Source organism: Boleophthalmus pectinirostris, unplaced genomic scaffold (genome assembly GCF_026225935.1).
Source record: "Boleophthalmus pectinirostris isolate CB_2022bp ecotype Guang Dong unplaced genomic scaffold, ASM2622593v1 HiC_scaffold_3, whole genome shotgun sequence".
NCBI lineage: Eukaryota > Metazoa > Chordata > Actinopteri > Gobiiformes > Gobiidae > Boleophthalmus > Boleophthalmus pectinirostris.
In genome coordinates this window covers 9,859,979-10,004,157 of record NW_026571299.1, presented here as the reverse complement: position 1 = coordinate 10,004,157, position 144,179 = coordinate 9,859,979, and the positions used below count along the sequence as shown (strand labels likewise).

General features: G+C 39.8%; 4 protein-coding genes across 4 annotated transcripts; 3 read left to right on the top strand and 1 right to left on the bottom strand.

Moving 5' to 3' along the window:
- The first annotated feature begins 2,625 nt into the window (after positions 1–2,625).
- LOC129411020 (uncharacterized) lies at positions 2,626–8,385 on the top strand. Its single transcript, XM_055160526.1, has 4 exons — positions 2,626–2,676; positions 3,545–3,635; positions 6,533–6,825; positions 6,860–8,385. The coding sequence occupies exons 3-4, from the start codon at positions 6,646–6,648 to the stop codon at positions 8,264–8,266; spliced, it is 1,587 nt and encodes a 528-aa protein (XP_055016501.1). The 5' UTR covers positions 2,626–2,676; positions 3,545–3,635; positions 6,533–6,645; the 3' UTR covers positions 8,267–8,385.
- Positions 8,386–24,014: 15,629 nt separating this feature from the next.
- Positions 24,015–25,640, top strand: LOC129410969 (uncharacterized). Its single transcript, XM_055160275.1, has one exon. It carries the CDS (start codon positions 24,015–24,017, stop codon positions 25,635–25,637), a length of 1,623 nt encoding a protein of 540 aa, XP_055016250.1. The 3' UTR covers positions 25,638–25,640.
- A 52,170-nt stretch (positions 25,641–77,810) lies between these two features.
- Positions 77,811–117,380, top strand: ywhaba (tyrosine 3-monooxygenase/tryptophan 5-monooxygenase activation protein, beta polypeptide a). Its single transcript, XM_020927412.2, has 7 exons — positions 77,811–77,970; positions 91,572–91,731; positions 100,162–100,305; positions 105,143–105,266; positions 113,526–113,689; positions 113,967–114,062; positions 116,858–117,380. Exons 2-7 carry the CDS (start codon positions 91,579–91,581, stop codon positions 116,912–116,914), a joined length of 738 nt encoding a protein of 245 aa, XP_020783071.1. The 5' UTR covers positions 77,811–77,970; positions 91,572–91,578; the 3' UTR covers positions 116,915–117,380.
- A 5,768-nt stretch (positions 117,381–123,148) lies between these two features.
- On the bottom strand, positions 123,149–137,451 carry tomm34 (translocase of outer mitochondrial membrane 34). Its single transcript, XM_020927420.2, has 8 exons — positions 137,021–137,451; positions 135,162–135,303; positions 134,730–134,829; positions 134,375–134,527; positions 132,735–132,880; positions 130,220–130,367; positions 129,993–130,119; positions 123,149–126,912 (listed from the first exon to the last, which is right to left on the bottom strand). The coding sequence occupies exons 2-8, from the start codon at positions 135,289–135,291 to the stop codon at positions 126,811–126,813; spliced, it is 906 nt and encodes a 301-aa protein (XP_020783079.1). The 5' UTR covers positions 135,292–135,303; positions 137,021–137,451; the 3' UTR covers positions 123,149–126,810.
- Between the last annotated feature and the right edge of the window lie 6,728 nt (positions 137,452–144,179).

The window sequence follows — 144,179 nt, the reverse complement described above, 5'->3', positions numbered from 1 at the left end:
ATTGTCCAGTTCGAGACGCTTCAGGTTTCAAATGCAGATAAGGACTTAGTGATCAATAAAACACTTCACCTTTCACTTTCATCATTACTACACAACTATTTATGCAACTTTTGCTTCCAGGTTTGTATAAAAGCCCGTGATTTGTTAAAGATATTTTTCCAAACTCAACATTGCTTAGTTTGCTTATTCCTTATTTTTTTGTTTACCATATTTTTCAGACTATAACTCACTCCGGAATGTAAGTCGTACTTTTTGGGGGAAATTTATTTTATACAATCAGAGACCAAGAACCGACATTACATCTTAAGAATTACGTTATAGTAATAACAATAGAAGAGAGAACAACAGACTGTTAAAGTCACATATCAACAGTTCTTCAGATAAACTATACCATAAACAACAGAACAGAACAAGTTTACCAAACTCTCCATCTCACTCCAAATCACTAAATCCATTCAATTCTTCATCCACTTCTGTGTCACTTCTGAACAACTCCGTGACCTCCGGAGGTAAACAGAGCGTCGCTTCTTCTTCTATGAAGCTGTTGTCAGATTCAGCATCAGTTCCAGTTAGAATTATTCCGGCCTTTCTGAATCCTGACAGGATGGTTTCGGTGCCACTGAAGTCCAGGCTTTGTCGATCCATCCAGTGACTTCCAGGAAAGTTTCATGGTGCATCCTCCCGATTGCTGTGAAGCTGTGTTCTCCATCCCCGCTTTCTGTCAGTCCCTCACAAGTTCTCACTCCAAACTTTCTTTCTGCTGCTTGATTACTGTTTCCGGCTGAAGATTTCACTACTTGCAGCAGGACAGAGGCTTTTTCTGCAGGAGACATGTGCAGTAGAGTGAAGTGACAGTGATACAGGAGGAACAGGAGCAGCAGATACTGACACACAAGACTAGAGCCTCTCGAGGCTTCAGTGTGAAAATTTTAATATTTAAGTCGCACCGGAGTATAAGTCATAGGAGACACCCAACCTATGAAAAAAGTGTGACTTATAGTCTGAAAAATATGGTATTTTATTTATTTATTTGTTTGTTTGTTTGTTTGTTTGGTAGGCACAATGCATCTTAATGAAGATCTGTAATTGCAGTGTAAATGACAAGATCTGATGGGATCAGGTTTTGACAAAGTGGTAAAGTCACAAAGTATTATGTGTGATCTTGATAGAAAACAGCATCCAGTAGCCATTTTGTAACTTAAAATTATAATAGATTCTGTGACGTTCTGACATGATTGCAGATAGTATTATGTATTATTTTGTATTGTTATTAAAAATGTGCTTGTGTGTGTTATTATTGCTTATTGTGAACTTTATTGTCAATTCCACCATGTAACAGACATTACACAGGGGGGTTGAAATTACGTTTCGAACTCCAAATGTGCAGTTAAAAAAACTTAAAACACACACACATAACACGCATAGACATGAAATGTACGTAGATATCAATAATAAATAAAATAAAAACAATATACAGACAGACAAGGACATATATATTTCCACAAGAATGAGATAGCCATTTTTGATGTATATGAAGGTGCAATACAGTGCAGATTGCTGAGATAGCAGCACGAATATAAGAATGCATTAAGTTATTTTGGATGTAGTGATTACCATGTTTATGGAATTTTCTTGTGTATTGATTAGCCTAATGGCCTGCAAAAGAAACTGTTGTTGAGTGTGGTTGTGTTGCACTGCATGCTGCGATAATGCATACCACATGGTAGGAGGGATAACACTTTATGTGCTGGGTGGGTGGTGTCCTCATCAGAGTCAAAGTGAAATCAAAATGAAATAATGATATGGCAGGGCAGTCCATTTTGCCAAAAGTTCACAGAACCTTTCCTGAAGCTTTACAATGATCTTGTATCAGAACAAGTATAAGAGCACATAGACTATACGCCCATGGACCACTATGGAACCTACCTGGACCACTGAGGGATTACACAGATATAAGACCACATGGGAATATGAAAGAAAGTACTATGATTTAATGTTGAAAATTCTATTAAAGAATAGCTAAAGAAAGAGTGGTTATTATAATGACATAGTGGTACTGGAATCATTATTGAGTAGTCTCTTCCTTAGTATTGAAAGACTGAAATTTGAGTACCATGACAACAATGCAATTAATCCTTGCCTGATACATTACCACTTGACCAAAATTTTCTTAAATCTTGGTAATTTTTATGTGTGCATAAATGTATGTGTGCATAAATGTATGTGTACAAACTTTCCTAAAATGAAACTTGAAACTGAAGAAACTGAAGATTTTTTATTTTTCTTTTTAAGTTGGTGGAACTTGGTACATTGACCCGTCTTCAGATCTTGAATTAGGCTCGGCCTGAGTTGCACCTGGACCTTCTGAAGGGTGACTTGTAATTAATGAAGCTAACATAGAACATAGAATATAGCATATAGAATATAGAATATAGAGTATAGAAGCTAGGCCACTTCTGGACTACATGGATAAAAATGGGCATAGGCTCAGGATTTATTTCCTTTCTGTTTCTTTTTGATTCCTTGGTTTCATTTTCTCAGAAATGAAAGTAGCAGTCTCATCACTATATAAATCTCTATCTCTCTCTCTATATAAATCCCGCCCCCCGTCTCTCTCAGAGCACATAAAAGAAGCCCTGCCCTTTCAAAAACAGTCACTTCTGGATCTTCACGCAGGTGAGTTCAACATTTCTATAATCTAAAACAGGGATGATGCTTTAAATCGGACTATAGTAGCTAATATTTTACTTAACCACTAAATACTGAATTATGAAATTGTTCTGAAATGTTAAAGTAAACTAAGAGCAATTAAAAGTAATAAGAAATGTGATTTGTTTCACATTTCAATGAAATTTGCAGGTCTAAAGTAACGATCTGGTCATTACTCTCGCTCCTTCTTATCTCTGAGTGAAAACAAAGCAGAGAGCAGCTCCAGACATATGAGACGTGTTATTCTCCTGATGATGTGGTGTTCAATAACAACTTGGCTCTTTTGAATGGTTCTTTAAAGATACACTGTGTAACTTTTCTGATGGAAGGCCGTCCGCTCGTCTTCATAGATATGCTATTACTGAAATGTCCCATAGTATGACATTAAAAATCTGTCTCCATGGATTCAAGGAGGTGATGCCACAATGTCGAGTGACAGGTCAGATATGTGGAAACTGCTCTCAGTTTTTCAAGACAATAAAATCCCCTATAATTAAAAATAAATGCAAGTTATACAAGTTTAATGCAATACTGTGGAACATTTCAGTAAAAAAATTACACAGTGCACCTTTTAAACCTGATCGGTTGGAGCCGGAGCTCGCATTTAAAAACACCTTAATCTGTTTCTGTCAAAATGTTTTGCTTTTTAATATTGATTAACAGTGAATCAACATGAGTATCAGTATAGAAGTAGGGAACATGAATGAGAGCTTTGTGCACAGAAAACATATTTGTCATCAGGAAAATCAGTTTCAATAATTATTATTATTGCAGTACAACATTTTATTTAGATTATGCATAGTCCAATGATCTGCATCTGGTTTGTTTTTGCCAGGCAGCCTGTGTAAATCATCTGACCAGACACATCACAGCAACATCACGTTACCACTCTGAGGAAGACCACAGTGAGCAGCTGAAACTATCAGGTATGAAAACAAATATGAACAAACAAATATGTGTTATGTGTTTATATATATATATATATATATATATATATATATATATATATATATATATAATATATATATATATATATATATATATATATATATATATATATATATATATATATATATATATATATATATATATACACACACACACACACACACGGTGCATTTTGGTGGTGGTCATCTTGTCAGCAAGGAGGATGACTTCCCTAGTGTGCTCTAGTTTATAAATGAAACAACTCCAACAACATGATATAAAAGCCCAGTGAGTCATCTCAGATTTGGCTGAAAAAATTTAGAAAAAATTACCAAATGAAAGAATCTCAAATTTTAGCTCAAACCCTTGAGTCGTTCCTGAGTTATGGCCCGTTGAAATTTTGGGGCCATGCTCACTTTTTCTGAAGCGTTAATTTATAAGCATGTTTGATATTGTAGATTCTATTATTGTAGATTCTTGGTCATGGATTCTGGATCTGTTGTCAAATGTTGAGTATCTTTATTAAGGGGGGAGCTGTGAGCCCCCAAAATCTCACATTTCTTTGCCGCTCATTTTTTTTTCAATTTTTGAAGTCCAAGATCTATTTACTCCAAGCAGATGTTTACAAACTAACAGTTGAACCTGAATATTTGAGAGAATGACCACTTCTGACAACAGTTTCACACTTTTCTGAGCTTTCATGTGGATGGTGTAGAGCCCCATATATGATAACAGACCAAATGCGACCTTTTTGGCCCCTTTTTGGACCCCATGTGGGCACAGTTAGATGTTGATAAATTTTTTACCAGAGAAACTTTGGCATATTCTGATTAGTTTAAAGTAATAAAACCTCTACTATTAACTTCCTTCATTTCAAATGGAATTTTTGAAAATTAACTCTCATTGATCATTTTTGGTGGAGCTTAGGTACTTTTCCACCTGTGAGCAAGGTTAAATTACCTTTAATAGACTTAAACACTATTTGCTTGTTATAAGGGAAGACAACTTGAGATTATTTGTGGTACATTGTTTGTGATGTTTTGGTGGCACAGTAAAATGCTCGGCTGCAAGGACCAGTCTTCAGGCAACTGACAGCAATCAAATATTGACCACACTCTAGATGTTTGAGTGGGCTTCACAAAACATAAATAACGTGAGGTTTTTCTTTGTAAGCTCTAAAAACATTACAAACCATGACCTTACTTCCAAACTAAAGAGCCCTACAGCAAGGCAAAGACTGTGAATGGTACTAGACCACACCACAGATTCATTCCGGTGTCAGATGGTAAATTAAAAATGAGGAGAATATCTCAAGATAATTTATGTACTGAAGTGTCAGTATCTGAAATACAAAATGAGATTGTGTAGATATCTCTCTGTACCAGCCAGGTCAATACTATTTATGACATCAGTATTTTCTGCTTAGGTTGTTTTTCACACTGATTTTTTAAAATGTAATTTCTAGCAGCTGAACAAATAACCAACCAAATTACTGTATTTTGGTAACTTTGTGTCAGTATCAAATTTTTCCTTGTTAATGTTACGGCCTTCTTGTAATATTTTTCTGCAAAAATAATATACATATGGTGATACTGAAAGCCATGGTTATAGAATCAGAGACTGTGTGAGTTAACAGGCAATGAGTATTCCATTTGTAATTTGCCTTTGATCAGTTTCCATGAATACGATCTTAACTTTTGTTGCTTTACTTATACATCATGAAAAGCTGTTTCTTTGTGAGATAATTATCTTCCTCAAATAAAAATAGAATAAATAATGCAAACAAATCTTTTTTTCATAATTTTGTACAGAGTTAATAGCTGAATTACTTTTTTTTTCTTTTCCAAGCAATGTCCCACAAATATTCTCCAATTTTCCTCCCTTATAACAAGAAAATAGTGTTTAAGTATATTAAAGTAACTGAACCTTTCTAGCAGGTGGAAAAGTACCTAAGCTCCACCAAAAATGACCTGTGAGAGCTCATTTACCAAAATTCAGTTTGAAGGACGATGAATGAATAAGTTATTAGTAGAGGTTTTTATTACTATAAACTAATGAGAATATGCCAAAGTTTCTCTGGTAAAAATTTGATCAACATCTAACTGTGTCCACATGGGGAACCAAGGGTCCAAAAAGGGGCCAAAAATGTCGCATTTGGTCTGTTATCATATATGGGACTCTACACCGTCCACATGAAAAGCTCAGAAAAGTGTGAAACTGTTGTCAGAAGTGGTCATTCTCTTAAATATTCAGGTTCAACAGTCAGTTTGTAAATACCTGCTTGGAGTAAATAGATCTTGGACTTCAAAAATTGAAAAAAATAAATAAAATTGAGCAGCAACCAATTGTGAGATTTGGGAGCCCACAGCGCCCCCCTTAATAAAGATACCCAATATTTGACAGCAGATTCCATGGATCCAGAATCTACAATAATACAAATTTCAGCTTCCTAGATCTATTTTTAATGAAGATATTGTCTCTCAAACATGCTTATAATTTAAGGCTTCTGAAAAAGTGAGGATGGACCCAAAATTTCAATGGGCCGTAACTCAGGAACAACTTAAGGGATTGAGCTAAAATTGAGATTCTTTCATTTGGTGATTTTAGACATTTTTAGACATTTTTTCAGCTAAATCTGAGATGGCTCATAGGGGAGATTCCTTGAAAAAGGCTGATTTCATACAGACTGACCCAGGTGTAATAGTTTTCTAGCATATAGCAATCCAAATTGTCTCATTCATTTGTGCATTAGTTGAGCATGCAGGGTTTTTTTTGTTTTTTGTTTTGTTTTTATTGATCACTGGCTGCTCCCTTCATAGTGCCCAGTGTACTTTAAAATTATACCATTTGTGCAAACAAGTGAGTACAGAAAAATTCAAATTTTGTTTGTTTTCAGGTTTTTGCTGGAGGGTCTCATCAGAAGGATTCACTTTTGATTATTTAAGGGTGTTAAGGTATCAGTCCTCATCCAACTCTATTGCACGACTGGACATTATAATACACAGCACAATGAAAGCAAGAACCAAATCTGTGCAGTGTTGTACTTCTTTGTTTAATAGGAAATCAAATAAAATGGAAAATATGGAACCAGAACAAAAAACAGAAGACAACAGCCAATCAGATGAAAACTCAAATATTAAAAGTCCCTCAAAAGAAAACCTAGGTGTTAATAAGGAATCAGAAGAAAGCCTAACTAAAGAAAGAAGCTAAACTAAAGAAAGGCCTAACTAAAGAAGCCCTAACTAAAGAAGGCCTAACTAAAGAAGAAGAAGCCGAAATCGATGACAGCCTAACTGAAGAAAGCCTAACTAAAGAAGCCCTAACTGAAGATGGTCAAACTGAAGAAAGCCAAACTGGTAAAGGTCAATTAGAAGGAAGTTCACCTCTTAAAAAACAATCAGAGGCCCTAAAACGTCTCCCTGATGCAGTTAGAGCCAAAAGCACTTGTCTAGAATCCAACACATGGCAAGTTCCTGTTTATCAAGTTCCTCTGGAAGAAGAACAGATAAATGTCGATGGCTGCAGATGGTTCAGATTTGGAAAAGATGACATGAAAACAAATCGTACCATAATGGTCATGGGAGCAACAGGAGCTGGAAAGTCCACTCTGATCGATGGCATGATCAACTACATTTTAGGAGTTCGATGGGAGGATGAGTACCGCTTTAAACTAGTCAAAGAAGTTCAGAAGGAAACTCAAGCTGTAAGTCAGACATCTGAGGTCACAGTCTACAAACTCAACTACCGAGATGGCTTCCAGATAAACTACTCACTCACTATCATAGACACGCCTGGATTTGGAGACACCAGAGGGATAGAGAGAGACAGACAGATCACAGAGCAGATCCGTAACCTTTTCACATCTGAATCTGGAGTTTTTGAAATAGATGCAGTGTGCTTTGTAGTCCAGGCCGCTCTGGCGAGACTCACCCCCTCACAGAGATACGTGTTTGACTCTGTGCTGTCAATCTTTGGCAAAGACATCGCAGAAAACATCAGAGTTCTGGTGACGTTTGCAGATGGACAGCGCCCCCCAGTTCTAGAGGCCATCAAAGCATCTGGGGTCCCATGTCCCCTTGAAAAGGGAAATCCAGTTCACTTCAAATTCAACAACTCTGCTCTGTTCGCCAGTAATAACTCTCCTACAAAAGAAGAGGATGAAGATGAGGAGGAGGAAGGATTTGACCACATGTTTTGGGACATGGGCAACAAAAGCATGAAGAGATTTTTTGTTGCTTTGAGTAAAATAGAAACTAAAAGTCTGACAATGACCAAAGAGGTGCTGACAGAGCGAAAACAGCTGGAGAACCTGGTGGAGAATCTTCAGAAGCAGGTCCGAGTTGGTCTCTCTAAACTTGAGGAGATAAAACAGACTTCCCAAATAGTGGAAACGCACCAGGCCGAGATCAGCCGGAATAAAAACTTTGAATATACCGTCACTGTCACTGAGCCCGTCCAGATTGATATTTCTGGAACAGGCATCTTCATCACCAACTGTCAGCAGTGTCATTACACATGCCATGATAATTGTGCATATGCAAATGATGCAGATAAAATAAAATGTTGTGCAATGAGAAGATGGAAAGTGCACTGTATGTCCAAACAAATGCATCTGGAATGTGCATTTTAATCAGAAATACAAATGGGAATACAAACAAGTAACAAAGAAGGAAACTATTAAGGAACTGAAGGAGAAGTATGACATAGCTAAAGATGCAAAAAATACTGTTGAGGCTTTGCTGGACAAACTTGAAAACAGATTATGAGATGTCCAAGATGAAGTGACAGTGTTAATAGACGAGTCCTCTGCCAGTTTGAACCGACTGAAGGAGATCGCTCTGAAACCAGACCCCCTCTCTACTCCAGATTACATTGATGTGCTCATCGAAGGGGAGAAATCTCAAGCCGAACTGGGCTGGAAAGAAAGAGTAAAGTCACTAACAGCGATGAAAGAGAAAGCAGAGTATATGGACAAAGTCAAAAAAGGAGAGGTTCTACTCGAAAAACCCCCAACACAAAAGCCAAAGAAATCCTTCATGTCCAACCTGCCCAACCTGCCCAACCCGCTCAACTACATACCAAGTTTTTTAAAGAAATAAGAGTTCTCTCGGATCCCACTGTACTCAGTTAATTCTGATAGATTAGAAAATAAATAAAATGCACAATGTCAGGCTTGTAATTGTGGCTTTTAAAATACAGTGTAGGCATGTGATCTCAAAACTCTGAGGTATCTATGTAATCATCTGACTTCACAAAATCAGACTGTTAACACAAACATTAACTTTTAATTAACGTGATTTTCTTTGCTGATTCATCAAAAAATCTGTATTGTTATGAAAGCAAAATTATGTGAGAAGAAACTGCTAATTTATTGTTGTGGTTTATATTTTATTTTATTTCATGAGACAGTGACAGTGCACAGTCTACATTAACCTTAACAGCAGAGATGCATGTACCAGGTTGTAGCACCAATGCCAATTTACACCTGTCGTCCCTGGGCAGGTTAACTGATTGATTGTATTTAACTGGAGACCTATGTAGCATGTTTTGGGTTTATATATGCTTAAAATGTTTTTTGCAAAAATTGTATTGCTGATAATGTCATTAAATCTGATTAGAAGCTGAATTCTGTCTTACATGAGTTTCATTTCATTAACTTTTCTGGTGGAGGGTCTGTACAGAGCCATATTAAACACACACACACACATACGTCTTGTCAAAAATAGTACACATAAACAAGGGCATTTCTCAGATGTAATTTACACAGATTGGGATCATGGGGAATGAACAGTCATGTAATCTTGATTTGTTCTTCATTATTATTATTATTATTATTATTATTATTATTATTATTAATGAGTTATGCGTGGCCATTTAACATTTTCAAATGAATAATATTATGTGACCTGTACCAAATGAACTAGTACATGTACCCAGGAATCTAGGTTCTAAAGGAGGAAAGAAGGTGTAATAAATCTGGACCGGAGTTTGAAATGACAAAAGTGAACAAAATTTATTAAACAAGATCAATACCCCCACATATTACCAGTTTACCCCTATGTAAATCAGTCCTTTGTTAAAACAAATTAAAATCTGTTTCTGTAAATAAGTTCTGATTTGTACATAGTTATACATTTTCTCCAGTTGTTTTTATATTTTCACACAATCATGTAAATAACAAATTTTCACTGTATCATGTAATTAAGGTCAATGTAAAAATAAGATGAAGCTAGCATAGCATTTTAACACACTCACCGGAGAACAAGACCAAACAAAACTTGGATAAATCTTCTTCTCCAGAAACTTTTGCAAATTGATTTTTCTCTAAGAACCAGAAACAAGGTGTTATTTAACCATTTGAGCAATATTTTACCACAATTTACACAATATAGCTTACGTGTGCTGTCCAATTTTTTCACAAGATGGCGGTACATTTGCAACAGAACCTACAGCACCATCTACTGGACGCATATGATACGGCACAATGAAATTTAAAGGAACACACTTCCAGATTAATAAGTAAAACTTGAATGGATTACACATACAAATTTAAGAAAAATATATTAAATTTTGGGCTGTGAATGGGCTGCTTTTCTCCATGGACATATTATTGCTTTGTGAAGAATGTTTCACAGTATGGCATTAAACCTTTCTATCTTCATGGAGACAAAACCAGACCAAGTTACAGGTCAGATCTGTGGAGAGGTGACCCCGCTCACAGTCAGAATGTCTGTTTTTCTAGGTATTTTTGAGCTATAAAACCACCTGTAATTGATTAAATATAAGGTAGAGCTGTTTAATGTCACACTATGGAACATTCCAGGCAGAGCAATGACCATAGAAACAAGCAGGTGACGTAGCCTCTACCAGAAAAGTTACATAGTGCACCTTTAAGAATACAGCATATGATTTAGGGCTGTAGTCGACAAAATTTTGCTTGACTGTCCTGCAGATTAGTCGACTAAAAAGGGCACAGGGCAAAAGTTTTCAAAACTATTCCATATCTCTATGAATCTGACCCAAACTGCACTCATGTATGTTGTATATTTATAGTATTTTAAATTAAAGGTGCACCATGTAACTTTTTGGTTGGGGGTCCGTCACATTCTTGTTTCTTCAGTTATGTCATTGCTCTGCTTAGAATGTCCCACAGTATGACATTAAACAGATCTTTTTTACATTTATTCAGTTACAGGTGGTTTTATAGCTCAAAAATACAGAGAAAAACAAACATTCTGACTGTGGGCAGGGTCGCCTCTCCACAGATCTGACCTGTAACTTGGTTTAGTTTGGTCTCTATGAAGATGGAAAGGTTTAAAGCCATACTGTGAAACATTCCAGACAAAGCAATAACATCTCCATGGAAAAAAGTTTTTGATCAAAGTTACACAATACACCTTTAAGTATTAGGAAACAATGTATTTACATAAAGACAGATTCAACTTTTTAAGCTCTAAACTCCTTTTTACATATAAATAATAAAAAATGACAATCTTCAACTCACCTTATTCACTAACTTCTCTGTTGTGCTGCAGTCCCATATAAATCCTTATGATCTAAATCAGCTTTTCAGAGCATTTGATCATGTTATAACTGTTCCCCCTTCTCATTGACTCTGGAAGTTGTATTTGGAGTGACTGATCATGCCGTTTTCACCGCCACTGACATACGGCCACTGCTCTCTACTAACTTCGTTCTACAATTTTATTTTCTTAATCCGTGATAGGAGTTGCATTTGGCAGCATAGCATAACCGTTTTGGTAGAAAAGAAAAAAAATTAAAAAATTTAAAAATTGGTGCTCGCTATTGTGATGTCCATTGAGTTTCCGGTGGTTACGGATCTGTTAGTGTTGAAACATGTCAACATGTGGAAATGTGGGCGAACCTTGCAAGGACCCAGCTTTAATAAACTTAATATTTAGTTTGAATGCAGTATCCATGTTTCTTTTGAGTGCCTATCATTTTGTTAAATCATCCCAAAGGTATCTAAAAAGCAATGCAAGTGTGTTCGGTCGTTTGTGTGCAAATGTATCAATAACTGTGCTGCCCCGAACTGACACGGCTCGTTTGCTTTGATTCCAGTTGAAACATGAAATACTCGTTGTGAGTTGCAGATAGACAAACCTCTCACTGCTTTCCTTTAGTGCGGACGAGTCCATAAATCCACATTTCCACTTCAGACAGGACGGAAAGGAAGCCACAGAAGAACCTTTACATTTTATTTAGACAGCACCTCATAGACCCTGGGACAGTTGACTGTGCAGGTGCCTGTACGTCTGTCTGCAGAGGACGGCTTTCTGTGGTGTGCGCGATATGAGCCATTTACACAACAGATCCATAACTCCAACTCTGTTCGTGATGAGGTTTTTGGCGACGTCAGTTCCCATTGGGCACCGCGTCTTTCTCAACCAATAGTCTGCTTTTTTCACAACACTTTTCTTCATGTGTGTGGTGATTTGATCAGAATATGTGTCAGCGGCGCATTATTGGTCCATTTCACCTCCACACCTTGCTCCAACCATCAGAGCTGTGTTTACAGCCCCCTGCAGCTGGATTTTACCTCCACTGCTCTCACCTGCTTCAGCAGCATTTGGACCCTACGACTAAACACAATATCAAACATGTCTGACCTCCCTGTAACTGTACGATCAGGTGTCATGTGTTTATCGTGAGATGACTGAAGCCCATGACCCCTGGACACTGCACGACACTGACGCACGGAGGAGCCGAAATTCGGCCCAATTATAAAATTGTAGTGCAGCTCAAGTTCGTGTCAGCTTTACTTTGGAACTTTCCAAGTAATCTTTTTTACACGCCTTTTCTATGGGTCATATAACAAGGAATATTAAAATCAATACAAGAACTGACTTCAATCACAATAAGTGTTTTGCTGTTGACAGTGAACACATTTTCATAAAGTCGGAATGTGTTTTTTTGCTTTGATGCGATCATATAATGAGTAACATGGAACAATACAATAAAGATAATAATAATTAAACTGATCACCAGTGTGTTGACCTGTTGAACAAAGTATGTACCCAGCCACACCTTTTATAAGGAAAAACAACACACAGCCAGAACAGCCAATTTAAAACCAAAATTACATAGCTATCATGAGGTGGAGGAGGAAGTAGATTCCAGTGTTAATACAGTTCCTGAAACATGAGCCAAAAGCTCAACATGTACAATGTAAAAATCAGTGCCTGTATATGTTTTGTGTACTCTGCATTTCCAAGGCAATAAAGCAAAGATTTTATTTATTCACGCTATTGTACATCACAATTCACTTGTAAACAGTAAAATGAAAAACTACAAAATTTCCTAAAATGAAACTGCAGGAAGACCATGAAGTCCCAAATCTATATTAAATTCAAGAACACCAAAAAAAGTATTAAAGTTTAATGAAATATTTCCTTCCTGATTCCTTAATTTCATTTTTCATGAATTAAAGTTTAGATTCGGCTCTTCTTCTCTCTTGATGAATCCCGCCCCCGTCTCTCAGAGCACATAAAAGAAGTCGTGCCCTTTCAAAAACAGTCACTTCTGGATCTTCACACAGGTGCGTTCAACATTTCTATAATCTAAAACAGGGATGACATGTTTTAAATCGGACTATAGTCACTAACATTTTTCTTACCCACTAAATACTGAAGACTGATCAGGAATAATTTGCAAACTGTTATGTAAATTATGAAACTGTTCCGAAATTTTTAAGTAATTTAAGAGCAATTAAAAGTGATATCGAATGTGATTTGTTTCACATTTTGAGAAATCAATCAAATTTGCACGTCTAATGTAACGATCTGTTCATCACTCTCACTCCTTCTTCTTTCTCAGTGAAAACAAAGCAGAGAGCAGCTCCAAACATATGAGACGTGTTATTCTCCTGATGATGTGGTGTTCAATAACAACTTGGCTCTTTTGAATGGTTCTTTAAAGATACACTGTGTAACTTTTCTGATGGAAGGTCGTCTGCTCGTTTCCATAGATATGCTATTACTGAAATGTCCCATAATATGACATTAAACATCTGTCTCCATGGAGTCAAGGAGGTGATGCCACAAAGTCGAGTGACAGGTCAGATGTGTGGATAAGTGGCCCTGCTCTCAGTTTTTCAAGACAATAAAATCTCCTATAATTAAAAATAAATGCAAGTTATATAAGTTTAATGCAATACAGTGGAACATTTCAGTCAAAAAGTTACACGTGGTCGGTTGGAGCCGGAGTTCGCTTTTAAAAACACCCTAATCTATTTCTTTCAAAATGTTCTGCTTTTTAATATTAACACTGAATCGACACGAGTATCAGTATAGAAGCTGAGTAGGGAACACGAGTGAGAACTTTGTGCACAGAAAACATATTTGACATTAGGAAAATGTGTTTTTATTATTATTATTGCAATAAAACATTTAGATTATGCATAGTCCAATGACGTTCATCTGTTTTGTTTTTTCCCCAACAGCCTGTGTAAATCAGCTGACCAGACACATTAACACTCTGAGGGAGAGCATAATGAACAACCACAACTTTCAGGTATGAAATTAAACTAAACATAAAAAACAAAAACAAAAAAAGTAAAATACATATTAAAAAAAATAATAATAAAAAAAATAAAAAATAAATAAGAAAAACATTCCCATTTTCAGTCTGAACCATATATATATATATATATATATATATATATATATATATATATATATATATATATATACATACATATATATATATGTTTATATATATTAGGGCCGGGTACGTTAATGCATTAATTTTGCGTTAATTAATTAAGTCATTAAAGCAGACAATTTTTTTAACACCATTAACGCAGTTTTTATTATTTATTTTATTGTAAACGTCTGTTTCTCACTGGCTTTTATTTTGAAAAAGTTCACCAGGAGTGTTTCTTTAAGTTTGACGTCTTTTCTTTACTATTTCACTTTTTTCTGACCACGTGAGATGCAACGTGTCTGAGCCTCCGCGAGCCGCAGGCCCGGCGTGGGTTCAGCTGCAGGCTCCAGCTCTGGCCGGACCAGCCGTGCGCTCTGAGCTGAGCTTGTTTCTTTAGCGCTGCAGAGTAACTGATTTACCCAGATACCTTTGGAAGAAAAAATGTGATTGGTCCATTTCCATTCCATTATATTAACCCTTTGTTTCCCAAGAAATATCAGTCCAAGTTTATAACAATGATCTAGAAATTATTATTAGTGTTGTGTTTATAACTCACTGCATAAAATTATAAATAAATATTCAAAAAATATATTAGTAGTACAAAAGTCCATTCAATATTTTTTCTTGAGCCTTCAGAATACCTTGAAGGCTCTGAGGGTTCCCCTCTGAAAGAAATGCTGTTTGCAACAAATGTCTGGCTCTTTCTTTTGCATTTCCAATAAAAGTGCTCTATACTCTACTTTTGAATTCATAAATTGCTTTTGCGTATAACAAGCAATTAATTGTGATTATTTTTTTAATTTTTGCCCAGCCCTAATATATATATATATATATATATATATATATATATATATATATATATATATATATATATATATATATATATATATATATATATAAATAAATATAAATAAAATATATATGTGTGTGTGTGTGTGTGTGTGTGTGTATGTATGTGTGTGTATATATATATATATATATATATATATATATATATATATATATATATATATATATCTTCAAACAGAGGATAAACCAGCACATTCATGCAGCAGGAGGAGGAGTTGGAGGAGGAGATTTGAACCGACTGAAGGAGATCGCTCTGAAACCAAACCTCCTCTCTACTCCAGATTACTTTGATAGGCTCATCAAAGAAGAGAAATCTCAAACTGAACTGGGCTGGAAAGAGAGAGTACAGTCACTAACAATGATCAAAGAGAAAGCAGAGTATATGGACAAAGTCAACAAAGTAGAGAGCCAAAGAAGTCTTTCTTTAATCGGTTTTAGAGAGATTTCTCAAAAAAAAAGTGAGTTCTCCGAGCATCACACTGTAGTCAGGTCATTCACATATGTTAGAAAATAAATAAAATGCACAATCTCAGGCTTGTAATTGTGAGTTTTAAAATACATTGCAGGCAATCAGTTGTTCACATTTTTCATGTTAATCAGATTAAACGTTGCTTGTAATTTTATTTTTATTTTTTTTTACTGTAAAATGTATTTGTAATCTGTGATATACCTTCTTTAATCAAGATTAAAAATATATATTGTTTTAGCATATCTTGCATTCATTTAATCCCCAAAAACTCTGAGGTATTTATGGAATCATCTGACTTCACAAAATCAGACTGTTAACATAAACACTCACTTTTTATTAACTTGATTTTCTTTGCTGATTCATCCAAAAATCTGTATTGTTATAATAATAAAATTATTATGTGACACGAAACTACTAATATATATGTTTAAGATGGTTTTGCAAAAACTGTATTGCTGATAACATCATTAAATCTGCTATGAAGCTGAATTCTGCCTCACATGAGTTTTGTTTGTTAAAAGTGTACTGTGTAACTTTTCTTGTGGAGGGTCTGTTCAGAGTCGTATTAAGCACACAAACACATACACACGCACACACGCACACACACACACACACATGCACGTCTTGTCAAAAATAGTACACATAAACAAGGGCATTTCTCAGATGTAATTTTCGCAGATTGGGATCATGGGGAATGAACGGTCATGTAATCTTGATTTGTTCTTTATTATTATTAGTATATTAGTATTAGTATTATTAGTAGTAATAGTATTAAATTTGTGTTAATGACGAGTTATGTGTGGCCATTTAACATTTTCAAGTGAATAACATATGTAACCTGTACCAAATGAACTAGTAAGATATGAATGGTACATGTACCCAGGAATCTAGGTTCTAAAGGAGGAAAGAAGGTGTAATAAATCTGGACCGTAGTTTGAAATGACAAAAGTGAACAAAATTTATTGAAAATTTTCTTCCATATCCCCTAAATATTACCAATTTAGCCCTATCTAAATGAGTCCTTTATTCAAACGAATAAAAATCTGTTTCTGAAAATACGTTCTGATTTGTACATAGTTATACATACATACATAGTTATTTCTCCAGTTGTTTTTTATGTGTTCACAGAATCATGTAAATAACAAATTTTCACTGTATCATGTAATTAAGGTCAATGTAAAAATAAGCTGAAGCTAGCATAGCATTTTAACACACTCACCGGAGAACAAGACCAAACAAAACTTGGATAAATCTTCTTCTCCAGAACCTTTTGCAAATTGATTTATCTCTAAAAACTAAAAACAAGGTGTTATTTAACCATTTGATCAATATTTTACCACATTTTACCCAATACAGCTTACGTGTGCTGTCCAATTTTTCACAAGATGGCGGTACATTTGCAACAGAACCTACAGCACCATCTACTGGGCGCATATGATACTGCACAGTTAAATGAAATTTAAAGGAACACACTTCCAAATTAGTAAGTAAAACTTGAATGGGTTAAACATACAAATTTACGAAAAATATATTTAAAGTTTGGGCTGTGAATGGTCGGTGCCACTGGCCCATATGGAAAATCCGGCCTTGGTCCATCAAACACATTTCTCCATGGAGATATTATTGCTTTGTCTAGATTCTAGAATGTTTCACAGTATGACATTAAACCTTTCTATCTTCATGGAGACCAAACCAGACCAAGTTACAGGTTAGATCTGTGGAGAGGCGACCCTGCTCACGGTCAGAATGTGTATATAACACATTTAACATTTAAATCCCACTGCTTGCCAAGCACATTTTTCTTCTTCAGCACCTATCAATATCTTATACAATCACATCTTTAGATACTTTTAAAACACACTACATAGTGCTGTCAAGGAAATTCTGCTCACAAGACAATTCTGCTCAAAACACTCAGAACGACAAAGAGTAGTTTATACTTGCGCGCAAGGAGAGTTGTGAGGCTGTCTGTCGCTTCCTGCCCTACTCTGCCTCACCCCTCTCCGAGCAGCACTTTAATTTGAAAATCATGGAACAGATAAGGTACATTTCATGACATCACATGTTATCTCATGACTAACAATCTTCAACTAAACCGCCCTCCCATTTCACACTTGATTACATATCTCAATGACAGTCTCTTACGTCAGAGTTTCCCAAGGCCTTCAGTTCAGCATATGATGGGACAAACCCTAGTTGTTTACGACCATGGCAGATTAGCTTAATATGTCTGCTGACTTGTTTTTATGTTCAATATATCTCGAAAACAAAACGCCAAAGCAATGTTGATTATATCATGATTAATATTTAAATGATTCACCCTTTAAATGATTAATACTTTAATGAAAGAATTACATATATAAATGAGTAACACTTTAATGAGACTTTAACCAATAAAAAATACATTTATATATCATAAAATTCTCTAACAACTGCTTTAGCTAATCTATTTCAATGTAAAAAGGAAAAAAGAACCTGTATCTCCTTATTGTGACTGGGCTTGCATCTCCACAAACCTGACTCTGAAACTGGTCTTACAGTGGGCGATTTTGTGCAACTTCAAAAATTATTCCCAAACTCACACTGTGAGATTGAATCTCACATGAAGCTCACAAGGGGAGTGGTCACACTGTACGAATGGACACACACACTGACCTCACACTGTACGAATGGACACACACACTGACCTCACACTGTACGAATGGACACACACACTGACCTCACACTGTACGAATGGACACACACACTGACCTCACACTGTACGAATGGACACACACACTGACCTCACACTGTACGAATGGACACACACACTGACCTCACACTGTACGAATGGACACACACACTGACCTCACACTGTACGAATGGACACACACACTGACCTCACACTGTACGAATGGACACACACACTGACCTCACACTGTACGAATGGACATACACACTGACCTCACACTGTACGAATGGACACACACACTGACCTCACTGTACTGGACATACACACTGACTCACACTGTACGAATGGAACACACACTGACCTCACACTGTACGAATGGACATACACACTGACCTCACACTGTATGAATGGACACACACTGACCTCACACTGTACGAATGGACATACACACTGACCTCACACTGTACGAATGGACATACACACTGACCTCACACTGTATGAATGGACACACACACTGACCTCACACTGTACGAATGGACACACACACTGACCTCACACTGTACGAATGGACACACACACTGACCTCACACTGTACGAATGGACACACACACTGACCTCACACTGTACGAATGGACACACACACTGACCTCACACTGTACGAATGGACACACACACTGACCTCACACTGTACGAATGGACACACACACTGACCTCACACTGTATGAATGGACACACACACTGACTCACACTGTACGAATGGACACACACACTGACCTCACACTGTACGAATGGACACACACACTGACCTCACACTGTACGAATGGACATACACACTGACCTCACACTGTACGAATGGACACACACACTGACCTCACACTGACGAATGGACACACACACTGACCTCACACTGTACGAATGGACACACACACTGACCTCACACTGTACGAATGGACATACACACTGACCTCACACTGTACGAATGGACACACACACTGACCTCACACTGTACGAATGGACACACACACTGACCTCACACTGTACGAATGGACACACACACTGACCTCACACTGTACGAATGGACACACACACTGACCTCACACTGTACGAATGGACACACACACTGACCTCACACTGTACGAATGGACACACACACTGACCTCACACTGTACGAATGGACACACACACTGACCTCACACTGTACGAATGGACACACACACTGACCTCACACTGTACGAATGGACACACACACTGACCTCACACTGTACGAATGGACATACACACTGACCTCACACTGTACGAATGGACACACACACTGACCTCACACTGTATGAATGGACATACACACTGACCTCACACTGTACGAATGGACACACACACTGACCTCACACTGTACGAATGGACACACACACTGACCTCACACTGTATGAATGGACACACACACTGACCTCACACTGTACGAATGGACACACACACTGACCTCACACTGTACGAATGGACACACACACTGACCTCACACTGTATGAATGGACACACACACTGACCTCACACTGTACGAATGGACACACACACTGACCTCACACTGTACGAATGGACACACACTGACCTCACACTGTACGAATGGACACACACACTGACCTCACACTGTACATGGACACACACACTGACCTCACACTGTACGAATGGACACACACACTGACCTCACACTGTACGAATGGACACACACACACTGACCTCACACTGTACGAATGGACATACACACTGACCTCACACTGTACGAATGGACATACACACTGACCTCACACTGTATGAATGGACATACACACTGACTCACACTGTACGAATGGACACACACACTGACCTCACACTGTACGAATGGACACACACACTGACCTCACACTGTACGAATGGACACACACACTGACCTCACACTGTACGAATGGAACACACACTGACTCACACTGTACTGACACACACACTGACCTCACACTGTACGAATGGACACACACACTGACCTCACACTGTACGAATGGACATACACACTGACCTCACACTGTACGAATGGACACACACACTGACCTCACACTGTATGAATGGACATACACACTGACCTCACACTGTACGAATGGACACACACACTGACCTCACACTGTATGAATGGACACACACACTGACCTCACACTGTACGAATGGACACACACACTGACCTCACACTGTATGAATGGACACACACACTGACCTCACACTGTACGAATGGACACACACACTGACCTCACACTGTACGAATGGACACACACACTGACCTCACACTGTACGAATGGACACACACACTGACCTCACACTGTACGAATGGACATACACACTGACCTCACACTGTACGAATGGACACACACACTGACCTCACACTGTACGAATGGACACACACACTGACCTCACACTGTATGAATGGACATACACACTGACCTCACACTGTACGAATGGACATACACACTGACCTCACACTGTGACAACACACTGACCTCACACTGTACTGAAACACTGTACGAATGGACATACACACTGACCTCACACTGTATGAAGGGCATGGGGCAGAGGAGGGCTGAGTGCAGGGCTGTGGACATGTTTGACTCTGCTTTCAAACACATGTTTAAACTCCCTAAACATCATAGAAGTATGTTAGCAAACCTTTGGCATTGTTAACTTTAGCACTGATTTGTTAAAAGCCTGAGGCTTTTTTCACAACACTTTTCTTGTCCTCGTGTGTGTTGATTTGATCAGAATATGTGTCAAAGGAGCATTATTGGTCCATTTCACCTCCACACCTCGCTCTACCCATTGGAGCTGTGTTTACAGCCCCCTGCAGCTGGATTTTACCTCCACTGCTCTCACCTGCTTCAGCAGCATTTGGACCCTACGACTAAACACAATATCAAACATGTCTGACCTCCCTGTAACTGTACGATCAGGTGTCATGTGTTTATCGTGAGATGACTGAAGCCCATGACCCCTGGACACTGCACGACACTGACGCACGGAGGAGCCGAAATTCGGCCCAATTATAAAATTGTAGTGCAGCTCAAGTTCGTGTCAGCTTTACTTTGGAACTTTCCAAGTAATCTTTTTTACACGCCTTTTCTATGGGTCATATAACAAGGAATATTAAAATCAATACAAGAACTGACTTCAATCACAATAAGTGTTTTGCTGTTGACAGTGAACACATTTTCATAAAGTCGGAATGTGTTTTTTTGCTTTGATGCGATCATATAATGAGTAACATGGAACAATACAGTAAAGATAATAATAATTAAACTGATCACCGGTGTGTCGACCTGTTGAACAAAGTATGTACCCAGCCACACCTTTTATAAGGAAAAACAACACACAGACAGAACAGCCTATTTAAAACCAAAATTACATAGCTATCATGAGGTGGAGGAGGAAGTAGATTCCAGTGTTAATACAGTTCCTGAAACGTGAGCCAAAAGCTCAACATGTACAATGTAAAAAACAGTGCCTGTATATGTTTTGTGTACTCTGCATTTCCAAGGCAATAAAGCAAAGATTTTATTTATTCACGCTATTTTACATCACAATTCACTTGTAAACAGTAAAATGAAAAACTACAAAATTTCCTAAAATGAAACTGCAGGAAGACCATGAAGGCCCAAATCTATATTAAATTCAAGAACACCAGAAAAAGTATTAAAGTTTAATGAAATATTTCCTTCCTGATTCCTTAATTTAATTTTTCATGAATTAAAGTTTAGATTCGGCTCTTCTTCTCTCTTGATGAATCCCGCCCCCCTGTCTCTCTCAGAGCACATAAAAGAAGTCGTGCCCTTTCAAAAACAGTCACTTCTGGATCTTCACACAGGTGCGTTCAACATTTCTATAATCTAAAACAGGGATGACATGTTTTAAATCGGACTATAGTCACTAACATTTTTCTTACCCACTAAATACTGAAGACTGATCAGGAATAATTTTCAAACTGTTATGCAAATTATGAAACTGTTCAAAAATTTTTAAGTAATTTAAGAGAAATTAAAAGTGATATGGAATGTGATTTGTTTCACATTTTGAGAAATCAATAAAATTTGCACGTCTAATGTAATGATTTGGTCATCACTCTCAGTCCTTCTTCTTTCTCAGTGAAAACAAAGCAGAGAGCAGCTCCAAACATATGAGACGTGTTATTCTCCTGATGATGTGGTGTTCAATAACAACTTGGCTCTTTTGAATGGTTCTTTAAAGATACACTGTGTAACTTTTCTGATGGAAGGTCGTCTGCTCGTTTCCATAGATATGCTATTACTGAAATGTCCCATAGTATGACATTAAACATCTGTCTCCATGGAGTCAAGGAGGTGATGCCACAAAGTCGAGTGACAGGTCAGATATGTGGATAAATGGCCCTGCTCTCAGTTTTTCAAGACAATAAAATCTCCTATAATTAAAAATAAATGCAAGTTATATAAGTTTAATGCAATACTGTGGAACATTTCAGTCAAAAAGTTACACGTGGTCGGTTGGAGCCGGAGTTCGCTTTTAAAAACACCCTAATCTATTTCTTTCAAAATGTTCTGCTTTTTAATATTAACACTGAATCGACACGAGTATCAGTATAGAAGCTGAGTAGGGAACACGAGTGAGAACTTTGTGCACAGAAAACATATTGGCATTAGGAAAATGTGTTTCAGTAATTATTATTATTGCAATATAACATTTAGATTATGCATAGTCCAATGAGGTTCATTTGTTTTGTTTTTTTCCCCGACAGCCTGTGTAAATAAGCTGACCAGACACATCACAGCAGCATCACGTTACCACTCTGAGGAAGACCGTAATCAGCAGCCGAAACTGTCAGGTATGAAAATAAACTAAACATAAAAAACTAAAAAACTAGTATGTGACAGAGCGCCTGTGTTGCCCCGTCATCTCCCGACTGGCGCGTCTGCATCTGGCCAAAGAGCGCGCACGATGCTTCCTTCCCTCCCCGTTTTGCGGAGCTAAGCTCCGATAGACTGGTTTATGCAGGACCGCTCGTGTGTCTCGCGGTCCTGTTTTTCCCCAACATCTGAACGGTTTCCCGGCTAGTGCGTTCGAGGGGGCACACTCGACGCCAACGCTGCTTTCCTACCTGCGGCAGCCTCCGCGCCGTTCTCGAGTTTAGGGCCAAACCGAGGCACTTCCTGGTTGTGCTTTAAATAGCGCATAGTGGCGCGCTCAAGGGGGACATGTGATCATGGACTCAACCATTGTGGTCTATTTGGGGGCATTTGTGGGTTTTTGAAGTTGTTTAATGGAACTTATGTTAACCTTATGAGGGGTTCTTTAAGTTATTTTTATTATGTTTATTTCCAAGTTGATTTGTGTTCCTCAATACAATTTTGCTTATGTTAATTCCTTAAAACCCCATTTTCGTTAATTGGTTAGCCCGGGGGGAGGGGCTAAGGGGGTATAAAAGGAGGGAGCTCCAGTCATTTGTGAGTGGGTATTTGGCCTGACTACGTGGGTGCTGGCAACTGTAAGTGATTAGTGTACATATGTTTGTAAATACTTCTGTCTACCACCTCATTTTTTTTTTTGGTCACTGTAAATATTTCACTCTGCACTTGGAGCTGTGGTGCGAATAAAAACCCACTTAAGTGAAGTTTTTTTGACTGAGCCATCATTTTTACATTTATTTCAGACGAACCCGTGACATTTGGTGGCAGTGGTGGGATGGCCAGTCGACGGAAGCGCACACAGCTCCCTGGAAGACGTGCAGGACTGCGCTCGCAAAAGCAGGAAAGGGCACAGGAATTAGCAGTGGATGATGGAGCCTGGGCGACAGAGGAAGAAGACGAAGCGGGTGCTGCTGCTCCAGTCCCGCAGGCAGCATTAGGCCCAGGAGAGGAGTTGCTGACTGTCATGAGGACCTTCCTGGAGGGACAGCAGAGGAGAGAGGAGGAGTTTCTGGCAGAGCTCAGAGGTCTCCGGGCTTCATTGCCAGCCCAACAACCAGAGCAGCTGGAGACTGAGCGGAGGCCAGCTGCACCTAGCTCGGCACCAGCCAGCACCGCGTCACCATCTGAGGGGTCTACAATGAGTCTTAGGCTGGACCTACCCACACCAGCTCCTCGGCGTCGCTGCAGCTCGTCCATGAATGTGCCAAGGGCAAGTGAAGAACATCCACGAGCGGAAAGCAGACTGTATGGGGACCCTAAGATCCCACAGTACCTGGCGGGAGAGGATATTGAGAACTACCTGCTGCGCTTTGAGCGTATCGCCAGAACATGGGGTTGGCCGGAATGTGAGTGGGCATGTCGTTTGGTGCCTCTACTCACTGGAAAGGCGTTGGAGGCATATACGGCTATGGACGAGGAACGGGCACACTCCTACCCGGACCTGAAGGCAGCCCTCCTTACCAAGTTTGACGTCTCCCCAGAGACTTATCAGCAGCAGTTCCGGTCCATGGCAATCCCACCTGGAGAGAACCTAACAGAGACTTACCACCGTTTAAAGGGGCTCTACCGACGATGGATCCGGCCAGAGCAGCACACTAAGGAGCAAATCGGGGAGCAGATTATCTTGGAGCAGCTGCTACGGGTCCTCCCGGCAGACATTCGCACCTGGGTGAAGGAGCACGAGCCAACAGAGGGATTAGCTGCGGCCAAGCTAGCGCTGCAGTACCTCAATGCGCGGAGGGGAGGCCCAGCTGCCTACCCAGGGGGCCCTGGTCGGCAGCCTTCTTCTCAACCCAGACCGGCAACCAGAGTCAACTCCCACCTGCCTGGAGATCCCAGCCCTGCACCCAGCCAACGTGGTCCCGGTAAGGAGCTTGTTTGTTTCTACTGTCAGCAGTCAGGTCATAAAGCTTCCCTGTGCCCAATCGAAAAAGCTAAACTTAGCGGGGCATGTTATACCCCACGTGCTGAGGATGTCAGTGCTGGAGAGAGGCGGCAGTGTTACAAGGAGGTTACTATTAATGGTGAACCCGTGACAGCTCTGGTTGACTCTGGTAGCTTGTCAACCCTGGTCCGAAGGGACGTCGTGCCTACAAGCATCGTAGATTACAGCAGGCAGGAAACCATTTTGTGTGTACATGGTGACTGCCATTCCTACCCTACTGCTGATCTGACAGTGACTGTGGATGAACAACCGTATTTGTTGTCGGTGGGGGTGGTGGAGAAGTTACCAGTAGCTGCCATCCTGGGGTGGGATCTACCTGTGCTGATCGATGTGTTGCAGGAAGGGGGAGCTAAAGTCAGTGACTGTGGCAGGGGGTTTTCGGGTCCTGTGATCACCCGTGCGCAGGCAAGGACAGGGGTCCAATCTCGAACCTTTTTCTACCCTGGACAGTGAGTTGTTTGAAGGGGGCACAAAGGGGCCTAGGAAGTCACGCCGCCAGTGGCGCATTGAAAAGGGACTAAAGTCGAGGGAGCCAGACTTTAAGGCAGGATTGATGTGGGAGGTGCCAGAGGACATTGGGGCCTTACAAAGGCAGGATGAGACTTTGAAGCCAGCATTTGCCAGAGTAGTTGAGAGGCCCGATATGGCAAAAGGAAGCAGGGAGTGCTATGTTATTGACAATGATATCTTGTATGCAGTGACTGACGGTGCCAGGCGCCTCGTGGTTCCCATGTCGTGTCGACCACTGGTCATGCACCTGGCACACACCGTGCCTTGGGCTGGTCATCTGGGTCGACAAAAGACTTATTTGTGTATAGCTTCTCGCTTCTATTGGCCCTCCATGTATGCGGATGTACAAAATTTCTGTAAAACCTGTCCCACCTGTCAGAAAACGTCCTATGTCCGCCAATCTGACCGTGCCCTTCTCCAACCTCTGCCCGTGATTTCCACCCCATTTCGCCGTATAGCCATGGATATTGTTGGCCCATTAGTGCGGAGTAATGACGGACACCAGTACATCCTGGTGCTGTGCGATTATGCCACCCGGTTCCCCGAGGCGTTCCCCCTGCGCACCGTCACTGCCCCGGCGGTGCTGCGTTGTCTTGTGCAGTTGTTTTCCAGGGTTGGTATTCCGGATGAGATCGTGACCGACCAGGGGACGAACTTCACCTCCAGACTTCTGCAGCTCTTCCACCGGCAGCTGGGAATCTCGGCGATCAAGACCACTCCATACCACCCTCAGACGGATGGCTTGGTCGAGCGGTTCAACCAGACCCTAAAGAGGATGCTGCAGAAGTTCGTGGCTGATACCGGACGAGACTGGGACTAGTGGCTGCCCTTTCTGCTGTTTGCCTACCAGGAGGTTCCTCAGGCGGCCACTGGTTTCTCCCCGTTCGAGTTACTGTATGGCTGGGATGTCCAGGGACCATTAGACCTGCTGCTAAGGGGCTGGGAAGCTCCCACAACCACCAGTGATCGCAGTATGGTCCAGTTCGTGCTGGAGATGAGGGACCGCCTGGCCAAATACCGGGAGGAAGCCGAGGTCAACCTACGAGAGGCCCAGCAGTCCCAGAAGGCATGGTACGACCGTCAGGCCAGACACAGAGAGCTCCAGCCTGGCCAGAAGGTTCTGCTCCTCCTGCCATCCTCCACCAGCAAGCTACTTGCCAAGTGGCAAGGCCCCTACACAGTTCTCCGGAAGATGGGCCCTGTGACCTACGAGATTCACCACCCGGACAAGAAGAAGGCAAAGCAGACTTACCATGTTAACCTGCTGAAGGAGTGGAAGGAAGCTCCAGTAATCCCGGTGCCCGTGGCGTCCCTGCTGGCGACGGAGGTGGACAGCGAAGGGGAGGAGGAGTCCACTCTAGCCGACCTCCGCCAGCCTGCTGAACCGGCCCTCAACCATCTCTCCGCTGACTAGTCCAGCCAGCTGATCCAGGTCTTCCAGAGAGTCTCCAAGCTGTTTGCTGCTAACCCGGGTAAGACGGTCCTGGTCGAGCACGTCATCCGTTTAAAGGACAAGGGCCCGGTCCGCCAGAGGTCCTACCGGGTTCCACAACATCTGGTGGCACAGCTCCTGAAGGAGGTGGAGGAGATGCAGCACCTGGGGGTGATCGAGCCATCACAATCGGAATGGTGCAGTCCGGTGGTCATCGTGGTGAAGAAGGACGGCTCACTCCGCATCTGCATCGACTTCCGGAAGCTCAACGTGATGTCGATGCCTACCCGATGCCCCGGATTGATGACCTGCTGGAGAAGATCGGTCAGGCCAGGTTCATCACCACCCTTGACCTCTGCAAGGGCTACTGGCAGGTGCCTCTGGAGGTGTCCAGTCGCCCATACACGGCCTTCCGGACACCTGCCGGCCTCTTCCAGTTCACCGTGATGCCCTTTGGCCTCCATGGAGCACCTGCCACCTTCCAGAGACTAATGGACCGTGTCCTGCAGGGGTGTGGCGACTGCAGTGCTGCCTACCTAGACGATGTGGTCATCTACAGTGACACCTGGGAACAGCACCTGCATCACCTGGAGCGAGTCCTTGGCCAGATCCAACAGGCAGGTCTGACACTAAACCCTGCCAAGTGTCAGTGGGCCAAGCAGGAGGCGACGTACCTGGGCTATCGTCTGGGAGGAGGTGAGGTCCGGCCTCAGGTGGACAAGGTCGAGGCCATCCGCAGCTGCCCACGCCCTCGCACAAAGAAGGAGGTGAGGTCCTTCTTGGGCTTGGCCGGCTGGTACCGGAGATTCGTCCCGCAGTTCGCAACCATCGCCGCCCCTCTGACAGCGCTGACGACGAAGGACCAGAGAAATCCTGTCTCCTGGACCGAGGCCTGCGAGACAGCCTTCCAGACCCTTAAGAACTGCTTGTGTTCCTCCCCAGTGCTGAGAAGTCCCGACTTCAGCCAGCAGTTTTTGGTCCAGACTGATGCCTCCGCAGTAGGACTGGGGGCAGTCTTGGCCCAAGGTGAACCTGGAGAAGAACGTCCCCTGCTATACCTGAGTCGCAAGCTGTTGCCACATGAGACCAGGTACTCCACTGTGGAGAAGGAGGGCCTGGCCATCAAGTGGGCGCTGGAGAGTCTGAGGTATTACCTGCTGGGGAGGGAGTTTGTCTTAGAGACTGATCATCGTGCTCTGACCTGGATGAACTCTATGAAAGATCATAACAGCCGTCTCACCCGCTGGTATCTCTCTCTCCAGCCGTTCCATTTCCAGATCCACCATTGAGCTGGCAAGGCCAATGTGGTGGCGGACTATCTGTCCAGGTTGCCGCACATCGCCAACCTTGGGGAGGAGGGGAATCATGTGACGGAGCACCTGTGTTGCCCCGTCATCTCCCGACTGGCGTGTCTGCATCTGGCCAAAGAGCGCGCACGATGCTTCCTTCCCTCCCCGTTTTGCGGAGCTAAGCTCCGATAGACTGGTTTATGCTGTTTTTCCCCAACATCTGAACGGTTTCCCGGCTAGTGCGTTCGAGGGGGCACACTCGACGCCGACGCTGCTTTCCTACCTGCAGAAGCCTCCGCGCCGTTCTTGAGTTTAGGGCCAAACCGAGGCACTTCCTGGTTGTGCTTTAAATAGCACATAGTGGCGCGCTCAAGGGGGACATGTGATCATGGACTCAACCATTGTGGTCTATTTGGGGGCATTTGTGGGTTTTTGAAGTTGTTTAATGGAACTTATGTTAACCTTATGAGGGGTTCTTTAAGTTATTTTTATTATGTTTATTTCCAAGTTGATTTGTGTTCCTCAATACAATTTTGCTTATGTTAATTCCTTAAAACCCCATTTTCGTTAATTGGTTAGCCCGGGGGGAGGGGCTAAGGGGGTATAAAAGGAGGGAGCTCCAGTCATTTGTGAGTGGGTATTTGGCCTGACTACGTGGGCGCTGGCAACTGTAAGTGATTAGTGTACATATGTTTGTAAATACTTCTGTCTACCACCTCATTTTTTTTTGTCACTGTAAATATTTCACTCTGCACTTGGAGCTGGTGCGAATAAAAACCCGCTTAAGTGAAGTTTTTTTGACTGAGCCATCATTTTTACATTTATTTCGGACGAACCCGTGACATAGTAAAATACATATTCAAAACAAAACAAAACAAAAAAACTAAATAAGAAAAAATGGTAAACATTCCCATTTTCAGTCTGAACCACGTAAACAAATCTTACCCTTGGTCATTTCTTGTTGTGATTAGGCTCTAGATAAAAAATGAGTTCCACACTGATGCAAAATAAATAAAAAAGAGACTGTCTTTTGAACAGTGCTGTCTCTGTCAAAGCGTCCATCTCCCATCTGTGTGGGTGGTTCAGCTCTGACAAGAGAGCACATTCTGATCATACCCGCTGACCATTTGAGAGCTGACAAGATGACCAAAATGCATCCACCGTGTAAACTATATATATATATATCAAACTCATCATACAGAGATTGGTCGTGTACTTTAAAACTTTTTTTTTTACTTCAACTGTTTTAATAATAAACTGACCATTGACCACTGATTAATTAATGGCGCCGTCATTACTGACACAGTGAACAGTCAACAGTGGTTAGACTGGACTAGGAGTGTTAGGAAGTAACTAAATACATGTTCCATAAATATGTATTTAGAATGCAAATTGTGTTCAAGTTTAATTACCCTTTCATTTGCTGATATTCAGAATATAGTTACTTTAAATCAGAGGAATACATTGTGATCATGCTGAGGATTCAAAAACACAGCACGGTGTGCATGTGTAATAGCTCTCTAGCACAGGCATGTCCAAGTTATGGCCTGTGGGCCAAATGCGGCCCTCAGACAATTTGTTTTGGCCCTCAGGCTTCCAGGTGAATTGGCCCAAATTACCTTGCACCAATTAAAAATGAACTTTTTACTGCACGTTTTTTGAAAATCTACCATTATAATGCTAATATATAATATTTAGTGTGTGGTTTTGACTATCTTGGCATGAATAAAGACTGATGGCTCATTCTAACGTGTTTAAACATGCACATATTTCAATTATTCACTGTACTGAGCATCAGTCTACGGCCCTCGATCAGCCCTCTGCTTCGTCTGTGTTTAGATATGTGGCCCTTGATTAAAAAAAGTTTGGACACCCCTGCTCTAGCATATAGCGATCCAAATTGTGTCATTCCTTTGTGCATTAGTTGAGCATGCTGTTTTTTCAATATTGATCGTTGGCTGGTCCCTTCATAGTGCCCAGTGTATTTTAAAATGATGCCACAAGTGAGTACAGAAAATAATTTTATTTTATTTGTTTTCAGGTTTTTGCTCACCAGAAGGATTCATTTTTGATTATTTAAGGTTAAGTTTAGGTATCAGTCCTCACCCAACTCTATTGCACAATGAACAGACAAACTTTAGAAAGCCAGCTAAAAGACCAGAAACGTCTCGCTGATGGAGTTAGAGACAAAAGCACTTATCTAGCATCCAAATCATGGCAAGTTCCTGTTTATCAGGTTCCTCTGAAGAGAGAGCAGATAAATATCGATGGCTGCAGATGGTTCAGATTGACCACATGTTTTGGGACATGGGCAACAAAAGCATGAAGAGATTTTTTGTTGCTTTGAGTAAAATAGAAACTAAAAGTCTGACAATGACCAAAGAGGTGCTGACAGAGCGTAAACAGCTGGAGAACCTGGTGGAGAATCTTCAGAAGCAGGTCCGAGTTGGTCTCTCTAAACTTGAGGAGATAAAACAGACTTCCCAAATAGTGGAAACGCACCAGGCCGAGATGAGCAGGAATAAAAACTTTGAATATACCGTCACTGTCACTGATCCCGTCCAGATTGATATTTCTGGAACAGGCATCTACATCACCAACTGTCAGCAGTGTCATTACACATGTCATGATAATTGTGCATATGCAAATGATGAAGATAAAATACACTGTTTTGCAATGGGAAGCAATGGAAACTGCACTGTATGTCCAAACAAATGCATCTGGAATGTGCATTTCAATCAGAAATACAAATGGGAATACAAACAAGTAACAAAGAAGGAAACTATTAAGGATCTGAAGGAGAAGTATGACATAGCTAAAGATGCAAAAAATACTGTTGAGGCTTTGCTGGACAAACTTGAAACAGAATATGACGACGTCCAAGATGAAGTGACAGTGTTAATAGACGAGTCCTCTGCCAGTTTGAACCGACTGAAGGAGATCGCTCTGAAACCAGACCCCCTCTCTACTCCAGATTACATTGATATGCTCATCGAAGGGGAGAAATCTCAAGCTGAACCAGGCTGGAAAGAAAGAGTAAAGTCACTAACAGAGATGAAAGAGAAAGCAGAGTATATGGACAAAGTAAAAAAAAGGAGAGGTTCTACTCGAAAAACCCCCAACACAAAAGCCAAAGAAATCCTTCATGTCCAACCTGCCCAACCCGCTCAACTACATACCAAGTTTTTTTTAAAGAAATACGAGTTCTCTCGGATCCCACTGTACTCAGTTAATTCTGATATATTAGAAAATAGATAAAATGCACAATGTCAGGCTTGTAATTGTGGCTTTTAAAATACAGTGTAGGCATGTGATCCTCAAAACTCTGAGGTATCTATGTAATCATCTGACTTCACAAAATCAGAGTGTTAACACAAACATTAGCTTTTAATTAATGTGATTTTCTTTGCTGATTCATCAAAAAATCTGTATTGTTATGAAAGCAAAATTATGTGAGAAGAAACTGCTAATTTATTGTTGTGGTTTATAGTTTATTTGATTTCATGAGACAGTGACAGTGCACAGTCTACATTAACCTTAACAGCAGAGATGCATGTACCAGGTTATAGCACCAATGCCAATTTACACCTGTCGTCCCTGGGCAGGTTAATTGATTGATTGTATTTAACTAGAGACCTATGTAGCATGTTGTGGGTTTACATATGCTTGAGATGTTGTTTGCAAAAAATGTATTGCTAAAAACATCATTAAATCTGAATAGAAGCAGAATTCTGCCTTACATGAGTTTAATTTGTTCAAGGTGCACTGTGTAACATTTCTTGTGGACAGTTTGTACAGAGCCATATTAAGCACACACACACACACACACACACACACACACATAAAAATAATTCCAAATGATCTGTCCACTTCCTTTCAGAGTTTTCCGATGGTTGTGCTGCTTCCAGACATGCATTTTCATATTAAAGCATTTGACCAATCACATTTCAGCCGTCACTTGTTGCTAGGCAGAATCAAGGTCAAAGAAGTCTGCCTGAGGCCTTCACATTATGTCCTGCAGGCCCTCGAACACACAGTGTTGGGTAGGTTACTTTTCAAATGTATTCCCCTACAGATTACAGATTACATATGCCAAAATGTAGTTTGTAACGTAATCCATTAAATTATTTAAAGTAAGTAATGTAATCTGAATACTTTGGATTACTTGGATTGCTGTAGAGAAGCAAAGACGAGGAAGGTTTAGTCCTGGTTCAGACGTGGTTTTAGACCTGGTTTAGATCTAGTTTAGACCTGGTTTTAGCCTAGATTAGTCCTGGTTTAGTCCTGGTTTAGACCTGGTTTAGACCTGGTTTAGATCTAGTTTAAACCGAGTTTTAGTCCTGGTTTTAGATCTGTTTTAGATCTCGTTTAGATCTCGTTTAGATCTCGTTTAGACCTGGTTTTAGTCCTGGTTTAGGCCTGGTTTAGACCTGGTTTTAGACCTGTTTAGACCTGGTTTAAATCTAGTTTAGATCTAGTTTAGTTTCCGGCAATGATTGGAATTACTGGAAAAAAAAAAAAAAAAAGGGGGAATAGCCTGAAATATAAAAACAGGAAAATACCGCTGTGTAATCCATTTATTTCAACAAAGAAAATGTAATCTAATTACCACTCATTGAAACAGTAACTGTAACTGAATACAGTTACTCATAATTTGTACTCTGATTATGTAACTCCAGTACATGTAATCTGTTACTGCCTAACACTGCCAACACAAAATAAATGTCCATGAAACTGTTGCTTCAACCAATCAGATTTTGAGTTGGTATCGCCAGGGCCTTTTAGCAGATGTACGACAACGTCACACAATTCAGACCCGCTGATTGGACAATCAGAGAGCGAACCAGCCAAAGCAGCAAAATGCCTCTGTAGTGGAACCAGGGGTAAACCAGGTCTAAACCAGGTCTAAATCATGACTACACCAGGACTAATCTTGGACTTGAGAGCGAGCCCTGCGGCGTGGAGAACCGTCTGGAGCCGAGCCTTACGCTGTGCTTTTGTCTGCGGTCACCCGACGGTCTGCGGTCACCCGACGGTCTGCGGTCACCCGACGGTCTGCGGTCACCCGACGGTCTGCGGTCACCCGACGGTCTGCGGTCACCCGGCGGTCTGCGGTCACCTGGTCCTTTAGACTGCGGTCACCTGATTTTCTGTGGTCACTCGGTCCTTTCGTCCACCGTGGAAATGTTAAGGCATCTAGCACATCCTCGGGCCCTGGATCCAGTGACTCCAGCCTCACACCGATCAGTTCCAGGTCAAATATGCACATATCATAAAGCACAAAATCAGATCTGGTTCAAATCATTTCAAACTACATCTAACTGGATTACAAAAGCTTGCAGGTTCTTACACAATGTGCAGTATTTAACATATGGCACTAGCACTGCACATGGTAGTGTAACAACCCCCTTAAAATCTGTTTCTGTAAATAAGTTCTGATTTGTACATAGTTATACATTTTCTCCAGTTTCTCCAATTTTCACTGTATCATGTAATTAAGATAAATGTAAAAATAAGCTGAAGCGAGCATAGCATTTTAACACACTCACTGGAGAACAAGACCAAACAAAACTTGGATAAATCATCTTCTCCCGAACCTTTTGCAAATTGATTTATCTCAAAGAACCAAAAACAAGGTGTTATTTAACCATTTGAGCAACATTTTACCACATTTTACACAAAATAGCTCACGTGTGCTGTCCAATTTTTTCACAAGATGGTGGTACATTTGCAACAGAACCTACAGCACCATCTACTGGACACATATGATACTGCACAGTTAAAAGAAATTTAAAGGAACACACTTCAAAATTAATAAGTAAAACTTGAATGGATTACACATACAAATTTACAAAAAATATATTTGTCTAGAATGTTTCACAGTATGGCATTAAACCTTTCTATCTTCATGGAGACCAAACCAGACCAAGTTACAGGTCAGATCTGTGGAGAGGCGACCCCGATCACAGTCAGAATGTCTGTTTATCTTGGCATTTTTGAGCTATAAAACCACCTGTAATTGAATAAATGTAAATTAGTGGTGATTAATGTTAGCCTGATTCATCAGTTGGTTTCACTTTGTGGAAAATTTGTTCGCTCGACGGTAGACGGTACCTTTTTTATTTAACCAATCCCTGTTGTTTGGCCGTGACCTATGTAATGCGTGAAATCCCATAGGAAGATGGGCAATAGCGTCTTTCCCCTTGTGAAAATTCACTAAATATTCTCTTTATTTCGCCTTTAAATGCTCGATCTCCGGAATCGTTGCCAACACAGAATGTCTGTCTTCGTCTCCATCCATCTCTTTGTTTACTGTTGTGCTGTTCCACAGAAGGGACCCAGACAGGTGCTTGAGTTCAGTGTTGTGAAGGTTACTTTTAAAATGTATTCCCCTACAGATTACAGATTACATACCCCAAAATGTAGTTTGTAACCGAATCCATTAAATTACTTCAGGTGAATAAAGTAATCTGAATACTTTGGATTACTTGATTTTTCCTGTAGAGAAGCAAAGACTAGGAAATCGTAACATAAGATGTTTTGTCTGTTAAAAGAAAATGAAAAGCCCAGATTTTACTTAACCAAATAAAAAAATATTATTGATAGAAGAGGAGGAAACACGTTAAATCCTGTTTTAGTCCTGTTTTAGTCCTGGTTTAGTCCTGATTTAGTCCTGGTTTAGTCCTGATTTAGACCTGGTTTAGATCGAGTTTAGATCTAGTTTAGTTTCCGGCAATGAGTGGAATTACCGAAAAAAAAAAAAAAAAAAAAAAAGGGATGTAGCCCAAAATGTGAAAACAGGAAAATACCACCCTGGAATCCATTTATTTCAACAAAGTAACTGTAATCCAATTACCACTCTCTGAAACAGTAACTGTAACTGAATACAGTTACTCATAATTTGTACTCTGACTATGTAACGCCGGGACATGTAATCTGTTACTCCCCAACACTGCTTGAGTTTGACCTCACAGCTTCAGAGCTCTTCGCTGATTGGCTGGTGCACGGTCTACAACGTCCGGGGTTTTTGCGAAGCGTCTAGTGTATTTTGATTCCTAACCAAGTCGCTGGAGAGAAATTAAACGGAGTGGAGGCTCTAGGCGGCACCAGCCTGGCTAGATTAATGTCAAACTGTGGAACATTCCAGGCAGAGCAATGACATATCCATCGTTAAAAGCAGGTGACGGACTCTCCACCAGAAAAGTGAAACAATCCACCTTTAAGTAGAACCATCAGTGTAACATAAAACTAAATCCCTCTGTCCTGTCCCTGTGTAGTCTGGTGCAGGTGCTGAGACGCCCTCCTCACGTGTGCCCTCTGCCGTTTTTAGAGCGGGATACATTCATAAAGGTGACATTGTCTTTGAGTTCTCCTCCAGGCCCCCGCGTGTTTTCTATAATGGTTTGATTTGATCGCCCTTCGCTGGCCGCCCTATCTCTCCTCTCTACCTCACGCTCCGCCACGGCAGCAGTCAGCCATGTTGTGAAGTCGTTAGGCCCGTGTGAAATGTCTGACCTACTTTTACAGTCATGTATTTTCTTAAGTGATTTTCGATCTTTGAATAGATTAAGTGCATTTGAACTGAAATCATCTATGATCATAATCAAAGGTAAAATTGCAGATATCAATAAATTCTTGCAATTTTTACGCCACAATACACGCATCAAGAATCTCGGACTTCCAGTCATTGTGCAATGCATACTGGGAAGGATTTTCCGAAAAAGTGAGCATCAAATCGCCGTGTTTGTTTTCCCAGTGGGATGCGTCTATTGACAAAGCCCTTCTTTTCTAATCTTTTGAACCATATCGCTTTTGTTTCTGGTTCTGATATTGTGATATTTTAGTTTTGGGATTCAGACATTGTTAATTGTGTGGGTGTTGGATCCTAACAGCGGAAAATGGCTCGAGAAATTTGTTTGCGAACTCCATAAATGCAAAAGGGAATCAGATCTGTGTGACTGCAAACCTCTGTTCAAACTGTTTCTCTTCCCAACGGAATTGAAAAATAGTGAAAGGCGAAGGCAATGGGCAGGATTGAGCCACAGGAAGGATGAAAAAGGAAACCTTTTACTGCCTAAATCATCCCAAGTTTGCAGTGAACATTTTGTATGTGGAGCGCCAACAAAGTAAAATCCCGATCTCTCGCTCAACCTCGATTATGAATTTAAAAAGTCAACGCCAAAGTGAAAGGCACCAGCTGTTCACCAAGAAACACCTTCCACTGCAAAGAGACCAAGACGTGATGTTGCTGTAAAACCACAAGAACAAGAAAGTGCGAGCTCGGCCTGTTTCTGTTCTGCACCTCTCGATTAACAAACGGGATCCTGTTTTGTTGGCGCTCCACATACAAAATGTTTGCTGCAAACTCGGGATGATTTAGGCAGTCAGAGGTTTCCTTTTTCATCCTTCCTGTGGATCAATCCTGCCCATCGCCTTCACCTTTCACTATTTTTCAATTCCGTTGGGAAGAGAAACAGTTTGAACAGAGGTTTGCAGTCACACACATCTGATTCACTTTTTCATTTATGGAGTTTGCAAACACATTTCTTGAGCCGTTTTCCACTGTTAGGATCCAACACCCACACAATTACAATGTCCGAAACCCAAAAATAAAATATGACAATATCAGAACCAGAAACAAAAGTGATATGGTTCAAAAGACTTGAAAAGATCGGCTTTGTCAATAGACGCATCCCACTGGGAAATCAAACATGGCGGTTTGATGCTCACTTTTTTTGAAAATTCTTCCCAGTATGAATTGCGCAATGACCGGAAGTCCGATATTCTTAATGCGTGTATTGCCACGTTTACATGAGAGCTTTAATTCCAAATTAAAATCACTTAATTCTGAATAAAAATTAATTCCGCTTTAAAACGTAAACACCTAATTCCTAATGAAAATGATTATTAGGAATTAAACTTAATTCTCAAGTAAGTGGGTGGTTTATTCCGATTTTAAAGCTGAACTGATTTATTCCTCGATCATGTAAATGTTTATTCTTCTTAAAAATAATTCTGGTCGTTCAGCGCATGTTCGTTGGGCCACCCTTCTGACGCGATCCGGATCCACCAGTCCTTACTTCGGACTTTCATCCACTGCTCTATGGATTTGCGAGCGGGATCAGAATCAGAATCAGAATTTATTTGTCATTTCAGTATAAAAAAAAATACACAGAAACGAAACACTGCACTCAGGTCCAGGTCAACAGCAGCATAGATAATAATAAGAATAAATAGTTAAAATATTGTATGTCAAATACAGTCTTTAAAAAAACAGCCCCCACCCGCCCCCGTTTTCTAAAGTGCGCTCCAAGTCAGTGCTGTTTTGTAAAGTGCATTAGTGTCTGGGCTTTCTGACAGAATTGATCTGTTTCACGACATCAGGACAAAAACTGTTCTGTAGTCTGGTGGTGCTGGCCTGTAGGTGGCGCAATCTTCTGCCTGATGGGAGAGTTGTAAAAAGTCCATGTGCTGGATGGGTGGCGTCTTCCATGATGCGATGCCCGGAAAATACTTAGTGAAATGCAGATGTTTGTGTTGCAATGTTCACTATATGTTCATCAGCACATTTAAAAAAATTATACTGTGTTACTATTTGTGGTACTATTCTTGTGAGCCACCAATGAGTATCCCTGCCTTAGCTGATTGTGCGTTGTAGATTGGACCACACTTGATCCCCGGGGATGCTGGTTCGATTCCCGCCTCTGCCGCTTCATCAGTCTCCAATAGTCAGTAATGACTGTGTAAAGTGGAATTGCACGCGGCTCAGAGTGGATTACGACGCCCAACAGGATCACGACTGGAAACTGATTATTGATTTCTGTGGTGTAACAGTTATACATATGGCTTCACGCAGGTTAGTAGATCTGTTTCAGTCCGATCTAACTCAGGAAACATAGAACGTGTCCCTCATCGACTGATTTCCATGGTACATACTGTATTAAAGGTCCGCTATTACACAAAAATGACTCTTGTGAGGTTTAGGCCGTGTTATAATGTTGTTTCCTCATCAAAACCATGCCTAGAGTTGTTTTGTTTCATTCACACATGTTTGAGTAACTTTTTATTATTAGTCTATCTACATATCCAAAGCGCAAAAAGCTCAGTTCCACCTTGTGATGTCATGAAGTGATAGTTTTCAAGTTAACAGCAACCTTTTACCTTTAGTTCTGCAGAGACTGGAAATTCTAGGGCTGAAATCATCCAAATGATTCTAGTGAAGGTGTGTGGAGTTTAAAAACACAGTGGAGCACTTCCCGTATTACCACATGACATCACAAGGTGGAAGGCGTGTTTTCTGTTTCAGAGAAGAGCATAAAACTCAGGATTTGTGTGTTAAACTTGTGTGAAAAGAAACGAAACACAACTCCAGGTCTGTTTGTGATGAGTAGTGTTGTAGTCAAGACCGCACCGATCGAGACCAAGACCTGTCCGAGACCACAGGGTCTCAAGACCGAGACAAGATCAAGACTTCTGAGGGTCAACATCGAGACAAGACCAAGACTTTTAAAGGTCAAGACCGAGACAAGGCTGAGACCATGGCCCATCGAGACCATCTTTGTAATTTTCTTCCTTTATTTGTATTTTACAGTTATTTTGGCACAAATATATCAATGTTTTATAAATCTATCTCCATTTTATCTGATGAATGTTAATTTAGACTTAAAATAAGACAAGCAAACTGGATTTAAACACTGTGCCCCTTTTTTGGACCCTCGCCCACAGTTTGAGAACCCCTTCGTTAATCCCACTTCCACTGGCACTTTACAGAAAACTGTTTCAAAGTGAATAAAGTGGGTAGGATTTTTAAACCTTTAGGGGTAAGGTTTTTTAAAACACAACTCCAGGTCTGTTTGTGACGCGTAGTATTGTAGTCGCACTAATCGAGACCAAGACCTGTCTGAGACCACAGGGTCCGAGGTCGAGACAAGACCAAGACTTTTAAAGGTAGAGACAGAGACAAGGCTGAGACCATGGCCCATCAAGACCATCTTTGTAATTTTCTACATTTATTTGTATTTTACACTTATTTTGGCACATATATATCCATGTTTTTATAAAGCCATCTCGCAGTAGCTCAGTTGGTGGAGCATTCGCCCACTGATCTGAAGGTTGGGGGTTCAAATCCAGCTCTTGACATAAACATGAAGTGGGAAGGATTTTTAAAACACAACTGCAGGTCTGTAAGTGATGAAGTCAAGAGTGCACTAATCAAGACCAAGACTTGTCTGAGACCACAGGGTCCCGAGACCAAGACAAGATGAAGACCTCTGAGAGTCTAGATTGAGACAAGAACAAGACTTTTGCCCACAGTTTGAGAAGCCCTTCTTCATTCCTGCTTCCAGTGGCACTTTACAGAAAACTGCTTCAAAGTGAATCAAGTGGGTAGGATTTGTAAACCATTAGGGGTAAGGTTTTTAAAACACAACTCCAGGTCTGTTTGTGATGAGAAGTGTCGTAGTAAAGACCGCACTAATCGAGACCACAGGGTCCCGAGACTGAGACCAAGACCTCTGAGGGTTGAGATCGAGACAAGACCAAGACCACGGCCCATCGAGACCAAATCGAGGCCATCTTTGTAATTTTCTACATTTATTTGTATTTAACAGTTATTTTGGCACATGTATATATATATATTTTTTTTTTTTATAAACCTTTCTTGTTCTATCTGATTAATGTTCAATTTACACTTAAAAAAAATCCAAGCAAACTGGATTTAAACACTGTGCCCCTTTTTTGGACCCTCAAACACAATTTGGGAACTCCTTCTTCAATCCTGCTTCCACTGGCACTTTACAGAAAACTGCTTCAAAGAGAGTAAAGTGGGTAGGATTTTTAAACCTCGGAGTTACATTCTTACTGGTTTTGCGGTGGGATTTACCAGCCTCTGTGCATTTACCAAACCAAATGCACATCGTGACAAACGCACATGTACAGGTGCATTTTATTAGGCAAACGTCAGCACAAATATCGCCGTAGGTCTTCTTTATGCTCACACTGTAACATACATTTTGATTCATTTTTGCTTCGCGTTTCATCTTCATCCCTTTTAATTAGCTCGAACTAAGGACCGGGCCGATGTGCGCTCTACACGGGGAGGAGCGAGAGCGTGAAAAGACGAGGAGAAGCACGCTGATGTGAGGCGGATGGACAGGTAGGATGTTTTAAGAAAAAGTTGAACCTGCCCTGCGATACGCGCTGGTACACGCGGGTACAAGACCAAGACCGTCCTAAAGTACTTCGACACTACGATGAGAAAACATTATAAATTAAATCTGAAAATAACGTAATATGGGCCCTTTAAAGGTGCACTATGTTCTGGTGGAGGGTCAGTCACATTCTCATCTCCATGAAGATGTCACTGATTCATCACAAATGGCATTAAACTTATCGTCTCAGGGTTTAGCTCTAATTTTTCAGCGTCAGAGCGTCTCCACGGGTTTTATACATAGACTGTATAAAAAAGTGGACTAAGCGCGTGTCACGTCAACCACAGTGTTCAGCATCGCTCAAATGAAGTTCATGATGCTCAAGGTTACATTGGCATATTTGGTCTATATTATGAGTAGGATTTTTTTCACGGACAAAGTAGCGAAATGAAAACGCCAGGATCATGTAGAGCGGGTTAATACCAACATTTTAAGACCGAAATGACGAGGTTGACAGCAGCAGTTACAAAGAGAGGAGCCACAATATTCCAGTGTAAGTCAGTGGGAGCCAGCATCAGAAGGAGGCGGAAGAGCCACACGCGAACTTCCTATTTGGAGCGTCGTGGCTAGTGCATTGGCTATGTCCATTTATATATACAGTCCAGAGTCCTGTACGGGTCCATTTTTGGAGACTCGCACCCACCCACTAGCCTGATTCATCAGTCGGTTTCACTTCGTACAAACCGTCTTGAGTGTTCGAATTCGTTCACTCGATGGTAGGCGGGTACTTTTCTTTATTTAACCAATCGCTGCTAACGGGGCTAACTGGTATATTAAGCTTTTCCCAAATCTCGTAGGAAGAAGGGCAATAACGGCTTTGAAATTCACCAAACATTCTCTTTGTTCTGACTAGGGATGGGCATGATTAATCGATTAATCGATAATTGATCATTAAGAATTTCATCGATTACGTTAATTTTAATAGACAAACCGAATGTAGGTTGCTGTGCGTAGCGTAACCAAACATGGTCTGTACATGTGTCTCTCTGCACTCAGAAGGAGCGAGACACAAACATTCGGTCAGTCTGCAACGTACCGAAGCACAAATGCCTATTTAACGATGATTTGTACAAGAAATTCCAGGCTTTCCGTTGCGTTCGGGACAAGTGTGAGTCCATGTGCACAGTGTACAAAGCAGCACATATGTTTCTGTGTCCAGTGGGAAAAAGCTTTTACCAGGTGAGAGTCGCGCAATGTCGATGACGAGTCCCCACCCCCCACCCCCCGTACGCTGTCCTGGTTTTGACAAACGCAAATCTGGTCACATTAACCTGTATTCCACTGAGTCGTGTCTTTTAATCCGACAGAAACCGACCGCATCAGCGACACAAGAGCTGTAGTTTTATCTTCGCTTAGTTTATGCAAATTAGCGATGCGGTTTTAAGTTTCGTTTCTGTGAGAGTTGAGCAAAACTGCATTAAACACATTATAATAAACGAGCTGATGTGGTAAAGTTTAATTTATTTATGCAGATTAGTAGTGCAGATAGTAATAATAATGATGATCATTTTAATATAAAAACGTTAATGATTAATCGATAATCGATTGCCCATCCCTAGTTCCGACTTTAAATCCTCGATCTCGGGAATCGCTGCCAACACAGAATATATGGCTCTTCGCTGATTGGCTGGTGCCCGAACTTGCACTTCTGGGTTTTTTTCGAACCATCTATTGTATTTTGATTCCTGACCTAGTTGCAGGAGAGAAATAAAATTGAGAGGAGGCATTAGGTGGTGCCAGCCTGACTACCTGCCCACACCTGCGCAGTACAGCACCACACCCGCCCGTTAACCCGCGATTATATCAAAGTTAATCCCGCACCCGCCCGGACCCGTTAACATGGCACCCATTACCTAAATCACACACAGATTAAAAGCATTCTGATTGAAGCATCCATCAGAACATGAATTGAAAAGTTACGACTTCAAAAATTACAATCACAAAATGAAATGAGTACAAATATGAATTCACAGACGCGACCCGACTTTCATCACTTCACAGGCATTAGCAGAAGAAACACGCCACGGACTGAACCAGGACTAACCTAGGACTAATTTCAGGACTGACCAGACTAAACCAGAACTGAACCAGGACTCAATGTCAGGATGGGCTCAGAGGTGCCCGTGTAGACCGTCGGGTGACCGCAGGAGAAAGGACTGACTCAGAGCTCTGCATCCCACCGAGCTAAGCGCAGCTCCACGGGCTTGGGGGTCTCTCTCTCTCTCTCTTAAGTGCAAGATTAGCCCTGGTCTAGATCTGGTTTAGTTCTGGTTTAGACCTGGTTTAGTCCTGGTGTATTCCTGCTTTAGTCCTGACCCGCCCATGTGTAATTACTACCCGCCCATAAAATTCTAGAACATTAAAACCCGCCTGTTTCAACAACCCGCGGGTACTTGACCCAGTGCAGGACTCTGATACAGTCTATGGTTTTATAAGGGACAAGACCGGAAATAATCCTGTGGTATCAAAATAAACCTTTGATGCCCTTTCAAAATACAATCTTTAAAACCACTACAGTCACGTAAACACTGTGCGTCTCATCCAGGAGCTCGGGGAATGACTCATAATCGACTATGGAAACTTTACAGCCGTGGGGGATAAATATAAATATACATATAAAACACTTTACAACATCAGAGAGCAACTTTACAAGGGCAACTTCTGAAGGAAAAGACGCGAGGTGCAGACAGCGAAAGTTAAATGGTGAGTAGTCTAATTAATTAATGCGAGCACAGCAGACACGGCTCGTTATCTCTGCAAAGCATCGTCTCTCTTGTCAGCTTTTGTTTTGTGATTTAAAATGTAATTCATCCAATCAACTATTAATTTATCAAATATTTTGGTGTTTAAATGTGAGAATATACAGAGGCTAGTGTTGCAGGAGCAGCTCTGTTGTCTCTGGTGTAAATTGTTCCTCGTATAATTTCCAGGTAAGAATCACACTCTGTATAAAGAAGTGGACTAAGGGAGCGTGACGTCATCCATAAAGCTCAGTTTCAGCCAGATGAAGCTCATCGAGGCCTGAAGTTATAGCGACTAATCTGCAACCAAGGCCCAATTTGAAAATTCGAGTGAAAAACCAAAGAGACAATCAGGAGCAGGGGGCGAGTGAAAGTGTAACGGTATAAATTTATAAATACAATTTTTTTAAATTTGCGCTTTATATGGACTGAACCAGGACTAAACTAGGACTAAACCAGGACTGAACCGAGGACTGAACCAGGACTGAACCAGGGCTAAACCAAGACTGAACCGAGGACTGAACCAGAAGGACTAAACCAGGACTAAACCAGGATTGAACCAGGACTGAACCAGGTCTAAATCAGGACTAAACCAGGACTGAACCAGGACTGAACCAGGTCTAAATCAGGACTAAGGACTGAACCGAGAACTGAACCAAGACTAAACCAGGACAGAACCGAGGACTGAACCAGGAGGACTAAACCAGGATTGAATCAAAAACTGAACCAGGACTGAACCAGGTCTAAACCAGGACTGAACCGAGGACTGAACCAGGACTAAACCAGGATTGAACCAAAAACTGAACCAGGACTGAACCAAAAACTGAAACAGGACTGAACTAGGTCTAAACCAGGACTGAACCAGGTCTAAACCAGGACTAAACCAGGACTGAACCAGATCTAAACCAGGACTGAACTGAGGACTAAACCAGGACTGAACCGAGAACTGAATCATACTGGTAACCGCAATGAGGGTTGGATTGATGCCCGGGAGAGATCGCTAGATTACTCAAACATGCATGAATGACATATAAGACCATTTTGAGGCGTGTTTTTAATAAGGGAACAATTTTATAACACAGTAAAACCAGGAATCTCTTTGTGTTTTTCGCAATTTCCCCAGAAAATGACAAAGTACTTGCTGCAGTCTTTACGGACATGTTTTACGGTGCATTCCTCTCCGCACGTTTTCGCCGTCTGTCACACTAACCCACTGCGAGCTGTTGTTTTATGGAGACGTCTCTGTTCCAAACGCACATTATTTGACCATACAGCGCTCTCTGCACACTTCAGCAGCTCATCTCTCTTCTTCTGCTGCCGGCGCTTCTCTCCTCCCCCGTCCATCCATCTCCTCCGCCGTGGCCCGACTCCGCGACTACATACAGACCCGGACCGGAGCACGGCACCGGGACCCCAGTTAGTCCGGACTTATTTATGGCCCTCAGGTGGGACCGCACCGGGGGGTAATCCGTCTCCTGTCACAGGCCGAGGCCCACGCGGCTCCTCATGTCTGATTACATAAGAGCAGAAGAGCCACGTCAGCAGGAAAAGTGCAGCAAGTTTGATTAAGTGAAGTGTATTGTGAAGTGTATTTCAAAGCGTGGGGCAGATGGGAAGAGTTTTCATTAACCACAGCTGCCCCGGGGGGTAGAGGGACAGTAACGTGGCGGCTGTTTTGTTTCATCAGTCACATACGTTTTATTTTATTTTATTTTGGGGCAGGTAACATTGGCGTTTCACATTATACTGGAGAAATTTCTAGTTTTAGTCCTGATTTTAGTCCTGGTTTAATGCAGGCTTAGACCTGGTTTAGTCCTGGTTTTAGTCCTGTTTTAGTTTTGATTTAGTCTTAGTTTTAGTCCTGGATTTAGTCCTGGTTCAGTTTTTGGTTCAATCCTGGTTTATTCCTGGTTTTAGTCCTCTTTTAGTTCTGGTTTAGTTCTGGTTTTAGTCCTGATTTTAGTCCTGGTTTAATGCAGGCTTAGACCTGGTTTAGTCCTGGTTTTAGTTCTGGTTTAGTCCTAGTTTTAGTTCTGTTTTAGTCCTGGTCTGATTCCTGGTTTAGTCCTGGTTTAGTGCTGGTTTATTTGTGGTTTTAGTTCTCTTTTAGTCCTGGTTTTAGTCCTGTTTTGTCCTGTTTTATTCTGGTTTAGTTCTGGTTTTAGTTCTGATTTAGTTTTGGTTTTAGTCCTAATTTTAGTCCTTGTTTTAGTTCTGGGTTAGTCCTGCTTTTAGTCCTGGTTTACTCCTGGTTTTAGTCCTAGTTTTAGTTCTGGGTTAGTCCTGCTTTTAGTCCTGGTTTACTCCTGGTTTTAGTCCTGCTTTTAGTCCTGGTTTTAGTCCTGGTTTAGTCCTGGTTTTAGTTCTGATTTAGTCTTAGTTTTAGTCTTAGTTTTAGTTCTGGTTTTAATTCTGATTTAGTCTTAGTTTTAGTCCTAGTTTTAGTTCTGGTTTAGTCCTGCTTTTAGTCCTGGTTTAGTCCTGGTTTTAGTTCTATTTTAGTCCTGTTTTACTTCTGGTTTAGTTCTGGTTAAAGTCCTAGTTTTAGTCCTGGTTTAGTCCTGGTTTTAGTTCTGATTTAGTCTTAGTCCTGATTTTAGTCCTGGTTTACTCCTGGTTTTAGTCCTGGTTTACTCCTGGTTTTAGTCCTGGTTTTAGTTTTCTTTTAGTCCTGTTTAGTCCTGGTTTAGTGCTGGTTTAGTCCTAGTTTACTCCTGGTTTTAGTCCTGATTTAGTCCTTCGTAATCTCTACTCAACGAAAAGTAAAATGTAGCTATCAACTTGAAAACGAGTTCTTCAAACACGTGTGAATGAAACAAAACACAACTCCAGGTCTGTTTTTGAGCACGTAACAAAATTATAACATGTCTTAAAGCTCACAAGAGTCCGTTTTAAGTCATATCGGACCTTTTACGTTGCACATTTCAACCCTAACCTACATCCGTTCCATACATTCCTGCAACGCTCGTGCCGTAGATAAGATCTCCTCTGTATCTCCTGCAGCTCTGGTTCCCGTATGCCCTGTTTAAAATGTGTCTAGTATTTAGTTTAGTGCCCCTGGGTTCCCTCACCTCTTTACTAGTCCTAGCTTTAGTCCTAGTTTTAGTCCTGGTTTAGTCCTGGTTTTAGTCCTGTTTTGTCCTGTTTTATTTCTGGTTTAGTTCTGGTTTTAGTTCTGATTTAGTTTTGGTTTTAGTCCTAGTTTTAGTCCTAGTTTTAGTTCTGGGTTAGTCCTGCTTTTAGTCCTGGTTTTAGTCCTAGTTTTAGTCCTGGTTTAGTCCTGGTTTTAGTTCTGATTTAGTCTTAGGTTTAGTCTTAGTTTTAGTTTTGGATTTAGTCCTAGTTTTAGTCCTGGTTTTAGTTCTGATTTAGTCTTAGTTTTAGTCCTAGTTTTAGTTCTGGTTTAGTCCTGCTTTTAGTCCTGGTTTACTCCTGGTTTTAGTCCTGCTTTTAGTCCTGGTTTTAGTCCTAGCTTTAGTCCTAGTTTTAGTCCTGGTTTAGTCCTGGTTTTAGTTCTGATTTAGTCTTAGTTTTAGTCTTAGTTTTAGTTCTGGTTTAGTCCTGCTTTTAGTCCTGGTTTACTTTTAGTCCTGGTTTAGTCCTGGTTTTAGTTCTGATTTAGTCTTAGTTTTAGTCTTAGTTTTAGTTCTGGTTTAGTCCTGCTTTTAGTACTGGTTTAGTCCTGGTTTTAGTTCTCTTTTAGTCCTGTTTTAGTTCTGGTTAAAGTCCTGGTTTTAGTTCTAGTTTTAGTTCTGGGTTAGTCCTGCTTTTAGTTCTGGTTTTAGTTCTCTTTTAGTCCTGGTTTAGTCCTGGTTTTAGTTCTGATTTAGTCTTAGTTTTAGTCCTAGTTTTAGTTCTGGTTTAGTCCTGGTTTTAGTCCTGGTTTTAGTTCTCTTTTAGTCTTAGTTTTAGTCTTGATTTTAGTCCTGGTTTACTCCTGGTTTTAGTCCTGGTTTTAGTCCTGGTTCAGTCCTGCTTTTAGTCCTGGTTTTAGTTCTCTTTTAGTCCTGGTTTAGTGCTGGTTTAGTCCTAGTTTACTCCTGGTTTTAGTCCTGATTTAGTCCTGCTTTTAGTCCTGGTTTAGTCCTGGTTTTAGTTCTAGTTTAGTACTAGTTTAGTCCTGGTTTTAGTCCTGGTTTAGTCCTGCTTTTAGTCCTGGTTTAGTCCTGGTTTTAGTCCTGTTTTAGTTTTTTAGTTCTGGTTTAGTCCTGATTTAGTCCTGGTTTTAGTCCTAGTTTTTTAGTCCTGGTTTTTAGTCCTGGTTTTAGTCCTGGTTTAGTCCTGGTTTTAGTCCTGGTTTAGCCTAGTCCTGTCTGGTTTAGTATTCAGTTTTAGTCGTTTAGTCCCCTGGGTTCCCTCACCTCTTTACTGCAGCTCATAATTCAGCTCGTGTAAATCATAGTTTCACGTTCACGTCGCGCGCAGCTCCAGACCCCGTCGACAAACACAGTGTGAGCGAGAACGGAAGTGTTATCACGAAAACCCAGCGGAATGTGTTCTTGTAGTGGTCACATCGGTTCTGTTATGACGTGAAAGTAATTCAATACATTACAATATTACTGTGTTTAAAATGTACAATATTACATTACTATTACATTACTTTTAAGTTACTCTCACCAAAATAACTGCGAAGATGCTGAACTTTTGCGCCGTATATGGACTGAACCAGGACTAAACCAGGACTGAATCGAGGACTGAACCAGGACTAAACCAGGACTGAACCAGGACTGAATCGAGGACTGAACCAGGACTAAACCAGGACTGAATCGAGGACTGAACCAGGACTAAACCAGGACTGAACCAGGACTGAAACCAGGACTGAACCAGGACTGAATCGAGGACTGAACCAGGACTAAACCAGGACTGAATCCAGGACTGAACCAGGACTAAACCAGGACTGAATCGAGGACGGAACTAGGACTAAACCAGGACTGAATCGAGGACGGAACTAGGACTAAACCAGGACTAAACCAGGACTGAACCAGGACTGAACCAGGACTAAACCAGGACTGAATCGAGGACTGAACTAGGACTAAACCAGGACTGAACCAGGACTAAACCAGGACTGAACCAGGACTGAACCAGGACTGAACCAGGACTGAACCAGGACTAAACCAGGACTGAACCAGGACTAAACTAGGAACAACAGGACTGAACCAGGACTGAACCAGGACTGAACCAGGACTGAACCAGGAGGAGTGAACCAGGACTAAACCAGGACTGAACCAGGACTAAACCAGGACTAAACCAGGACTAAACCAGGACTAAACCAGGACTAAACCAGGACTGAAACCAGGACTAAACCAGGAACCAGGACTGAACCAGGACTAACCAGGACTAAACCAGGACTGAACCAGGACTGAACCAGGACTAAACCAGGACTGAATCCAGGACTAAACCAGGACTAAACTAGGATTAAACCAGAGCTGAACCAGGCCTAAACCAGGACCAAACCAGGACTTGGACTAGAACTTGGAAGTGATCAGGCGTCAGCTGCAGTTCACCTCGTGGAGCGTGGAGTTCTGTGTCGGTCCTGTCGCCTGCGGTCACCCGGCGTTTCACCGCTGCTGATCTCGCGGTGATTTTAGCAAATTTGTATGAAGAAAAACGAAAAACCCACTACTTCAATCCAGGATAAAAAAGCATTGTGACTGTTACTGATATTTGTACCGAGTAAAATATTTAAAAAAATTTTTTCCCTGTGATGCCGAACATTACTGTATTACAGCAAAAAGCAATGTGTTACAGTAATTTGTTACTTTTATAACGCGTTACTCCCACACTGTTAGTAACTAGTATACTTCCTGATTCTTGAACAGAGGAGGAAAAAGTACAGTATTTTTCAGACTATAAGTCACACTTTTTTCATGGTTTGGGTGTTTCCTGCGACTTATACTCCGGTGTGACATATATATTAAAATTTTTCACACTGACAGACTCAAGAGGCTCTAGTCTTGTGTATCTGCTGCTCCTGTTCCTCCTGTACCACTGTCACTTCACTCTACTGTGCATGTCTCCTGCTGCAAGTCGTGAAATATTCAGCCAAAAACAATAATCAAGCAGCAGAAAGAAAGTTTAGAGTGAGTGAGAAACTTGTGACGGACTGGCGGAAAGCGGGGATGGAGAACACAGCTTCGCGGTAACCGGGAGGATGCACTTTCCTTGAAGTCACTGGATGAATCGGCAAATCCTGGACTTCAGTGACACCGAAACCATCCTGTCGGGATTCAGAAAGGCCGGAATAATTCTAACTGTAACTGATGCTGAGTCTGACGACAGCGACACAGAAGAGGAAGCGGCGCTCTGTTTACATCATGGATCTATGGCTTATCTCCGAAGTGACACCGAGGATGAAGAATTGAATGGATTTAGTGATTTGGAGTGAGATGGAGAGTTTGTTAAACTTGTTCTGTTCTGTTGTTTATGTTATAGTTTATCTGAAGAACTGTTCATATGTGACGTTAACAGACTGTTGTTCTCTGTTCTGTTGTTATTACTAGAACTTGTCAAGATGAAATGTTGGTTCCTGGTCTCTGATTTTATAAAAAAAAATACATTTCCCCCAAAAAGTGCAACTTATTTTCCAATGTGACTTATGATATATGTTTATATGTTTTTTTTTCTTCTTCGTTATGCATTTTTTGGCTGCTGCGATACTCCAGAGCGACTTATAGTCCGAAAAATACAGTACTGAAAATTTATAATGAAGTAAATGTATCTTTACTTTGGTTAATTCCTACTCAAGTAAAAGTAACCATCTAAAACTCTACTTGAGTAAAAGTTAAAAAAAAGTACTTAATTTAAAATGTAATTTCAGTAAAGTTACTTAGTTATTTATTATTACTCAATTATTTGATGTAAAAAAGGATGAGTCAAAAATCTAATCCAGCACATGTTGATGTAATCAACTTTTAGGTGATAAAGTGTAAATGACAACTGAGCTCACGAACACTAACACTGAGCTCTTTCTTCGTTTTATAGAACTTAGAATTTCAACTGCATAACAAATTTAACAAATTTGATTTGTTAGATTTGGATTTGACTTTCGTTAAACTGCGAGTCTGGTTATTTTGCACTCTACAGTAGGATAGTTTAAACACTCCTTTAACTACACTTAATCATGCCGGTGTGTGTCTGAATCCCACAACTGGGATTTCTGAGCCATATTTGTAACTACGCAGATTATTTTTACCTCTTGTCATTGCCTGAAAACTCGTGTTCATGTTCCCTCACCAGCAGCTCCGGTTGTGCCCTGACCTCCACCATCAGTGCAGCATCCGTGCATCTCTGACCTTTCCGACTCAAATACCAGCTCCACAAAGGACCGGGCGCATTTGAATTCAGAACAGCGCCTGACATTAAGGAGGGGACAGATCTGTTGGTCTTATGTAACTGTACCAAAGATGTGTGCTTAAAATCCCACCCGTCTGAGAAACAGTGGTGATATTAGCGAGCGCACCTGACTTTACTCTGCATCTGCTCGCTGCACTTACATAAGTCGAGTTGGGCTGCATGTGACTAAGAAGATTTGGGATTTTCTAGAAATAACTCTCTTGGCTGATTGTTTGTCACTTTCTTAAAGGGCCTACATAACACACAGTTTGTTTTTAAAAGGTTGTATTCATCATAATCATCATCAGTCTTGGGGTTGTGTTTTGTTTCGTTTACACGTTTAACACACAAATCCTGCGTATTTAGGTCGAGTTATTTTCTCAAACTGAAAAAAATAACTTGAGTGGTGATACAGGAAGTGCTCTCCTTTGTTTTTAAACTTTAGGCACCTTCTCTAGACTTAGGCCCCATCCACACTAGTATGTATTCGAGTCGTTTTCCTATTGGATGCACTGGTCGTCCACACTAATCCGATGAAAAACGGCTCCAGAGACGAAACGATCTAATGCCGCCAGCTCCCACGGATTTAGCTCTGGTCCAGCACTGTGTGGACGCCTGAAAACGTTGATACGCTGACGTAGGAGCTCTAGTTGCCGTCCTTATTGGCGCTGGGTTCGCTAACATCGGTCGTGTGACGCTGTTGCGGAAAACAGTTTAAGCAAACGGGAAACAGCGGAGCTAGAACTACTTACTACTTTCACACTCGCCGTCTTTCTCAGCTCGAAATCAGCTGCTGCAACTTCAGACACGGTGCTCCACTTCCTTGTTTTTACGCTTTTGCGCTGCACACGCCACGGACTAAACTAAGACTAAACCAGGACTAACCCAGGACTAACCTAGGACTGATTCCAGGACTGAAGAGGAGGAATAAACCAGGACTGAACTAGGACTAAACCAGAACTGAAACAGGAGGCACTGTCAGGAGGGGCTTGGAGGTGACCGCAGGAGAAAGGACCGATGGAGAGCTCCGCACCTCATGGAGGTAAACGCAGTAATTGCCCGATCGTGCTTTGTGTACAAACTGCTCGGCGTTCTCTCTCGTAAGTCCAAGATTAGTCCTGGTTTAGACCTGGTTTAATCCTGACCCACCTGTGTGTAAAAAAAAAAAAAAACATGTAAAATTGACACAAAAAAAAAGAAAAAAAAATCTGCGAAACGGCGAGACCGCAATATAGTGAGGGACAATGGTAGCTCAATGTCTAGGCCCCACCTCCTAACCCCCGGAAAGGTGTCCGGGTTTTCACAAATGGGAATATGGACACCCTATGATATTGTGACGACCTGACGCCAGCCTAGTCATGTGACTAGCATTTCAGGTGGTTTCACGTTACTGTGTGGATAGGGAACAGACACAAAACCGATGTGTCTGGACGCAAATCGTTTCCAATACTGTGATACAGTGATTCATTTCAGTGTAAACGTAGCCTTATTTGAATATTTTGCAGCCCTGGAATTGCCAATCTCTGGGGTTACATCTATTGTTTCAGCCTCATTGACGCCTGTTCACTTCCCGTTACACCAGAAGATGTAAAATTGCAGCAGCTGTCTCAACTGAACAGAAGGTCAAATTAATTCTTATTATTTTTTAATGCAACAACTGTTAGTGTAGCGTAAAGTACTTTTACGTCACAAACCAGGAAGACGTTTGGAAAGATGCAATGACAACTTCCCAGGCCCAGTTTTCTTCATCTGCCTGTCATTGTAGCGTTCTGTTATGTTCAGCTAATCAATAATTACAACCACACCTCAGTTTTCATCATTTCCCCACTGACACACAACTCCGAGCGCACTGGGTACATGCGATTAGAAGAAATGAGACGCCAAATTCAAGATGATTCCAAACAGCACATACCGTATTTTCCGGACTATTGAGCGCACCTGAATATAGCAGCATCAACAAAATTTTAAGAACATTTTAAAACTGTACATATGTAGGACACACCTGAATATAAGCCGCAGGTGTCCACGTCTTCAAGAACGTTTTCAAGTTCGTCCCGTCTGCTTTTATCGTCTCTGAAAGCTTTTGTCGTCTTTTTGCATTGAGTCAGTTCGTCACGCTGCCATCGCCAAAAGTTCACCATCGACTCACTGACGCAGAGCTCATGTGCAGCGGCTCTGTTTCCTTCTTCCACAGCCACATCAGTCGCCTTTAACTTAAAAGCTGCATCATCTGCATTTCTCAGGTGTTTTCCATGAAGACGGTGTGTGCGTGAAGCTCAAAATAACTGTTCAAAACACAATCAAACGAGCATCTTCCTCCACGCATCACCCTCGTCTCTCCTCGAGCTCTACTGCGCATGTCTCCTGCAGAAAGAGCCTCTGTTCTGTCTGTATCATGTCACTGTCTTGTAGGATTTCAGCTGATTTCAGACTCTCTTGGGGGCGTTGAAGTTCTGGTATGAGTGTATTTGCGGCTACTGAGGTTTGAGAGGTTTCTTCTCGTCATTTACGCACACAGGTAAGACGTATCCCCCTCAATAATGTTCATTTAGCATCATAACTTATTTTATCACACAGCGATAAACTATTTCATCACTAGCTAGTGCAGCAACTTAAAGTTAACTCTACATCCACGTGTAACCGCACAGACAGCGGCGTTTTCTGCACTCAGGTTGCACGTATCCGCTGCGTTGCCAAACCATAGACTGTATATATGAATGGACAATGTGCCAAATAAAAGAATCTGTCCATATGTTCGCTGCATCGTTTTATTTGCTGCAGGGTTCAAAGTGTGAGAAAAAAGTAGAGGTTTATTGTCCGGAATTTACATATGCAGTCTTGATTTTACCGCTGATCACGTTTACTTAAGCGGGTTTATCACAGTCGGTTTTAATAGATGGGCCCCGTCAAGCAGAAATATACAGTAAGGCAAAAAATTCAAGTTAATGCATCTGATATAAAAATGTATTGAACAGATACATATGTACTCTAGTTTATGAAACTGTTTACCTTTTTTCTGTACCATTTTTGGTTCTAAAGTTCCATACGTTTTAAACAGACCATGTATGAAACATGGAACAAAAATTATTTCCCAAATTTCAAAGACCTGAAAATCATGTAAATAAATGGATGTATTTCATCATATCTTGTGTTATTTGATCTCTGAACTGCTGATGAAGGTACATGATTTTAAAAAAATAATAAAAATTTAAAATGATAAAAATTTGCTTGGAAGGACTGACATATTTTATAGAAATAGTTTCCTTTCATTTTGAAATAATATTAAAGTATTCGGAAGAAAAAGTTGACAAATTATACAAAATCATGCACCTTCTACTTGTTTGCACAGTTTTCCCTCCGTTACTTTTCCCTCCGTTACCATGACCTTTCTTAATAAAAAATCTCATGACTCAAAAAGTAAGAGGTTTTTCAACCTAATCTTGTACCATATGGTAGAAAACTATATGAAGCAAATATTTAAACCAGTTTGTTAAGGATATGTAAGTGAGAACCAAGAGTTATCACTGTTTGGATTTATTGCCTGAAAAGTGCTGCATATTTCATTCCCTCCTTTACCGACATGAGTTTTAAAAATTTTTTGTCAACAACTTGAAAGAATATCACAGGGTGATAACTTTAACTTGACCCTGTTGGAGTGTAACTCTTTCCTACATTCTGATACTTTACTTATTTCAATAGTCCCTCTAGTTTCTGAATAAGAGCTATTTGAATGTAAAAAATCTGCCCGTTTCCCTCCGTTACCACTTGACCAAACCCAGATCCATGTTAGGCGAGCCCAGTGTCGGTAACTTCAACGGAAATCGTAATCGCATCTTTCCCTGCGTCTTCCTTGTTTGTGACGTACGTGTGAATAGAACCTATTCCCACAAAATGACATCACAAAGTGGAGTAGAGCATTTTAATCTCTGGAGATGTATAGCCTAATAATGCAGTTTTACTCATACTTGTACATGTGTGAATGAAACGCAACTCCTTTGTTGTGATGACGTTTACAGTGATATCAGCTCCCAATGAGCACCACAGTTTTCTAACATAGAGGTCAGTGGACAGTTTTCTTTAATTAAGTCGTTTTAGATGAATATTGCGTTTAAAATGTCAAAAATGATAACATAATGATCCACGGGTGTCAGATTATAACTATACAGCAGACACAAGCACAACAGGTCTTCTCTACGTGAACTGCTGCTACACGGTGCAAGAAGATTTTCATTGTGAATCAAGCTCAGTAAAGTGCCTTTCTGACTGAGCGGATACAGAGTGAGCCTTTTTATATCTACCTCCAGATTTAATAAATGACTCGCAATTTTCTTCTCTTACATAACAACAATAAGTCATAAGTGTCCCTGCGGTGTGAGACAAGTGTTAGCGGTGCGTGATCCAAACTGCACTGACTTCACTCCATCTGTTTCTCTATGGGACGTTTCTCTGTTCCTCCTCCAAGCTCAGCACCAACCGGATCTGTGGCACTCTGGCGCATTACCCAGAAGGCCGCGGGAGACCATATACAGTGGAGGCTTGTGAGCGTGATTATGATGTACTGTACTTGTGTGTGTTCGCCTATGTAGTCAGATCATGTAATCCATTGAACACTGTTGATGCTTCCTTAACAGACAAAAGAACCACATGGTAAACACAGCTGAGTTTAAAGATCTAGATCACAGGTGTCAAACATAAGGCCCAAGGGCCAGATCCGGCCCTCCAAGACCTTTAATCTGGCCCTCAGCTGATTTTCTACTAAAATATTTTAATTATATTTTCTGTTAAAGTATTGGTAATTTTCTGCGCCCTTTAGCATCGCAGCGTCTCCAGCGCCTCTGTGCGTGGCCCCTCCCACCAGAGCAGCACAAATGAAGACTTGTCTCTTTCCAAACGTTCTTAAAGAATGATCGTTTTGACTGTTGACCGTGACACCCTCATCAGCAAAAATGTCAAAAATTAGAAAAGTGGAGAAAAGTGCAGACGCCAAGAAAAATTGACTTATTCCTATTCACATACAAGTTATTGTTAAAACTTTGTGTTGAAATTGCATTTTTTTTAAGTTTCAGGTTGTTCATTATTATAATATTTTGTAAAAGAAAGAGTTCATCAATTAAAAAATGATTTCTATAATAGATTTGCATTTCTCTGCACAAATATTTGAACTTATTGCTATTTTTGGGGTATATAGGCGAGTTTCATTGTTGACAAAAGCGCGCGTTGCATGCTGGGAATTATTTTGGTCGGCAGCAATAAACACTAATTCAACATGACGGACAGAGCGAGAAAGCACGTAAAAGGTATTGATCCTGGTTATTTATCCACTCTAACAGCAGAGGACCCAAGACCATTTGACCAGAAATTGGTCATAAGCATCGATGGAGCCAAATCACCCTTTTCAACCTCTACAAAGCCTGGACCAAACCAAATTTCTGGTCTGAATCGCCAACTACCTGGCTAAATATTCACTTGGGCGATATCCACAATTACTTGTTGGAAGTTCCTGGGCCATTCACAGCAGAAAAGATGAAAACCTCCAAGAGTCTCGATGTACTGTTGAACTTGTTGGAGTCCACGGTTTGTTAGGATCTTCTATGTTTGCTCTGCGGATGTTTGAAAGCCGTTTAATTCACCGTTAGTGGTTCTTTTCACTCAGAATACGAAAAAGACATTTTTCCTTCTTCCGTGCTTCTATTTGTGCATCCGATAATGCAGAAGGAATTTACCATTATCGGGGATAAATACGCGAGGTTACGCACTGTGTTTGACGCTATCCTGTTTCTTGCCTCCGACCAAAATATTTCCCAGCATGCAACGCGGGCTTTTAATAACAATGACGTCAGCTGAAACTTGCCTATGTGCCATGAGTTTTCTGATCCGGCCCCTTTGGGATCAAAGTAGGTTGGATACCACCCCCCGGACCAAAATGGGTTTGACACCCCTGCACTAGACAGTTTGCAAGAACCTCGGAAGTTGTATATCACGCACGGACCAATCAGAGAAGAGCTGTGAAGTCATGACGTCAAACTCAAGCTCCTGTCTGTGTCCCTTTTGTGGTACAGCACAACAGTAAACAAAGCGATCGAAACAAAGAAGAATGTTTGGTGAATTTTATCAAGGGGAAAGACGTTATTGCCCTTCTTCTTCCTATGGGATTTGGCACATTACATACGTCACGACCAAATATCAGCGATTGGTTAAATAAAAGAAGTACCCCTCTGCAGACTTTAAATCTACTGAAATCTCAACCCATTTTTCTAATTGTAGAAAGAAAATTGAAGAATATATGAGGATCCTGCTTACCTGCGCCTGTGGTCATAATGTATTGGCTGACAGTACAGTGCATGTAGAGTCTTTTTTTTTTCTTTTCTTCTCGGTTCATTGTTTTTTTGCACGTCCTTCCGTCTGCAGTCGTCAATCACTCTGACACACTTTGAATCAATATCACATGAAGTCATAACTCACAACAGCCAACACAAACTGCTCCAGGAAGTCTCCGAGGAACTACACAAAAGAGGAGAAAGTAAGTATGACAAAAGTAATACAACTCCATGGATTGATTTTCACTGTCGGAAAAACGTGAAAAACAGAACTAGTTTGTTTTAAAGGTTTGTCCAAAGTTATTCCACGCTTACTTTACGCATTTTGAGCATCCTGATTACTCACCGTGATGAGTCTGTGAGCGCTTTTCGCAACTTTCAGCAAATAGCATGCTAACCACACACTTCCTTTTGTGGCATATCACTAACCCGGATGTTTTTGGTGCTACAAAACAGAAACAAACCCGAGACCGATCATCTTGCGGTGAGTTGACAGAGCTAAGAACCACACAAAAACACACATAAACCTAAAGTTGCACTGTGTAACTTTTCAGGAGGAGGGTCCACAACCTGCTTTACCCGAAATGTCCCACAGCATGGCATTAAACGTATATCTAATTTATTCTATTACAAGTGTTTCCATTGCAAAACCACTTGAAAAATATGCAAGTCTTACTGTGAGTGGGCTTCACCTGCACGTCTCCATGGAGATATAGTACATGTTTAATGCCACACTGGAGCATTTCAGTCAAAGCAATAGCATCTCCATGGACACAAGCTTTCAGTCAAAAAGGTCATAGTCCATCTACAAAATATTACTTTTTACAGATGCTCATATATTTGAGCATTTTTTCACTAAAGTTATGTTGCTCTGTGTTCTCCTACCAACATCAAGTTCAAATTCAACAGTCCCTTCAACCACCAACAACACTCACGCTCACACCAGGCGATGTGGGTGAAGTGTCTTGCCAAAGAACACAATGACAGCTTTTTGCGACTGACGCCCCACTGTGGCTCCTGATTTTCCCAGCGGTCTCCCATTCAAGTACTGACCAGGCCCGGCCCTGCTGAGCCTCTGAGATCGGACTAGATCAGGCTTTGACAAGGAGGTTTGGTCACAGTGTAGTCAGATCTCAGAAGAGACTGCACCAGTTACACTGAGAACCAAAGTGTTTACCGGTGAACGACCCGTGTTCAAACCGTTTAAGTGAACCCACGATGCGTCATCGACAGAGGGTGTGGATTTGCCACCAAATAAAAACAAGGCCATATGAAAGAGGATGTCCTAGCAAGGAAAATAACAATCATGGATCACATCATCGACATCAACACCATCAGACAAATCATTATTTTTCTGCACCAGGCTCTGCTACAACATGTGCTGTGGAGAAGGTGACAGCGACGCGAATATAAAGATGTAACCTTTCCAGGCGAACACGGATGTAGTAAATATTTGGTCTCCTCCACTGGCCACTGTGCAATTTTCTTGTCACATGATTCTTCCACCATATCCCACACACACATTTTGTTTGTTTGTTTATTTTACCACGTGTGACCTGCTGACGTCGACTGTGTCGTCACTGTTCTCTTGGAAAAACCTTCCTGTTGAGAACCAAGTTTTCAATTCTCGAAGGCTCTGATTTTCGGCGTGAACACGTCAGTCGGTTTGAGATTGCACGGTTCTCTGTCAGCCTCAAAACGCTCTCAGTCTCCCTCAGGGCAGCTGTGGCCAGGACAGACCTTATACCACTGCGTATAGACAATGACTAATGCACAGTAAAGCATCGGAGTGTCCAAAAAAAACACCACAGAAATCACATACTTTATCAATAACTTTAGCGCACAAACTTATATTGTCACTATTTTCTCCAGGTGAGTTACAGCAACAAAACAAACAAAATGAAACAGATGACAAACTAGCAGCCCGCACAGCTTTATTTTGTGTTCAGGAAATGCTCTTCCGTGAAACGCAGTGAGTCATAGTGAAGTGGATGAGACACTTCCTCCATGTAAGTTATAAGAATCCAACTAAAATGTCACTTTTCCATTTTATATAACTGACAACTGAGCGATAGATATTATTGCAATATTTGGCAGATTCATATATTTTTTCATATTTGTCGTTTAAGTGACAGTTTGTGGAAGAAAGTACAAAAATACAGGAAATAAGAATAAATAAACAAACAAAATAAAGTGTTTTTTTAAAGGGTCATTTATTTGTTTTATTCTAATCACATCTATTGTATAAGGAGGTATGATTCTCTATGGTTTTCTGTGCAATAAATACAACCAAAATGATGGCTAAAAGGTTACATACTGTGGCTTTAATGGCCCTGTATTACACAAAATTGGGCCCTTAACAACAATGTCATGAAAACACTTAAGAATAACAATAGGCCGAAACAAAAATATATTATACACATGGTTGTTTTTAATGACAGCTTTCTGAATCTTCGCCTGGTTTATGCTGCCATCTAGTGGTTGAATAAGGGAACTACACTAACACCTCTGTTACTGTAAAGGCCTAAAGAAAATACTGTGGAGGACAAGGACTGAACCAGGACTAAACTAGGACTAAACCAGGACTAAACCAGGACTGAACCAGGACTAAACCAGGACTAAACCAGGACTAAACCAGGACTGAACCAGGACTAAACCAGGACTAAACTAGGTCTGAACCAGGACTAAACCAGACTGAACCAGGACTAAACCAGGACTAAACCAGGACTAAACCAGGACTGAACCAGGACTAAACCAGGACTAAACTAGGTCTGAACCAGGACTAAACCAGGACTGAACCAAGTCTAAAGAAGGACTGCACCAGGACTAAACCAGGACTAAAAGAGAGACTAAACTAGGACTAAACCAGGTTTAAACCAGGAGTGAACCAGGACTAAACCAGGACTAAAACAACACTAAACTAGGACTAAACCAAGAATAAACCAGGACTAAACCAGGCCTTCACCAAGAATAAATCAGGACTAAACCGGGACTGAACCGGGACTAAACCAGGACTAAACCAGGACTAAACCGGGACTAAACCAGGAATAAACCAGGACTGAATCATGTCTGAACAAGAACTGAACCAGGACTATACCAGGACTAAAACAGCACTAAACTAGAAATAAACTAGGACTAAATCAGGACAAAAACATAACTAAACTAGGACTAAACCAAGTCTAAACCAGGTCTGAACCAAGTCAAAACAAAGACTTAAACCAGGACTTCACCAAGAATAAACCCTGGACACTACACTAGGTCAAAACCAGGACTGAACCAGGACTAAACTAGGACTAAACCAGGTCTAAACCAGGACTGAACCAGGTATAAACCAGGATAAACCAGGTCTGAACAAGGACTAAACCAAGACTTAACAGGACTTAACCAAGAATAAACCAGAACAAAACCAGGACTGAACAAAGTCTAAACAAGGACTAAACCAGAACTGAACCAAGTCTAAACCAGGACTAAACCAGAACTGAACCAAGTCTAAACCAGGACTAAACCAGAACTGAACCAAGTCTAAACCAGGACTAAACCAGGACTGAACCAGGAATAAACCAGGATTAAACTAAGTCTAAACCAGGACTGAACCAGGACAACTTACTGTTTTTATTGGTATGAGTAAGTCAGGTGTTTCAGTGTCGGAGTAAATCTTTGTTTCCTTTCTCCTGTTTTTTTTTTTTGGTTCTGGACCAAGTCTGGATTTGTGGTCTTGTTGTTGTGTAAAGTCAAATAAAAAGGAGGAAGTTGGTTTGTGTCCGTTTTTAGACTTCCTCTAAAATCAGGAAGTACACAAGTTTATGAATGAAAGTAAAACCACGTGCTGATATCCTCACCCAGATCTGAGGCTCTGAACTAGGACTGAACTGGGCCTGAGCCAGGACTGAACAAAGACCGAAGCAGGACTGAACTAGGACTGAACTGGGACTAAACTGGGACTGAATTAGGACTAAACTAGGACTGAACCAGGTCTAAACTAGGACTGAACTTGGACTGAATCAGAATTGAAGGAGGTCTGAACAAAATTTGAATCAGGACTAAACCAGGATTAAACCAGGTCCAAACAAATATTGAACCAGGACTAAGCTAGGACTAGGACTGAGGACCAGGACTGAACTAAAAAGGTCTAAAGACTGAACCAGGACTCAATCCAGGACTAAACTAGGACTGAATCAGGACTAAAACCGGACTGAACTAGAACTGAAGCAGTACTGAACAAGACTTGAACCAGGATTGAACCAGGACTAAAACAGGTCTAAACAAAGACTGAATCAATCAGGACTAAACCAGGACTGAACTAGGACTAAACTAGGACTGAACTTGGAATGAATCAGGACTAAACCAGGTTTAAACCAAGACTAAACAAAGAATGAACCAAGATTAAGCTAGGACTGGACCAGGTCTGAACCAGGACTAAACAAAGACTGAACCAGGTCTTAACCAGGACTGAACCAGATTTAAACAAAGTCTGAACCAGGACTGAACCAGAACTGAACCAGGACGGAAGCAGGACTCAATCAGGACTAAACTAGGACTGAATCAGGACTAAAATCAGACTGAACTAGAACTGAAGCAGTACTGAACAAGACTTGAACCAGGATTAAACCAGGATTGAACCAGGACTAAAACAGGTCTAAACAAAGACTGAACCAAGTCTAAACCAGGACTGAACCAGGACTGAACCAATATTGATCTGAGACTGGACCAGGACTGAACCAGGACTGCCTAATTCACCACAAATCTTTATAAATTACTGAAATTCTTCTCAAAATATAGAACAAAATAACAAAAGGACATTGCAGTAGGACTAAACCAGGAGTTATAACTCAACCAGGACCAAGTCTAGACCAGGATTTAGGACTAAACCAGTACTAAACCCGGACTATGTTTCCCTGGCCTGGATCCGGAGCACAGATCTATATGTAAACGAGGTGAGATCAATAATGACTCGCCGACCGCAGCAGCGTGTTCGGTCTAATGAGCTCCAGGGAGACCGGGGTTTATTAAAGCTCCACGGTTTTTGTTCGGCCTTTTTCTCTTCAACATCACTACAGACGACGGACAAAAGAAAACACCACCTCGTGACATCACCAAGTGCTTTGAGCTACTGAGACAGAGATACAATGATCGTGATACATCGGATTTATATAGAGTATAATAAACCAGGACTAAACCAGGACTAAACAAGGACTGAACCAGGTCTGAACCAGGACTAAACCAGGACTGAACCAGGACTGAACCAGGACTAAACAAGGACTGAACCAGGACTGAACAAGGACTAAACAAGGACTGAACCAGGTCTGAACCAGGACTGAACCAGGACTAAACCAGGACTGAACAAGGACTAAAGCAGGACTAAACAAGGACTGAACCAGGACTAAACCAGGACTAAACCAGGACTAAACAAGGACTGAACCAGGACTAAACCAGGACTGAACAAGGACTGAACCAGGACTAAACCAGGACTGAACAAGGACTAAAGCAGGACTAAACAAGGACTGAACCAGGACTAAACCAGGACTAAACAAGGACTGAACCAGGACTAAACCAGGTCTGAACCAGGACTAAACCAGGTCTGAACCAGGACTAAAGCAGGACTAAACAAGGACTAAACCAGGACTAAACAAGGACTGAACCAGGACTAAACCAGGTCTGAACCAGGACTAAACCAGGTCTGAACCAGGACTAAAGCAGGACTGAATCAGGTCTAAACTAGGACTGAACCAAGTCTAAACGAGGACTACACCAGGACTAAACCAGGACTAAACAAGGACTGAACCAGGACTAAACCAGGTCTGAACCAGGACTAAAGCAGGACTAAACAAGGACTGAACCAGGACTAAACCAGGACTAAACAAGGACTGAACCAGGACTAAACCAGGTCTGAACCAGGACTAAAGCAGGTCTGAACCAGGACTAAAGCAGGTCTGAATCAGGTCTAAACTAGGACTGAACCAAGTCTAAACGAGGACTACACCAGGACTAAACCAGGACTGAAACAAGGTCTAAACAAGGACTGAACCAGGTCTATATAAGGACTAAATAAGGACTAAACCAGAACTATACAAGGACTAAACAAGGACTAAACCAGGACTGAACTAGGACTAAACCAGGACTAAACTAAGTCTGACCCAGGACTAAAGCAGGACTGAACCAGGTCTAAACCAGGTTTGAACCAAGTCTAAACAAGGACTGAACCAGGACTAAACTAGAACTGAATCAGGTCTTAACCAAGACTAAAACAAGACTGAACTTGACCCTGAACTGGCACTAAACCAGGATTAAACCAGGACTAAAACAGGTCCAAACAAAGATTGAACCAGGGTTAAGCTAGGACTGAAAAAGGTTTTAACCAGGACTGAATCAGGACTGAACCAGGACTAAACAAGGACTGAATCTGGACTGAACCAGGTCTAAACAAAGATTGAACCAGGACTGAATGAGGACTGAACCAGGACTAAAACAGGACTGAACTAGAACTTAAGCAGTACTAAACAAGACTTGAACCAGGACTAAACTAAGTTAGAACCAGGTCTTAACTAGGACTAAAGCAGGACTCAACCAGGACTGAACTAGAATTGAATCTGGACTGAACCAGGTCTAAACAAAGACTTAACTAGGACTGAATCAGGACTAAACCGGGATTAAACTAGGACTAAAACAGGTCTAAACAAAAATTGAACCAGAGTTAAGATAGGACCGGAAGAGGTCTTAACCAGGACTAAATCAGGACTGAACTAGAACTGAAGCAGTACTGACCAAGGCTTGAACCAGGACTAAACCTGGATTAAACCAGGACTAAAACAGGTCTAAACCAAAACTAAACCAGGACTAAACCAGGTCCAAACAAAGATTGAACCAGGACTGAATGAGGATTGAAAGAGAACTTAAGCAGTACTAAACAAGACTTGAACCAGGACTAAACCAGAATTAAACCAGGACTAAAACAGGTCTAAACCAAAACTGAACCAAGTCTAAACCAGAACTGAACTGAGACTGGACCACGTTTGAACCAGGACTGACCAAACCAGGAACGAGCTGAATCTAAACCAGGACTAACCTAGGTCTAAATCACAACTGAATCAGGATTAAACCAGGACTAAACCAGGTCCAAACAAAGATTGAACCAGGGTTAAGCTAGGACCGGAAGAGGTCTTAACCAGGACTAAATCAGGACTGAACCAGGACTAAAACAGGACTGAACTAGAACTTAAGCAGTACTGAACAAGACTTGAACCAGGACTAAACCAGGATTAAACCAGGACTAAAACAGGTCTAAACCAAAACTGAACCAGGACTAAACCAGATCCAAACAAGGACTGAATCAGGACTGAACCAGGTCTAAACAAAGACTGAACCAGGACTAAAACAGGACTGAACTAGAACTTAAGCAGTACTAAACAAGACTTGAACCAGGACTAAACCAGGTCTAAAACAGATCTAAACCAAAACTGAACTGAGACTGGACCACGTTTGAACCAGGACTGACCAAACCAGGAATGAGCCGAATCTAAACCAGGTCTAACCTAGGTCTAAATCACAACTGAATCAGGACTAAACCGAGACTTTTAAGCACTGTCCAGTTCACCACAAATTGAATCTTAATAAATGACTGAATTGTGGATTATAATTATCGTAAAATAAATCCAAAATACAAACATTTACGTTACATTTTTGCTGTATCAAAGTAATACGTATGAATAATTACAGCTACATCGCACATTTGGATCAGTTTCGTCTCGTGTTATTTTTGGTTCAGCACATTCACACGACCACAAACACGACTAAAAGCACGACCACAAACACGACTGCAAAACTCCTTTTTCTCCGGCCCCGTCACTGCTCATCCGAGAAGAATCCGCGATAAACTCTGCCTCCTCGTGTACCGGTGCCCACATGGAACAGCCCTGCCAACCTCAGCGGGCGCCTCACCCACAACACCACCTCCTCCTCCTCCTCTTCCTCCTCTTCCTTTGAGATGTCCTCCCAAAATTCCCCACAGAGACCTTCTACTGTTTAATACCATTTTAAAATATCGATATTGACACGAAACACGAACATTTTTAATCATCAAAACTGTGAAAATGTCAAATGTGTCGCATAAATGAGTTTCCTTCCTCTGGACAAGCAACAAAACTGTAGCGCCGTGACAAAATAATTTAGTAAAATACATTAAAAAATACTCTTGGCGATATATCGATACAGCAGTCCCCAATATCGATACTGTATCACATTAAACGATACGATATATCGATATTTTGATATTTTTGCACATGAATAATTGATCTGTATGAGCCAAAATAACAAATACATCCTAATAAAATATAAATAAATGTTGAATTAGGATTGAATCTGGATTGAATCTGGACTGAACCAGGACTGAATCAGGACTAAACAAAGTTAGAACCAGGTCTTAACCAGGACTAAAGCAGGATTCAACCAGGACTGAACTAGGATTGAATCTGGACTGAACCAGGTCTAAACAAAGATAGAACCAGGACTGAATCCGGACTAAACTAGGACTGAATCAGGACTGAATCGGGACTGAACCAGGACTAAAACAGGACTGGACTAGAATTGAAGCACTACTGAACAAGACTTGAACCAGGACTAAACCAGGACTAAACCAGGAATAAACCAGGACTCAACTAGGACTGAATCAGGACTAAAACTGGACTGAACTAGAACTGAACAAGATTTGAACCAGGATTAAACCAGGATTGCATCACGACTAAAACAAGTTTAAACCAGAACTGAACCATGAATAAACCAGGACTAAACTAGCACTAAACCAGGACTAAACTGAGACTGGACCAGGACTGAACCAGGACCAAAACCAGGCCAAACCAGGAATGAGCCGAATCTAAACCAGGTCTAACCTAGGTCTAAATCACAACTAAACCAGGACTAAACCAGAACTGAACCAGGACTGAACTACTAAACTAAGACAACACTGCCAAATTCACCACAAATGTTAATAAAATACTGAATTTCTTCTCAAAATATATATAAAAAAATAACAACTATAGATTGAAAATGTTGCTATATAAAAATAATCCACATAAATAATTCCACAAAACATAATAAAATAACAAAATGACATTGCAGTAGGACTAAACCAGAACCAAGTCTCGACCAGGACTAAGGACTAAACCAGTACTAAGCCCAGACTATTTTTCCCTGGTCTGGATCCGGAGCACAGATCTGTATGTAAACGACATGAGCCAAAATAACAAATAAATACAAATAAAATATAAATAAATTTTGAAAATTAAATTACAAAGATGGTCTCGATTTGATCTCGATGGGCCGTGGTCGTGGTCTTGTCTCTGTCTCGGCCTTTAAAAGTCTTGGGCTTGACCCACAGAGTTCTTGGTCTTGTCTTGGCTTTTAAAAGTCTCAGTCAGGACTATCAGAGGTCTTGGTCTTGTCTTGGTCTCGGCCTTTAAAAGTCTCGGTCTTGTCTCAGTCTTGACTCTCAGAGGTCTTGGTCTTGTCTCGGTCTCGGCCTTTAAAAGTCTCAGTCTTGACCCTCAGAGTACTTGGTCTTGTCTCGGTCTCGGCCTTTAAAAGTCTCAATCTCGACCCTCGGAGTTCCTGGTCTTGTCTTGGTCTTGGCCTTTAAAAGTCTCGGTCTTGTCTCAGTCTTGACTCTCAGAGGTCTTGGTCTTGTCTCGGTCTCGGCCTTTAAAAGTCTCTGTCTTGTCTCAGTCTTGATCCTCAGAGGTCTTGGTCTTGTCTCGGTCTCGGCCTTTAAAAGTCTCAATCTCGACCCTCGGAGTTCCTGGTCTTGTCTTGGTCTTGGCCTTTAAAAGTCTCGGTCTTGTCTCAGTCTTGACTCTCAGAGGTCTTGGTCTTGTCTCGGTCTCGGCCTTTAAAAGTCTCAATCTCGACCCTCGGAGTTCCTGGTCTTGTCTCGGTCTCGGCCTTTAAAAGTCTCGGTCTCGACTCTCAGAGGTCTTGTTCTTGTCTTGGTCTCGGCCTTTAAAAGTCTCGGTCTTGACCCTCAGAGTTCTTGGTCTTGTCTTGGTCTCGGCCTTTAAATGTCTTGGTCTTGTCTCAATCTCAACCCTCAGAGGTCTTGGTCTTGTCTCTGTCTCAACTCTCAGAGGTCTTGGTCTTGTTTTGGTCTCGGCCTTTAAATGTCTTGGTCTTGTCTCGGTCTCGACCCTCAGAGGTCTTGGTCTTGTCTCTGTCTCAACTCTCAGAGGTCTTGGTCTTGTTTTGGTCTCGGCCTTTAAAAGTCTCGATCTTGTCTCGGTCTCGACCCTCAGAGGTCTTGGTCTTGTCTCTGTCTCAACTCTCAGAGTTCTTGGTCTTGTCTTGGTCTCGGCCTTTAAATGTCTTGGTCTTGTCTCAATCTCAACCCTCAGAGGTCTTGGTCTTGTCTCTGTCTCAACTCTCAGAGGTCTTGGTCTTGTTTTGGTCTCGGCCTTTAAAAGTCTCGGTCTTGACCCTCAGAGGTCTTGGTCTTGTCTCGATCTCGACTCAGTCTCGACTCTCAGAGGTCTTGGTTTTGTTTTGGTCTCGGCCTTTAAAAGTCTTGGTCTTGACCCTCAGAGGTCTTGGTCTTGTCTCGATCTCGACTCAGTCTCAATCCTCAGAGGTCTTGGTTTTGTCTCGGTCTCGACCCTCAGAGGTCTTGGTCTTGTGTCGGTCTCGGGACCCTGTGGTCTCGGACAGGTCTTGGTCTCGATTAGTGACTACGACACACTGTCATACCATGGAACATTCCAGACAAAACAGTAACATCTCCATGGAAACAAGCAGGTGACGGACTCTCCGCCAAGAAAAACTCCACAGTGTACCTTTAAATGCCGTTGTCGCAGAATCTGTATCGGAACTAAAAAAAGCTGCCTGAGTGCGTGGATGTTTTAAAAAGCAGAAATGAAGCACAATTAAGCAATAAAATCTCTGCGAGGACAACAGTGAAGCTATAAAGTGTAAACACAGTGATGTTTATCTGCTTTAATTGGGAAAGTTGAAAAAGAAAGAACGACAAAGACGAAATATAAAATTTTGTCTACTGAAGGTGAAAGGAGCTTTATTTATTTATTTATCAAGGTCCTACATTGCGCAGAAGTGATTGTCTGTTGTTACATCATCAAAAACAGACCTGGAGTTTTGTTTTGTTTCATTCACACAGGTTTGAGTGGCTCTTTATTATTAGTCTGTCTACATTTCCAAGGCTCAAAATGGTCCACTTTGTGATGTCATGAGGAGGTAGTTTTCAAGTTTACAGTTTTTTTGAGTCACATTTTATTTGCAGTGTGAACGGCTTCGTAATTATTCAGGTTTGGGAATAACACAAAACATTATATTAGTTAGAAAAATGTTAAAATTAGGGCTGGGCAAAAAAATAAATAAAAAATTATAGCATTAATCGCATGTTATACGCAAAACCAATTAATGAATTAAAAAGTAGAGAATAGCGCATTTTTATTTGAAATGTAAATGAAAGAGCCGTACAATTGTTGTGCAAACAGCATTTCTTTGACATGGGAACCTCAAGTCTTCAAGGTGTTCTGAAAGGCTCAAGAAAAAATATTGAATGGACTTTTGTACTAGTAATATATTTTTTTCAGTATTTTTTATGCAGTGAGTAATGAACACGACACTAGTAATAATTTCTAGATAATTGTTATAAACTTGCACTGATATTTATTGGGAAACAAAGGGTTAATATAATGGAATGGAAATGGACCAATCACATTTTTTCTTCCAGTTGTATCTGGGTGAATCAGTGACTCCCCCTGCAGCGCTGAACTAAAGAAACAAGCTCAGCTCAGAGCGCACGCCGGGCCCGCGGCTCGCGGAGGCTCGGGCACGTTGCATCTCACGTGGTCAGAAAAAAGTTTAAAAAGTGTAAAGAAAAGACGTCAAACTTAAAGAAACGCTCGTGGTGAACTTTTTCAGAATAAAAGCCAGTGAGAAACAGAGTTTACAATAAAATAAATAAATAAGTAATGAAAACTGCACTAACGGTGTTAAAATAATTGTCGGCGTTAATGACTTAATTAGTTAATGCAAAATTAACGCGTTAACATGCCCGGCCTGAGTTAAAATATGAAAAATCAGCAGCTCTGTACATTTGTGCACAAGGGCTCCATAATTACACTATTTTCTGATCTCTGTTATAATATCCTTGAGTTTTTTGAAGGTTTTAAGGTGATTTAGCTCTTCTCTCCAAACTGAAAACACTCTGTTCCACCTTGTGATGTCATGTGGTAAAACAGGAAGTGCTCCACTGTCAGTGTTGGGAAGGTGACTTTTAAAATGTATTCCCCTACAGATTACAGATTACACACACCAAAATGTAGTTTGTAACATTAATCCATTAAATTACTTAAAGTGAGTAACGTAATCTGAATACTTTGGATTACTTGATATTGCCGTGCTTTTTTAAACTACATGAAAGTAACAACAACATCCTGAAAATTCATGTTTGTTCTCTTCAAATTGTCTGTTGAGCCCAAGTCTCCATGAACAGATTTTTGTTTGTTGTAGAGAAACAAAGACGAGGAAATCTGAACATGAGAAGTTTTATCTGCTTAAAGACAATAAAAAGCCCAGTCTTTACTGAACCAAATTAAAAATATTATTGATAGAGAAATTATTTTTATATGAGATCACTGCTGCCTTAAAGTATGTCCAACTGTTAAATGTCATATTGTTTAGACCTGGTGTAGACCTGGTTTAGTCCTTTTTTAGTCCTGGTTTTAGTCCTGGTTCAGACTTGGTTTAGAGCTGGTTTAGACCTGGTTCAATCCTGGTTTTAGTCCTTGTTTTAGTCCTGATTTAGTCCTGGTTTAGACTTGGTTTAGTCCTGGTTTAGACTTGGTTTAGTCTTGGTTTAGACCTGGTTTTAGTCTTGGTTTAGACTTGGTTTAGACCTGGTTTATACCTGGTTTTAGTCCTGGTTTTAGACCTGGTTTAGACCTGGTTTTAGTCCTGGTTTTAGACTTGGTTTTAGTCCTGGTTTTAGACCTGGTTTAGTCCTTGGTTTAGTCCTGGTTTTAGTCCTGGTTTTAGTCCTGGTTTAGTTTTTAGACTTGGTTTAGCCTGGTTTTAGAGCCTGGTTTAGACCTGGTTTTAGAGTCCTGGTTTTAGACCTGGTTTTAGTCCTGGTTTATTCCTGGTCCTTGGTTTTAGTCTTGGTTTAGACTTGGTTTAGTAGTCCTGGTTTAGACCTGGTTTTAGTCTTGTTTTAGATTTGGTTTTAGTCCTGGTTTAGTCCTTGTTTTAGTCCTGGTTTAGACTTGTTTTAGTCCTGGTTTAGACCTGGTTTAGTTAGTCTTGGTTTAGACCTGGTTTAGTTTTTAGTCCTGGTTTAGTCCTGGTTTAGACTTGGTTTAGACCTGTTTTAGTCCTGGTTTTAGTCAGTTACTCAAACTTGTGCGAGTGAAACAAAACACAACTCCAGGTCTGTTTTCGATGTAACGAGTAGGAATTTTGTTTTGTTTTTTTTTTCACTTTTTTGGTGTAGTACAGAACATTTAATCGCGATTTCTCACTTGCTGCGATGTTTTTTTTTACAATTTTACTCAGATTCAAAACCATTACTGAGGCGCGCAAGCTGTTAAAGAAATATTTTCAGGCGACAAATGAAAGCTGCATCTGCCACGTTCTGTTTGTTACTGATGATGACTGCAGAGTAATAATCTCCAAACAAGATAAACCACAAGACTCTTCCCAGTTTGCTGCATTAATTTCAGAACTAGCCACCTGTTCTTGGGCCTGGTTAAAATTGAACCGTTAAAAAAATCTACAAAATGTCCAAAAATACAGAATATATACGATCAGTTTAGTCTAATATAGGTCAGTGGTACGTAAAAATACTGATACAAATGTTAAAAAGTTGCTCGAGTTAAATCCGTTGTATCATTTGTTCATTCGTTTTTCAAATAAAACAAAAATAAAAAATGAAAAAAAAACAACAACTATTTTCTTCATTATTTGTCTCCATATCCAAAATGAAAAAAACAGATAACGATTTGTTTTTTCAGTTTTCGATTTTGTGTTGACTGCGGTGTCGGATTTTTGCACTGCATACGGACGAAACCAGGACTGATCCAGGTCCGGGACCAGACCGGGACCAGAGCGGGACTGAGACCGAGACCAAACCGGGACCAAAGCGGGACTGAGACAGAGACCAGACCAGGACCAGACTGGGACTGGGACCAGAGCGGGACCAGACTGAGACCCGAGACCAGAGACCAGGGACCAGACTGGGACCAGAGGGGGACCAGACCGGGTCCAGACCGAGACCTGACCGGGACCAGACCAGGACCAGAGCGGGGACTGAGAGACTGAGACCAGACCAGGACCAGACTGGGACCAGACCGGGACCAGACCAGGACCAGAGCTGGACTGAGACCAAGACCATACCAGGACCAGACCAGGACCAGACCGGGACCAGACCGGGACCAGACCGAGACCAGACCGGGACCAGACAGGGACCAGGGACTGAGACCGGGACTGAGACCAAGACCAGACCGGGACCAGACCGGGACCAGAGCGCGGACTGAGACCGAGACCAGAGCGGGACTGAGACCAGAGCGGGACTGAGACCAGAGCGGGGACTGAGACCAGAGCGGGACTGAGACCGAGCCCAGACCAGGGACCAGACTGGGACCAGAGCGGGACTGAGACCGAGACCAGACCAGGACCAGACCCGGACTGAGACAGAGACCAGACCGGGACCAGACCCGGACTGAGACAGAGACCAGACCGGGACCAGACCGGAACCAGACCGCGACCAGAGCTGGACTGAGACCGAGACCAGAGCGGGACTGAGACCGAGACCAGACCGGGACCAGAGCGGGACTGAGACGGAGATCAGACCGGGACCAGACTGGGACTGAGACCGAGACCAGACTGGGACCGGACCAGGACCAGACTGAGACTGAGACCAGACCGGGACCGGACCGGGACCAGAGCGGAACTGAGACCGAGACCAGACCGGGACCAGAGTGCGACATGTCTGGTCTCAGTCTCGGTCTGGTCCTGGTCTCAGTTCTGATCTCAGTCTCGGTCTGGTCCCAGTCTGGTCCCGGTCTGGGAAAAGTAGTAAGTAAAAGTAAAAGTATCACATCTACGTAAAGATGCACTGTGTAACTTTTCGGTTGGGGGTCCGTCACCTTCTTGTTTCTATGGATACGTCACTGTCCTGCTGAGAATGTTCCACAGTGTGACTTTAAACAGCTCCACTTTACATTTATTCAATTACATGTGGTTTTACGGCTTAAAAATACCAAGAAAAACAGGAATTCTGACTGTGAGCGGGGTCGCCTCTCCACAGATCTGACCTGTAACTTGGTCTGGTTTTGCCTCCATGTAGATAGAAAGGTTTAATGCCACACTGTGAAACATTACAGACAAAACATGGGGTTTGATGGGGTTGGAGGCTGAAGAGTGCGTCCAATAGTGCGGAAAATACGGTAATTTATGTGTCTTGTATTGTCTGTTTTTATGCACATAGTTTATATTTTTATACGGACTGGTGTCTTTTTTTTATTAGACAACACATCTGGCTTGTCTAATTCGAATGTGATGTCCTTAATAAACATAAATTAAAAAAAAAAATCACCATGGAGATGTGCAGATGAAGCCCACTCACAGGAAGACTTGCATGTTTTTCAAGTGTTATTTCAATGGAAACACTAATACAATAAATTAGACAGTGTTGGGAAGGTGACTTTTAAAATGTAATCCCCTACAGATTACAGATTACATACTCCAAAATGTAGTTTGTAACATAATCCATTAAATTACTTAAAGTGAGAAATGTAATCTGAATACTTTGGATTACTTGATTTTCTGTAGAGAAGCAAAGACGAGGAAATCTTCACATAAGATGTTTTATCTGTTAAAAGAAAATGAAAAGCCCAGACTTTACTTAAACATATTAAAAATATTATTGATAGAAGAGGAAGAGACACGTCCATGCAGCATCGATTAGTCCTGTTAAATCCTGTTTTAGACCTGGTTTAGACCCAGTATTAGTCCTGGTTTAGACCTGGTTTAGACCTGGTTTTAGTCCTGGTTTAGTCCTGGTTTAGACCTGTTTTAGACGTGGTTTTAGTCCTGGTTTTAGTCCTGGTTTAGTCCTGGTTTAGACCCGGTATTAGTCCTGATTTAGACCTGGTTTAGACCTGGTTTAGACCTGGTTTTAGTCCTGGTTTAGACCTGGTTTAAGACCTGGTTTAGACCTCGTTTAAACCTGGTTTAGACCTGGTTTAAGACCTGGTTTAGACCTCGTTTAAACCTGGTTTTAGACCTGGTTTAGACCCGGTATTAGTCCTGGTTTAGACCTCGTTTAAACCTGGTTTAGACCTGGTTTAGACCTGGTTTTAGACCTGGTTTAGACCCTGGTTTTAGAGGTTTTAGTCCTGGTTTTGGAGACCTGGTTTAGACCTGGTTTAGACCTGGTTTTAGACCTGGTTTTAGACCTGGTTTAGACCCCCCCCCCCCCATGTAATCCATGTATTTCAACAAAGTAACTGTAATCCAATTACCACTCACTGAAACAGTAACTGTAACTGAATACACTTACTCATAATTTGTACTCTGATTACGTAACTCCGGTACATGTAATCTGTTACTCCCCAACACTGAAATTAGATATACGTTTAATGCCATGCTGTGGAACATTTGGGGTAAAGCAGGTTGTGGACCCTCCTCCTGAAAGTTTATATCGTGCAACTTTAGGTTTCTGTGTCAATGTGCCCAATAGTCTGGAAAATACAGTAATGCCACACTGTGAAACATTCTAGACAAAGCAATAACATCTCCAGTTTGACAGAAAAGAAAAGTTACGCAGAGCAGATACCTAAAAACTACAAAACTCGACTTAAGTAAAATGCTTTATTACTTGCGCTTCGTTATGTTCCACCGCTGATGTAGACGATAATGGGCGGCAAAGAAAAGTTATTGTCACCGTGTCAAAGAAAATTCATCTCAATTGTACTGAAATCACCGTTTTATTTAAATAACCGCAATTAGAAAAACTGCAAAGCTGCAATTACTCACAAGGAAGCCCTAATACAATGTCCTCGGCACAGAAATAATTAGCTCGATATCAAGGGCTCTTGCGTCGCCAAAGTACAGACAAATTGCAAATCTGTCTGAACATGTTATGGAATGTATGATTCTTGCAGTAGCCGCAAATAATTTAAGTCTCCTCTCAGATGTTTGTATTGAGTTTAAAGGTCTTAAATGACACAAAATGGACTCTTGTGTGGTTTAATCCCTGTTAAAATGTTGTTACGTGGACAAACACACGTGGATCAATAAAGTTTGTCTAAGTCTAAAATAAAAAGTCTAAAATATTAGGCCTTTAAAATGTGTATTATTAAGAAGCTCTGTTATTCTAAAATACTATCACAATTAGTATAAGTTAAAGAAAAACTGGTTAACAGCACTTGAGGCCAGAGGTAAACAAAAGGCTATTGTGAAAAGTAGCGTGTAATTAACATATCAATATTAATAAAAAGAATAACAGTATTTTTTCTCAAATGTTTATACTGTGTTTAAAGGTCCTGTATTACACAAAATTGATTCTTGTGAGGTTTAACCTTTTGTTTAAATCTTGTTACCTGGAGAAACATACCAACTTATCCTATCCATGTATGTTTTTGATGGGGAAACACCTATGGGTCCGGTCAAGTGGTAACGGAGGGAAACAGGGGCAGATTTTTTACATTCAAATGTCTCTTATTCAGAAACTAGAGGGACTATTGAAATAAGTAAAGTATCAGAATGTAGAAAAGAGTTACACTCCAACAGGGTCAAGTTAAACCTGTGATATTCTTTCAAGTTGTTGACAAAAAATTAAAAACTCATGTCGGTAACGGAGGGAATGAAATATGCAGCACTTTTTGGGCAATAAATACAAACAGTGATAACTCTTGGTTCTCACTTACATATCCTTAACAAACTGGTTTGAATATTTGCTTCATATAGTTTTCTACCATATGGTACAAGATTAGGTTGATTAGGTTTTACTTTTTGAGTAATGACATTTTTTATTAAGAAAGGTCATGGTAACGGAGGGAAAATTGTGCAAGCAAGTAGAAGGTGCATGATTTTGCATAATTTGTCAACTTTTTTCTTCCAAATACTTTAATATTACTTCAAAATGAAAGGAAACTATTTCTGTAAAATATGTCAGTCCTTCCAAGCAAATTTTATCATTTTAAATACACTTTTTTTTTTTTTTTTTTTCTGAAAAATCATGTACCTTCATCAACAGTTCAAAGATCGAATAACACAAGATATGATGAAATATATCCATTTATTTACATGATTTGCGGGTCTTTGAAATTTGGGAAATAATTTTTGTTCCATGTTTCATACATGATCTGTTTAAAACGTATGTAACTTTAGAAACAAAAATGGTACAGAAAAAAGGTAAACAGTTTCATAAACTAGAGTACATATGTATCTGTTGAATACATGTTTATATCAGATGCATTAACTTGAATTTTTGGCCTTGCTGTTTACTTCTGCTTGACCGGGCCCTTATAACATAGCTCAGAAAATAGCACAATATGGGCTCTTTAAAATGTGTATTATTAGGAAGGTGTATTATTCAAAAATACTATCACAATTAGTATAAGATAAGAAAATTTGGCAGCCCCCCAGTTTTAACAGCCCTTGAGACCAGCGGTAAACAAAAGGCTATTGTGAAAAGTAGCCCTTAATTAACATATCAATATCAATAAAAAGAATTACAGTATTTTTTTTTCCCCTTGTGGCTGCTGGTTCAAAATCAGAGTTGCCCACACGCTGTCAGCTGACTCCACCACCGCCGCCTCGTGCTCGTGGAGACAGTTGCCGGGGCGACGCTCGGGCTGACGTCATCCCCGCAGTGGTTGCCATGGCCCTGCTGACGTCAAAGCCCCTGGTAGGCGGCTCGGCAAACCCCGTGCCTCGGTTGCCTCGGATACGGGCGTAGGGGGGAGGGGCGGGGTTCGGGGACCCTCTAAAGCCCAGGCATTTCGTCCGGAGGCGGGTTTTCGCAACGCGCGTCCCTCCTTCAGCTGCTGGAAACGGTCTTGAGATAAAACACGCGCACAAACAAATAAGAAAACACTTAAAACTCTAATTGGAGACATTTGTGGGAGTTTAAATGGCTATTTCTTATGCCAAACACAATTTCCTTTAAATTAAGAGGCAGCCATAGCCTCCCATGATGTTAAAACAACAATAAATGTACACAATAAACTGAATTTTATTTATAGGCTACACAATATTGTTTCTTTCCGTGTTATTATGCAAACATTTCCCTATTTATGCCTGAAATTGCCTTTGAGGATTGCTAGCTGTTTGGCAAATCCCAAGTATATGACTGAAAGGTTTTTATTCTGCACTCTTCTCTATTTATGTAAATTTTCTGATGATTATTTATATTTTGATTTGTTTGTTTCGTGATTTTATTTTTATTTTATTATTCCTTCTGTAAAGCACTTTGAATGACTTTGTGTACAAATTGTTCTTTACAAATAAACTTGGCTTACCATAGGATCCTAGGCTTGATTTTTTATTTGTTGTTATGTTTTTATTGTATTGCCCACTGGCCCATATTATATATAAATAGGCTATCTCGTGCCTGTCATGTAATATGGCTTGAATATATTTAATCTAATACACAAAAGCACTCAAGGACACTTATGCAAAGGCAGGCCTAACAATAAAATGTGTGTCATGGGTTTTATTGTTATTATCAAGACTATTGTTCCTGGAAAACTGACCCATATTGAACCATTTAGTGAATCAAAACAAACACCCAAACACTGTCTACTTCCACTCAGACCTTTTCCAAACAACCCAGTTCACAACCTGCCTCGACAATACCCCCAATTTCTACCCGTAAACGACTTTGATAAGCACTATAATTGTAATTTAATGTCAAAATCTAAAGATACGGGCCCACATCAGAGTATCCATAGCAACGTCCTTTTTTTATTTATTTTTTTTATTGCAGACATATAACAACACGACAAAACAACCAATGTATATACAGTATAAGGCAGGCATGTCCAAACTATGGCCGTGGGCCAAATGCGGCCCACTGACAAATTTAGTTTGGCCCTCATGCTTCCAGGTGAATTGGCCCAAATTACTCTGCATTAATTAAAAAATAACTTTTTATGGTAAGTTTTTGAAAATCTACCTTAAAAAAGCTAGTATTGAATATTTTGTGTGTGGTTTTGAGGATCTTAGCGTGAATAAAGTCTCATGGTTCATTCTAACGTGTTAAACATGCACATATTTCAATTATTCACTGTATTGAGCTCCAGTCTACGGCCCTCGATCGGCCCTCTGCTTCATCTGTGTTTAGATATGTGACCCTTAATGAAAGAAGTTTGGACACCCCTGGTATAAGGTGTAAATTAGATTGTTGTCGCATCAATGCAAAGTCCAGTTCACAGTTATGGCAGGGGTGAGGTATGGAATATATACATTCATACACATAAACACACATAAACATGCTGCAATGGGGGTGGTTTGCAAATTAACATACAGGGGAGCAGAAGGAATGAAACCAAAACTAAACAACAGAATAACAAAACAGAATGTCATAAATTAAATAAAGCTATACTATTATTTTTTTTTTTTTTTTTTGATATTGTAAGTTTTAATTGCTTTTTTTTTGTTTTGGAAATATTGTTGGATTTCGTTATTATATTGATGAATATTTGGTTTATTTGGAGCCATGGCAACGTCCTCGGTGTAGCCACATCCACCCGGGCGAAATGCCTGGGCCGCAGCGAGTCCCGCGGGGGTTTCGGGAGGAAGCGGAAGTGTCCGAGGAGCAGCGGGCGGAGGAAGTGGTACAGCCCTTGAACACCCCGAGCCAGCCAGCGGAGCAGAGCGAGCAGCGGAGGACGACTGGATCAATCTCCCATCGTTCACAGCAGAGATCGCGAACGCTTCGACGCTCTAAAATGTAAGTGCGACCGCGGTTTCACTCGGGGAGATCGCCTTTTTTTCCGAGTTCCGAGATGCCGCGCTCGGATGGATAGATGGTTGGTTGGATGGGCGAGGCGTGGGGCTAACGGCGATGGCTCCGCGGCGGCCCCCAGTTCGCGTCCACTGCAGCAGCGGTCGGCTCGAATGGACGGCGGCGGAGGAGGAGGAGAAGGAGGAGGAGGTCGTGGTGCCCATCGTGGTTCACGGGGTTTGGGGTGGACGCACTGGGGGGAGGATTTAGGCCCGAGTCTGGTGCGGACCGAACCCGCGCGGGGTGGACCTACTTTTGCATCGGTCTTCACGGTTGTAATTCACACCTCGTTCATTTAAAAGGCCCGAACTAATCCGATGCCATGCGCGATGACAGGCGGTCCGCGTAAAAGAGGGCAGGGAGCAGTCAAGTTAGGCCATTTTGACAGCTTGGAATTCACGCTGCATTATTTTAACCCGAGTTATTTCACTAGTTTTGTCATTCGGGCTAAACGCACACGACAGATCCGATCTATACACAAAAACACGCTTTCTATTTGAGATCGGATTTTACGCAGAATTCACGCCATTATTGTAAAATCACACCCGTCTTGCCCAAACTGCAAATTTACGTAGATCCTTGGAAGAAAATGCTTACTAGTGAAAATCTATCAATATTTCTTTGTGTAATTCATGTTTTTTTTTTTTAACGATAAATTCTCTTTTGCTCTAAACATAACGGGCCCAGATACAAGTGCACTGCATTGTCTATGGACGCGCTGCTGCCCTACAGTCTAACGCAATTTGTCCATTTCTGTGCAATATCAGTAATTAACACGCTATCTGCAAATAATGACCGCTTTGTACGCATTAATAGTGGAAATATTCGCGTTGGTAATTTGTAGCGGTGGGATGATGTCGCTTGTCCTTAGCTGGGCTCTGTCATGGCGGAGATGGAAGCTAAAACAGACCCTCCCCATTTCCCGATCGCTTCCTTCCTTCCTTCGCGTCAAATGTCGTTTTCGGGCCCGCGCAATGTCATTTTTCCGACGATAAATCTCGCCCTACGATATTCAATCCAACGCGGCGTGCGGGTTTTTACCACCTTAATCAAATCTGGCGTGTGCGTTTTTGTCGAAGTGGGTCAGATCCCGTTTAGCATTAGCGGTTAGCATCGAAGTGAATCATATAAATCCAACGGGGCCGTGCTCGGTGCCGCCTCTCCCCGTCGAGATTTGACTCCCCGAAGAGAAACACTAACCACGTCCCGCGTTAAAAATACCACTCCCGTATCGTTAAAATGACCGTAAATGTTTTTTTAAAGGGCCGTAAAGGCAGGTGGTTTTACGGGGTTCAGCGCTCGGCGGGGAGGAGAGGAGGGGAGGAGGGAGGAGGGAGGCCCGGCTTCGGTTTTTGACAGCGGTCGTCGGGGCGGCTGGATGTAGCATTAGCATTTTAGCATTAGCATTTTAGCATTAGCAGCTAATAAACGTTAAAAAAAAAAAAAGCGCCGCGGGGTAATGATGAAAGGGGACGGGGGCGGACGGAGAAGGCTGTAATCTCGGGGCCGGGGGAAAGTGCACCTGTTCCCGCATAGCCCCAAGGCGACTTCAGGTGCATCCACTAAAATAAAAAAATAAAAAATGATAATTAAGCAGGAGCGGTTAACGCGACGTACCGTACGCGTTTAAAATGGTGTCTAGCTGTGTGGACTCATGTACAAACTGGGATTTCAATTCAAGTTTTTACATAAATTCCATAAAAACGCGATGTAATGCTAAGTCGACGTGTTTATTCGCTGTTTTGTGGGTCTTTTATCGCCTTTATACATATGTAAATGGGGATTGCGGATGCTAAATGCTACGTGAAAGCCTGGCTCAAAGCGGTTCAGGATGTTACCATGGCAGCGCAGCGTGAGCACTACAGTAGCGTCAATAATTTCCTAAAAGCTCATTCAACTTTTGGTTCTCCACGTACATGTCGTAGGCCTACGCTTTTTAGTGATGGTAATGCATGCATTCATCAACAATCATGTAGATTAGAGCCTATAGCGTGATTCGTAGGGTGACCAGACGTCCGCATTTACCCCGGGGCAGTCCCAGTTTTGAGCCCCGTGTCCCTTGTCCCAGCAGATTTATCCGAAACCATCGATTTGTCCCTGTTTTATACAAGAAACGCCCCTATTTTTGACCAATTTGATACCTGCCAACAGTAAAGAGAGGCATAAACTGTCATTTGTCTTTTGCAAAATACAGAAAAGCTGCTTAAAAACAACCAAAACGCCCAAAAAATCTCTACACTGACACATGTTAGGGTCAAGTGCAGAACTATTTTACTTAATTACACACTCGTTTCACCATTTTATCACCAATCACCACAAACTAGGGGTGTCCCAGTTTTTCATTTTGAAAATTTGGTCATCCTAGTAATTGGTTACTATAAGTTCAAATCATTAATTACATTTATAGCCTACTAACAATTGATCCTGTCTCTCTACAGATATCGATTGCCATTCGGGTAGGATACGAGCATCCATAAAACTTAAAGGGTCCATATTACGCTATATTCTGATTTATGTTATGTTTCTTCATCAAAAACATACTCATTTTGTTTCATTCACACATGTTCAACACAGAAATCCTTCATTTCACAACCGGAAAACACTCTGTTCTACTTTGTGATGTCATGTGGTTTTACAGGACGCACGCCGCTGTGTTTTTAAACTCGACTCATTTGGGTAATTTCAGCGCTGGGATTGCCAATCTCTACTGAACATGAGGTAAAAGGTAGCTGATTACTTGATAACTACTGCTTCATGACATCACAAGTTGGAACAGAGCATTTTGAGCTCTGGAAATTTAGACAGACTAACAATGCAGAATTACTCAAACACGTGTGAATGACACAAAACACAACTCCAGCTCTGTTTTTGATGAGGTAACATTATTCTAACGTAACTAAAACCTCACAAGAGACAGTTACATGTAATATAAGACCTTAATCGAGTTTGATAAGTCAGTGTTTATTTGCTGCTGCTCAGAGCTGCACAAAAACAGACACTTGCATAGAGATCGCACATAGGCTACACACCCATTTAATTGTCTTGGCTCCTAAGGTTGCACATGGTTGTTATTTGTCTCGTGCAAGCAGCTGTTAAACAGTAGAGCAAATAAAGTCCACAGTGATAATTGGTTCTGAGTCAATACAGTTTTAGCAAATTGAACCAAGCTGGACCTGTCACGGTAACGAATTTTGAGATACTATATATTGAAGAAAATATAGATTATAATATTAAAACTAATTTATGCCACTGACGTAATGACACTACTGCAGGGTCATCCTCAGAAACCATTCTAAATGTACTACATAGTTACAGAAACGCAAACTGCAATAAATAAATGACAGAGTGACTCACTTTAGTATTTAGTTTGCATCTATGACGAGCCATAGCAGTTATTTATTAAACCCTCCACAGCTCAAATTTGGTTATAGTGCAGAAAAACACTGAAAAAGTCCTTGCTAGTACAAAGAAAAAGTCCTAAGCCTAAATAGAGGAGTTACCTTTTAGTTATTGTTTAGTTCAGCTATGCCCATGCAAATAATGTGCATGCAAAAATAGTAGTAGTAGTAGTTCTGTTGAAATATTTATAGTTTAAAACAGAACGGCAAGTTATGTGGAAACCCTTTTTCCCAGTGCCTGGCATGTGATCCTTATTATTGATTATTTAATTAGTCATTGATTTTTATCTATAATCAGTTGCTCATGTTTAATCCAATTTAGTTGTGGCATATAAAAAAAAAAAAAAAAAAGAGTACACCGCTAGTGTTGTCAAAAGTACAGAAAACCATACTAGTCTGTGCTAAAATTAATATCGAAATCAGATATGATTTTGAGGAAGTATCAGTGCTGCCAGAAATCACATTAACGAGACAAAATTTGAGATTTCCTGAACAGATTATTTTGTGTTGAAAATTACATTATATTACTAAAAATACTAACTTTTTTTAAATCTTCAAGTATATCATAGTCTGTATCGAGTGAATTTTTTTAGTATCAAAAGTTAGTTTGAAATTTTAATATTGTGAAACTATTGCAGACTTACAACGGGTGAATTCAGTGAAAATCAGTTACGGTCAGAACTAATGTAAGATCAAAAAGAAAAAGGAAATGAATTACTGGAAAATTACATTACTAAAAATACTAGCATGTTCAGTTTTTATTGTGGTATCGTAAACGGTATTGAGTCATTTCTTTAGTATCGAAAAAGAGTTTGAAATTTTAGTATCGTGACACTAGAATATACAAAGGTGAATTCTCACTCTTATTAAATGTGAAAATCCATTACGATCAGATCTCATGTTAAGATAAAGAAAGTGCTTTTATTTTGTGCTGAAAACTACAATCCAAGTGCATTTTGGATTATTTTTACCAACCTGGTGTGGGGCTGGCACCTAAAACATTACAAAGAAATGTTGGAAAGGAAATTGTGTTTTATCTGTGTCCTGGAGGATATTAAAGATGATATCTGACATGACGATAGCTGTGATTCATCAGCTGTTTCTATGTACATTTGTTTGTCCCACTGTGGTCCTTCAAAACAGACGGAGAGCAACACGAAAGCCATTACTCAAATAGAACCTGGATCGACCAATAATCCCAGGCAATACTTGTGGAAGAAGATTGAGCCCAAAAGTGACAATATTACAACCTTCTCAAGCAAGAATCAAATCTGGATACATTTTGGTAACTCGTATGTCAAAATTATAAGTTTATACCTCAGCTTAGTATTAACAAATTTTTATTTTTATTTTTTTTATAATCCAGGATTTAGTATATCAACAAAAATGTTTGCTACAAAATGCAAATGGCTTAAAGTGGACCTATTACGCAAAATTGACTTCTCAAAGCTTTTAACCATGTTGTCGTTGTTTCCTGTCGCCATTTACTCACCCGGAGTTAGATTTGGAGTGATTTGCGTGCTGGTATTCGTCCACTGCTCTGTACTTTCTTCGTTTTCCAGTTTTATTTTCTTATTTCGGCAGATTCAAGTCGTAATTTTGGTACAAATGAAGAAAAATACAGCGCAGCTATCCATCGGAGGTGCCAACAGCTGCACAACTCTTTGTTTTGATGACGTTTTTCGGTGATGTCAGCTCCAATTGGACACAGCAGTTCTCACAGAAGTCAGCCTACATAAAAAAAAAAAAACATTTTAGATGAATATTGCGATTTAAAATTCCCAAATTATAACATAATGATCCATGGGTGTCATACATTATAACGATACTGCAACTATACAAGCACGGTGTCTTTAAAATGTGACTTCATGATTGATTTTCCAGCTCACATAAACATTTTTGCCGCTCACTGACCACAAAATTGGCTAAATCAGAATCCATATCCTGTGTTATATCTTAATTTCCGATAATATGGCAGTTCAAAATGCACCAAATTAGCCAATGCTTTCAGGCAGTTTTAACTAATTGCTTCGTTTACTGATAAATTATTTTCAGTTTGGGACGCGCTCCAAGTGAACAGAAGCTTGGAAGAGTCATACTCATTTGACAAAGTGATGCCACATTTTCAAAGTCTATTGATTCAAAACCAAGCAAAAGTACATTTAAAATTAGAAAAATCTGTTGAAATATTTGATGCAGAGTTAGACCATTTGGTGGGTGTAAAAAAACTACATCTACTTATACTTTTTCAGCTTTTTGTTTAACAACTATAGTGCTGATAGTACTGACGACGTGCAACCTCAAAATGGAAAATATGACACAGTGAATTAATAGTACACAGTTGTTCCTGTTTCGTTGTTAATAACGTCATGTACTCCTACTTCACAAAATTTTTTTGTTTAGCTTGGCAGTGTAATCCTGGCCTACACTGAGTGAGTGATACCAGATATTTTGGTCTCGATCAGATCCCAAGTAATGCTAAAATAGGGCTGCTTGATGATGGAAAAAAATCAGTATCACGATTATTTTGGGTCAATATTGAAATCACAATAATTCAAATGAATTGTGTAAGTAAGTCTTTATTTATATTGCGCTTTTCAGACATTTTTATCACAAAGATGTTTTACAGAGCATGGCAAAGGAAAAATTCAATTTGTCGACTGGACAAAAGTTTATTTGGTCGAATATGTTTTGCGTATGACGTATGAAGTGAAGAAGCAGCTTGGATGAGCTGTGAAATGTATTCAACCAAGTAAACTTTTGTCCAGTCGACAAATTTTCAGAATTAAATTTTTTTTTTTCTCCTTTGCCTATTCAAATGATTATTTTTTTGTTACACAATGCATTTATTCAGCATTTCTCTCTCTCTAAAAAAAAAAACAAACAACAAAAAAAAACATTGTTATTGATAATTTACGCAAAATTTTCAAATTGAAAATAAGTATAGGCTACAAATATGAACCATAGAGCAGTTTTGCATGTGAAATATACTTTGAACACATAAAAAATTGACATTGAAAAACATAAATGTATCCAAAATAACTATATATCCAGCTGTTCTACAATTTCTATATTTAAAAAGTAAAATAAATATTCTTTTATTTTTTGACATATATTGGCTCTCAGTATTTTTGTTTCCCACCATCTATTTTTTATAATTTTTTGAGAACTTTTGAGTATTGATATTTTAATTAATTTAGTTTTTTTTAATACCTTGTTTGTATCAGTATATTCAAATTTTCGTAGCCCTAGTTTAGTTTTACTTTACTCCGTGGTTCTGGTTTCGGCTATTTTAGATGGTTTTAGTCTGGTTTTAATCGCAAGTTTACATTTGGTCTCTTTTAGATCTTGTTCACGATCTGATTTAATCCTAGTTTTGTCTTTTTATTTATCTCTGGTTCCATCCTGTTTAGTCCTGGGTCAGTCCTTGATTATGTTTACCAGACCAATTTGAGAGACCAGCTTCGGTTCGGTTTACGGTGATGTTTCTGTTTCGATTGGCCCTTGTTTAGAAGAGGCTTAGGCCCTGTTTAGTCCTGGTTTAGTCCCTGTTTAACTCTTCGCATGCCATCTGCTTTAGCACGTTCAGTAACTATCTTTACCCCCCCTGCATTGTAACGTCTCGGAAAAGAAAGAACTGCGGGGAGGAGACGAATCCAGGGCCACGGTAGGGCTGCGGTATGTAGGCTAGCGTGTTCTGTAAGTGTGTCATCCCACTCGGCTCAGGCTGTTCGGGGTGAGGGGACAGGATAAAACTGGCTCCCCGATGGTGACTGTGGAGAACATGGCGATCACGAAGTGCGAGGAAAGGAATGACGATGAGTAGATAGTGCACATTAGCTTGAGAGAGATAAGAAGGACGACGCGAGACCATAAAAAGGTAGAATAAATAGTGTATGACGGCCGGAGTGTGGTTTCGTTAGAGTGAATGATTAGCGGTAGGAGAGGCTGCAAGTAGGTCTGTTATGGAAGACGATTTGTTCCTTCAGATTTTTAATTTTAATACCACTGAATTTCTTTTTCCGATTTTGATTTTTCTAACTCTGAAAGAACATGTCTGAATTATTTTTATTCTGAAATTCAAGCACAGTATATCGCTACTGAGATATAAACGATAAAACTGGAATGACTTTATACCAAATATACAGTAACAATAAAGCAGGATAATCCCAATAAACCACTTTCAATACAGAATTATTCAAAAGGCCTGAGCTGCTGAACAATACATGCCAGAATGAATCAATAAAGTCGCCGTAAAAGTTCGTTATTCAACCCTCTACAGCTTAAATCTTATTGTATTACAACAAAAATACCCCAAATCTCTCCACTTCTACGTAGAAAATTTGCACACAATAAAAATTAAGCCCCAAAATATGTTGTCTTCTTTCATATAGAGTTAAAATATTGTGACAGGCCAAAAAATTCATCCCTAGCACTGAGTTTGAAAAGTCTTTTAAGAAGCTTTAGATATATTTAAATGTTGTTCAAGTTTTATATTGGCAATACATTTATTTTTTGTGAGTTAAGTCAAATATCTCTAACGAACTGTGTGTAATCCTACATAAAGTTATAATCCTTACGTTATAGGTGTACACCAAGCCGTTCCCGTTGAGTGTTTTAAAATAGATGGCGTCTCTTTCCTGTTCTGTGGAGAATACCTCAGCAAATCCACCCAAAACCTGCTCAAATCCCACTAAGACCTGCTCAAACCCCAATCAAAACCAGTTCGGATCCTTCTTAAAACCAGTTCAAACACTACCCCTGTCTGTTCACTGTGCATCAAAGGAACCTTTACACTTTACACTTTACGTTACTGTGTGTTTCATTAAAAGGTAAAGACCAAAAAAGATGAGAAATTTTGGCGATGCTTCTCTACTAGGGTTGTCAAAAGTGTAGAAAATCTCATAGTAATTGACACTCAAACTAATATGGAAACTAGATACTCTTTTGAGCAGGTATCGACACTAAAAAGTCACCAGTCATCTTTTTTTGAAGAGCTTAAGAATGATTTCGAGCTGTATCAAAACAAGTTTAAGAGCACATAGACTAGTAGACGCCCATGGAACACTATGGAACCTACCTGGACCACTGAGGGATTACACAGATTTAACTCCACGTCGTAATATAAAAGAAAAACTTTTTTTTTTTTTTTCGGACTGTAAGGTGCACTTAAGGTCCTTTCATTTTCTCAAAAATTGACAGTGCGCCTTATAAACTGGTGCACCTTATGTATTAACTCTGGTTGTGTTTACTGACCTTGAACTGATTTTATGTGGTACACGGCGCTCAAAATCTGTCAAAATGTTTTAGTATGACTCGGAGCATAGTCAGGAGCGTCATATACTAATTGAGGGCGGAGTAGAGGGCGAAGTATCGTTCTGAGTCGACTCAACGCACACTGCCCTGTCGAAAGAATACATATTCCACTAAGTCGTGTCCTTTAGTCAAACAGAAGCTGAACCGCATCAGCGCACAAGGAGTGAGCTGTTTTTTCCGCACTTGTGGTCTTAAGTTTTGTTTGTGTAAAACATAAACAAATGTGCGCAAAGCTGCATTAGACACATTATTACTCAATGTATATTTGAGTCCTCCTCGTAAGAAATAAAAAAACAAACCCACATTCACATTCATAATACACATTCACCAAGACAGGGAGGCAACACCGAGCGAGTTACGCCACGATCTGCCGATGGATTGTGGACGCCTGGGCTAAGGGATCAGTCTCAAGTGTAGTCCGTTTGTTTTGCTTAATGCACCGTATAATCCAGCGCACCTTATGTTTGAAAATAGACGAGAGAATTTAACATTATTGATATTGCGCCTTAAAATCCGGTGTGCCTTTATAGTCCAAAAAATACGATATATGAGCACATAGACTAGTATACGCCCATGGACCTACCTGGACCACTGAGGGATTACACAGATATAACGCCACATGGTTATATAAAAGAAAGTACAATATTTTAATGTTGAAAATCGCATTCTATTGTCTAAAGAAATTTTCGGTCTAAATCTAAAGGATTTTCGGTAGTGAGGAGTGCAAAAATATTGAAATATCTATCTATCATATCATTTAATGTGATGATCGTGTCGATATCGTGGGCTGCTGTATCGATATATCGCCAAGAGTATTTTTTGGTATATTTTACAAAATTATTTTGTTACAAAGCGACAGTTTTGTTGTTTGTTTAGTGGAAGGAAACTCGTTCATGCGACACGTTTGACATTTTCACTGTTTTTGATGATTAAAAAGGCGTTTTTCATATTCACTTTGCACAAGAAGTGGTTTAACAAAGATTTTTAGTATCACAGCCACGATTAAGCCTTTATTTTTTATTGAACTGTATCGAATCGAATCAAAAACACACTGTATCGAGGTATGCATCGTATCGGCACCTTCTGAAGCCTCAGTACCTCTAAATTGAGTTTGAAATTGTAGTATCGTGACAACACTACTCTCTACATTGTTCCTTAAATTTGCCTTGCTTGGTCCCGATGTGGCCCGCTCCCCAACAGCTGGAAACCCGTACGTTAAATTACAGTATTCGCGTTTCGGCCGTTCCCAACGAAACTCCTCCGTCATCTGAATACATGACCTTTATTTCTCTCATTTACAAAGACATCAAGTGGCTTACATAACACACTTTCAGCTCATGAATACTAAACACAAGCTGAAAACATCCAAATAAGTGGTTCTCAAACTGTGGTGCAGCGACCCCCACCATCTGGTAACATGTAGGATAGTCTTAAGTCCGGGTTTAGTCCTGGTCTGAATCTGGTTTAGTCCTTGTTTAGCTCTGAGTTAGACTTGGTTTCGTTCTATGTTGTAATTCTGAACTTGCTTGAGTCACAGTGGTTTAAACGGTAGAGAAGCCGTCTAACCACGAGGTCGTCTCTCTAGTTCTTCTTGCTCATTGTGTCCTTGAGCAAGACACTTCACCTTAGTAATGGTTATGAGGTTGGAGATTGTCAAAGAAACACTCATGTCTTTGTCCGTTTAGATCTGATTTTGTCCTGTAATTATTCTGGTTTGTTGGTTTATTTCTTATTGGTCATTGTTCAGTGTGATTTCTAGTCCTGATTTAGACTTGGTTTAATTCTCGATTGGTCCTGGATTTTGATAAATCCTAGTTTAGGCCTAGTTTAATCGTGGCTACTTTTAGGGATGTCAATAAATTCTTTCCAGTATTGGTATCGGCCGATATTGATCCATTTTGACGAAACTGGTAAAGTGAAAAGTTCATGTGTGATCTTTACTTCAACTTAGGAAAATATTGTGGACCTTTGTGTGGATTTTAAAAGTACGGTTTTCATTATCGGCCACAGCAACAGGCCAAATATTTGATATTGTCGGTAACAGTTCAAAAAAATTAAATCATCCCATCCCTACTCTTCTTAAAAATTAGTAAAACTGGGTGAAAATAATAAAGTATAATGTGAATTTTTTGCCTGTTTTGATTCTTGATTTTCAATTATTTTCCCCTCTTTACAAGCAAACGTGTCAATCAGTATTAATTTCCTGAAAATAAACACAAACTTTTAATCGTAGCCAACACAAAAATCAAAATTCTTCCCTTAAAATCAGAATTTAAATCTTAAATCACTTACTTTTACTTACACTTACCGCTGCTTTTAAAGAAAAAATCCAAGCTGATCGTTGATAATTTGAAGCGACTGAATCTAAATCAAATTTTTGTTGAATCCACCATTATTACTCTAAATGTATTTAACATGCTGGCTCGGTTTTAGTGGAAAAGCTCTGTTCTTTGGTTGGACAGACCTGCTCCTCTGTTCTGGCCCCCGGGGTTCTAACTCCAGATGAATTTGTGAGCTTTTAACTAGGACACTGCCTGGACTCATTTAGCTCCTGCACGCCCCACTAAAGACACAGCAAAAGCCAGCACTGACGCCAACCTACAGAGCTTTTACATTAGGACGGGTCATAAATAATACAGCGGATTACAGACAGGCCACAAGCAGGAAAACAGCTTGTATTTAGATGTTTCTTATGCAACATTATGCAATTCTGAGGAGCAATTCCATGGATTCATTATGCAAGCTCAAAGTGGTGCGTGTTTTATTTAGGACATGTTACGCAAAATTGACTCTTGGAGCATTAGTCATCTTAACATTCCCTCATCAAAAACATAACCTGGAGTTGTGTTTTGCGTCATTGATTGTTGTAGAGCCTCAGAAGTCAAGCTTGTTTCAAATTTCCCTGGATTGTTATGTCACAGGTAGAAATCATCATTCGTAATCATCATTTTAGCATTTATTTCTTCCATTTATGTCTCATTCTCACTGTTTCTAGCCGATGCCATGCTAAAAACAAATAAACCGTAAAATAATTGCAACTGACTACAGGAATAAACTAAGGCCAGGGCTGCTCGATTATGGAAAAAAATCATTATCTCGATTATTTTGGTCAATATTGAAATCAGTTATCCAAATGATTATTTTTTACATGCATTTATTTATTCAGCATTTCTCTCTAAAAAAACACTTTGTTATTGATAATTTATGCAAAATTTTAAAATTGAAAATAAATATAGGCTGCAAATATGAACCTTAGATCAGTTTTGTGATGTATAAAACATAAAATGAATAAAATATAGTTTGAACATGAAATGACGCATAGAAAAACATAAATGTATCCAAAATAAACTATATATAAATCTGTTCTACAATCTATATATTAAAATAAATAAATAAATATTCTTATTTATATAAAAAAAAAAAATCCAAAAATAAACTTTTAAGCTTTAATCGTTTCAACTCGATTACATGAGTTTGGAGATCGTTTGACACACAAATCGAAATCGTTATCAAAATTCAGTCAGTTTCAAAGCCTTAACTAAGGTTGTATAATTAATTTACTTTAAACTGAATTTAAATTTAGTTGTTTCAAATTGCCATTGATCAGCTTGGGTTTTTTTAATCGAGATATTTACAGCCAATCCTTTGATAGTAGAAACATGGATAAGAGTTGAGTTTGTTTGTGTTGATAACAATGAAATGGAATCTAAAATTGCAATTAATCAATATTAAATAACAAAAATTATTTCCTTTTGCCATATAGTTAAACACTATAGGCGAGTTTCAGCTGACGTCATTGTTATTAAAAGCCCGCGTTGCATGCTGGGAAATATATTGGTCGGAGGCAAGAAACACGATAGCGTCAAACACAGTGCGTAACCTCGCGTATTTATCCCTGATAATGGTAAATTCCTGCTGCATTATCGGATGCACAAATAGAAGCACGGAAGAAGGAAAATGTCTTTTTCGTATTCCGAGTGAAAAGAACCGCTAACGGTGAATTAAATGGCTTTCAAACATTCGCAGAGCAAACGTAGAAGATCCTAGCAAACCGTGGACTCCAACAAGTTCAACAACACATCGAGACTCTTGGAGGCTTTCATCTTTTCTGCTGTGAATGGCCCAGGAGTTTCCACTAAGAAATTGTGGATATCGCCGAAGTAAATATTTGTCCAGGTAGTTGGCGATTCCGACCAGAAATTTGGTTTGGTCCACCTTTTGTCGGGTTTGAAAAGGGTGATTTGGCTCCATCGATGCTTATGACCAATTTCTGGTCAAATGGTCTTGGGTCCTCTGCCGTTAGAGTGGATAAATAACCGGGATCAATACCCTTTACATGCTTTCTCGCTCTGTCCTTCATGTTGAATTAGTGTTTATTGCCGCCGACCAAAATAATTCCCAGCATGCAACGCGCGCTTTTGTCAACAATGAAACTCGCCTATTGCGTATTATGTGCGAGTTGGTTTGAGCGTACACGAGCGGAGCATTCGCAAGTCGATAATCTAAGCGACAGGCCACATTGTTTTGCATTAGTTTGACTTCAAGAGCTGATTATATAATATGTCTAAGTCTGTTATCTGCATCTAATTAGAAACTGTTTTAATGTGCAGTAGTCAGGAAGTGTGTGTTACCTTGCTGGTTGTTGTTCATTTTACCATCACAGCACAACTCCCTTCTATTGTGGAAATTAAACCCATCTTGGTGAGGAATGACTCTGTACCATGGCAAAGCGTTTTAAAATGAACTAGTTTCTGTTTTTCACGGTTTCAAATCTGCCATTGTGATGTCTCGGTTGGTCCTTATAACGAATTTTCCCCATTTCCTCCCTCACAGCGGCGAGATGGATAAGAGCGACCTGGTTCAGAAGGCCAAGCTGGCGGAGCAGGCCGAGCGCTACGACGACATGGCGGCGGCGATGAAGGCCGTGACCGAACAGAACTGTGAGCTGAGCAACGAGGAGCGCAACCTGCTGTCTGTCGCCTACAAGAACGTGGTACGTATTGGCCCAGCGGACACGGGGGACAGGGGCGGGGACAGGGGCAGGTCTGGGTCAAAACTTACAGACGTTTCTTTTAATTTAGACCTGGTAGTCAAATCAATCAACGACCAAGGGTTAAAGGTGCATTGAGGAACTTTTCTGGTTAGGGATCGGTCAATTGCTTGTCTCGAAGAACATTTATAGATGGAAATTAGAAATATTTAAATGCCTACATCCTCGTTTTGCGGTGTGAAAATGACACACCCGACCTTTAATACCATACTGAGGAACAGTAAGTCCAAGTCGTCTGCTTTGAGCTTCGTCATTTCAAGTCTTTAAACCAAAGGACCAAATATAGCTTAGATGATTTTTAGGATAAATTGTACTTTAAAAATCATAGTATATTTAGAGAACTTATTATAGATGTAACAATAACCAAAATATCGTGATATCGTATCGTCAAAGTTCTCAAAATAATGTCGTGGACCATCACAATATATTGAATTACAAGTCTCTTTGCTTAAATTAAGGGTTATGGTGCAGCAATAGCTAAAAAAAAACAAACAAAAAAAAACAGAGGGAACTACATAGACCATGAACCTTTGCTCCATTTCAGTGCAGACTACATGAAGAAATAACAGTTCTAAACACTTTTAAGTCTTAGTTCTTTTGGATTAAGTCTTGTCAAGAGGAAAAAGTAGCATATTAACAGTTTTGTTGCCTCCACAAAATATAGATTTAGATATTGTTACATCCCTAATCGTGAGCCTCCCCACCATATCGTGAGCTTTCCCATGATATCGCAATAAATATCGTATCATGAAGTTCATACCGTAACAGTATCGTATCGTGACACTTGGATATTGTTACACCCCTAATATTTATAGAAATACGAGTTGTAGGAATGGAAATGTTTCCTTTTTAAATGTCTTGACAACATCTTTCTGTGAATCATTGCAATAAGAATAGAAAGAATTCAAATTTAAAAGAGCTTCTCAAGTCACAGGCCTCAAGTCCGAGTTAAGTCCTAAGTCACTGACCTTCAAGTCCAAGTCGAGTCCCAAGTCTTTATCCATTTTTGTCCATTTTATCAAGTCAGGTCCTAAAAATAGTGACTCAAGTCTGACTCGAGTCCATGTCACGACTTGCATGGCAGACCCTCCACCAGAAAAGCTCCACACTGCACCTTTAGTAATCATTTTAATATTCTTATTCTGTCTGTGAAATGAATCAGTGATTGAATTGTAGAGAGTCCAAACAAACTTTCAAATGCGGCATAAAATGACTTGTATAGAGGGACTTAAATTATTTATGTTTATTTCCATTATATTGCACAAAAATGTAATGGTTTGGATGGTGCATTTGAATTTATTTTCCCATTATCTGATGAGCAGATGGAGAGAGGCTGTCCCTAAAGTATGTCCCGTAAGTGTAAAACGTGCACTGCTCTTTGTCTGTGGCGCTGGTGGTGACGGGATGGTGCTGTTCACACGTGGGGTTGTAAATGCAGGACTAAACGGAGATTTTGTCCATTTTTTTTTTTATTTTTTTATGTATAAAGGTATTTGTTTGGGTGGTGTCTACTTTAGGGACTCTTTCTCACTGAGGAAAACACGAGCACAATTCTGGTTTGAGTTCAATTCGAGTTGAAAAATGTACTTTGGGGAAAATGTCTCACTCTGTCATTAAATGTGGGTTCATGGGAGAGGTTTTGTCAAGTATGATCTGCCTTCTGGTAAGTCAAATTGTTAAAAAAAAAAAAAAGCTAGCCTGTTGAAAATAGACCTGCGCTTGTCTGAAAGTATTCAATATTTTAAAGGTGCATTGCGCAACTTTTCCAGCAGGGGTTCCACCACCTGCTTTTCTCCAAGGAGATGTTATTGTTTTGCCTGGAATGTTCCCTGGTATGACATTAAACACGTCAATCTAACATTTACTCATTATTACAGGTGTTTCTATTGCTTAAAAATACAATAATTCACACTAGGGCTGGGTATCATTAAGAAGTTGCCGATACGATACATATCTCGATACAGTGCACTTTCGATTTGATACGATATATTTCAAATCGATTCGATACAGTTAAATAAAAACAAATGCTAAATCATGGCTGTGATACTAAAAGTCTTTGTTAAACCACTTCTTGTGCAAAGTGAATCTGAAAAACACCCATTTTAATCATTTAAAACACCAAAAATGTCAAAGGTGTCGCATAAACGAGTTTCCTTCCTCTGAACAAGCAACAAAACTGTAGCGCTCTAACAAAATAATTAAGTAAAGAATACCTGCTCGAGTGTCCCCCTGGCTTGAAAGTCCCAGCTCGAGCGTCCTATTCTGTTGGCAGGAAAGTTCCCCTCCTTCCTCCGGGCGCCCCCTTCTCTTAGGTGGGTAACTGCTGAGCCCGGGAGTGGGGGGACGTTCTCGCTGCATCATGCACTGTGATGTATTGAATTAGAAAATCAGCATTCTATATCAGAATAAAATGAAATGTAAATGTAGCGAGACCAAGTGTCGGGCCTTGTTTATGCCATTTTACCGATCTTCCCGAAGAGGCACACATTTTTTCAGTATCTAATATCAATATAATCCTCATTTGCTCGCAGACGTTTACTATGAAATCATATTTTTTTTTTTCTTGTTCCCCATGTCCTATAGGCGAGTTTCATTGTTGACAAAAGCGCGCGTTGCATGCTGGGAATTATTTTGGTCGGCGGCAATAAACACTAATTCAACATGACGAACGGAGCAAGAAAACACGTAAAGGGTATTGATGCCGGTTATTTATCCACTCTAACGGCAGAGGACCCAAGACAATTTGACCAGAAATTGGTCATAAGCATCGATGGACGCCAAATCACCCTTTTCAACCTCTACAAAGCCTGGACCAAACCAAATTCCTGGTCGGAATCGCCATCTACCTGGACAAATATTCACTTTGGCGATATCCACAATGACTTGGTGGAAACTCCTGGGCCATTCACAGCAGAAAAGATGAAAACCTCCAAGAGTCTCGATGCGTTGTTGAACTTAGAGTCCACGGTTTTGTTAGGATCTCGAAGTTTACTCTGCGAATGTTTGAAAGCCGTTTAATTCACCGTTAGCGGTTCTTTTCACTCAGAATACGTAAAAGACATTTTCCTTCTTCCGTGCTTCTATTTGTGCATCCGATAATGCAGCAGGAATTTACCATTATCGGGGATAAATACGTGAGGTTACGCACTGTGTTTGACCGCTACCGTGTTTCTTGCCTCCGACCAAAATATTTTCCAGCATGCAACGCGGGCTTTTAATAACAATGACGTCAGCTGAAACTCGCCTATAGCATCTGCAACTGTTGATTTGGGAAGAAATATTATTTATTCCTTACCTGCGTGACATGAACGTAATCAACTCATGTCGGCAGTCGTGCCATGTAACGGGATAAAAGCAGATGCTTGTCCTTTCCAAATCAGAAAACTTTTTTATGCTCAACATGAACAAATGCGTTGAGATATACTGTAACTTGTGTGTGTAATTAATACTGTATATATATAATGAAAAAATTTATTTATTTTTTTATTTATATGTATATAGATGAACTTGCTTAACTTTCCAGCTAATTTCCTTAGTAACATACACCAAAAAATCCTCTTGGTGATATATCGATACAGCAGCCCACAATATCGGTACTGTTTCATCACATTAAACAATACAATATATCTAGATTTCGATATTTTTGCACATCCCTCGTTCTTACTGTAAATAGGGTTGCACAGTCTCCACAGATCTGACCTGTTATGTAGCTTCTAGTTGAGTCCCTTGTGATAGATTACATTGAGGTTTAATCGATACTATGGAAATTTCCAGACAAATCAGGTGCAGGACCCTCCACTAGAAGAGTTGCGCAGTGCACCGTTCATGTTGTATACACTCTTTTGTATCCTTGTGTAACTCGAGGTTAGTGATCGTTGGCTCCAGAGGGACGGCGCAGACTATCTAACCAAATCCTCACCATAAACATGTCCTAATCCCAACTGTAACTCTAACCATGACTTTATTTATAACCCTGTTCCTGAACTTCATTCCTTTTTAACGGCGCTGTATTACACGAAATGGATTCTAGTAGAGTTTTAAGCCATGTCGTCATGTCGTTTCCCTCCGCAAAAGACAAACCTGCAGTCGTGTTTTGTTTCATCCACACGTCTTTTTGAGTAAATATTATTAATCTGTCTACATTAAGGCTGGGTGTCATTAAGAAGTTGTTGATACGATACATACCTCGATACGTAGGCCGTGATACAATACGTTTTTCGGTTTAATACCATATATTACTACTAAATCATGGCTGTGATACTAAAAGTTAACTAAGTTCTCCAAGTTTGTGCAAAGTTATTATGAAAAACACCCATTTTACTCATCAAAACTGAAAATGTCAACACAATTCTATCTCTTATATAATATCATTTTGTAAAATATACAGCAGCCCACGATTCTGTATCATCAAATTAAATGATTGAATAAGCCTTATTATTAGTCTGTCTACATTAATGCTGGGTGTCATTAAGAAATTGTCGATATGATACATACTTCGATATGTTTTTTGATTCAACACGATACATTACAAATCGATTTGATACGGTTCAGTGAAAAACAAAGGCTAAATCATGACTGTGATACTAAAAGTTCACCAAGTTTGTGCAAAGTTAAAATGAAAAACCACAATTTTACTGAACATAACAGTGAACAGTGTTTTCACATCTGGTTAGTGTTGGAACAGAGGCGTTGTTTAAAAGGTTTGAAGAAGTGTTTTGATATTTCATGGTAATATTTGATAATCATGCAATTGTGGATGTTTCATTGTGTTTGAATCAAATAAATTTAATCCATGGTTTTCAAATTTATTTTTATTTTTTTTAATGCACAGCGATAATGTTAAATTTTTAATGTAATTGATAAGGTGGAGGCTTTAATTTAAATTTAAGCCCTTTTGGGGTTTTTGCCTCTTCCGGAACCTAGTTTTTTTTTTTTTTTAATATTATTACATGCAAAAAAAAATTGAATAAAATTAAATAAATAAATAAAGTAATAAAAAATAAATAATAATATAATATAATGAAATATGATGAAATATAATACAATGTAATGTAATGAAATATAATGAAATGAAATGAAAAGTTAACACATTTGTAGCTCTTACACAAAATAATTTAGTAAAATACACCTAAAAATACTCTTATATATCGATACAGCAGCCCACGTTTCTGTATCATCAAAATAAACGGTACAATATAAAATGCTCAGTTCCACCTTGTGATGTCATGAAGCGATAGTTTATCCAGATTATTCTAGTGAAAGTGTATGGAGTTTAAAAACACACTGAAGCTCTTCCTGTTACGCCACATGACGTCACAAGTTGGAACATGGAGTGTTAACAGAGAGCTCGGCCCAAGTATGCGGGATTTGTGTGTTAAACATGTGTGAATGAAACAAAAATCAACTCCAGGTCTGTTTGTGATGAGGAAACAACATTTATAATAGATCAGAAAATGTCGTAACATGGGCCCTTTTTGGAACTTTTTAAGCCAACCTAATGAAAACACCATGTCTCTGGATTAGACACTGACACAAATGTTTTATTAAAGCGTGAATTTATTTATTTTAAGAGAATTTTAAAAGAATGTTTATTTGTATTGCAGTCGGGAATATTCAGTGTTGCAGTAGTAAAGTACAAGAATAGCCGCAGATTAAAATACATCCAAAATATGCAAGAGAAATAATGATACAAAAGAAACAAAGAAGCAGGCAAGGCAAGTTTATTTGTAAAGCACAATGCGAACGCAGAGTAATTCAAAGTGCTTTACAGGACAAGAAAAACATTAAACTCAGAATACAAATGAATCAAAACATAAATTATCTTTATACAATTAACATGAAAACAAAAGATCGCTGACCTGGATTTAAACAAGGTCAAAGTAGAAGCCTGTTTCACTTCTTCATGGTTTTAGCTGCACAAAACTGAAACGCTGATTCCGCACGTTTAGTCCTGACTCTGGCCACTCAAATGGCACAAACAAAAAAAAACTAAACCGTCCAACACCTGATTGTTTCTATGGATATGTCATTGCTCTGCCTGGAATGTTCCACCGTGTGACTTTAAACGGCTCCACCTTGCATTTATTCAATTACGGGTGGTTTTATAGCTCAAAAATACCTAATGAGATAAAGCTAGATTAATATATCGCCTCTGTAAACCACTTTTACTTGAAAATGGACAGTGTGATACTACTACTGCTATTGCTGCTACTACTACTACTACTACTACTACTACTACTACTACTACTACTACTACTACTACTACTACAGCTACTACTACAGCTACTACTACTGCAGCTACTACAAATACTACTACTACTACTGCAACTACATAAAGGAGCTTTGGTGGTTGCTATGTTAGTTATAATATATTTAATTGCTACTACTACAGCTACTAGAGTTACTCCAAATACTACTACAGCTACTAGAGTTACTCCAAATACTACTACAGCTACTAGAGTTACTCCAAATACTACTACAGCTACTAGAGTTACTCCAAATACTACTACAGCTACTAGAGTTACTCCAAATACTACTACAGCTACTAGAGTTACTCCAAATACTACTACAGCTACTAGAGTTACTCCAAATACTACTACAGCTACTACTACAGCTACTAGAGTTACTCCAAATACTACTACAGCTACTAGAGTTACTCCAAATACTACTACAGCTACTAGAGTTACTCCAAATACTACTACAGCTACTAGAGTTACTCCAAATACTACTACAGCTACTAGAGTTACTCCAAATACTACTACAGTTACTAGAGTTACTCCAAATACTACTACAGCTACTAGAGTTACTCCAAATACTACTACAGCTACTAGAGTTACTCCAAATACTACTACAGCTACTAGAGTTACTCCAAATACTACTCCAGCTACTACTACAGCTACTAGAGTTACTCCAAATACTACTCCAGCTACTACTACAGCTACTAGAGTTACTCCAAATACTACTCCAGCTACTACTACAGCTACTAGAGTTACTCCAAATACTACTACAGCTACTAGAGTTACTCCAAATACTACTACTACTACAGCTACTAGAGTTACTCCAAATACTACTCCAAATACTACTACAGCTACTAGAGTTACTCCAAATACTACTACAGCTACTAGAGTTACTCCAAATACTACTACAGTTACTAGAGTTACTCCAAATACTACTACAGCTACTAGAGTTACTCCAATACTACTACTACTAGAGTTACTCCAAATACTACTACAGCTACTAGAGTTACTCCAAATACTACTACAGTTACTAGAGTTACTCCAAATACTACTACAGCTACTACTACGGCTACTATAGTTACTATAGTTACTACAGCTACTACTACAACTACTATAATTACTACAGCTACTACTACAGCTACTATAGTTACTACAGCTACTACTACAGCTACTATAATTACTACAGCTACTACTACAGCTACTATAGTTACTACAGCTACTACTACAGCTACTATAGTTACTACAGCTACTACTACAGCTGCTATAGTTACTACAGCTACTACTACAGCTACTATAGTTACTACAGCTACTACTACAGCTACTATAGTTACTACAAATACTACTACAGCTACTATAGTTACTACAGCTACTACTATAGCTAATTACTACTACTACCACAGCTACTTCTTTATTCAGTTACAGGTGTTTTTATAGCTCAAAAATACCTAGAAAAACAGGCATTCTGACTGTGAGCGGCGTTGCCTCTCCACAGATCTGACCTGTAGCGTGGCCTGGTTTGGTCTGGTCTAATGCCAGACTGTGAAACATTCCAGAAAAAGCAATAACATCTCCATAAATAAAAGCATTCGACAGACCCTCCACGAGAAAAGTTGCACAGTGCATCTTTTTAAACTGTAAAACGTTGTATAAAACAAATTTACGACTCATTATTTATGCAAACTAAATACTAAAGTGTTTCATTTAATATTGTACGTTTAGAATATTTTTTTTGCGGCTTTTATAGCGTAATTTTCAACATCTTTATCGGGTTCTCCAACCTTTATCCTCCATTGAGCTTCTTTTACAAAACGAAAATGCCACAGAGCTACTAATTTTACTTTTACAAAATGAAAATGCCAGAGAAGTTTTGTAAATATAAGAGCTACAGCAAAATTTAGATATAAAACATAAGCCATTATCAGTTTATTAGTGCACAAAATTACACGTCTAAATGATAGATTTACAATAATAATTAGTACAATACATATAATTCATAAATCCCTTGGTGAGCTCCCCCTTGATCTTGATATTTTCTTCATCGTTATATCACACTTCAGATTCTCGTGACAGGCCTACTCACCAGCTTGTCCCTCACATATCAGCTTTCTGTTGCTGTAAAGCGGTGCTGTGTTGCCAGGTTGGTGCCCGCCGCTCGTCCTGGCGCGTCATCTCCAGTATCGAGGGCAAGGCCGACTCTGGGAACGAGAAGAAGAAGCAGATGGCCCGCGACTACCGCATCAAGATCGAGAAGGAGCTTGACGATATCTGCAAGGATGTGCTGGTAAGTACTTCGTTTTATTTATTTTTTTATTTAGAATTTAGTTTTCTTTGCAGACAAGAGACACGTGTATGACAAAAACATACACAAACACACACACAAAAATATATAAATGCGTAAATGTTTTATAATGATACGAGGACTGTGGGTTGAGTGTGGCTTGGTTAGCAGTGTGTTTGTTTCCCATTTCTGTGACTTAAACTGTGATGCCGGAATTTTGCGCCGCATATAGACTGTGCCCAGGACTGTGCCCAGGACTGTGCCCAGGACTGTGCCCAGGACTGTGCCCAGGACTGTGCCTGGTCTCAGTCTCAGTCACAGGTGTCGGTCTGGTCTCCGGTCTCGGTCCTGGGTCTCGGTCCCGGTCTCGGTCCCGGTCTCGGTCCCCGGTCTCGGCCCCGGTCTCGGCCCCGGTCTCGGCCCCGGTCTCGGCCCCGGTCTCGGCCCCGATCACCTGACAGTCGACAAGGGCGCACCTCCAGACCCGTCCTGACACTTAGTCCTGGTTCAGGCCGTATACGGCGCAACCAGGACTGAAACCAGGACTAAACCGTTTTCAGTGCTGGTCTGGTCCCAGCCTCAGTCCAGGTCTCAGTGCCGGTCCTGTTCCAGGTCTCAGTCCCGGTCTGAGTCCCGGTCTGGTCCCGGACCTGGTTCAATCCTGGTTCAGAGTTACGGAAATTCGTTTTTTCCATTATTCACTTAAACACAAAATTGAAAACTGAAAAAACTAATCATTATCTGTTTGATCCTATTTTCTTCATTATCCGACAAATAATGAAGAAAATAGTTGTTTTTTCATTTTCTTATTTTTGGTTTTATTTTGAAAAATGTATGAACGAATGATACGCGGACTGTTACTATATTAACTTACTGTTCAATATATGAAAGCTGATAGAATATAGTTTTTGGGGTCAGTATTTATTGGAGACAATTTGAGACAATTTTGCTATTTTTGTGTAATAACGTAAGACTTGAGCTGTAGAGGACTAAATAAATAATAACTATGGCTATTTATTGCTTCATTCTGCTATTTATTTTGTTATTTTGTTTGCAGCTCAAGCTTTTAATGATACTTTATATTTAAAAATAGTTTTACGGTCATTATCCTGCTTTGTACCAGAGGCATGAAGTTGTTGCAGTATTATCGTTTATCGAAGTATTCTCTGTATGGGGTAAGATGGAGTTGAGAGATGGTGCAAGATGCAGAGAAGATGCAGTAAAGATGGAGGACACGTTAAAAGCAGCAGAGTCTTGAGGAGTGACAGTGGGAGAGTATGACCTTGACCCACATGTGAGAACAGAAATAGATCTCATTATCTCAACTCTGCGGTTCATCGGGCTGGTGGAACGCTTTGTTTTAATCGCCGCGTTTATTCATTCACTGTACGTCGACGGTATTTTAGAAATGTTTTAACGAGATAAAGCTAGATTAATATATCGGCTCTGTAAGCTGCTTTTACTTGAAAATGGACAGTGTGATACTACAGCTACTACTACTACTACTACTACTACTACTACTACTACTACTACTACTACTACTACTACTACTACTACTACTACTACTACTACACTACTACTACTACTACTACTACTACTACTACCACTACTACTACTACCACTACTACTACTACCACTACCACTACCACTACCACTACCACTACTATTACTACTACTACTACATAAAGGAGCTTTGGTGGTTGCTATGTTATAAGAATATATTTAATTACTACTACTACAGCTACTACTACTTCTACAAATACTATAGCTACTACAAATACTACTACTTATACTATAGCCACTACTAGAGCTACTTCTACAGCTACTACTACAGCTGCGACTACTGCTACTATAGCTGCTACTAGTACTACAGCTACTATAACTACTACAAATACTACTACTACTACTACTACAGCTACTAGTACTACAGCTACTACAGCTGATACAAATACTTCTACTACAGCTACTACTAGTACTACAGCTACTACTAGTACTACAAATACTTTTACTACAGCTACTACTACAGTTGCTACTACTACAGCTACTACAGCTACTTCTACAGCTACTATGGCTACTTATAAATACTACTACTTCTACTACAATTGCTATGCTAGTTATAAGAATATATTTAATTACTACTACTACAGCTACTACTACTACAGCTACTACTACTATAGCTACTACAAATACTACTACTTCTACTATAGCTACTACAAATACTACTACTACAGCTGCTACTAGTACTACAGCTACTATAGCTACTACTAAATACTACAGCTACTACTACAAATACTTCTACTACAGCTACTACTACTAGCTACTATGGCTACTATAAATACTACTTCTACTACAACTGCATAAAGGAGTTTTGATGGTTGCTGTTCTAGTTACAAGAATATATTTAATTACTACTACTACTTCTACAGCTACTGCTACTACAGCTACTACAAATACTATAGCTACTACTTCTACTGTAGCTACTACTTCTACTATAGCTACTACAAATACTACTACTTCTGCTATAGCTACTACTAGAGCTAGTACTACAGCTACTACAAATATTTCTACTACAGCTATTACTACAGCTACTACTAGTACTACAGCTACTACAGCTACTACAAATACTTCTACTACAGGTACTACAGCTACTTCTACAGCTACTATGGCTACTACAAATACTACTACTATAGCTACATAAAGGAGCTTTGGTGGTTACTTAGTTATAGTACAGTTATAGTTGTAAGACTATATTTAACTACTACTACTACTACTACTACTACAGCTGCTGCTACATCTATTACTACTACTACAAATGCTACTACAACTACAAAAAGGAGCTTTGGTGCTATGTTAGTTATAAAATATATTTAATCACTACTACTACAGCTACTACAGCTACTACTACTACAGCTGCATTAGTCTTATATATTGGTTTTCCATACCCTCAAAATCACTTTACAATTTGATGCATTATTCATTCATTCCACACTGGATGGAGGTAAAATACTAAAGTACTATTACTGTACTGTATTGTACTATTACTATTACTGCTACCACTATTAACAAATACTACTTCTGCGATCACTGCTACTACTACTACTACTACAACAAAATAAAGGAAGTGTGGTGAGTGTTATGTTATCAGAATATTTATTTTAATACCGCTGAGTATCAAACACAAACACTACTGAAGTTGTTACTACTAGAACTATCCCATTGAAGTAAAGTATGTACTCAAAAACAACTACTACAAGTGTACTACTACTACTACTACTGTGTCCACTGGTATACTGAAAGCCTGATACTGCAAATCCTTACTACTTGTTTCCACTACTTTGTACTACGACGCCTACTTCTACTCACTGTCTTATTATTGAGTAAATAAAATACAAATACGTTACAATCTATTCATATTATTTGACAAAAATAATAAATAAAGAGTAAATTAAAAAAGACATCGTAAGAAAATGTAAAAACCATAACTTCATTTGGATTTGTCGCCTTGTGCCCCCTTGTGGCCAAATGTAAGCCGAGTTTGTGATGTACAGTGCTGCATGCGCTCTTAAATCCATGGGTGAATTTATTTATTTTATTTTTTTTTTTTTTGGAGGAGAGGGTCTGTGGCGACTGTTGCCGTGGTAACAGAGTGTGGAGACTGCTGCCATGGCAACAGAGTGAGAAGACGAGAGTGGATTCGCAGTACAGTGTGGTGTAGTAGTAGTATTATTATTTGGTACAGGTAATTCACGTATTTTCAGCAATAAATGCTTTTTGAGGAAGCGGCGAATGCAATTTCCAATCTGTTGCTACTAAAATACGAGTGATTTCTCTGGCAAATTTAGAAAAAAAAAGTTATGATTACGATTTGAGCTGCAGTATCTGTCAGCATCGGTCCATTAACGCAGTGGTTTGTGGTTCAATTTGTGCCATTATCACTGAATACTGCGGGCATAAATTATAAATAAGAGTAGTATCATCACGTAACATATAATGGATACTAACTCGTGTTGAAACTAGATGCTTGTTTGAAAAAAAGAGGGAAAAAAAACCAAACATCAGTACCGTGGAAACGAGCATAAAAACAAGCTCGAACATTTCTTGTGTTTTTTTTTTTAGTTTTATTATTTTGTGCCGGAAATGGCATTTTATTATTTTCTGAAAGAGTGGAGTTGTCCTTTGAGTGATTCATGCTACGAATAACACTGAATTTTTTTTTTTTTTTTTGATATCTGCTCCAAATATTGATTCATCCGATATCTTTGTTTGACGTGTTTTAATTGTCTAATGTTCTGTTTACACAAGGCTTTTCTGTAGTTGCTCGAAGGATGGGTAACAGCAACATAACACATCAGGTTTGTCTTTTTGGTTAAAGGAAAAAATGCTGTGTCCAGTCTCTGAGGATACACGAAATCAATCAATCATACTGTATTTATAGAATGAAAACTGCTTCAAATTAAAATCAACACAATATAAAAACATTCACATTAAATCAGCGCAATTTATCACAATATATCAAAAGATAACAGTGTAGATACTTTTATTTTTAAGGCATGGAACGCAAGTATTTTAGAAACGATTTAATGCGGTAAGACTACCAACAGATTAATACTATCTACTTTGTAAGCTGCTTTTACTTTACTGCTACAGTGACTACAAATACTACTACATAAAGGAGCTTGGGCAGGGTGTTATGAGAATAAATTTGAATTCTACATACAAACATGAAACCTGTGGGTGACGTCATACTCCCTCAGTGCGCTTCTATGGGTGTAACCTGGTGTGAATCTTCGACCGCAACTTCCCTAACGCGATTTTTGCCTCGTGTTTTGTCTCTTACCAGGAGCTGCTGGACGCTTACCTCATCAAAAATGCCAGTGCTGCAGAGAGCAAGGTGTTCTACCTCAAAATGAAGGGCGACTACTACAGATACCTGTCCGAGGTGGCGTCAGGGGACAACAAGAAAGGTGGGTGTCACTTTTGGATCGTAACACCAGGCCTTGTGATAGTATAATGTAATATCCATGAGACTCAGGTATTATTAGGGTTCAGACGACCTCACAATGTTCTTTTTTCTTTTTTTTTTTTAATACTTTATTGCAGGAGTCACCAAACTTTTTTCTCTTGTCGCTCCTGACTGTGATGGGGGTCGGGTTGGTCATTTAACAGAACTTTGTGACCCTGATGACGCAGATTATATTCTTTAACTCTTTCCCCCATGAAGACGACATTTGACGACCCCCCTTGAACCCTGAATGACGACTTTTGACACCTCCGCCGTATCACTAAAGACGTGATTTGACGACCTTTAGAAATGGCTCGGTTTTTCACATTTAAACAGAGGCTGTGATAGGTGGGGGCCACTACAACCCACACTAGACTGACCAATAGGATTCAAGGATATGTTTTCGCAGATTTTTTCCGAAGTTAATCGAAATAGTGACGATGGTAGCTTCCGGAAAAAAACACAACATGAAACACGTGCAATGGAAAGATCGCGGCGCTGCGGCGCACAGTTTTAGAAATAATGAGGAGCGGACGTATTTTATGGATAAGTTTAGAGAAAGTGACTTTTATAGATTTCAAAGTGATGATGTTGAAGTTGATTATAAAGTGGAAAACAGCGACAGCGACGGACTTTCGGGGAGAAGGTGAGAATGCCGCTGATGCGTCTGTGTGGAGTCCTGCGATGTCCGAACAAACTATCTGAGCTTTATACTCGATTATGAACCAAAATTGCCCTGAAATCTGGATGTTGCCCAGGTTAGTCCTTTAAAATATTTCAGTCTTTTTTTCCAAGATGCGATGTATAACAGAATCGCTACAGAAAAAACGCTTATGCGGAGCTCTGCACTCGAGAAAATAACCAAGATGACAAATACTGGACACACACTGACGGGGAAGAGTTTTATTATTATATTATAATAAGCTAAATGAGTTCAATAAGCTAAATGAGTTGAATAAATAAAATAAGTTGAATAAGCTAAATGAGTTGAATAAGTTAAATGGAATTGGAGTGCACACAGGTGTACAACAGGTAAAAACAGGTGTACACTTGGCTATACTGTATCTGGTGATATGAAATCTGTTTAAATACTTTGACAAAGTATATTTTTTATTTTTTTATGAATATAGTACTCAGAACATGCAGATATCAGATGCTGAATGTAGTTTTTTGTTTTCGAGTTTACCCCTGACCAGGTAAACTCTCATTTTCAGTGAGCTGTTATACACCTATAAATGAGTTGAATCACATTTAAACATCCATAAATGAATAGTTCAGAGTCTAAGGTTTCCAGAGATACAAATATGTCTGTGTTACAATTAAGTTCATGAGTGTAAAAATCATTTATAATCACTCGTGGAAGTCTGTTTTCTTTTATGCAGTTATGCTCTATGTGTAGCCCTAGTAACATATGTATGGGTTGTTCCTAGTAGGCGTCCAGGGGGGAAAGAGTTAAAAGCCACCACCATACTTTCTTGACATGTCAGACAAACTGCACGCTCCTTACACTGAACAAAAAAATAATTGGTTGTCCACTGTTCTTTGAAAACTCAGCATTTTCTGTAAATTTTTCGTACTTTAACACTTGCCGTTTTGCTGTTCTGAACTGCACTACAGAACTCTGCACGTGTGTTGACTCACTGTTTGATCTCGAGTTTGTCAGGTGACAAAATTTCGGCGGCAAATGTAAATACGTCATATAATAATTGAAATATAAATACTTAAATATAAATATAATTTTGTATTGAAAAAATCAACAAAATACAAGATGCAGATATGTTATTATTTGCCAAAAAGTAATTTTATAAAATAGGTCATGACAACTATTGAGGATTGCCTCATAGGGCTATTTCAAGTAGTGGGGGGCCGGAGACAACCCATGGGCCTTAGTTTGATGACCCCTGCTTTATTGCATAATTTTCACACAAAATGTCATGGTAGTTAGGGCTGGGTATCATTAAGAAGTTGCCGATATGATGCAAACCTCGATACATGGGCCATGATACGATACATATCTTGAAACGGTGAGTTTTCGATACGATTCTATAAAAAAAATAAAGGCTAAATCATGGCTGTGATACTCAAAGTCTTTGATAAACCACAGCTTGTGCAAAGTGAATATGAAACACACATTTTAATCATAAAAACAGTGAAAATGTCAAATGAGTTTCCTTCGTCTAAACAAGCAACAAAACTGTAGCGTTGTAACAAAATAATTTTGTAAAATACACCAAAAAATACTCTTGGTGATATATTGATTAGGGCTGGGTATCATTAAGAAGTTGCTGATACGATGCATATCTCGATACAGTGAACATTCAATTCGATACGCTATATTTATACAAATCGATTCAATACAGGGGATATTTTCACTGCTGCTTTACACAATGTGATGTATTGAGTTTGAGAATCAGCATTCTGCATCAAAATAAAATGAAATGTGAATGTAGCGAGACCAAATGTCGGGTCTTGTTTATGCCATTTTACCAATCTTCTGAATTTTTTCAGTTTGTGATATCAATATAATCCTCATCTGCTCGCAGACGTTTACTATGAAATCGTATTTTAAATAATTTTGTCTTGTTCCCCATGTACAAAATAAACGAGTAAAATACACAAAAATTACACTTGGCAATATTTTGATACATGATAAATGATAAACGGTATATCGATATTTAAATATTTTTGCACACCCCTTATAGTAGTTATAACACTTTTTTTCCCTCGTGATATAAAATAGAACTATACATATGTGCACTCATGTTCATGTATCACATGTACACATACATGCACATACATATTCATATACACATATATGGACACACACAGCACACATACCATTACATAATCATGAATATCTATGGACGCACAAGCACATAAACATGTACAGATACACACATGCCTAACAAAATTACAGTAAAGATGGATACATATAACATGCACATATACATACTGTACATACTAGGGGTGTGCAGGAATATCGATATATCGTATCGTTTAATGTGATGATACAGTATCGATATCGTGGGCTACTGTATTGATATATCACCAAGAGTATTTTTAGGTGTATTTTACTAAATTATTTTGTTACAGTGCTACAGTTTTGTTGCTTGTGGAGTGAAAGGAAGCTCATTTATGCAACACATTTGACATTTTTAGTGTTTTGATGATTAAAATGTTTGTGTTTCAGATGAACTTTGCACAACAAATGGTTTAACAAAGCCTTTTAGTATCACAGCCACGATTTAGCCTTTATTTTTTATTGAACCGTATCGAATCGATTTGAAATACATCATATTGAATGGAAAGTGCTCTGTATCGAGATATGTATCGTATCGAGGTATGTATCGTATCGGCAACTTCTTAATGATACCCAGCCCTAGTACATACACGTATATTTAAAAAAAAAAAAAGATATATAAAAAATAATAATATATAAATCAGTCAAAGGAGTACTAATTATGAGAAATTTCCCCTCCCCGTTGCCCACATTCAAGTTTTTATTTTTATTTATTTTTTACATGGGGCAGCCGCGGGGTCTTAAAAAGGTCTTAAATTTCATGTTCCTAAATTAAGGCCTTAAAAAGTCTTAAATTATGATTTCCAAGTTTTATTTTTTTCACAAAGGTCTTAAATTTCATTAGCTTGTTTTTTTTTGTATACTCAACCGGGCTGTTCAGTGGAGAGAGGGAAAAAAAAACAACTTGGAATCATGTTACGTGAATGAACATCTAATTTGGAGTATGCGCAAACAATACTTTGGTTTCTGGCGACGGCGGCGATGAGTAAACAATTAGTAGAGTGGAGGAAGACGTTGGATGGATCATGGGGAAGTGTCGATTTAATCCACAGTGGCTCTTAGATTCTAGATATAGTAGTTGGTTGGTCATTATTAGAATTGGATCTGGAGTTTTGGGTGTGATATTGGTCTTAATTTTAATTTAAATGGTCTTAAAACGGTCTTGAAGTCTTAAATTTGGAGTAGTCAACCCTGAGGATACCCTGAAACATTCTTTAGGTCTGTAATATGTAATACAGATGGGGTCAGCTAAAATGAATATTGTGAAAATTTAGTTCTAGGTTTTCGCCAATAATAGAAATAATCAGCTTCAACATTTGTGTTTTTACCTTTTAGATATTTCATGACAAAGCACAATGTAATCAGTAAGGAAGTCTGACTCTTACCCCCATCTGGGAAAATTACATCATCACATTCTCATCATTCACATCACCAACTGTGTCCGATACGAAAGTTTGTTTTAAAGTGAAACTAAAACGCCTAAACTTCGCCCACAACCACAAAACTTCAAATAGAGGTAATTCTGGGCAGTGCCTGGAGGAATAAAGAAGAGAGAGAGGAGAAGGTTTGGGCAGATGAGGAGCTGTGTGATTGGTTTAACAGGTTTCGTAATTCGAAACATCTGGCTGCAGTTTGGACAGTCATGTGTGATGTCATGTAGTACTTGAAATTCTTGTGGTCACCGGAGTCAGCGCACACGCAATTCTTTTTTTTTGACTGTTTTAACCACAAAGCTGCGAAATTACCTAAATTACACAAAAATTCTCACTAATTTCCACTAGATAATGCTGTTAAAACACATTACGCAGATGTTTTTAGAAGCAGAGGAAAAGCTGCTTTAGTGTTTAGTTTCACTTTAAAGGGCGTGTACCTGATTTCAAAGCATGAGTCAGGGACATGTTTGAGTTTGAACTGTTGACCCCACCCACTTAGTCCTTTTCTGACTCTGTGATTCTGATATAACTGTCTGGGATAGTGTCAGCCATTTGGTTTCTTTCTTTTTATTCTTAGTGAAAGATGATAAAAAGTGGCTCTGTCGGTGTCTTTTGTATTATTACCCGAGAAAGAGCAACGTAAAATGTAGAGAATATATACTATAGTGTAATTTTTTTATTGTGTTTTTAAGTTTTACCATTTATTTCTCAGTGTAAAGAGCATTTTAGATTGTATTTAAATCAAGTACAGACTAGGGATGTAACGATAACCAAAATATCGTGATACCGTTCTCACAATAATATCGTGGACCATCACAATATATCGAAGTCTCTTGGCTTAAATTAAGAGTTATGGTGCAGCGATAGCTAAAAAAAACAGAGGGAACTACATAGACCATGATCCTTTGCTCCATTTCAGGGCAGACTACAAGAAGAAATAACAGTTCTAACAGTTTTAAGTCTTAGTTATTTGGATTAAGTCTCGTCAAGGCATTTTAAGAGGAAAAAGTATCATATTAAGAGCTTTATTAGTCTCCAAAAAATATATCGCAATAAATATTGTACTGTGTCAATATCGTATCGTGAGACTTGGATATCGTTACACCCCTAATACAGACTCTTTATATCAGGCGTGTCAAACTCAAATTCACAGAGGCCAAAATTAAAAACTGAACTAAATATTTATTGACAAATTTCAACAACATCTGCATATTTTCTCTTCTTTCGAGATATGTAATGTTCAAAATAAATGTTTAATAATAGTTTTGCTTAAATGTTTAATAGTTTTGTTTAAACACTGAATCCAGAACAAGCAAAATATAAAATAATAACATTTTAAATAAATAATGTCTCTACAGTCTATCTGTAGCCGACGAACCAGCTCTCATACATGTTTGATATGACCTCAAGATCCAAATATAATGATATCGTGGGCCAAATTTGGTCCCCGGGCCTGAGTTTGAGATGTCTGGTTTAAAGACTCTGAAATTAAATCAGTTCTTTCTTAAAAGGCTCATATTACGCTATTTTCTGAGCTATGTTATAATGTTGTTTCCTCAGCATTACAAACATTAAATACCTAGAGTTGCCTTTTGTTTCATTCGCACCTCTATCTCTCAAACAGAAAACACTTTGTTCCACCTTGTGATGTCATGTGGTAGTACAGGAAGTGCTCTACTGTGTTTTTAAACTCCATCCACCTTCACTAGAATCATTTGGATAATTTCAGCTCTGGAATTGCCGATTTCTACTGAACAAAAGGTAAAAACTACAACTACATGACATCACAAGGTGGGACAGAGCATTTTGAGCTTTGGAGATGTAAACAGACTAATAATAAAATGTTACGTAAACGTGTGAATGAATCAAAACACAACTCCAGGTCTGTTTTTGAGGAGGAAACAACATTAAAACAAGGCTTAAAGGTCACAAGAGTTTTGTGTAATAGGACCTTTTAACATATTCAAAATAAACACATTAATCAAATATTTTTTCTGAGGCAAAGCATGGTCTAGTTCTAGTCATTTCCTTGTGTATCGTCTTAAAGGTGTAACTTTTCTTGGTAACATGTCCGCTGCTTGCTCGTCTCCATGGAGATGGTTTTGTTTTGCTTGGAATATTCCACAATCTCGCAACATGCCCATCCAGGATTTGGTTAATTATGGGTGCTTTTATGACTCAAAAATGCCATGAAAAAAAAAACTCGCATTCTTACTGTGGGATTGCCTCTTCTCCGTTCTCCAAACATCTGACCTGTAATTTCCACCACAAAGGTTACGCAGTGTATCTTTAAATGTTGCAATGTGGTGCCACTTTCTCACAAGATTATGCTGATTTAAATCTTAGTCTTTTGGATTCGTTTATCTATATTCACTTTTTCCATTGTAAAATATTCACTCTCCCTATTCTCTACCATTTACTATCATCATGGAGACCAAACCAGACCAAGTTACAGGTCAGATCTGTGGAGAGGCGACCCCCGCTGAGTCAGAATGCCTGTTTTTCTAGGTATTTTTGAGCTGTAAATTACCATCTGTAATTTAATAAATGAAGGTAATGCTGTTTAATGTCATACTGTGGAACATTCCAGGCAGTACAAAGTTTATGAACAGTTAATTTGGTTAAATTTCGGACTCTGGGGCATGAAAAGCTGGTCCCACCCTGACCCAACACGAAATGTCGAACATTTAGGGAGTCCCTACTCACTACCACATGTGAGTAACCCCAGAGCCTTGTTAGAAATTAGTCACTAGCTAGCATTAGTCACTCTCACCTTTTTTTTTTTTGAAAATGAAACACCTAATCAGGACCATGAGTGTTTGTGTAATCACAGACTTCTGAAAAATGTGGCGTTTAAATCCATTTTGTATTTTTTGTAAGTTTTCACACACCTTGTATTTGTCAATTTGTGCATTTCGTCACCATGGTAACTACCGCGCTTTTCTCCATAGTTACTGGTGCAGTACCCTCCAAAAATATGCAATATTTGATAGCTGTTTTCTAGTACGATAATGATATTTTCATACTTTTTGGCACAATACGTCCAGTTAAATAAAAATGTATGCGCTTTAATTTTCTTTTATTTAGACTTGGCTTGGTCTTGGTTTTGTCTCTGATGAGTTTTACTAGGACTTAATGAGTAAATAGTCTTGCCTATTCCTCCATTTTACTTTCCAAAAACCAAAAAACAGCACATTTTTGTAAAATTGAACTTTGAGCTCTTGAGAGTTCTGTGTTTTCTTGCTATATGGACATTTATTGCCATATATTGCATACTCTACATGATGTCACGAATATCAGTAGTAGTGTCTGTAGTAGTGTCTAGTGTATAGTATCAAAAGTATGTAGTGTCAATAGCATGTAGTGTTAATAGTATAGAGTATACAGTGTACAGTAATATGTAGTATCCAAAGTATGTAATATCCAGTGTAGTTTCAATTGTATCTAGTATCAATAATATCAAGAGTAGTACCTAGTATCAGGAATAGTATCAGTAGTATCTAGTATCAAGATTATTTAGAGTAGTATCAGTAATATCTAATATCAAGAGTATCAAGAATAGTATCAGTAGTATCTAGTATCAAGATTATTTAGTGTAGTATCAGTAATATCTAGTATCAAGAGTCGTATCAGTAGTATCTTGTATCAAGAGTAGTATCGAGTATCAAGAGCATTTAGAGTAGTATCAATAGTATCTAGTATCAAGAGTAGTATCGAGTATCAAGAGCATTTAGAGTAGTATCAGTAGTATCTAGTATCAAGAGTAGTATCGACTATCAAGAGCTTTTAGAGTAGTATCGAGTATCAAAAGCATTTAGAGTAGTATCAGTAGTAGTATCGAGAGTATCTAGAATACTATCAGTATTATCTAGTATCAAGATTATCGACAGTAGTATCGAGAGTATCTAGAATAGTATCGGTAGTATCGAGTCCACAGTAGTATCCACATTAGTATCCATGCAGTAACGTTGGTGTTTCTTTTGTGTAGAAACGGTGGAGAACTCGCAGAAGGCCTACCAGGAAGCGTTTGACATCAGTAAGAAGGACATGCAGCCCACACACCCCATCCGCCTCGGCCTGGCCCTCAACTTCTCCGTCTTCTACTACGAAATCCTCAACTCCCCAGAGCAGGCCTGCACTCTGGCCAAGCAGGTATGTACGGCGCCCTCTAGTGGACAGCACGCAACCGAACTCACTGCACTTTTTAGCTTCTCTATCTGATCTGACTTTAAATTCTGTAATGAGTCAATGGAACTTTTGAGATTTAATACTTTGAATGTTTAATTTTAGAGTAAACCAGGTCAAAACTGGTTCTAAACATCATTTTTGCAGCATTTTGGCTCTTGCAACATAATTATAATTCTAGTGTGTGTAACTGTAAGCTGTTCTGTTTGTTTCACTCCTGTCTGTCTCTGTTTCTCTATCTCAGGCTTTCGACGAGGCCATCGCTGAGCTCGACACCTTGAACGAGGACTCGTACAAAGACAGCACGCTGATCATGCAGCTACTAAGGGACAACCTCACTGTGAGTACTGACACCACAGAAACATACACATACACTACGTCAAATCACACACACTACGCCAAATCAGCTCAAACAGGTTCTTCTGGTCTGTTTACGAATTACTGACATTTCTGCTTGATACAGGATTTTAAAAATACTTACAAATACACTGACATTTAGATTCAAAGCTCTTGGGGCCTTGCAGTTTCCCAAACAAAGGCATCCAAGTTCCATTTCCAACATCTGCATTAGTGCTCCCTCTGCTGACAGCAATGGGCATCAACCCAGGGAGGAAAAAGAAAAGGAAAAGGGAAATTAAACTGATGAAAACCGAAAAAGTGTACTATTCGATATTTGATTACTTAAGGGGTTTCCAAACATGATTCTGTATGGGGCCTTTAGTGATAAAACTTTGAAGTGTTTGGCCACAGATGCAGAAGTCTGTATCATAATGCCATGTTATTGAGGCGTAAACTTAAATTTACACTTAAAAGTACTGCCTATGAGCATAAGGACCAAAAAAAAAATTGGCTCCCGGGCCATAGTTTGGACACTCCTGAGTGAGTTCAATTAATTTAAACATAATTTTTTTTGACACACTTCAACCAATAACCAAGAATAAACTAGGACAACAAAAAACAGGCTGAATAGGGATGATCATAACTAAAATCAATGTTTTTGGAAAGTATATTAAAAAGAAATCATCTTTTCAATTTATGGGAATGAGTTTGACAAAATGCCCAATAATACGCATCACAGTAGACTCAGAGAGAGATATTTCATTGATACCGAAGGAAATTCAAGTCCGTCATCCACTACCATTGGTCATTTTTACTAAAGCTCACAAATACATAATAGACCTTTTTCACAATGGCCAGAAGTGCCTCACAGTAGTTTTGCGGAACTTCTGGTTAATGGTTTTCTGTGGCAAAATGTCTGTGGAAATGTCTTGCATATTCTCCACCAGCTTCTTAAATTTGCCCCATCACCAAATCTTCAACCAACAAGGTCGACAAACAGTCTGTCCATGAAGAATTTATCCACAACTATCAAGGTAAGAAAGACGAAAACTTAGAGGGGAACAACGACGAGCATTAGTGAACTACTGAGCAAAACTGGGAGAATGCCTATGTTCCCTCATGATCAATTTGCATCGAAAATTTATCCCCATTTCTCCCAGTTTGGTCCTCAGTTACACCCGACTATTATCCAGCAGCAGTTGACTACAGATGTAAAGGTCATAGTGCAAAAGATCCTAGGTTAAATTACTCTAAATAATCCCTTTTAAATGCAGTATAAAAATAAAATGACTTGATTTAGAGTTTAATTTTGGGAAAAAAAGTAATCGAAATAAGAATAATCTTGCTGAGGGAACATAGAGCTGACCCTGCAAAACTAACATTATGGTGTCCTGGAGAGACTGCACACATTTATCTGTGCTAATATCAACATTATGAAATCGATTTTTAATTTTAATTGGGAGGAGGCCCCGGGGAGGACTGAGGACACGGTGGAGGGACTATGTCTCTTGGCTGGCCTGGGAACGCCTCGGGGTCCCCTCAGAGGAGCTGGAGGATGTGTCTGGGCTGAAGGAAGTCAGGGGATCCCTGCTTAGACTGCTGCTCCTGCAACCCGGCCCCGGATAAGCGGAAGAAAATGGACGGATGAAATCGATTTTTAATTTTAATTGTAGAATCAGTATGAGTTAACAAGTTACTTATGTTTTATTCATTACCATAACATTAGCTTTCCTCAGTTCAGTCGTTGTTCACCTTAAAGTTTTCTTCTTTCTTACCTTGGTAGTTGTGGATAAATAATTCATGGTTCATGTTTATCCTTTGTAGACCTTGTTGGCTGAAGATTTGGTGATGGGGCAGATTTATGAAGCTGGTGGAAAATACGCGAGACATTTCCACAGATATTTTGCCACAGAAAACAATTAACCGGAAGTTCCGCAAATCTAAGGCTATGTTCAGACTGCAGCCTGAAGTGACCCAAATCTGATTTTTTTTTTTTTTTGCTTCTATGTGACCTGTATCTGATCTTTTAATGACAGTCTGAACGACACAGATCAGATTTTTTCAAATGTGACCCAGGCCACTTGGATATGTGCTCCTGAAACCGATACATATCTGATCTTTTGACATGCGACTTCAGTCTGAACGGCCAAAGTGCATTCATCCACCTACACGTTATCAACAAGCCACAAACGTCACTATTCTGCTCTGAAGTAGGTGAAAATTGTTAATGAACTCCGTGTCACTGAAGCGAAGCACATCACCACTCACCACTCTTGGCTACGTCTCCACATCCACACGTTCCTTTCAATAGGCTGCCCTACAAAACGCCACGGCCAAAAACCTCGTCCTTCACCTTCTCAATCTTCTCCTTAAAACAAGTAAGTTGTTCATGTTCTGGCTCCGGTACGAGAGGAACTTTAAAATCTCCAGGTGCTCAATGCTCGTGTCCATGTTTGGACAACTTCCGTAAACACAGAGCACGATCGCTGCGGTTGACGTCATCGTGTCTCCAGTGCACATGCGGGACAGTCTTGGGCCATTTAAAGTTCACACTGGAGATCACACACAAGTCGCATTTAATTGGAAATGTGAACGACCTCGCAAAAATGTCAGATTTCACAAAAAAATCCAAATTGAGCGTTAAGCCCTGTAGTCTGAACGTAGCCTAAAGCGCGGCACTTCTGGCTGTTGCGAAAAAGGTCTATTCTACAACACAGAAAATAAAAAAAAAAATCTCAAACCTTGTGCATTGTATTGTATTTAATAACATATTTTTTCCTTTTTCTCCTCTTTCAGCTGTGGACATCAGAAAACCAGACAGATGAGGCCGAGGCTGGCGAAGGCGACAACTAGACCCATTCCCCCCTTCACTCTTTCCACTCCTCCTTTCCTTCTTTCCTTCCTCCTGCTCTTCCTACTTCCTGCCTCCTATGCCCTACTTCCTGCTTCCTACGCCCTACTTCCTGTCTCCTCTTCGTACGCCTCGCCATAAGCCCCGCCCCCCCACACATGCCCCACATTTCCAATTCCTTCTGTATAACCTCCGGCATTCATAGCACCATTTTAAACCTGTCTCAATGTTAATTCACAAGAAAATTCCAAACCAAAATGAGTAATTTAATCCCAACATTCCTGTTTTAATCTAAATCTTTAACTGTTTTTCCTTCTCTTCTTGGCTTTTTGTCCCTCCTCCCCCCCACCATACTTCCTCCTCCTTTATAGCTAGCGTTGGTATTAGCTCCTGTTTTTATTTTTCTTAGTGTAACAATTTTATTCCACTTACAAATTATTATTAAACTATCCGGTTATTTTCAACAAACACTGTGAATTTTATTTTCTCCATGTGATTGAGGAAAATGCACAATTTTAATATTTTAATGCAAAAAGTATTTAAAACATGCTGAGGTTCATACAGAAGGTAACTCAAGGCATATTGTGACACTGACAAATCATGGAAACTCTTTAGAAATGTGGAATTAAAAGCGGTTTTGGAAAATATAAAAACAAGAAAGCATTATTTCATTAAACGGGACCCAACAAACAAAAATAAAAGTCCAATCTCTGAATGCGTAGACTTATTGTAGTGCTAAAAACTGTTTTGCCTTGTAAAAATTTCTTAATAATAATAATAATAATGGTACACTTCGATATTATGATGAATTATATAAGCTACTATTTTTAAAAATTCCAAAATAACGTTTGTATTGAATAAAAAGCCATACAAACTGGTAGGAACTGCTAAATATTAAAATACTAATTATTAAAAATTAATATTGAAAAATGGACGTAAATTTGATAAACAAACTTCGGTCTCCCGGCAACGACGTAGCTAATGTTAAATGCTAATTGCTAATGCTAAATGCTAACCGCTAACTCCGATTAGCCGTGTCACAATCGCCTTTGCCATCGACCATTTACATTCCACCTTAGGTTTAGATAACTCATGTCTTTCTATGTTTTCTTTCTACAATTTGCTGGGGACATAATAATTCATGCACTATACAATTTTACAACGGGAAAAAAAAAAATTACAAAAAAAAAAAAAAATTCTCCTAAAAATTTTCTTCGAACAAAGCTTTTTCCCCATGCAGTAGTGAATGTGGCACCTATATGTATATCAGCAATCATTTTGTTTTTACTGACCAGTATTCTGCTTAAAATAACTTAAAAAAAAACAATATAAAATGACTAAAAAAAAAAACAAAAAAAAGCTTCATGTGATGGTTTTCTTGCTTAGCGCGCACGTGGTTGTGAACATTTAGACTTTAGCTGACAGACACCCATAGAAAATGAATGAAAAGTTGTTCAAACAAAAAAAAACACACAAAAAAAAAAAAATTCCCCCCCCCCGATGCCCCGACACTGTCCTCCTCCTGGTTATTGAAGTAGGTCTGTGTGAAAGTGGCGCTAGATCCACTCCATGTTCCAACAGGACAAATGTAAGAGACGATTTAAGTGAAATAAAGGTTTTATCAGTTCTGAATCGCCTCTGCTTATTACTCAAGACGTACGTTTATTCATTTATTTAAAGTTGCGCTGTGTAACGTTTTGGTCGGAGGTCCGTCACCTGCTTGTTTCTACGAATTTGTCATTGCTCTGCCTGGAATATCCCGCAGTACGACATTAAACAGCTCTACGTTAATTTATTGCTCAAAAATACTTAGAAAAACAGGTATTCTGACACTGAGCAGGGTTGTCTCTCCAAAGAACTGACGTGTAACTTGGTCTGGTTTGGTCTTCATAAAGATATAACGTGACCAGACTTTAAAAATAAAAAACTCTGACTCCCCCGTGTTGGAATATTTGGTATAAATCAAATTGAAAAGAGCGTGAAACATTAAGACTGACACGAGAATGAATCTGAGAAACTTCTGACACTGCATTTTTTTGCTTTATAGTCATTTGCAAACACGTTTTTCTGTGTTTTGGCTAAACAAATAGTAATTTATGTTCCTCTTTTCTGTTGGCAGGGATCGGATTAGTCAAAAATTTTAATTCTTCCGGTTTAGACTTTGGTTTAGATCAAATTCAAAAAGAGATCAAGGTAAAAAATAGGGAAATCTGAGACGTTTCTTGTATAAAACTAGGACAAATCACTGGTTTTGTATAAATCTGCAGGGACTGTCCCAGTAAATAGTAACGTCTGGTCAGCCTATGAAGTTTAGAAACTTTTAATGTCATACTGTGAAATATTTTAGACAAAGCAATGACATCTCCACAGAGAAAAGCATTTGACGGACCCCCACCAGAAAATCTACACAATGTGCTGTTAAAGGTAAAAAAAAAAAAAGTGAATCATAGTTACACGATACTGGGAGGCGCAGCATTTTTCTTTCCTGGGAGTTGTTCTCTTCCTCACCTCACTACAAGAGGCTTGAGATTTGATTACTCGACAAAGTAGAGGACTTTTGGTGTGGGGTTACACATTACAAGGAGGGCTGTGCAATTGATAGTTTCAGTTACAATACAGTATTTGAAGCTCCAATAAATTGCAAACCGGTATTAAAGAAAACATTTGTTCTCAGTGATACAGACTGGTTCTTTTCCTCAAACAAGTATCAGCAAACGTTACTAGCATATTGTCCTTTTACAGGTTTTATTTTGATGTACAAGAACAAGACAACTTTGTACATCAGTGTCTTGAAATGGGTGTATTGGAGAGGAGAGGGAGTAGCCCAAGAACATAGAGAAAAACACACCATCTTACTTGCAAAATGTGAGATTTATTAGGACCTACTACAACGTTTCGGCACTAAGCCTCATTGTAGTCAGTCCTAATAAGTCACATTTTGCAAGTATGACAGTGTGCAGGATTTTTCTCTATCTTGACCGCTTTTCTCATGACAATGACTCCAGTATAATGCTTTGAGAGTCTTATCATTCACTCCACATTCGGTAAGCTGCTATTGTAGCCACAGCTGCCCTGGGACGGACCATAAAATGTATACATAAATGGACATCGCTAACCCACTCCCGCGTTCCAAATGGGAAGTGTTCACGGTGGTGCTTCCGGTTCCAACGACTCTCTGTAACTGTTGCAGTGAGGCTTGTCATATTGGTCATGATCCTGGTGTTTTCATTTTCATTTCCGTAAATAAATTCTTATTTCTAATATCAGGGTTGCCATGGTCATGGAAATTGAAAATGTCATTTTACAGGCCTGGAAAAGTCTTCAAATTTTAGTATCTTTCACACAACTACAGCATTCTGTTAAGTTCTCATTAGGCTATTATGATTATTTCTGAACGTATGCACCTTTTGTTTAAAAGAGATGACAATAAATGCACTGACAGTATTTTGAATGTTAAAAAAAAACTATAAAACCAAACCATAAGGTGAGTGGAAAGGGTTAACATTTCATATTTAGCCCTAAAGGTTTGATCAATTCTACACATGTAGGTGCTGTAAAGTCATGGAAAATTCACTTTAGGTCATGTAAAGTCATGGAGAAAATTTTGAAATTTTGTCAGGGAAAAAGAGTGGGAACCCTGTGCTATTGTAACCACAGCTTCCCTGGGACAGACCGTAGATCGTATACATAAATGGACATCGCTGACCCATTAGTCACCACATTCCAAATGGGAAGTGTTTGTTGTGGTGCTTCCAGCTTCAAAGACTCTGTAATTGCTGGTCTGAGCTTCATCATTTTGGTCTTAAAATTTTCATATTAACTTAATCTACATGATCCTGGTGTTTTCATTTAACTTTTTTTTCTGTAAATAAATTCTTATTCCTAATGTAAGGGTTCCCATGATCATGGAAATCCTGAAAAAGTCATGGAAATTGAAAATGTTATGTTCCAGGCTAAGAAAAGTTATGAAAGTTTGTAAATTCAATGAAAGTTTTGAAAAAGTCATGGAATTTTAGTATCTCTTTTACCCAACTACAGCGTTCTGTTAAGTTATGATTATTTCTGAACGTATACGCCTTTTTTAAAAAGAGATGACAGTAAATGCACTGACAGTATTTTGAATGTTAAAAAACTTACAGAAAAAACTTACAGAAAAAATTTATTAGGACAAACCGTGTTTGTCCTAACAAATTTCACAATTTGCAAGTAAGACGGTGTGCGGGATTTTTCTGTATGTTCTGGGGCTGCTCCCTCTCCTCCAACGCACCCGTCTCTAGTAGTTGATGTGCGAGGCTCTCATTCTCTCAGAATGTTAAAAAACTATCAAACCAAACCATAAGGTGTGTGGAAAGGGTTAACATTTCATATTTAGCCCTAAACGTCTGATCAGTTCTACACATGCAGGTCGCCTTAAAGTCATGGAAAATTCACTTTAGGTCATGAAAAAGTTTAGAAATTTTGTCAGTGAAGAAGAGTGGGCACCTTGTAATATAAAACTGGCATCGTGCGCTTCATTCGACTCGAGCCAAACACTATGGTTGACGTCACATTCACTTAGTCCACTTATTTATACAGTCGAAGGGACAGACTGACAAAAAAAAAGGCTACCAATCTGTGACATCGCTCTCTCTGTCCAACAGACACACACTACATTCATACCAGGCAATGTGGGTGAAGTGTCTTGTCTAAAGGCACAACATCAGAACTGGGTGTGCGAGGGATTCGATGCGTACAGCACCATTTTCTTTCAACAAATCAGGATTTTAAGCCTCCTCCTTAAGACAAATAATGACTCATGTATTCCCCCCCGAACGTGCGTCATCGTACAAGCTGCAGCAGGTATACAGGCCGTGACCTTCCAGAGGAAATACTTTCAGGACACGAAACATTTAATCACCAACTAAAACAGCAGAGTGGTGTAAGAACAAAGACTTTTTACTGTTGTGTTCACCTGGCGCCCCCTGGAGGCCGCTGTGATGCTGCAGGACACAGAGGAGGGACACTTTTGGCTCTTTCCTCTCCTCAAACTGCACTGACACAGATCTGCCGGTGCTCCCTGACCAGTCCTCCTGTTAAACTGCAGAGACCTTTGACTGAGACAGACATTTCCCTCTGGATCAATAAAATGAAGTACAGTATCTTTCTCTCTCCTCTCTATTCCTGGTCAAGACGCTTTACCTTCACTATGCCTCAATAGACCTTTGTGACAACGTCCATAAGTTCCACGATATAGGGTAAACGTAACTTACGTTTATGCTTTTCTGTGGCAAAATATCTGTGGAAATGTCTTGCGTATTTTCCACCAGCTTCATAAATCTGCCCCATCACCAAATCTTCAACCAACAAGTTCGACAAAGGATAAACTTTCTTCCATTTATCAAAGAATTTATCCCCAACTATCAAGGTAAGAAAGATGATAACGTAAAGGCGAACAACGACGAGCATGAATGAACTACTGAACAAAACTGGGAACGTACCTATGTGTTCCTTCATTTCTAAATTTTTTTTTTTTTTTTTTCCAAAATTAGGCCCTATGTTCACACATTTCCTTTATCATCAGTTTGCATCAGAATTTATCCCCATTTCTCCCAATTTGGTCGTCAATTACACCCGACAATTATCCAGCAGCAGTTGACTAGAGATGTAATGTAAAGGTCATGGTACAAAGGATCCTAGGTTGAAATGACTGAATCATCCCTTTAAATGCAGTATAAACATAAAAATGACTTGATTTAGAGTTTAATTTTGAGAAAAAAATCTTAGAAATAAGGGAACATAGGGAGGACCCCACAAAACTATTATGGTGTCCTAGTGATGTCTCGCATTCGAACTGCACAAATGCTAATATCGACATCATGAAATCGATTTTTTAAATTTTAATTCTAGAATCAGTCTGAGTTCACAAGTTACTTATGTTTTATTCATGACCATAATGTTAGTTTTGCTCAGTCGTTCATATATTTTAGTCTTTCTTACCTTGATAGTTGTGGATAAATTCTTCATGTTAGAATGTTTATCCTTTGTCGACCTTGTTGGATGAAGATTTGGTGATGGGGCAGATTTTTGAAGCTGGTGGAAAAATACACGAGACATTTCCACAGATATTTTGTCGTAGAAAAGCCGGGAGTGACGTTGTGAAAAAGATCTATTCATACAACAAAAATGAAAGCTATAAAACCCTAGAAATGGTTCATTTACAGTCAAAAAAAAAAAAAAAAAAAAAAAGGGGGAGGAAATTGACATGAAGATCTTTATTCGTGCTGAAAACAGGCAGGTTTGACAAACGTGGTCGGCGAAATGGAAATACAAACATGAGGTTCTGAAGTGGATCAAAAATCAACAAAAAACACAATGACATTCTGTACAGGAAGGCAGCAGGTCTCTCCAAAGTAAGGTAAGTGGGCGGGCATTTCAAAATAAGTCAGTGACAAGGTATTTTGAGGTCTACTGATGTGAGGCCTTCAAAATAAAAGCATGACATTTATTTTAAATGCACATTTTCCTCAGGAGCGACCCCACACATGCACAAAATAAAGCAAAACGTAATTGAGCAGAGACACAGGTTTGCGAAAACTGGGTAAACTTTCACCAAATGCCTTAAGTTAAAGGTGCACTGTGTAACTTTTTCTGGTGGAGGGTTGGCCACCTGCTTGTCTCCATGGAAATGTTATTGCTTTGTTGTATCCATCTTGCTTTTACTCAATAATTTTGAGGTGGTTTTGGGGGGTTTATTGTCCAAAAAAACTTGCATTCCTACTGTTATTAAGTTTAACTTGGCCCTGTGGCGTCAACTGCTGTTTCCATAGAGATAAACAAGTAATGCTATACTGTGGGACATTCTAGGCAACATCTCCATGGTGAGAAGCGAGTGACGAAACCTCCACCAGAAAAACTACACAGTGCATGTTTAATTTGAATACTTTAACCACATTTTCTGTCTTTTTTTTTTTTTTTCCAGTGATGTAAACTTCTAAAAGCCGGTTATTCTATGTTTAAAAAAAAAAAAAAAAGCAAAAATTTATAACACTAGTTTTAAAATTGTCTCAAGCAAAACCACTGACTGTAATACTAAGGTTTATACAGGCTTGGGACTGGCAACAACAGAGGCAACAAATGGCAAGGTGGTCCCATGTTTTATTCCCCTACAACTAATGTATTTTTCAAAATATAAGTCTCACTTTTTTCATGGTTTGGGTGTTTCCTGCGACACTCCGATGCGATTTATATATTAAAATTTTCACACTGACAGCCTCGAGAGGGCGCTCTAGTGTTGTGTGTCAGTATCTGCTGCTCCTGTTCCTCCTGTACCACTGTCACTTCGCTCTACTGCGCATGTCTCCTGCAGAAAGAGCCTCTGACCCGCTGCAAGTAGTGAAATATGCAGCCGAAAACAGTAATCGAGCAGCAGAAAGAAAGTTTGGAGTGAGCGAGAAACTTGTGAGGGACTGGCGGAAAGGGGGGATGGAGAACACAGCTTCACAACAACCGGGAGGGAGGGTGTGTACCATGAAACTTTCCTGGAGTCACTGGATGAATCAGCAAATCCTGGACTTCAGTGACACCGAAACCATCCTGTCGGGATTCAGAAAGACCGGAATAATTCTAACTGGAACTGATGATGAGTCTGACGACAGCTACACAGAAGAGGAAGCGGTGCTCTGTTTACCTCCAGAGTTGCTAAGAACTGACACCAAGGATGAACAATTCAACAGATTTAGTGATTTGGAGTGAGATGTAGAGTTTGTTAAACTTGTTCTGTTGTTTATGTTATAATTATCTGAAGAACTGTTCATATGTGACGTTAAGAGTCTGTTGTTCTCTGTTCTAATGTTTTTACTATAACCTGCTTTTCAAGATGAAATGTCAGTTCCTGGTCTCTGATTTTATAAAATAAATTTCCCCCCAAAAGTGAGACTTATAGCTTTGGCTGGTGCAACATATACTCCCGAGCAACTTATAGTCTGAAAAATACAGTACGTATTTGTAGACTTTGCATGTTTTGCCTGTGTCAGATTGTCCTATGAACAGAGGTGGGTAGTACTCATTAATAGTATGTTTACTTGAGTATCTTTTCAGAAATTGTACTTTTCTAGCTGCATACTTTTATTTCTACATTTCTGTTTATGTTTCTTGTACCGCTCCTTCAGATATTATTTAGTTCTTTTCAGTTTTCCTTTTGAAAACACCAGATTTTGTCTTTAAAATTACATTAACTTAAAATCATAAATCGGATGTTACACCCTGGTAGTTACTCTAAAGTCTTATTCGCACGGGATTAGTTTTACCTGTGGACTTTTGGTGATTTGTAATAATTGTGAAGGATGCCGACTGTGTAAAATAAAGATTTCACTGCAAATTACCTACTATATTTCGCCAAACACAGACGTCCGGTGATGACACTAGTCCCGTGCAAATCTCAGTGTTTGTTGTTGTAACTGTGCGCCTTTTCTATCTCTTTCTTTTCTCTACGCATTCTTTTCTCTTTCAATTTCAGTCAGTGTCAGTAAAATAGAGTAATTTCCGGACTTTGCAAATTACCAGACGTCCCCCAGGTTGTACTTATCCCATGCGAATAGGGCTTAGATTACTCTTACTTGAGCAATACTTCTCCCAAATACTTTTTTTTATCCTCACTTGAGTAATTTCTTGAGCTGCTACTTCTTTTTGACTAATATTATTCTGAAGTAACATTAATTTGAGGACAGTATTTGGCTACTATATCCACCTCCGACTACCTTGATTCATCCTTGCAGTGTCAGAATTTTTTCACTCGACAGTAGGCGGGTACTTTTTTAAAATTTAACCGGCTATTTGGTCGTGATGTATGTAACGCGCGAAATCTCGTAGGAAGAAGGACAATAACGTCTTTCCCCTTGATAAAATTCACCAAACATTCTCTTTGTTCCGACTTTAAATCCTTGATCTCGGGAATCGTTGCCAGCACAGAATGTCTCGTCTTCGTCTACGTCCATCTCGACCACTTTGTTTACTGTTGTGCTGAGTTTGACGCTTGAGTTTGACGTCATGGCCTCACAGCTCTTCTCTGATTGGCCGGTGCGTGGTCTAAAACTTCCAATTCCTGACCTGGTCGCTGGAGAGAAATGAAATTGAGCGGAGGCACTAGGCGGCACCAGCCTGACTAACCTCTGCCTATAAAACTGTCCAATTAAAGAATCAGACACGTTTTTCGGCTACCTTCAGCTAAAATTCTGGTGTGGTTTTAAAAATTATTGTTGCGTTTGGTGTTTTTATCCAAAATCTAGGTTTAAATCTGGTTCACAGCTCATTTCAGACAGTTCAAAACATCAACAGCGTTCAAAAGTACATGTAAATCTTTGATATGTTTGCCACTGATACTATTTATTTAAAGCAACACTGTGTAACTTTCTGGGCGGTGGAACATCACCTGCTGGATTTAACGGAAACAAAGTTAAAACCACACTTCGGAACATTCTCCACGGGGATAAAAATGCGTTACTGTGGAATTTTGTAGGGAAATAGAGACAGGTTTTGTGTAAGGATGCGAGTTTTTCAGTGCAATAGAAACATAAAAAACAACTACAACATTTTTTATTTTAGTCTTTTAGTTTTTTGGCTGAAAAGTTACACGGTGAGGCTTTAAAACTGCACTGGTTTGGGAAGAGAAAAGCAACAAGAAACAACATCACAACATGCTCCTGTCTGCGGAACTAAACATGAACAGATTTTGCAAACTGGTGAAAGTTTTCCCCCAAAAATCCAGCTTATAATTATAAATACAATTGTCATAAATACTGAAAAAAGTTCAAATAAACCTTAAAACATTTCCTGAACTGAATGTGGCGTAGGTTAGAGAGAGAAAGAGAGAGAGAGAGGACCATGTGACTGTTTGGGCCTCTCTGATTGGACGGTTCTGCTTTCACTTCTTCTTCTGCACTTCCTGGAGCAGCTTGAACGCCGCAGCGTTTTTGGGTTCAATTTTCAGCAAACTGTTCAGGTCGTCGATGCAGGATTTGAGATTCTGACACAAGAAAAGAAAGAATTGTTCAGTTTATGGTTGTAAGTATGTTTTAAATTTTCCACTATAGAGCAAAACCCCTGAGATTACAGAACATTATAAACACAAAGAAAATGCTACATTTTGTGTAATCCATTCATTTGTTTTTCAAAATAAAACCAAAAATAAGAAAACGAAATAAACAAAAATTTTCTTCATTATTTGTCTCCAAAACCAAATCAGGACTGAATCAGGAATAAACCAGGACTGAAACAGGTCTAAAACAGGTCTAAAACAGGTCTGGACCAGATCTGGACCAGGACAGAACAAGGACTAAAACAGGTCTAAAACAGGACTGAACCAGGACTGAACCAGGTCTTAACCAGGACTGAAACAGAACTAAAACAGGTCTAAACCAGATCTAATACAGATCTAAAACAGGTCTGAACCAGATCTGAACCAGGACAGAACCAGGACTAAAACAGGTCTAAAACAGAACTGAACAAGGACTAAAACAGGTCTAAAACAGGACTGAACCAGCTCTAAACCAGAACTGAACCAGGACAGAACCAGGACTAAAACAGGTTTAAACCAGAACTGAACTAGGACTAAACCAGGTCTTAACCAGGACTGAAACAGAACTAAAACAGGTCTAAACCAGATCTAAAACAGGTCTGAACCAGATCTGAACCAGGACAGAACCAGGACTAAAACAGGTCTAAAACAGAACTGAACAAGGACTAAAACAGGTCTAAAACAGGACTGAACCAGCTCTAAACCAGATCTGAACCAGGACAGAACTAGGACTAAAACAGGACAAAAACAGATCTAAAACAGGTCTAAACCAGATCTAATACAGATCTAAAATAGGTCTGAACCAGATCTGAACCAGGACAGAACCAGGACTAAAACAGGTCTAAAACAGAACTGAACAAGGACTAAAACAGGTCTAAAACAGAACTGAACCAGGACAGAACCAGGACTAAAACAGGTTTAAACCAGAACTGAACTAGGACTAAACCAGGTCTAAACCAGGTCTACATCGGTCTCAGTCCTGGTCTCAGTCCTAGTCTCAGTCCCGGTCTGGTCCTAGTCTCAGTCCTGATCACCCAACAGTCTATACAGGCGCACATCCGGGCCTATCCCAACCGTCCTGGTTCAGTTCTGGTTCAGTTCTGGTTTAGACCTGGTTTAGGCCTGATGTTGTCCTGGTTCAGTTCTGGCATCACAGTTTAAGTCACATAAACGGGAAACGGTTGTTATCCATTTTTTCCATTATTCATTAAAACACAAAAACAAATTATCGTTATCTGTTTTTTCATTTTGGTTTTGGAGACAAATCATGAAGAAAATAGTTGTTTTTTATTTTTTTTATTTTGAAAAACTAATGAACGTATGATACACAGATTTAGTGTGGCCCAAAATGAAGATTTCAAGCGATGTATGCGCCCCCTGCTGGCAACACTGGGGTACTAACATGCCTCAGAGTGAAGGTGATATGAGGCCTGCACTTGACTTCACCTCGCCTAGTTCAGTAAAATCCCTTTAACTCTATAATGTTCCTTTTCAAAGCAGCAATTTGAGATTTGAAAAACATTTTGAAAACATTTTGTTGGTTGAAAATAATCAGGAAATAAATGTGTGTTTGATGACGAGACACAATTAGAACTGTGACACCGACCTGTAGTTTTCTGGGACTCTATTAGCTTTTGGGTGTCAATTTTTTTTTCTACAGCCTCAGCCTAGATACTAAAACTAAAATAATACTGAAAATAAAACACATGGACAACACTGAACTTTTCCTGTGTAGTTTAAGAATACTGATCAATTATTTTAGAACTAAATACAAAAATATGCTTTAAAGTGTTTTGTGGTAATGAAATAAAGTCAGAGTCTGCACTGTCGGTACATTTTAGTGCTACAAGATTTTCAGAAGTTCTAAACTGGGACACACTCGGGTTGGGATGATTGGTATAAATAAAATTGTGAAAAGAAAGTGTAACACTGTGCATTCTTGTGTCAGACATAATCTGAGGGGATTTTGTTGCTGCATTTTTTTTGTTTTATTTTCATTTGCAAACACGGATTTTTGTATTTTGGCAAAACAAGAGACAATTTATGCTCCTCTTTACTGTTGGCAGAGATCAGATTAGTCAAAAATTGTGACCGATCTGTTTTAGTTCTGGTTTAGACCTGACGTTCTCCTGGTTTAGACCTGGTTTAGACCTGGTTTAGACCTGGTTTAGACCTGATGTAGTCCTGGTTTAGACCTGATGTAGTCCTGGTTTAGACCTGATGTAGTCCTGGTTTAGACCTGATGTAGTCCTGGTTTAGACCTGATGTAGTCCTGGTTTAGACCTGATGTAGTCCTGTTTAGACCTAGTTTTAGACCTAGTTTAGACCTAGTTTAGACCTGATGTAGTCCTAGTTTAGTCCTGGTTTAGACCTGATGTTGTCCTGGTTTAGTCCTAGTTTAGTCCTGATTGAGACCTGATGCTGTCCTGGTTTAGTTCTAGTTTAGTCCTGGTGTAGACCTGATGTTGTCCTGGTTTAGTCCTGGTGTAGACCTGATGCTGTCCTGGTTTAGTTCTAGTTTAGTCCTGGTTTAGACCTAGTTTAGACCTGGTTTAGTCCTAGTTTAATCTTAGTTTAGTCCTAGTTTAATCTTAGTTTAGTCCTGGTTTAGACCTGATGTAGTCCTGGTTTAGACCTGATGTAGTCCTGGTTTAGACCTGATGTAGTCCTGGTTTAGACCTGATGTAGTCCTGGTTTAGACCTGATGTAGTCCTGGTTTAGTCCTGGTTTAGACCTGATGTTGTCCTGGTTTAGTCCTAGTTTAGTCCTGATTGAGACCTGATGCTGTCCTGGTTTAGTTCTAGTTTAGTCCTGGTTTAGACCTGATGTTGTCCTGGTTTAGTCCAAGTTTAATCCTAGTTTAGACTTAGTTTAGATCAAATTGGTCAAAATAGGGATACCTGAGACATTTCTTATATCAAACTGGGACAAATCAGTGGTTTATGATCAATCTGTTGGGACAGGGGACACAGGACTCAAAACTGGGCCTGTCCCGGGTAAACAGGGACTTCTGGTCTTCTTATACTGACCTGTAGTTCTTTGTGCGCCTGGGCCCGTCTGTACAGGGCCTTGATGTTGGACGAGTCCATGCTTAAGGCCTGGTCACAGTCTCTCACGGCGTCTCTGTTCTGCTTCACCGACAGATAACACAGGGCTCTACGGGAAAAAAAAAACAAACAAAAATATTAATAAAGCTCCAGAAGATACACAGACAGATGGAGAGAGAGCAGCACTGTAATATATGTTATAGCGCCACCTGTTGGTATATGTAGTGACTTCATTGGGGTTGAGTTTGATGCTCTGGGTGTATTTGTCGATGGCCTTTTTGTGCTCGCCCTTCTTCACCAGAGCGTTCCCCTCCTCCTTCAGGGTCAGAGCCTTCTTCTTGTCTTTCTCACTTGGACCTGCACACAAGTCAGTGTTAGTCAGTATGTGTATATGGTATTTAACATGGCATTTGATTGATAGTTGCATTTATCAACCAAGTTGTTAAATCTCTTGACCCTACAGTGTAAAAACAAGAATATATTAGGTGTTTTTTGGTCGAAATGGTGACGTTTTTATTCGTTTTGGCCCTTCGTCCACACGGAGAAATCTGAGAACGCCGGCGTTGCGTTGTCATGTGGACAAGCAAACTGCAGCTTTTGGAAAACGGTAACATTGTGACCCCGTCATTGCCACGTGATCAGAAGAGAACCTTCATGCGCGGGGTTCTTTGTAGTATTGTGTGTCCAGGTGGCTCTAGCTGTATCCTGTTTGCAGCACCACATACAGGGGTGGCAGATGTATTACGCTGTTTTCACTCCGTGCTCCATATTTATTGATCCGACCCGCAAAAAAAAAAAAAAAAAATCCAGAGTGTTGTCATGTGGACGTTATGCGTCACCTAGTGACTCCGCTCAGTTTCATTTCTCTCCAGCGACTAGGTCAGGAATCAGAATACACTAGACAGTTCGCAAAAACCCCGGAAGTGCGAGTTCGGGCACCGGTCAATCAGTGAAGAGCCATATGTTTTGTGATGTCAACGATTCCCAAGATTGAGGATTTAAAGCCGGAACAAAGAGAAAGTTTGGTGAATTCTATCAAGTGGAAAGACGTTATTGCCCTTCTTCCAACGGGATTTGGGAAAAGATTAATATACTGTATTTTCCGGGCTATTAGACGCGCTCTTAAGCCTCCAACCCCATCAAAAAACGACTGCGCGCCCCACAATCCAGAGCGCCCCATACACGAATCCACTCGGGTGTCCTAGCACGACTTCAGTAAACTACAAAGCCGCACCACCTGCAGAACACGCAAACACGCACGGAGCAGACAGCGACCGAGCGGCGAAACACACCCGCAGCCACACTCTTCACTCCACGTGGACGAGGAACGGAATAGAGGAACGAACTGAAAAAGCGAGTGCCGTGTGCCTTTCTGAGCCACAACTGAACAACTGAGTCACTGCGAACACGCCGACAATCCAGAGGTCCCAGACAGCACCCTCCCTACACGCCACAACTGAACAAAGCCCAGAGTCACCGTGAACGCCACAAACAAACAAAACCACTCACCCATCACACTGTTGTGTTTCCTTTAAAGTCCGGTGCGGTTTATTTGTGAAAAAAGTTCGAAAATAGACCATTTAATGACAGTGCGTTTTATAATCCAGAGCGCCTAATAGTGCGGAAAATACAGTACAAGTTACCCCCTTAGTGGCGCATTACATACGTCACGACCAAATAGTAGCGATTGGTTAAATAAAAAAGTACCCACCTACAGTCGACCGAACGAATCCTAACAGACGGTTTCTACGAAGTGAAACCGGCTGATGAATCAGACTATGTGGACAAAGCCTTAATACATAAAATTACTTGCATCAGGTAAGTTACATTTAAAGGACTCGCTCATATTACACTATTTTCTATGTAATAATGTTGTTTCCTCATCACAGACAGACATGTTTAACACACAAACCCTGCAGATTTAGGCTGAGTTCTTTCTTTCTCTCAAACTGAAAACACTCTGTTGTGCCTTGTGATGTCATGTGAGAATACAGGAAGTGCTCCACTGTGTTTTTAAACTCCACACACCTTCACTTGAATCATTTGGATAATTTCAGCCCTGGAATTGCCGATCTTTACTGAAGTTAAGGTAAAATGTCGCTGTTAACTTGAAAACTACTGATTCAAGATGATCACAAGAGCATTTTGAGCTTTGGAGATGTAGACAGACTCATAAACCAGGGTTACTCAAACATGTGAATGAAACAAAACACAACTCCAGGTCTGTTTTTAATGAGGTAACAACATTATAAAAAGGGTTAAAGCTCACAAGAGGGATTTTTGTATAATATAGGAACCTTTATGTCTGTGTAATCCCTCAGTCGTTGAAGTATGATCATTAACAAAAGAAAAATGCAATTCTGTCCACTGTCAACATAAAGGCATCTGAAGGGCAATAATCATAATATTAATGTGAATAATAAAAAATGCACTGTAATTATATCCAAATCTCCAATTTTTTTTGTTCTTGTAGACGTAATACTGTGAGTTGTATTGTTTTGTTAAAGGGCCGGTACCTGGTCTCAAACCATGAGTCAGAAACATGTTTTAGTTTGAACTCCAGGCACCGTGACTCAACCGTCTGGGATAGTGTCAGGCAGTGGTTTCCTTTATAATTATCTCATCTCTGCCTACCTTTTGTAATTTTGTCACTCCTGGAAATGTACCATGACCAAGAATTGTGTCAGCTGGGTCGTTTTTTTGTTTTTTGTTTTTTTTTCTTACCAGGATTGTTGGTCTTTTTGTTGTTTTGTTGAGGAGAGGCAGGTTGCTGGTTCAGTTTCTCCCTCACAGACAGAGGCACAGTGGGGATGGGAGGCAGTTTCTCTCTCCATGAAGGCCCGTCTGCTTCTGTCAAGGCTTTGGTCATCCTGAGGCACAAAGGAAATATTTATTGTTAAGTTTTATTTGAAATTCCATAAACACGAATTAACTGTGTCCACAAATACGAGGTAAAAGTGTTCAAAGCAAATACAGCTTTTACTGATAACAAATACAGAAACACTGGACATGAGATACAGAAATACATACAGAAAATTAGAAAAACTTAAAGGTAAAGGCACCGAGAAAGGTCCAATTGTGATTGTAATAGCTTTTTTAAATTGTCATAGTGCAGCCAACATACAGTTCCTTTACTTTAAAAAGTACATTTACAGGAATGTCTTCTCCGTGTGTCTCCTGATTGTGAACTGCTCATCCAGGTGACAATAAAGCCTCCCTTTGGGGCGTTCTGAGCACATGTATACCACTCCTATAGGATGTAATACAGTGATGCATATAGCCTTTCACAGTGTCTATGGAATATTCTTCTAGAGCAGAGGATGTAGAGGTGAAGATTGAGAAGAGGATACAGAGGTTGCAGAGGGAGGGTCAGAGGATGCAGAGGAGAGGGACAGAGGATGCAGGGGAGAGAGACAGGAGAGAGACAGAGGAGAGACAGAGGAGCAGAGGATGCAGAGGAAAGAGACAGAGGAGCAGAGGATGCAGAGGAGAGGGACAGAGGAGTAAAGGATGCAGAAGAGGGGGACAGAGGGTCAGAGGTTGCAGAGGGAGAGATAAAGGATGCAGAGGAGACGGACAGAGGATGAAGAGGAGAGAGACAGAGGGTCAGAGGTTGCAGAGGGAGGGACAGAGGAGCAGAGGAGAGGGACAGAGGAGCAGAGGACAGGGACAGAGGATGCAGAGGAGAGGGACAGAGGATGCAGAGGAGAGGGACAGAGGATGCAGAGGAGAGGGACAGAGGATGCAGAGCAGAGGAGAGGGACAGAGGAGCAGAGGATGAGGGACAGAGGAGCAGAGGAGAGGGACAGAGGAGCAGAGGAGAGGGACAGAGGAGCAGAGGATGTAAATTAAGCAAAGTAAAGCTAAACTAAAGCTCTACAGACAGTGCACCTGGTGTTCTGAGGTACGTCCCGCCTCTTCTCCAGCTCCTGCTTTGACATCAACATGCCAATAAAGTTTGAGTATTTTAAATAAAGCTCCTGTATTTTGATTTTGAACACAGGAGGAGCGAGTCTGTGCGCTGTGGGGGGAGTAGGGGATGATAACGGAAAAATAAGCTGAATTCTTTGCACTTGGGACTGACTATATATATGCTGATATTTTCACCATATGTCTCAGATCTAATGGCACCAAGAATAAAAAACTAAAATATTTTACTTGAAGCACACAGCGCCCTCCTCTGGCACAAGGGGAGACTGCACACAGAGCCACTCCTCTGAACAAACAGCCTGCACTCAGCTCTAGAATCACCTCCGAACGGGAAAACTCTGTGTACAAACATCCAGGTGCTTCCCATCTGAGGAGAAATCTGTCGGAACCTGCACGTTTTGTAAAGGGATTAAAAGTGAAAATGCCTGTCTGACCTGTTGGTGCCATCGTGAGCCGCTGCGATGTTACAGTCCACCTGCAGGGCGGTTTTGTAGTCCACATAGGCCAGTCTGTACCGCTCCAGGCCCTCGTAGGCTGCAGCGCGACGCAGCAGAGACTTCACATTAAATGGGTACAGCTCCAGAGATCTGCCGGACACAAAGCAGCACAATTTAATCACAGGAGAACAACACAAAGAATGAGAGCGCTTCTTTTTTGGATTTAGATGTATTAATTTTCACTTGGTAATATAAAGCATAACACAGTGCACAAAATATCAAAAACTTCTTAGAATAAAAATAGATGTATTATATTCCGGAGAGAAGTTTTAAGAGTGAAATCTTGTCTTACGTGGTGCAGTCTTTAACACATTCGGAGCAGTTGCCGTCTTTCAAATAACTTGCTGCGCGGTTTGAATACAGAATCCCTAAATCTTCTGGGTTTTTCTGAGCTGGGAACAAGAGAAAAACACAAAGAGTTCACTGAAACCATTGCAGAAACACAATATTATACAGTACTCAAATGTTACATCTGCCAAAAAAGGTATATGATAAGAACTGCAGTTTGACATTAATTATTAATTAATACTACTACTGATACTCCCCACACTTCACAGCAACTTGTACTTTTACTTTCTGTTGCTACTTCTACAATGATGATTCTTCTAAAGTACAATTATTTACATTTCTCCTTGAGAATTTTTAAGTAAAAATACAATTTTCGTAAACATTTCCAAGCAATTGTTGATGTAATTTCTCAAAAATATAAATATTAAAGTCTCACCAGCCTTCTCGAGCTCTTTGATGGCCTGGTTGTAGAAGTTGGTAGCCTCTCCGTACTGTCCCGTCTTAAAGCACTCGTTTCCAGACTGCTTCAGAGCGGACCACGACTGCGACTTACTTTTAGGAGCCATCTTTAAAACTATCTGCAAAGAGAGAAGACAAATGGTCAATTCATATACAGTTAGTTTTAGACATTCCTTGAATTTGCATGCATGCAAAAGAATACCTACATTAAGAGTCAGCTGAAAGAAAAGCAAAATGTTACATAAGCCATCTTCGATTTTTCAGAGACTATTATGAAATGGTGGGTTTTAAGTCGCACACGATAATAATATGAAGTATGATGATTCTGAATTCACATATTTACATCTACAAGTTTGGTTGCATTTTCACGATACTAAAATTTCAAACAGAATTTCCATACTACGGAAGAGAAACATACTCAACATTAAATAATAGTAAAAAATGACGATATTGGAGTGCTGCACTGGATCAAAACTGACAAACACAGGTGCTCATCAGACCAGGGGGCTTGAATTCTTAAAGAGAAGTGTGTACAATCACCAAGTCGTCCAGGTAGAATCCATGGCAAAAGGTGAAATTCAATTTGTCAGTACGTTTCGCAGCTCATCCAAGCTGCTTTTTCTTCAGACCTGAAGAAGCAGCTTGGAAAGTATTCGACCAAAAAATAAACTTTTGTCCGGTTGACAAATTGAATTTCTCCTTTTGCCATGGATTGTATCTGGATGACTGAGGGATTGTACACACATCTGATCTGCAGTGTGTTTATTTGTCTAATAAACAAATAAGTACACTGCAAATCAAAGTGGCTCTGCCATCCTTTTTCTTCTCTATTAAATAATAGTACTTTCTTTTATGTTATCATGTGGTCTTATATCTGTGCAACTCCTCAGTGGTCCAGGTAAATTCCATAGTGGTTCACGGGCGTCGACTAGTCTATGTGTAGTTCTGATACAGCTCTAGATCATTCTAAAGCTTCAGTAAAGGTTAATTTCTGTCCTGTGAATGTGACTTTTTTTAATATTGATACCTTTACAGTATCTAGTTTCAATATTTTTGACAACCCTACTTACAAGGTGATCAGCACACCTAAACCAAACTATATGATTAATACAACAACACAACACGATGCAATTTAATGTTTTAGATATAAAAATGTACATTCTCTGCACAATTACAACTTTTGCTGTAGTCATTAGGTTATTCTTTAGTTATAACTTGACTATAGACATTAGCTACTTGGTAAGAAGCATAGATTAGAATGACATAATGGCTAAAACAATAAAATTATTTCGTTCCAAAGCCTCACATAGCAACTGTTTAATGGAGCAGGTCTCATATTACAAACCACAACACAACAAAAGCTCCAAATAATCACCCAAATTATAATTATAAACAATTTACATTTTAAACCACTCGAATCTAATTTAGTTACGCGAATTAATTTTGCAAAGTAGCCAATATAGGTCGGCTATAAAACATTAAAATGACACAAAATAATGTTACCAGTGAGTTTTTTGTTGCTGTCTTGAAGCTTATTTGCTAACTTATGCTAAACGGAAGTAGCGAGTAGCCGGGTGTTGTGCCCAATTCTGCACCCCTTTTGAATATTTTTATGAAGTTTCGAGAGAAAAACGAAACTGAAACACATTTACGACCACGTATTAATTAGTCATTGAGCTGCATGTTAGAAAATGGAGTTTAAAATGCGGTAAAGGGAGTCGAAAGTAGCTAAAACGTCAAATTCTAACCTGAGAAAACCGGTGAGGGATACACATTTTAGCGCAACACCGGCTAACTCACGCTGCCGATGCTAATGCTAAACTACATGCTTCTTACCGGCGTCTGGAGGAAAGTCTCTGCGGGAAAACTCTTCTTATCTTCGGCTATCAGCTCCTGGATCTACCCGTGAACCCTGGACCCGGCGTTATGTTGTAATCACTGACATAACTTGGTGTTTTTCGGTTTAAATATACGCCCCGACCCACGCCGAGGTGCTGTGCTGCGCTCTGCCCGGAGAGGGGTCCTGTGGTGGGGGGTGGGAGTGTGGAAGTCGCCCGGCGCCTCTGGTAAGTTCTCCGCTGCCCAAAAAGGGAGTGAAGGGCCGGACTTGTTCTGGGGATCGCTTTCGTTTCGGCTTCGTGATGACGATGATGATGGCTCTAGCGTCTGGAGAAAAGCGCCCTCTTGTGGTTTAATGCGAGTACAACCATCAAAAATAATCAAAAAATACGAATCAGTTCTAAACCAGGACTACATCAGGTCTAAACTAAGACTAAACCAGGACTAAACTAAGACTAAACCAGGACTGCATCAGGTCTAAACTAAGACTAAACCAGGACCAAACTAAGACTAAACCAGGACTACATCAGGTCTAAACTAAGACTAAACCAGGACTAAACTAAGACTAAACCAGGACTGCATCAGGTCTAAGCCAAGATTGAAACAGGACTATACTGTGTCTAAACTAGGACTAAACCAGGACTACATCAGGTCTAAAACAGGACTAAACTAGGACTAAACCAGGACTACATCAGGTCTAAATCAGGTAAAACTAAACTAGGACTAAACCAGGACTACATCAGGTCTAAATCAGGTAAAACTAAACTAGGACTAAACCAGGACTACATCAGGTCTAAATCAGGATTAAAACAGGACTAAACTAAGACTAAACAAGGACTACATCAAGTCTAAAACAGGACAAAACTAAGACTAAACCAGGACAACATCCGGTCTAAACCAGATCTAACCTAAGACTAAACCAGGACTGCATCAGTTCTAAACCAGGACTAAAACAGGACTAAACTGTGTCTAAACTAAGACTAAACCAGGACTATATCAGGTCTAAACCAGGACTAAAACAGGACTAAACTAAGACTAAACCAGGACTGCATCAGTTCTAAACCAGGACTAAAACAGGACTAAACTTTGACTAAACCAGGTTTGAGACTAAACCAGGACAACATCAGGCCTAAAGCAGGACTAAAAGAGGACTAAACTAAGACTAAATCAGGACTACATCAGGTCTAAACCAGGAATAATACAGGACTAAACTAAAACTAAACCAGGATTAAGACTAAACCAGGAAAACATCAGACCTAAACCAGGACTAAAACAGGACTAAACTAAGACTAAACCAAGACTAAACCAGGACTAAAACAGGAGGGGCCGGACTTGTTTGGGGGATCGCTTTCGTTTCAGCTTCGCGATGATGATGATGATGGCTCTAGCGTCTGGAGAAAAGCGCCCTCTTGTGGTTTAATGCGAGTACAACCATCAAAAATAATCAAAAAATACGAATCAGTTCTAAACCAGGACTACATCAGGTCTAAACCAAGATTAAAACGGGACTAAACTGTGTCTAAACTAGGACTAAACCAGGACTACATCAGGTCTAAACCAGGACCAAAACAGGACTAAACTAAGACTAAACAAGGACTACATCAGGTCTAAAACAGGACTAAACTAAGACTAAACAAGGACTACATCAGGTCTAAAACAGGACTAAACTAAGACTAAACAAGGACTACATCAGGTCTAAAACAGGACTAAACCAGGACTACATCAGGTCTAAACCAGGACTAAACTAAGACAAAACCAGGACTAATACTAAACCAAGACTACATCAGGTCTAAACTAAGACTAAACCAGGACTAAGCTAAGACTAAACCAGGACTAAAACAGGACTAAACTATGACTAAACCAGGACTAAAACAGGACTAAACTATGACTAAACCAGTCTCTGTCTCTGTCCGCTCGTTTCTGGGCGGAAAAGGTTTGACCTGGGCGCAGCGCAGAGGGTTTAAATCCACCTGGTGCTAATATGAACTGGTGTAACATTCAGATTTAAGTGAGAAGACTACAAGCAGCTCGTGCACTCGGCTCCCGGACCTCGTGTCACGGACCTGACTGGACCAGGACTTGGACCAGTTTGATCTCGTCATATTGGACAATAATGCAGAACCAGCAGGACAGTGGACAGAGGATGCACTCCGCTTCAGTCTTTGGAGAAGGACTAACTGCAATAAAAAGGTTTATAAATGTTCACCAAGCTCGGGTCAATGAACTGGAACACAATGACTCAGAATTCTATGAAATGAATGGTACATTTGTGGGAATTAAATGATGACTTTCCAAACATGAATGATATAAGGACGGTACAGGACCTGCCATAAAATACTCAAACATGCACATTTAAACAAGTGCAATACAAAAAGTGGAAATGTGTCATCAAAGGTTTCAAATGGGATGAAAATCTACTTGGAAAATAAATATCATCAAAAAAATCAACTCATCTGTCCTGGAAATATAAAACCGTACGCAAATGTATCCAACTGTACAATGGTCATGATGTTTCCCTCAAGTCCTAAAACCTCTAATCTTTCTTTTTATTCTTCACCTTGTGTCGTTTCAAAACAAAATCTGAATGCTGAGGATTTTAATGGTTCAGATTTGGGCCTAAACTGGTCCAAATGTTTCATATTCTAAACACTTTTATGGAGACTGTGTGGTCTCTGTTGGGTTGATCTGGTCTAAATGTGGACTAGATTTTAATGTTTAATTTCCACAGGTGGCACTTGGTTTTGGGTTCTTGTGTTGCGTTTGAGGTGGTTGGTAATAATAAAACTGAAACAAGTGCATAATTAAGGAAATTGTTATGCACTCAGAGCACCTTGCTGGAAGAGTTTACCTGAACTCTTTGTTTTGGGTTGAACGTCCGTCAGTTTTCCCTCCAAAGACCCAAAGGTGAATATAAAACTGTTTGCTGAAATACAGTAGTATTTTGTAATTTTGTTTCTAACTTTTTCCTTTGTGTTTGCAGGTTTGGGTGGTGTCCTCTAACTCTTCTACAGGTGTCACTTTGTTATTATCATTGTTTATTATCATTGTTAATTAGTTCATAGTTTATCTATGATAATTTTACTTCGTGTCTTGCAACTGTGAGACATGAAAATCATCTGCCGCAACTGCAGCAGATGTTAGTTTATTTTATTTGAAAACAGCTAAAGGTAAAACATGTCTGTCATGTTACTGACTAACCCTTTAGTTTTCAGGTTTTAGGTTGGTGTCTAACCCTTTTACAGCAGCTCTGTGACATCTACTACTGCTATATAACCTAAAGAGTGCTTCTGACCAGTGAAAATGAACCTTTGCCTCCATCTGAAGTCAAAAAGGACTCAAGAACTAAGAAGAAGAAGAAGAATGGAAAATCTTACATCAGAGGCCATGCTCCAAAATATGGAATGAAAGAATTGATCCAGAGCACCTTGCTGGAAGGAAAACTCTGTGTTTTGGGTTGGGTTGGGTTGGGCTTCAGTCAGCTTCCCCCCAAAGACCCAAAGGTGAGTATAAAACTGTTTTACTGAAATAAACTAGTCTTTCAGAAACATTTAAGTGAAACCATGCTTTGTTGAAAACTTCTAAGATAGTTTTAGTTGTGTTCTCCCAAGATAAAACACTTCTTGTATTTTGTTTCTGTTTCCTTTGTGTTTGCAGGTTTGGGTCGTGTCCTCTAACTCTTCTACAGGTATCAGTTTTATTATTATCATCATTGTTTATTTGTTCATAGTTAAACTAAGCTAAATTTACTTCGTGTCTTACAACTGTGAGACATGAAAATCATCTGCCGCAACTGCAGCAGATGTTAGTTTATTTTATTTGAAAACAGCTAAAGCTAAAATGTGTTGACTGTCATGTTACTAACTCTTCAGTTTTCAGGTTGGAGAAACCCACATCTTTTAAAACCCCGATCATCTGGAATAATCTTAAGGTACAGTATATTTTGGTAATCCCTTTTGAGGGAAATTCTCCCTCTGTTGATGATGAATGGGTCAAATGCAAAGTGCTGCTGGGGCAGCCTGTCAGGAGCAGTGAGCTGCTGCCATACACCTGTGCAGATTCTGCACACAAAGGAACCTTCTTGCTGTGAGTGAGTGCTCAGCCACTCATCTTGACTTGGGTTTTGGTCCAAGGGTTGAGGCCCTTGTGTTCTGTCACTTTTTTGTGGTCTGAATGTAATAGTTCTGACCCTTTGACCTTGGGTTTGTGACCCACATCATCTTACAGGGATCTTTCCCTGCTGCAGGTTTCACTGGTTCATGGAGACTTTAACTCAGGTCGGTGACTTTAACTCAGGTCTGGTGACTTTAACTCAGGTAGGTGACTTTAACTCAGGTAGGTGACTTTAACTCAGGTAGGTGACTTTAACTCAGGTAGGTGACTTTAACTCAGGTCGGTGACGTTTCTGTGTGAATCATCATCTCAAAACGAGGCCTGAATATGCTGAGGATTTGATGTTACAGGCTTTAGTTTAGGGCGTAAACTGGTCCAAAAGTGGGCCATATTTAAATGTTGACTCACTTTTATGGAGACTGCTGGTCTCTTTTGGTCTGATCTGGTCTAAATGTGGGCCAGATTAAATGTTTACACCATAATTTCCACAGGTTGCACTTGGGCTTGGGCTCTTGTGTGTTTTTGGTGTGTGCCTGGACTGGTCTAAATATGGTCCAGATTTAAACAGGCTGGTAAAACATGTTATGGTTGGGTGAAACTGAAATTTCTTATTGTAAACTGACACTTGAACAGTTTCAGTTGGTTTTAAAAAGGTCTGAAAACTGATTTGAGTCTTGGATTGTTTAAAGATGTGTTTTGTATTTGGTTTGGTCTGAACTGGTCTGAACTGGTCTAAACGTGGGCCAGATTTGGACTGGTTTATAGAGTCTGATGGCTCTGGTCCAAACCCTAATCCAACTCTTCCACAGGTTTGCACAGGGTCTGTTCGTTTTAACCGGTTTGAAATACGTTGACATTTCTGTTTTAACATTATTTTAACTTTACAGGGTTAAAGGTTAAATCTCATATTACTGTTGCCTTTGTGTTTGTTGTAAAATTGTTTTGGGCTTGTCTTATTTTTGACAGTTCTAACCCTAACTCTTCTGACTCTTCTCATTGCAGATCTAAACTGTTTTACTAAACTTTTAAACTAGTCTTCACAGGTCCAGAGGCTGCTGCTGTTTACTGTGAGTATGTCTGCACGCACTTACTAACACACTAACTCTGTACGAACACGGGCGGTGGGTCTAATCCAGCCACAGGGGGCGCTGTGTGTGTCCCTCTGTGCCAGTCCCCAGCCTGGATAAATGGAGAGGGTTGCTTTGGCGTAAAACCTGCCTCTTTTAGCCCGATCTTAAAGTGTGTATGGAAGGTTTTTCTAATTATTTTTACTTTGTTTGGTGATATTTACTTGTGGTGAATATTTATCACAGATTTACATCAGTTTTGTGTTAGTTTCTGGGCAAAAGTTGAAAAGAAAAGCACAAAAATCAACGACGTAGTGTTTCTAAAAAGGAATATGTCTATGTTAAAACTTTCAAATGCAGAGATAATTGAACTATTGTGTAATTTAGGCAAGTCTTGACCCCTTTATCACAGTATGGTTGCTGGGTAAAAGTTATGAAATTGGCTCTGTATCTACTGTCCGTGTTCAACCAGGAAATAAAATGAGTAGAAATCTTAATAAATATAATTTCTAACATGCCATATGCACTTTAATATATCGACTGTACCAACTTAAATCTGTCTTTTATCTTGTAGCTTTAATAAGTTATTTTTATAGGTTTGATTTAGTCAGTCATGACCAAAATGCCTCCTGCTGCTAGAATAAAAAGTAAATCAGTAAATATTGTAATGTTGAATAAAATGTGTAATGTGTGTAGAATTTAGAAAGAAAAAAAAAACATCTCAAAATTATGAAATGTGGGGAAATCTGACGGCTGTGCTATACTTTTGAATTTTTGACTTTTGACTGAGTTTTGCAGAGGAAAACTTCAGAACATGGTCCCTCGTGGCGCCCAGAGCAGTGGCGCCATCTGCTGGAGAAGAAATACAAGAACCAGACCTCCGGATTCACAATATTCAAACACTGAACAAACAGAAATCCGTGGTTACAAAGTACATTGCTTTTTTTTTTTTTTTTTTTGCCCGTAAATTGGCCTTTTTTTGAAGACTGTGACCAGATTTGTGATTTATTGAAATTTCAGATAAATTGAAGTTGCCTTTGATTTCAGTTTTGAGTCTCAGTCCCTTTTATTTTTAAATAAGTTGAAAATGACAGAACGAAGCTTTTCTTTACTAAGTCCTACTCTAAGTGTCTCTCTCTCGCTCTTTCTCTTTCACTGTTCTTTGGTTGTTTGATTTTTTTCCTTAAATGTCATCACCATTTGTTTGGCATGTATTTGAGTTTTTCAAATTCAATGTTTTCCAATGATGAAATTTCTGAGTTGCCACTAAATGTTTGCATTTTAACACATTTCATGAAAAGTGTCAAAATGAGGTAATTGTGTGTAACAGTCATTGTCGCGCTGCCACACTATTGGTCTATATATTTTCCTGCTTTTTTTTTGTCCTTAGCCAATCACATCCCTGATTTATTACGACAAACTACAACATGTAGACGCAAAACAATCCGCGTGTCATTCGTTAATTTGTTTTTCAATATAAAACCCAAAAGTAAGAAAATGAAAAAAAACAACAACAGTTTTCTTCATTATTTGTCTCCAAGACCAAAATGAAAAACAAAAACAAAAAAACAGATAATTTGTTTTTTCAGTTTTCGATTTTGTGTTTAAATAATGGAAAAAACGGATAACATTTTCGTGACTGCAGTGTCGGACTTTTGCATTGCATACGGACTGAACCACGACTGATCCAGGTCCGGGATCAGACCGGAACTGAGACCAGACTGAGACCAGACTGAGACCAGACTGAGACCAGACCGGGACCAGGCCGAGACTGAGATCAGAACTGAGACCGGGACCAAAGCGGGACTGAGACCGGGACTGAGACCGGGACCAGGCCGGGACCAGACCTGAGGCTCGGAGTCAAAGCTCAGAGTCCGCTCTGGTCCCGGTCTCGGTCCCGGTCTCTGTCCCGATCTGGTCCCGTCCTGGTTCAGTCCGTATGCTGTGCAAAATTCCGGCATCGCAGTCATGGAAGTCAC

What these genes read in the sequence shown, in the direction of transcription:
- ywhaba (XM_020927412.2), top strand. Translation starts at nt 91,579, where the DNA reads ATGGATAAGAGCGACCTGGTTCAGAAGGCCAAGCTGGCGGAGCAGGCC. An exon ending in CTGTCGCCTACAAGAACGTG is followed by an intron (nt 91,732 to 100,161) that starts GTACGTATTGGC and finishes CTGTGTTGCCAG; the next exon opens with GTTGGTGCCCGCCGCTCGTC. An exon ending in GTCAGGGGACAACAAGAAAG is followed by an intron (nt 105,267 to 113,525) that starts GTGGGTGTCACT and finishes TCTTTTGTGTAG; the next exon opens with AAACGGTGGAGAACTCGCAG.
- LOC129411020 (XM_055160526.1), top strand. Translation starts at nt 6,646, where the DNA reads ATGAAAGCAAGAACCAAATCTGTGCAGTGTTGTACTTCTTTGTTTAAT. An exon ending in ATAAGGAATCAGAAGAAAGC is followed by an intron (nt 6,826 to 6,859) that starts CTAACTAAAGAA and finishes CTAAAGAAAGGC; the next exon opens with CTAACTAAAGAAGCCCTAAC.
- tomm34 (XM_020927420.2), bottom strand. Translation starts at nt 135,291, where the DNA reads ATGGCTCCTAAAAGTAAGTCGCAGTCGTGGTCCGCTCTGAAGCAGTCT. An exon ending in CAAAAAGACCAACAATCCTG is followed by an intron (nt 130,368 to 132,734) that starts GTAAGAAAAAAA and finishes ACTTGTGTGCAG; the next exon opens with GTCCAAGTGAGAAAGACAAG. An exon ending in AGGCGCACAAAGAACTACAG is followed by an intron (nt 126,913 to 129,992) that starts GTCAGTATAAGA and finishes TTCTTGTGTCAG; the next exon opens with AATCTCAAATCCTGCATCGA.
- LOC129410969 (XM_055160275.1), top strand. Translation starts at nt 24,015, where the DNA reads ATGGCCAGTCGACGGAAGCGCACACAGCTCCCTGGAAGACGTGCAGGA.